Here is a 144179-nt window from a genome sequence, read left to right on the forward strand (position 1 = left end):
AAAGCTTACGGATGTAAGGGACCACCTCAGGCTTACGTGCGTTCCGTTGATCTTCAGTCGTTGTACTTCCCGATCCACGCTTGAATATTTGAAGGAGGGTTTCTGCATATTTGAACCTATGTGAAGCAGAGCTTTCGTGAAGCGGCTATCCAAATGGTATAAATTTGCTTATTTCACTCCCGCGTCTTTCACGTAAAGGAAAGTGGTGAGTGCGCATGCGCTCTCGCGTACCCGTGCTACACAATGCGAACCACGCGGCGATCATCTCAACGTGCTCGTTGGCGTTGGCACGACAGAAGCATTCGCGGTAATGGTGGCCTTGGGGTTCGAGCATCGCCTTGCTCTAATGGGGGTACAGGCGGGATCCCAGCATTGGGCACGTAATTAAAGTTTTCTAAATGTGAAGTACTGGTGCAGGCATGAGCACCCAGCAGCTATAGTCAGGAAAGTGGAGGAGGGCTCGGCAAAAAAATCTCGCTTTAAAAAAAAAAAGTTGAGAAGATGACTAAAGCGTCATCGCCATTGTAAGTACCCGATCTAGCGTAGTCTTCTCTGTTTTCATACCATTTACTTTTATCTTTCACGCAGAACATCATTGGCCAAAAAGCTTCCAAGACATAAAAGAATCATGGAAAGTTGTTTACTTCATTTTTCTTATTCGTGGCACTCGTGCCTGTTTAATAACGTTGGAGAAAAAAATTTGGGAGCAATGAGATCGGGGCTTCTATATGCGACGTGAAATCATTACACAATTACTAGATGGCGCTTCAGTGCTAAATTTCACCCACGTTTTACAAATTGGAAGCTAGAGATGCTTTGCCCCATCGCTTCTAAATACGGGTCAGATTACGAAATAAAGTATAGTCGGTGGTCTTACGAACATCGAGCTATTATGTGGACGTTGCAGTTGCTGTTGCTGACGGCTACGCTGTTGAACTGCTGCCGCAGCGACCATGAAAGCCACAAGGAGCCGAACACGGTTCCCGGTCGAAGCGTGATCGTGCACCTGTTCGAGTGGAGATTCGACGACATTGCCGAGGAGTGCGAAACGTTCCTTGGCCCGCGTGGCTATGGCGGTGTTCAGGCGAGTTGCGCAACTTCTCTAGGACCAGCTGGGACCAGCTGGGACCTAGGACCAGCTGATCGTATCGCGCACTTTTGGTGGAATACCATAGAGCGTGCCATACCGATGGAAATGTATCCATATATATATATATATATATATAGAGAGAGAGAGAGAGAGAGAGAGAGAAGGGGGGCAACTATCAGCGTTCCTTGTAACTCTATTGATATTACAGCGAGCCCATGTTAAAAATACGATGACATTGCTTGAACGTTTCGGCCGGCAGCTCTTGATAAAGTGTGGCCTACGGCCGATGCGTTCGTGCGTGTTTGTGGGGGTATGCATGCTTGAGAGTGTTCCTTCTTGTGTTGTCTTGAACTGCTATATTTATGTGGAGTGGGCTGAGGCTTTTATTTTGATTAATTTACTCGCCTCACAATAAAAAATGTCTTGAACTGCTTGTCGACCTATACAAAGGTAGCAACCGTAAGAAAGAAAGAAAAAAGAAGAAAGGAACTAACAAAACAACAACAGAAACAAGAAACCAACATTGAATTGTGGGAAAGTTTGGATTTTGAACAAAACACGAGCTGACACAAATGCGAGAACCGCGGTAGAGGCTTCAGGCCTTAGCCAGAAATTTCAAGAGGTACCTCTGGCCAAACTCCGATGCCGCCTCTACAAATACATGTAAAACACAAAAGTGCTCTTATAACATACTCGATGAAGCAATTGTATGAAATTTTATGAATTTCAGAGAAGTAGCCAAATCCTAGTGAGTGTTGGAAACGAAATTCTGATATACAGCAATTAACCTTTAAAAAAGTTGCCGATAATTGGTCAGCTTCAGAATTTGACAGATAAGGTTTACAGATACGGAAGTCAATACCAAAAACAGATGTCGCGGTTCGGTAAAATGTATTCCTTAGCACCCCTCAGGATGACGCATGCACGATAATAATTTGCAACGTATGTGCATTTCTTGCAATTTTTAAAAACGTTTTGCAACAGTCTATTTACGAATTAACAATGTAGGTCATAGGGGTGTACAGTATACTGATTTTGACAGCTCTGCATGAATTATAAGTTCGGTGTGCAGAATTTTAATATCCTTTTTATTCTTCAGCTCGAGATGTACGCTTGATAGTCTTGTTCTTTTTGCAATTTTCAGCAATTAAAAAAAATCTGCAGCCTAAATGAGAAAATGAGAAATCTCCTTCCTAAAGCTACGATATTTTAACGGTATTATTGAAATCTAACAAACCTCATCAAAATCGGTACAGTGGCGGTCTAGGAACACAATTTCTCCCATTTCATGTAGTTAGATAGGGGCCCGTGAGCTAAAGCTTCCCCTTAAAACCGCTTGCGAGGGGTTAGTACTTGCCGTGGTTGCTTAGGGGCTTTAAGTTAAATAAAACAATGAGGTTTTACATGCCAAGACCACGATATCATTATGAGTCATGGCGCAGTCGGGGACTTGGGAAATTTTGACCACCACGGGCTCTTTAACATGCACCTAAATCTAAGAAGACGGATGTTTTCGCATTTTGCCCCCATAGAAATGAGGCCGCAGGAAATACCCAGAAGAAACCACAGTTGTTGGAATAACATATTGAATAAAACGCGTTACGCCTGCGCGCACAAAGGAAGGGACGACAAAGACGTGAAAAAAGACGACAGAAACGTGGGCATCACCAGAATAAACAGCACGCACAGCAAAACACCGGCTGTACATAGTTGCTGGACCAAGTTAAATGGCTGCTAACAACGCATAAACGCGAATAAAATAAACGACTATAAGCATTATTAGCCATCAACAGAAAAAAATACATTTTTAGGTTCTACAGTAGCTAAGTGTAATTAAATACGCAGCTTTTTAAGAATGTTTTCTCTCTTGTGGCTTTAACAGCCAGCGCTATTTTTCTTGCGGCGTTCATCTGAGGAGCAACCTAAAGAAGTTCAGTGCGGTGCCGTGTGTCATCGGCGCAACACCTTTCTGCAAAGGGTCCTTCAGAGTAGCAAAAGGAGTTTACTGGAAAGGACTTTAGTTTTGCCCGTGTGTCAGGGGTATAAGTGCGACTGACTTAAAGAATAATCGTATGCTGAAAGCAATTTCTTATAGGCGTGCCGTTTGAGGAATATAGTTCAGAATTGTACCTCTGTAACAATGCTGTTTCTCTATCCCCTAAATTGTGCCCGCTGATTCGCTTTCTTTTTCAGTTTATCATATTTTTTATATCATAAGCTTTTGATGGCAAATACTGCCAGCGCTCAGTGTGAAAATGTGCGTCAGAACTCGGTAAACGTTCGGAGGTGTTTAAAATATTCACTTTTCTTTGGCACTGTTGAAATGAGCATGCTATTGAGATTTCGCCATCTGCATTCAGCTACTACGGCTCTAAATTGAAGCTCTCGCATACTTTGTTTGCTAAACTACCCTTTCCTAGTCTCCACTCACCTGCGTCTCCTTCGTTCTGCTCTGCAGCGCGCAGTTCTCTGTGACTGGAGCCTGACCGTGATTAACAGACACCTTCCGGCGCGCGCGTTGCTGTATGGACTCGTGCGTTTCTTGCAGAATCTGCATATTTATTGGAAGCGTTTTGCTCAGCTTTCTGAAGTGCAATGGTGGTCTTTGTGGCTTTTCTTTAGCCACCGCCATCAATCACTCTGTGGGTGCTTATGACGCGCTGTCACCGAGTGGCATAGTAATAACAAGTTATTTGCTCTAAACCCAGTTATTGACGTTGATTAACAGCGACTCCCGCTTAGATGTGCGCACTTTCTTTTTTGGCAATAGCAACCTCATAAATATAGGACATCGAAATGCCGTATTTCTGTGAAAGTGCGCTGCTTCTAAAGAATGTGCCATCGCTATATTTAGCGGTGTGCTGATAACCATACGCGTTGCTTCTAAAAAACGGAATATATTGGGATGAGGTGCGGCAGAGTTTCCCACGATGATGGGAATGATGCATGTGAGTTCAGGCTTCTTGAAGCAGAAAATATTTTCAATGACGGCTGTCAGGAATATAAAACAGGTGAATACATGAGCACTGATCATTTTCGTCGTCATAGGGGTCACGGTCATTAGAAGCACTATGTTCACGAAACAGCTGCTTACAGCACTCGCTACCACTGACACTATTATAGTTTTCGCTAGCCTGTCGCGGTGCTTGTAGAAGGCAACTCGTATTGTGGTACTGTCATGGGCCGAAGCCTGCAATGCGCCAGATGACGACGAAGAGAGAAAAGCTATTTTTTTTATCACTGCGGGAAATGTGCCGCAAATCTTCTGTAGTAATAAACATACAAAAATACAAATAAGAAAAAAAGACATCCACTTAACTTGTCTTGACTGTTATAACTTGTTTGTTATACGAAGGGTACAGTCCCTATATAAAGAAATGGCGGAGTTTGGCTTCTCCGGGCATTCTGTGCTTGGTATCGCGACCAGCAGGGCACAGCGTTATGATAAGTTACTGCATCAGTGACTTTGACAGGCGGCAGTGTTTGCTGCTGATTGAATGCCACCGTAGCTGCCCGATCGGAAAACTACAAGTGTAAGGTTTTTATAATCGGCCTTTATTAGAAACAATTTCTCGCACACCTAATAATTTTAAGGCACGTTCACTTAAATATTATGTTTAAAGTAAAGCCCCATTTATTATAATTTCGTTCTCAAAATGAGGGACAGGGTAGACGGGTGTTGTGCTTAGTTTTGTGGAAGCGCTTAAGGTTTATAAAAAAGTGATACTGTCACGTGGTGGTGACGTTGAAGAACACAGTAGCGATACTGTGAAAGACAAAACTAACTTTAATTTGGGCGAACCTGTGCCCACAAGAACAGGCTACACTTATAGCACAACGATAGCGGCGAACACGGTCGGCGATCATCAAAAATCTGATGAGCGGGTTTCGGATGAGCGGTGCGTCGGCTTTTATACATCAGTCGTCGAATGTTCCAGAGTAATCGCTGGGACCCGCGTGCCTTCCACAAAGTTGTACTTTATTCGCGTCGCGCACACATGCAATCAGATTACACAAGGTTCGGTCACAGACAGCGGATAGAACCATCGATAACATTCCAGAAACTTCCGATACATGCAGGCGCGTCCTGCACTGTGCGATAACATTTGTTAGGCGGTGAAACGTGTCGCCCGATAAAGACAAATAAGTAGATGTGTCAATACATTCGACGCCACTGATTTTTTTTTCATGGGTTTCAAAACTTCAACCTCAGAATCGCTCCTAGTTTTACAACCAGTATTAGGTTCGCGTGTCCAGAGCATCGTGTAACTTGAACCCTGCGATTGGGATGTGTCGATGAAAATTTGTAAATAAAATGTCAGTCAGCGAAGTTTAGCTAAGAGAGGCTTTAGGTTACACTATTTTGCACTTTCTGACTTCCACATTGCTGTTCATTTCTTCAGCACCCAATATTGTAACAGAATCCTCAATTCGCTTTCTTTATTTGGTGAAGAGGGCCTCGACTATGATAGAAAGTCTCGCATGGCCATGTCGCTATATAAGTGGCAATCATCTTTCACTGCTCAGGAGGAGATCGTGGTTTCGTTGCTCCACTAGACTAAGCGACAGCCGTATGTGCTCGTCTGCCAATCACTAAAGGCACGCTAAAGAACTGCAAGTGTTGACACCTAATCTTGAGACTTCGAACACAGCATCCGCCCTAGTCCCTGTGGTTGTCAGAAATGTTACACGTAATCAATCAATAATCCACTGTCAAGGGTCTCTGCTGCAGCCCGCATTGGACCACTACATGGGAATCCTATGCTTTTCAGTCGTTATCGGAAGACAATAATGATCACTTCAACTTTAAGAGTACTCAGTGTTGTGGTTCGTTTTAAACCCAATGTTTGCGACAATCGTAATCCTTCTGTTTCCGTGAAGCAGACATCGCCAGTGAATGAACATGGCATCGTCTTAGGGGAGACAGTGAAACGGCCATGGTACGAGCGGTACCAGTCGGTGAGTTACAACATTGACACCCGGAGCGGCAACGAGACGCAGTTTCTTGACATGGTTCGCCGCTGCAACGGGGCCGGCGTCAGGTGGGTGCACAGCTAAGCATACCGTCCTCGCGACTTGTCTTCGCCTGAACGTTTCTTTGCTCGCTATAACATTCAGTCTCCAAGCATCTGCGCCCAACAGTCGGACTGTAATGAGACGGAACACTAGCGCAATGAAATAAACTGATGCGTGGAAAGCTGTTGCTGCCGGAAACGAGTTCAGGTGATGATCTCCGTCATGCATGTGCTAACGCCGGAGCCAGACGTTTCAGCAGGAGACGATGAGTATACTAGCGTTTGTGCAAGGACTATTGAAGACATTTAAAAGAAAGAAGCTTGAGACAGAACGTACTGACCATATTTCATAGCTTTGGCGCAGTGCAGACGAGAGCTTGCGAGTACTCTTATCGACAATATTTCACTAATTCGATTTGTATTTATGACTACGATTTGCGTGTTGTATACTGCAGAATTGATGCCAGCCAGCCTCTAAGGCATAAAATTTTGCTCGAAACTCTGCGCCTTCCACCACTTTTGAGAAACACGTGTGCTCAATCTTCTGCCGAATTGCGTTGCGGTTCGGATTATGTTTGAACACTATGGAAAAATGCAGTGCCCAGGAGTGGTAAGGGGCGCTGCAATGCGCCTGACGCAATATAACATACTGTGTGTTTTTTGATATTGTTGCTGCGCGCGAAGTTTCTAGTAAAACTTGTTGCTTGGAGTACTGACGGTTATGAGTTCAATTCTCGCTACTGAATAATCGCACGTATTAGTATTGTTCTGCCTCGGATTGCTTGTTAATAGTAGTCTCAGATAGTCGTCGCAAAACCAAACAGTATAGGGATGGTGCCCAAAATGTACTGCCATCTAACTGCACTCTTCATTGATCCCATACCATGTTTAGGGGTAGCCACCATGAATTGGTCAGCAGTAACAGCTAGTTTCGGGCATTAACTCTGCATTAATATACAACACCTCATATTCTAATGAAAGATGACATTTATGAAAGAATGCTCTGTCAGGTAGCAGAAAACAGTGTGTTATATAGGCTGCTATGCTCTACAGACGCCACATGATTCCTGGTTTAAGTTGAACATGCGAATTACACTGATACAGAATGCAAGGCTATTGCTCTTATTGTTCTTTATTGTTTCGATTACCGTGAAATCTCTTTGAGAAGGAAGAGGGGGGGGGAGGGGCTTGATTTGTATTTTCTCAGATTAGCCATTGGTAGGGCACCTTCTTCATTATTTCATCTCGTCGAATTATTTGCAGCATTTCCCATTTTTTGATCTTTTACTTATTTCGCTAGCATGTCACCTCAACTTAGGTTTTCAATATATAATCCTTCGCTCTGTGCATGCAATAGCGTCTAAAATCATCAGCTTTTCCACTGTAGGAAGGTGGATGACCAGCGAAGCTGTGTAGCACACGACAATGAGGTGACACAGATTTTAGAACAAAGGTACGAACACATTTATTTTCATTCACCGGCGTTCATTAGTGTTCTACATTCGTGTTTTCATTCTGCGAAATACTGAGGCAAAGAGTTTGTGACCGAAATCACCGCACCGACGCCAGTGGGAAGGTGCCGTCCGCGCCTTCGCAGAGGGAGGGGCAGTGTGGGAACTCTGACAGGATGCGCGGCAGCGGTGCCAGTCGTCAAAGAAGAGGACGACGACAAACGGGCGAGCAGTGGCACGAGCCATTGCGGATGGTGACAGTTTTTACTGAACAGGTTTGTTGAAGGGCACGAAAAATGCACGGAACCCTAGCCGTTAATAGCTTCGCTATCATAAATAAAGTTATTAATTGAAATAAATTGCTAAGTGCAGAAAAATAAATTGTTCAGGAGTGCTAAAGTAGCAAAGCATCAAGTTGCATGAAGAAAGAAACATTGGTGCATCAAGTTGCATGAAGAAAGAAACATTGGTTTTAGTAAGCAATAATTTGCCTTAGTATTCGTATCGAAGTGATTCGGGGGATCTATTTTCTTCAAGAGTGTGGTGCTAGTGTACCGTGCCGCGCAGCTGAAATTTTGTTGTATGCTTTTATAAAAGACTCGGCAGGCTTTCAAGATACTCCCACCGTTGTTAAAGACGTCCTCTTTCCGCCATAGTCGATGGTCAGAGTTCCCGTTGCCGCCTCTGCTACAGACAGTAGCACTTTTGATGAGGTCGTGGAGCGGATGCCTCTCAAATGCAACAAGAAAAATGTACTTGTGCAGTGTTGCACACTTTTGCTACTAATGGACGATCCGCATTGCTGACACTGAATTGTTCTCGAGAGCCTGTTGTACTGCTCAGTGGAACGCGGCTCACTTTGCTTCAACAAAACGCGAGCAGCTGCATCGTGGTCTTGAGTGATGAAAAAACTAGATTCTGTCGCTGTCAGTCGATCTATAGAGGCCAACTTTCTGAGTATGGTCAACGAATGGCTGCCGCCTGACAAGCGCCAAGCCGTGGTCTATGTTGTGACAAGCAAGCAACAGTCTGATTTTGCTGAGAGCGTCGAACAAGCCCGCGTACCAGCGTCATGTACGTGCCACATGATTAACTTGGGATTTGCCCATCCTATCCGCCAGAAACCGTAGCGCGTCTCATTAAAAGTGCGCAAAATTATAGCTCACCATGTAGAAGGTATGTGAAAGAATGTTATTCAGGAGTCACCCAGTCCTTGGACTGCACCTGCTATTCTTGTGTGCAAGTAAATACTGTTCTTTGAGGTGCTGTGTACATCACCGACGTCTCAACTCTGTTACGAGGAAGAAGGTATACACGCTTTCCTATCGAGGACGTCAGTGCCTGCTTGCACTCGGCATCGTATTTCTCCTCCATCGGCCGGAGACATGCCTATTGGCAAATCATCATGCTTTGAAATGACACAGAGAAGACAACCATTATAGCCCCAGTGGGTTTGTTTGAATGTAATGTAATGTCGTTTTGGTCTATTAATTGACCCTACAACGTTTGAGCGCTTGATGGACAGAGTTCTGCGTGGAATGAATTGGGCGATTTGTTCATGCTATCTTGATTATAGCGTTGTACTTGGCCGCACATTTGACCAACACAACCGTCATATCGACATTGCCCTTACATGACTCGGGAGAGCTGCGCTCACCTTGGTTTCTAAGGGAACCGTCGCGGTGGCTTAGCGCCTATGGTGTGGCGCTGTTAAGCACTAGGTCGTGGCATCAATGCGGTCACGGCGCTGCATTTTCGCGAGGGCGAATTGCAAAAACACCAGTGTACCGTTCATCCGGGACATGTTAAAGATCCGCTGGTTGCCAAAATTAATCTGGCGTCCCCCACTACGCTGTGCCTCATAATCAAGCCGTGGTTATGGCACATGAAACCAGGAATTCACTTTGAATTCTAAGAGGTGTCACTTTGGAGGCAGTGAATCGATAGTTCTAGGTCACCTTGTTAACAAACATGGCGTTCATTCGCACCCGCAAAAAGCAGCTGCGGTTAGCAGAGTGCGGTTAGCAAGCACTCACTACTGTGAAGTGTTGTGCGCTCGTGCTCGCACTTCCGCCATTTTGTGCCGATATTTGCTTACCTGACCTACTCCACGACTTGTGTACTCAAAAAGGCGTGCCTATTTATTGAACAGCAGGATGAGAGCCTTCGTTCTCGCAGCTCAAGCTTGTGCTTAATTCGGGACCCGTGTATCGTTAACTTTGATCCATATGCTGCTATTAAAGTACATACCGACACCAATGGGATTAGCGTCGACGCCCTTCTAGTTCAAAGTAATGACACTGTAGAGCATATTATGATTGGTGTGGCAGCCGTTCCTTAACTTCACCGGAGCGCATCTGCACTGTAACGGAGCAAGAGTGCCTTGCAGTCATCTTCACAGTCCTCAAATTTCGGCCGTATATATAGTGACGCCAAATCTCAATTGCCACCGATCATCATGCGCTATGTTGGCTCACTGGACTACGTGACCCCTCTGGTCGACTAGCTCGTTGGTGCCGAATATTGCAAGAAAATGCACGTGGTTTGTTACAAAACGGTCGCGGTAACATAAAACGCTGATTGTCTTTCGCGGCTTCGCTTTCCTACAACTGAGTGCGACGCCGGCGATTTCGAAGAATATCGCGCCACTCTTCACCCTCCGTTTCCCGACCTTGTTACTTATCGTACAGAGCAACTCAACGATAGCAGTTTGGCTGCCTTCTTTTTCAACCCCGCTTCCTTCTACAATATGGACTTCCGAAGATGCGCCAATATACGACTACGTAGGTTACCAGCTGTGAACCATGTCAGTTCTACAAAAGTCCCAATAGTGGGCCGCCTGGATTCTCCATCTTGTCGCACCCCCTATATCACCTCTAGAGATTGCTGGTATTTACCTGTTAGGCCCTGTTACGCAATCCACCAATAAAAACCGATGGAATATAGTCTACGTTCACCACCTGACTCAATTCCTGCAGCAACGACTGCTGAATTTCCTTATTTCCAGCTGCCGTTCATATTTTTTCGTCATGGATCCCCTCATGTCGCCATCAGTCGCCGTGCCCGACAGCTTGTTGACGATGCTATCGAGGAACTGCTGCGTCTTTCTGCGTCTCACTATCGTCATGCGACTTCGTGCCACCCGCCAACTAACGGTCTCACTGAATGGGCTGGCAGGACTTTGGGCAACATGCTCTCCATGTGTGTCGATTTCAAACGCAAAAATTGGGAAATTGATTTACTTTTCACATGTTTTGCATGTAATACTGCACAGCTTGCGACATCCGGATACAGAACTTTATTAATTTTCTCTGCATCCGCCAGTCATGCGTCGCAGTTGGTTCCAGTCTGCCATTTTCCTAAAAGGACGAACCTTCCCTTGCCGAGACGGTCTACCGCATTGAGGAGGCCGGGCGTAATTCTTTCTTTCGCACTTTTCCCTTACAAGACCACCCCAAGACTCGTTATGGCGAGCGTCATAAGCGCATTTCGCATACCAAAGGCGACTCAGTGCGGCTGTGGACGGCACTCCTCAAGCGCAGTGTATAGGAAAGTTACTGGCCCGGGTACACCAGTCACTTTGTGATTGTGGCCCGTCTCAGTGATGTCACGTACATAACATGTTACCTCACGGCCACTGACTGCCGCTCTAGCAAGACCGGCGTCGTTCACGTCGCCCGTCTCAAACGTTCTCAGCATCGGAACTCCGACTGACTCGACCGGTGGCCATTGTCTGCAACGGGGGAAATTATAGGCAATAGTGGACGGTTCATAGAAGACAACGCCGACGTTGGCCAAGATTCTGTCCTACTCGATACTTTTTTTTTGGTTTCAGGAAAGAAGAAAAGGAATTGCACTTTGAAATAGATTAAAATTTAATAACTTCCAATTTCCTCTCCTTCCATGAAGCACGCGTTTTTCTCTGGAAACGAAACGTTTTAAAATTAGGTTGTCTACTTTAATAACCGGTGCAATTTTAACTTCAGCTTGATATATATATGTATATCAAGCTTTATCTCCACCCATCCGCTGAACCGCCGCGTTCTTGGCCAATCCCCCTCAGTGGGCTCCTGTCATCATACAGGTAGCGAACAAGCAAGCGAAGCACCCCGCGATCACCAGTCACTATCTCCCACAAATACACGCGTTTCATCGTAACGTTTTAAAAGCTAAAGGTAGTTCGCATACAACAGACTGAAATCACTTATTTCGACATTTGATTTCCGGTCTCTTGTGCACGCGATGCCAATGACAAAAGCACTTGTTCCTGGGCTCAATCTCTGCTTTAAGGAGACGTTGGCAAACTTGCGCAATCTAACATTATCTTCCTGCAGCGAACGTTTCAATGCGCGGTTTATCAAAGCGACGTATGCGTAGCACCAGGGATATGATTGTCAACGCAGCCTGCTGGAGCCTACGTTTGCTAAGGAGCGATATTTTCGCCCTACGCATACACGTTTCAAATAACAGTTCCGTGCAATATACTAGAGGGAACTCTGGCGCTGCAATATTTGAGACACCTTGGGAATGATGGCAAGTACATGGATTTGTCTGATCTTCGTGCTTCTGGATTCAGAGGTTCTTGTGGCTTTGTTTATTAGGCTTCATATTACGTCATTCTCGTAGATTTCAGAGCAATGTATGCGAAGGAGATGCTTCGAAAACGCACAATCGCTACTAATTGCAACGATCGAGCTTGTCGAGGTGGCCAAATCTAAATCCGCCGAGTGTCTCAAGGCAGTGGCTTGCCTGCGATAAATACATAGAAGCGTTTCATATCGCTTGCGATGCATGCGTTAGCCACGAAGCCGTTTGAAGCAGGAAGGGCGAAGTTAGGCAAATCCATGCGCTCCCCATAATTCCTACACTGGCGTAACCACTCCCATTGCAGCTTCCGTAGACACTAGCACCAGAGTTCCCTCTAGTAATTATTGTATGAAACTCTATGCTGCAAATGAACCGGTGTTTTTTGCGCTTGGAGCACCAGGATCTTCAACATTCGCAGCTCGGAGCGCCTGTCCATATGGAGAGTAGCGAGGCCTTCCGCTACTCGGACTCAAGTTTTACTCCCAGTTATCAATGCAGATATATATTCGTCTTTTACAGCCACCTGCCAATCAAGCTTAGCAGAACTAACGCGTGCGCGCGCACTCGCACATATCAAATATTCAACAATGTGCATGAACTTCCTGCGCACGTTTTCCTCAATTCAGTGGGGAAATACTCAGAATTGTGCGCTTTTGTACCAACAGAGTGTACGTGGACGTCATAATCAATCACATGACTGGCACCCTGGAGATAAAGAAGGGCACAGCAGGGAGCGCCTTCAGTTACGATGAATTCAGCTACCCTGCCGTGCCGTACGGCGCAGATGACTTTAACAGGAAAGAACATTGTGGGAGCGAATCAGGCGCCATCGAAAACTACGGAGACGCGCAGCAGGTGAGAAAAATTTATGGTATCTGCTTTGTGTCTGTCTCTGATTTCTAGCCGATTTTAGGGACAAGTATCTGGAAAGTGCCGCTAGTGTTAGGATTTTTGCTAAGCAAAGATAGCATTGCTACTGCTTGGTTTTTATCCTGTTATTTCAACATATGGTACAATGTAACTAATTAGGACGGTAATTAAAGTCGATTCTTTTACATGGCTGCACGGACATTAAGGCTTGTCGTGCAAGGAATGTCAACGCCTTGAGGTTGCTCTATGGGTCACCCATTCAAATGATCAAACTGCAGAGGAAGATAAAGAAGTACTAGCAAATAGCTGAAACTTGCCGAAATTGCTCCCGTATGGTTTGTTTTCAATGTCGATGAAATCCCGATTGATAACTACGCATCGTGGAGAGATTGGGCTTTTGAACTCAGATGCCCATTGAGTTACGCAGTGCCAAGCAGGCGAGCGCTGAAATAGAGGTCTTGTGCTGCATGCTCTAGACGACCCTTTTGTAGAACTTGTGGTAGCAAAGAAAAAAAGAAAAGGAACAACACGTGGCATATTGCTCTGTTTAACACAATTTTATTTAGATAAAAGGAGGAAGGGTTGGGTTTTCACCCGCTCATCACAACGTGTACATTGGTTTCAGTTCCCTAATTTTGTTTCCTGTGAGTAGGAATGCGAATGCTTTAAAATGTTGTAACGCTGGAAATTAGCATCAAATTACTACAACGTTATGCACGAATGCTTACCCATATTACATGTGTCACGTGATTTATTAACCTCTAGACGTCAAGGAACGTCTACCGTCAAAGGTTAGCGTCAAGAAACGGCGGGCATCAAGCGGCCGAAAATCCGGGCAAGTGCAAGCTCAGGTCGCGTGGCTACAGCCAACAGTTTGGCTTCCTTGTTTGGCTGCTTCGTAGTCGTCTTGCCTTCGTTATTACATTGGAAAGCAGCCATCGTGGCGACTTAAGGCGTTGATAGTATAGCGGGGTCATAATATGGCTTCAGGCGACTCACATCGACGATTTCGCGACCACGACGACGTAAGTCATCGGATAGTGTTAAAGCTTCCGCCTCATAATGGAGTGCAGACGTCCGAGCGAAGATGCGGCAGGGCCCACGATATCGGGCCAGTAATTTAGAGGAAGCCAAGGGTTACTCGGAGTAATCTACAGCCAAACGAGGGCATCGGTCGCGAAAGTCGGGAGAGGTCGGTCGGTGTCGTGACTTAGCTGCTGGTGACCTCGGTCCTCGGTTGCCAATGAACGGGCCAATTGTCGACAATTTGCGGCGCACTTGGCCCAAGGGGTGGACGTCGTTAGAAGACAGAGACATTAACCTATATAAAAGAAACGGTTGCCGTATACCCAGAGTCAATTCAATCAAGGTCTTGGGCATGATCGTTGAGTCAGGGGGTAAAATGGCAAGACTATACCCAAGCTAATTGCTAAAACTGAAAGTGCTCTTCGTTTAGTTTGGAGGGTATCAAATCGGCATCATGGACTCAAGGAGGATAACCTCATTCGACTAATGCATGCCTTCGTTCTGTGCCACTTTAGATACGTGGCAGCCATGCATCGATGGAAACGGGCAGAGCGGGATAATTTGAATGCACAGCTTAGGAAGACTACTAAGCGTGTTCTCGGGTTACCCGTATACACTTGTACAGAGCGCTTAATGCAGCTTGGCATTCATAACACTCTTGAAGAGATTGCAGAGGCCCAGGAACGCGCACAGCTAACTCGCCTCACAACAACGAAGGCAGGGAGATCCATCTTGCAGGAACTCGGATATCACCCCGATAGAGTAGCGGAGGAGTTCTTTGACGTTCCTCCGTCGATTCGTGAGAACATTACGGTCGCGCCAATACCTAGGAACATGCACCCCGATCATAATCGCGGTAGAAGGAGGGCAAGGGCGGCCAACCTCCTTAGGCAAATACACAGTGATCAGCGACAGGTCAGCTCTGTAGATGCAGCTTCTTGTAAGGGACGTCGGGCGTTCACCATCGTCACTGTTGATGGTCACCAAGGAATCACCAATGCTGCCTCGGTTCGGACGAGGGACTCCGAAATAGCTGAACAAATGGATATTGCACTAGCCCTGCTTGATAGGTCACATGTCACCTATAGTGATTCAAGATCTGCAGTCAGAGCATTTGAAAAAGGCACCATTTCCATACAGGCCCTCAGACTTATTGGGGTCAAGGCAATCTCGCACCACTTCATTTATTGGTTTCCCGCACATCAGGGTCAGATAAAGAGTGCTCCTCCCAACCTCAACGAGTCGGCTCACGGGGCTGCGCGTGAAATTGCCCACCACGCTGCCCTCGACCAATCGGAAGCCGACTCCCCAGAGAACAGGGACACGCCCTCCCCCTACAACGAGATTACTAAACACTACTATAGCAGCCGTAGAAACTACTTTTTTCTTCATCCGCGCCTTAATAGAGGTCAAGCATTAACGCCCCGTCTACTACAAACGAATACCTATCCCAATCCGTCGCTTTTACATAAAATTTATCCGGATACTTAGACCAAAGCTACCTCCCACGATTGTGGAGAAATAGCCACGTTAGACCACATGCTCTGGCGGTGTGCCCGGTCACGCTCTATCATCGCTAACAGCTCGGCGAGATGGGAGGCGGCTCTCCGCAGCCCTCTTCTGGCTGACCAACTCTAGGCTGTCCAGCAGGCCCACGCTGCGGCCGAGAGCTCGGCCTTCCGGTTCCCACGTGGGAGCGGCCCGCTTCGTGAAGACTCACAATCTGCAGGACTCCATTGAAGTTTTACCATACCATACCTGGCAACATCAGCAATGGGAGTGTATTCAGAGGAGTCAGATGTGTATGGAAGTATAGTGTCGAGCGTGAATGATTGCTCGTGTCCGTACAAGAACGGCGAGAACCCTGTGGTCACGTGCGTAGCAGTGTTGTACGCATATGTGATGAATGGAAGGACGGTGTCCCAATTGGTTTGGTCCGATGGGGTGTAAATTTTCAGCATATCACAGATAGTGCGATTAAATCGTTCAGTTAACCCGTTCGTTTGGGGATGGTGTGCAGATGTCATGCTATGAACGATGTTGCACTGAACGAGCAAGGCTTGAATAGCAGCTGACAGGGAAACACGTCCTTTCTCGGTCAAGAGTTTACGGGAAGCACCATGGCGCAGGAAGAAGTTGCGTAAGATGAAAAACGCAACGTCTCTCACTGTGGCTGTGGACAAAGCTTCAGTCTCTGCGTAACGCGTGCGTAAGGTGGTTCACGCCGACAATCATCCAGTTAGTTCCAGAGGTGGTCGAGGGAAGCGGGCCGTATTAGTCGATATCGGCGCGGTCAAATGGACGGACCGGGCAAGGGAGAGGCTGAAGTGTGCCGCCCGGACGTTGAGGTAGAGACTTGCGATGCTGACAGGCAGTGCAAGCACGTATGTACTTACACACAAATATATACAGTCCGCGCCAGTAGTATCGTTGACGCAGGCGGTTGTGGGTCTTGAGAACGCCGGTGTGAGCGCTTTGTGGGTCGGTGTGGAAAGCAGCGCAGATTTTCGTCCGCATGTGGCGGGGTACCACTAGCAGCCACCTCCGGCCATCAGACGTGTGATTTCGCCACTAGAGGTGATCGGCTAGAATACTGAAATGGGAGGCTTGGTGACGAAGAGTTCTTGAAGCTCGATAAGTTGATGGATCAGTTAGAAAGTTAAGAAGTTGACAAATTCATGCATTCTTGCGTTGCTCCAACGACATCTCTGCGAAGTTAATAGGCGACAAGGCAGTCGAAGAAGCTGAGGAGAACTAGTGTCAGGCGCTCACGGCAAGCGGGACAGCACATCAGCGTCCGAGAGCTTGCGGCCGGATTGGTACACAACCCGAGTGTCGTATTCTTGCAGGAGAAGTTCCCAACGGCCAAGTCGTCCCGAGGGATCTTTCAGCTATGAGAGCCAGCATACAGTATGATGGTCCGTTACGACGTCAACAGAACGGCATAAAGGTACGGAGGAAACCTAGGCAAAGTCCAAATGATGGCGAGGCACTCTTTCGGGGTGACGGAATAATTAGATTCGGCTTTCTTAAGAGTTCGACTGCCGTAAGCAACGACGTATCCATGGTATCCTGGCGTTCCTTGAGCCAGTACTGCACCAAGGCCGGCACCGCTGGAGTTAGTATGGACCTCCGTAGAGGCAATCGAGTCAAAGTGACGAAGGCTTGGTAGTGATACTAGTAAGCGCCGTAGCGTCAGAAAAGATTCGTCGCACGCTCGTGACCAAGCAGACAGGCCGCTCGAGGTTGTTAGAAGGTTGGTAAGAGGCGCGTGACACAAGCAAAGTCGCTCACAAATTGACTAAAATACGAGCACAGCCCAATGAAACTTCGAAGCGTTTTCAGGGAATTGGGCTTGGTATTTTCGGCTACGGCAAGGAGCTTCGGGGGGTCCGGAAGAACGCCTTCCTTGAAGAAGACGTGACCTAGAATCGTAACCTGGCGCGATTTATGTTAAGTTGAAGGCCAGCAGAGGTGAGGCACGTGAGAATCTCACGAAGACGAACAAGAGGGGTTAGAAAATGGCGGGGAAAAACGACGATGTCGTCAAGGTAGCAGAGACAGGTATTCCACTTGTAGCCACGAGGGATGTTATCTATCATCCGTTCCAAAGTAGCCGGGCCGGTGCACAATCCGAACGGCATTACGTTAAAGGAGTAATGACACAGAATTTGGAAGTCGAGTTAACGTGCGAGATCGATTTATGTGGCCACAAACACATCGTTTGCAAAATACGAACGGCGAATAAAGCTCAGAACATATTTAAAATCAATTTTAAATTACGTGCGCACAGCCAACTGCGAAACGCAGCACCTCGCGACATTGACATCAGGAAAGGAATGTAAACAACCGAGAAAATGCTACGTCACGAATTTGCGCTGCCGTCGGGGCGGGTCTTGTGAGCAAGTTTGTCGGCGCTCCGATCGTCCCAGTACTCTTTCTTTCCCCTGGTCGTGACGCTGACCTCTTTCGCCGCTGACGGCGGCATCAAAATCGGCTAAAATTTGTTTCTGACGCGAAATAACACATAAAGTGACCTCGGAAGTGTGCATGTTATAAAACGTTGCGCGATGTAGTGAATCGTTGGCGTGATTTTGACTCGCAAGTGGTCAGCGCAGCCGCCGCTGAGTGCAGCGGCGAAGCTACTCGCCTGGTTAACGTGTTTTCTCATCGCTACCAACGGCGTCGGGAAGACTAATTATAGTGTCACTCACGGGCGACATAAATGTGCAGACGTTGATTGTGTTGACGGATATACATGCTTTATTACCAGCTGCGCGCAGGTCGCAAGGGCCGTCGGCCTCGGATCGAACGGCGAGGAAGCTAGGCCTATTTCCCAGCGATCGCCAGCTCGCTTAGATTGCTCGTTGGCTATACATTCGGCGTCGATAAGCGGCAGAAGTGGCCCAAATTCGTGCGCGCCGCTGGACGCTTAGAATGGACCCAACTAAAGAGTAGCCAGCTTTGCTCGTTTCATTTCGAGCGTGCCTAGTATAAACAAAACCGAACGAGCTTAGAGCAGTCCGATGATCTTCCACCACGACTACGTACCCCCAATCCTGATGCTAAGTCGACTTTCCTCTCGCCTTGTGTCCTGCTCCGAAATATGCTTCATTCCCAAAGCGCCTTCGACGAATGACTCGTACTGCTTGTACCGGTGCTTACGTATATTGATAGCTGTCGCTAGCTGCACTTTCCGAGTCACTGCTTTGTAGTGGACCAAATCAAATGTGGTTGGCCACGTCTAATTCGGCATCGTCTACCGCAAGAAGGAAATGGTCGCCGCTGGAGGACGAAAACAAGGACGACGATGATGGCGAGGACATCGCAAAGCACGTGCAGGCGTAGCAGATGAACTAGTAGCACGAAGCTCGCGATGGCTCACGCGCCGGCGCGCGTACGTCACAGTTTTGTGCGAATACGTCTCCAGCTGTGTTTAAATTCCTTCTTTGGCCTATCTCGCTGCTCTCTGAAACCGAAACTTGGAATAGTCGCTACAAACAAGGCTCCAAATAATTACTTGTCGCGCTGTGAATCCAATGATGTGTGGTGCCGTGATTACTGCGTCGTTAGCTACTTATTGCAGCAGAAAAAGAAGATCGAAAATTTTAGTGTCAGTTCTCCTTTAGGGGAAGAAGAAGAAGCCGGAGGGAGCGGATGCAGATCACGTCGGCTCCGTATTCTACGAATGTTTTTGTTGCGCAAATCTCCAAAAAGGCCACTCGCTATTGCGCACCAACGAATTGAGCTCGTTCTCAGGAACAAGTGGATAGGAAAAACCAGGTGGAATTCCCATTTTTCAAGCCTCTACAACAATATTTTTGCCGGACCTCGTGGCGGGAGAGCCGCGAAGCCACGTGCCAGAGCCGGCTTCCTCAACAATTGCCGATAATTTTCTCAATAATGAAAGTCACCGTAGAAGGGCGCAGCATATCCCTACAAGAAATGGATATAAGCAAGGTATGGAAGCAGGTCAGACACAGAAGATCATACCGGAAAACCTCCCAACATCGCGAGTGCACCTTGTCGCCGACGCGGCTCGACAAGCGCAACAATAGCCCGTGGAAAGGCAGGCTAGAGCAAATACGCAAGGCAAGCAGAATGCCACATTTGCCAAGAGGGGATTACAAGATTGTGAGCAGACTGCGTGGAGGACTCAAATTATTCGAGCAAGGTATAGTTCACCTCACAGCGGCGGTACAAGATGCGGTAGGCATCCCTCGAGACGAAAGGGAAGAGTACATTGTCTGCCCCAAAAATCATCAGAATATCCTGATCGTCAGTACACCAGATCAAGAGCGTGCAAACAAATATCAGGAAGTAGCACGTATCAAGATTCAAGGCACGTTTTGCGAGACCAATGCTTACGAGACAGCGCCTGACATGACGGCCAAAGGAGTCATCAGACGAATCCCACTCGACGAGTGCCCAAGAGACATCACCACAGCGGTGGTTACGAGCAAAAACCCAACGGCGATAGCGGCAATGAGACTTAGTAATACTACCACAGCGATTGTGCTCTTTGAAGGACACAAAGTGCCCACGTACGTACGATACAGGGCAGCGCTACTCCCTTGCTCCCTGCACAGGAAACAAGTGGATTTTTGTCCCCACTGCAACAGGCTTGGACACAGAGGAGATGTATGTCCCAACCCCGACAAGACTTGTGCGGGATGTAGAACACCAAACCCAGATAAAGACCGTGGGTGCCAACCTTCATGTCAGTTATGCGGCGAGGACCATCCGAACGCAGACAAGACGTGCAAAACCAAATTCAAGAAACCCTTCGTCCTTAAACAGAGACAATGGCACAGACTGCAACGAGAATGACAAGAACATGAAGACGCTACCTCAAGAGAAGACAGAGCAGAGTCTGTTTAATCTCGTCTTGATGGGACTCCCCGGAAAATTAAGTCACATAGAGTCCCCGAGTCACACAATCTACGTGGATGATATTACTATCGGGACCTGTGATGGCAGCGACGGATCAGTAGAACAACGACTCCAGACGGCAATTAACGCAGTAGAGGAACACCTCATAGGAACAGGCCTCACACGCTCTGCAGAGAAATCTCGACTGTTGTACCGGCCCCGACTTAGGGGCAGGCCTCCCAAAGGATGCGACAGAAACAAGGCTCATGAGGAAATCAAGCTACACATCAAGAAAGGGCGGAATATCCCAATAGTCAACGAGCTCAAGGTGCTGGGTCTAGTAATCGAGAACAAACGCACAACTGGGGAAACCATAAAGAAGTTAGACACAAAGGTAACAAACACCATGGCATTAATCAAACGAATTGCTAACAAGCACCAGGGTCCGAAGGAAGAAAGTATCATATGGCTGATACAATCATTTGTAATCAGTCAGATCTCATACATAGCAGCCTCCCACAATTGGTTTGCAGCTGAAAAGACTAAAATTAACAACCTTATAACAAAGGCATAAAAACTAGCACTACGGATTACCATCAGTACGAGCACGGATCTCTTTCTAAAGTTAGGACTCCACAACACGCTGGACGAACTCATAGAAGCACAACAAACATCTCAGTCAGAACGACTAACCAAAACGGGATGGCATATACTAAGCAAACTAGGAACGAATTACCACAGTCTATACGGGGAAAAGAGGACGATAACGAGAGAAATTCGTGACAAACGCCTAGAAATAAATATACCCAAGAACATGCATCCAGGTTACAAAGATGACAGACGCAAGAGTAGAGCCGAGAAAATGATCCGAAGCTTTGGGTCAGACGACAGAGCAACCTTCGTAAACGTGGCTGAGTACCCACACAGAATTAGCTACGTAGCAGTAATTGTAGACCACACCCAAAGACCCCTTACGAGCGTATCAGTTAATACAAAACATTCCGAGACAACAGAGGAGGTAGCCATTGCACTAGCATTGGTCTCCACAAATATTCAGTACATCATTAGCGATTCCCAAGCGGCCATTAGAAATAAAATTAAAATGAAATTATGCGGCTTTACGTGCCAAAACCACTTTCTGATTATGAGGCACGCCGTAGTGGAGGACTCCGGAAATTTCGACCACCCGGGGTTCTTTAACGTGCACCTAAATCTAAGTACACGGGTGTTTTCGCATTTCGCCCCCATCGAAATTCGGCCGCCATGGCCGGCATTCGATCCCGCGACCTCGTGCTCAGCAGCCTAACACCATAGCCACTGAGCAACCACGGCTGGTGGCCATTAGAAATTATGCAAAAGGTAGGATCTTCCTCAGGCATGGCACATCATCAGAGTCAATGAAGCAAAATTCTCCAATGCAGAGAAGAACGGCAGGCAATTGCTCTGGTTCCCAGCGCATACGACTCCAGGCATTCCCGCAGTAAACCTCAACGGCGTAGCACACCACGAAGCTCGAGGTCTTACTCGCCGAGCTGAGCAAAGAGTGACTTCCATCGGTCAGGAAAACGCGGAGGAGGAGATCTTGAGAGAAAAAGATAGACTAACAAGATGTAGCGACATTGCCAAATTCTATCAAAGTCGCAGGCGAGTATTACCACCGCCTCACACTAAACTGAACAGATCTGAGTCGGTTACTTGGAGGCGATTACAAACAGAAACTTATACGAGTCCCGTGCAACTAAAAACTTTCTACCCTGATATATACGAGAGCGATATGTGCAAGTTACGCAAGTCTGTTAGAGCCACCCTTCAAAACATGTTGTGGGGATGCGAAATATACCAAGATAATGGGGCAGTCTCCCCGGAAAATCTACGGGCGCGGTGGCCGGCCGTGCTGCTCAGCTCAAAACTCCAAGACCAACTTTGGGCCGTCCAGCGAGCCAAGGAGGCCGCACGGGAGCAGCAGCTCCCAGTGGCCATCTAGGCGGCCCCAGGCCTGGGCCTCCAAATTGCCGGATTCTAAATAAAGTTATCACGCACGCAGTACTCCTTTCAACTCATACAGTCCGCGAGGAATGACGAAAGACGTCTTAGGTCGGTCAAGGTCGGTCATTGGAACTTACCAATAACCCGAGCGTAAATCCAGAGACGAGAAGTACTCTGCCCCTTGCAAACAATCAAGAACATCATCGATGCGCGGCAATACGTATACGTCCTTCCGAGTTATCTTATTGAGGCGACAATAGTCGACACAGAATCTGATAGATCCATCCTTTTTGCGCACGAGTACAGCAGGAGAATAGCAGGGGCTCTGGGACGGTTGATGACACCACGGTTAAGCATATCATCGACTTGTTCGTTGATAATACGCACTTGTGTCGCTGAAACTCGATGTGGTGGTTGGCGTAAGGGCGCATGACAGCCGCTGTCAATGCGGTGTGCGACGCCCGTTTTACGACTCAAATAGGGTAGAGCGCAATCGAAGGAAGATCGAAAGGATCGAAGAAGGGCCAGGAGTTCGCTACGATGTGTTGACGATAGATTGGCGGCAAAAGAAGGGTGCAAAGTGTCTGGAGTTGAAGTTATGGAAACATGGGTAGTCATGGCAGTCAGTTGAAGACTGGGTTAGTCCTCAGCAAACACCAGGGAGCGCCGGAGGTCAACATCTTGTATGTGGCCTGAAGATTCCCCACGAAGTAAAGTAACGGAAGATGTGAGCCAGTTGGAAAAGAACATGGCTGTAGCACAAGATTCAGTGGTAAGTACGGCAAACGGCAGTCCTAGGTCATGGCAGCGGAGAACTACTTCGGACGGGGTAAAACGAACGGCTCCGTCTGGGGCGGCCGTAGAGGACAAGAGTACAAGGGTCGAAGTTTTCGGGGCGGTATATGTGTCCGCAACAATGACAAGTTTGAGAGTGTCGGGAAGAGGAGCCAACGAAAGAGAGGTTTACCGTGGCGTAAGGGCCACTTCTGCATGGATGGAGTCTATGATGGCGCGATGGCGCGAAAGGAAGACACATCCTAAAATGATAAAGTCCTTGATTGTGGAGAGCAGCGGCTGTTGACCGCCAGGGCTGGCAGCTAGCTGTAAGCTAGATAGTGGGGCGGGCGTCGTGAGGGCGTGGCGGGCGATCGCGCAACTCGTCAAAGCTCTAACACAATGGAATGAGTGCAGCGACCATAGTGGGATTCCTGGCGAGCAGCAGCAGAAAAGCGTTGTCCTCGATGGCCTTCAGGATGTGATTTTCTCCTCCTCAGTCGTGGTGGAGTTGACGCGGTTGCAGAGATTGAGCACATCCTCGATGTAGCACGTGGAATTCTCGCCGGGAGGCTGCGCACGTTGACGCAAGCGCTGCTCAGCGCGAAGCTGACGGGCCGTAGGCCGACCAAGGACGTCCGTAATGGAAGTCATAAAAACGGACCAAGTGGGAATATCAGTCTCGTGGTTGCGATATCACAGTTCCTCCATGTCCGCAAGATAAAGCACGACGTGAGTCAATTTCGTTGGATCATGCCATTTGTTGTTGAAGCTGACGCGTTCGTACGTCGACAACCGAACTTCAACATCTGAATCACCTGAGCCGTTCAAGATTGGCGGATCCTGCTGACGTGTACACGGCACCACAGGCGGCATGGGCGGCCGAGGGGTCAGTTTGAGTCGGGATGTCGTTGCCCATAATGGGAGCAGGAACAGAAGAGAGCATCTGGGAACGAAGTTCCATGGTGGTGCAGGGTACCCACGGAACGTCCACCAAATGTCACGCGATGTATTGACGTCGAGACATTAAGGAACGACGACGAACGTCAAAGGTGAGCGTCAAGAAATGGCGGGCGCCAAGCGGCCAAAATTCCGGGCAAGCGCAAGTTCGCGTCGCGTGGCTACTACCGACGCTGTGGCTTGCTTCCTTGGCTGTTTCGTCGTCGTCTTGCCTTCTTCATTACCCATAAGACATTCGTCAGAGAAGCAGCACCATGAAACGTAAATTTTAAACCCCTACTGGTAGCACGCTCCACGTATCTGCACGAACATTGAAATTCCGTCTCTTCGATGTCTGAGGTATTCGTCCTTGATGCCAGGATTAATTCAATTCATGGAGTAGCATACATCAGACCTTGGCGACCATGTGATTTCAGAATAGCATGAAAATTCACTAAAGATAGATTGATAGGCGTCACGTGAACGAAGAAAAACAAGTGAAGCCTACTAAATAAGGGTCAAACACACGCACATATATATATATATGTATATATACATACATATATATATATATATATATATCATATATATATATATATAAATATATACACAATCTTTCTTAGGAAAACTTATATATGAATTAACTTAACAGCCCGAACGTGCTTATGGCGAAAGCGATATAGGTGGCAGTTTTTCAGCAGTCTTTCGGCATCAATGCTGAAGAACGTCGCTACATGACAGTTATGGTTGAAATAGCTAGCTCGTATGCTAAAATAACTGAGAAGAGATCTATGCAAGCTGCTTGGGTCAAATCTTGATTAAGCTTTCGATTGGTCGATTTTCGACGAATTTTCGAAGATTTTCGATTCGTCTTTGGTCATTACTTGGGAGTTCACTGCGCCGAGCTGCGATATGAGCGGTGAGAAGTTTTCAGTATGTGTTGATCTGCAGCGTATTTAGCAGAACAACATAAAACATTCAGTTATGCTTATCCATGCCAAGGGCCAGCAAGCATCCCCAGTGCGAACCCACGTGCGAATCGATCGCTAATAATTCGAGTTTGCTTCAATTCCTTTTTACGCTTATGAACGCAATTTGTCAGTCTAGGGCAAAGAGTGTGCCGTGTCCTTATCATTTTAGATACCAAAGATGTCGTACATCTACTTATACATGGGACAAGGAGAGAAATTCGTAAGTTAGTAGAATTCATGCTGTAACAGCACAAAAGACGGTGACGAAGATGTCATTGGTGTGTACAAGCGTTTTTCGTTATTTTCGGCGTGTTATGAGCTGCGTAATAAATTTTCAAGTCTTCTAGCGATTACAAGAAAGAGTTCTTCACTACAGGAAGAACATTTTTTTACTTTTCTGCACTGCCTTTGTTTGTGAGCTGGTGTATTGTTATCCAGTAAACCAAAAACTTGACAATAATTGGATGGAAGTGGTAGTTTGCGCCATTTACTACAATCTTGCACTTACTTTTGCACTTTACTAAAGTGCCTGGACATGTAACTATACAAGGTTCGAGCTTCAGGAAATGCGCGCAACCACACTATTGCGCCTGCTTATCAGGTGTGACGTGACGCCTGTTATTTTCTTGTGACGTGTTTAACACGTCACACGAGAGTTTTGCAGAAAATGGGTATCGGTACTCCAGCGACAGCAGAGGAATTGGTACATGAAGCTTTTGTAGCAGCTGCCAGTTCTTGTCAATGCTTTATGATTGTTTCAAACCATAACTGCCTGCTGCGTCCTTCTTGAGACGGTTTTCTCCCTTTGGCCGTGTTTTCAACACATCACGGCATCTAATTTCGAGCAGGCTCAGAGAATATTCCTTCTGATACCATAAAAGGCCGTGATTTTTCGAACTTACCCTAGGAAGTCACCGGGCCTTGCCAGTGTTTGTATTTACCTATGAATGTTCGCACAGGTGCGCAACTGCCAACTGGTCGGGCTCCGCGACTTGAACCAGGGTAGAGAGCACGTTCGAGCCAAGGTTGCTGAGTTCTTGAATCGACTCATCGGGTTTGGCGTGGCTGGATTCCGCGTCGACGCCGCCAAACACATGTGGCCTGCTGACCTCCAAGTCATCTATGCTAGGCTTAATGACCTCAATACACAGTTCTTTGCCCCGGGAACCAAGCCCTTCATCTACCAGGAGGTGGTCGACTTGGGTCAGGGCGAGGCAGTCACCAGTTGGCAGTATCACCGCCTGGGCAGAGTGACCGAGTTCCGTTACGGCATTAAGCTTGGTAAATTCTGAATGAATGCGCGATACTAACTTCTACTTTAGGATTTGTGAAGCTAACAAAAAAAGGTCTAAGGACAGCCAAGTCAGCACTTCAAATTCAATTATATTGGATAATGTTAGAAGAGAGTAACACAGCAGCATGGTATTTGCAGACGAAGTGAAGATATTAAACAAGCAATTAAGGGTAACATAAATGTGCCCTGTACATTTATGTTTGAATTTAGAGAATACGACGCAGTGTTAGCAACAAACGTGTGCAATCTGGCATTCGATCAGGCACAGCGAAAATTTACTAAATTGCGATGATGTGTGCTCGTGCACTAAAGAACTACGATAATCAAGAAAAAGCTCCTGCAAATCTTTACCAGGATTTATAAGGGACCAAGCGTAGGTAAATCATCTATCGTCCCTGAAATCTTTCTTTCATTGCGATAGCTATTATATGGGATACTCCAGGTGCATTCCTTCCGTATGCGTTGGCGTCGCCGCGAGGTTCCATATAAAGTAAAAGCGTGATAAAATCGTAGCCGCGCGTCGTACAGCTCTTTGTGCTAGTGAAAGCGTGCGAGGTGGCCTGGCGATCGCCACTCAATCTCGCGCACGCAACCGACGAAAGCGGGAAGGAAGCGCGCCACCTTCCGTCGCGCTCAAGGCTTTGCGGGGTGGTAGGGAAGGGGGCAGCCTTCTACTTCGGCGGCCCAAGTCTTACGCCCGGCCATCCACTGTATCTTGGAAGCCATATGCGATAGGTACAGAGTCCGCGTTGCGCTGTTTTTGCGACTTAGTTCGTGTTGGTGGGAGCGGATGAAGGAAAGTCAATTCGGCTCGCTGCTGCTGCCGCGTTTACTCACAGCAGCGTTTTGACAGTGGGTTTCCACGGTAGTTGAGTCAGATGTGTTCGTTTGCGTGTACGTGCGTGGCACCATGCTGGAAAAAACCAGTGAAACACAGGAAAAAGAGCCGAAAATACGGCGCTGATGCCTTATCCCAGCATTTACGGCGACTGCAGTTGCAACCCTTTTCTCCCCAAAAATATTAACTGAAGATACAGGTATGTAGCTCCAGTCTCAGTTAGGGGTTGAGGCGAGATGCAGTTTGATGTTTATTGAAACCTGCAAATACCTGTGCATGTCACGCTTCAAGTTCGCTTTCCACATTGTCCATTATTAAGGTCTTGAATGTATGGTAAAAGTGCAGAGCCAGAAATCCTGAAATATCCTAAATTTTTAGGCGGTCTGTTTAGTGAGGCTAGAACCTTTTCTTCATTCCCACGTAGACAGCACATTGTGTTGATGTAGTGACAGTGAAGAACCATGCTGTGACTTACTTACTTACTTACCTACTTACTTACTTACTTACTTACTTACTTACAAACTTACTTACAAAGCTGTGACTCACAAATATAACTCTCTGTCATGTGCTCAGAAAAACAAGTTTCATTCGAAGTAGAGAGCTAGCGGCAAGCACAGTCGTCCTGCTTCAAAATTTAATCTACGGAGCAATTACGTCGGCCATTTATACATTCCAGTGTAATCGCTGCTGATCGCGTACATCATCGTAGATCTTGAAGGGGCAGCGAAATATTACGAAGACAGAAGGCAGGAAGACACAGGACAGCGCTGAACTCACAACTAACTTTATTCGAAGGCATACACAAACTTATGTACACGACGCATAGCCACGTGCTCTCCCATCAATGGCGGCATTATCAGTGCGCAGGCAAAACACAAAATCCTGTAATCTAATGCTACATTATGAGGCGGCTTAAAAATTCCAAATTCATTGTCATACAAATTTATCGATGGCATGCTTACACAAGCGACCCTTTCTTCCTGATAAAGTAGGCCTCAATAATCTCACTCGTGGTCTGATTTCTATGCACGAAAAGCATTGTAGTGTTTTTATAGATTAGAGTACACCCATGCTCAGAGCAATGCCGCGCGACATGTGAGTAGGCATTACGCGTTAGCGAGCGCTTATGCTCAGAGAATCCAACGTTCAGGCAACGACCTGTTTGGTCGATATATACGTGACCGCAGGAAAATGGAAGTTCGAAAACAACTCCAGTTCTACACTGCACTGTCATGTGCACTGTCATGTGTGTTCCTGCCTTCTGTCTTCGTCATATTGCGCTGCCCCTTCAAGATTTTCAAGCAGTACCAACTCGCGCAAATGTCGATCCATCATCGTAGATATACGAGTACTCGTTCTGCACGCGCACACTGACTGGGCAAACGCCTTTCGCTATAGAATTGTAGACAGGTGAAATAAATTTGGTATGCTTGTTAGCTGTGGCTTGAACCGAGGAATGCATGTGTAGCAGCATATTATATCGCCTTGTTATTCTCTCTGCGCGGTATCCTCGGAGACCGTACCAGGAACGCTGTACAGAAATCCACTAACTTGACAGCCAGCACATTTTCACCTGAAACACGTCAAACTCTCCCAGTCATAGTCACACTATAGCTGACGTAACATAGAGTAATATGGTAAACAGTATAAGTAGCAACTCGAGTGCTTTTCTGGGCGAGCTTAGGAGGTCGGCCTGACTGGTAGGTGGTACCACATCACCACGGTGTTCGAATGGGGATGGTCACAATATTATCCTGTGGCTGATGCTGTAGACGTGGCTCACAGCGCGGTACCGCAGCCGTCTGTGTTGTGGCTGCGACAACGACAGCGGTGCGACCTAGCCCGTGTGAAGCTCTTGTAGGCGCCGTCACTGTCAGCACGTGCGAAACCCAGTAAAGATGTTTTGTGACTAGTCGGGCTCCGGTCGTCGCGCTCGCTTCTCTGTGAATTGCACACGAAGATCGTTAATGGGTTCTGCTGTATCAGAGATTCTAGTTGACAGGAGCGCCATGGTTCGATGAATTCCATTTTCTGATTTTTTTTTTCCCTAGGGTTATCCAACTGAGCTATCTCGGTCCCTGTAGTAAGAAGTTCAAATCCCCCCTCTTCCTTTTTTTTGAAGTGTACCATTTGTAGCTATACGACTGAAACGGTAGCACGGAGCACAGGTAGAACATCAGTTTCTCAATCTAAAAGTCGTAAGCTCAAATCCTCCTCCAGTACACTACATCTCCTGGCTTGGAGTGGTGCCTGACATCGGCAAAAAAGAAAGAAGAACGCCGAGAGCCAGTCATACTATACTAGACTAGGTGCAGTCAAATTAGGAAGGCCCACTAAGCTTCAACAAAAAACACTTACTTAAGCAGCTGCGGAGCGCCTGATCAAAGCGGCGGTCAGACCTGCGACGCGGCAAGGGGTGTTATAAATCTCGGCACCAGGACAGGCTGCCACTGGAAACTGAACCTGGCAACGTTTAACACATGAACCCTCTGGAATGAAGCTAGCTCAGAAGGACTGCTGGAGGAACTACCATGCATTATTTGGGATATCATTGGCCTTAGTGAGGCAAGAACTGGTGAGGCTTATACACTGTTGACTAACGGCCAGGTCCTGTACCACAGAGGACTTCCAGATAAGAAACCATATGGGCGAAGACTCCTAATCCATATCCATATAGTGGGCAACATCGACGAACTCCACAGCATTAATGAGAGGGTGGCACTAGTCGTAATAAAGCTAAATAGGAGGCATAGAATAAAGGTAGTACACCTACGCTCCAACCACCATTCATGGTGATTAAGAAATATGAAAGCTTTATGAAGATGTTGAATTAGCGATCAGGAAAGTGGAAACTCAACATCCTGTAGTCATGAGCGACTTCAATACAAAAGTGCAGAAAAGCAGGCTGGTGAACAAGCAATTAGCAACTATGGCGTAGATTCTAGGAACACTAGAGGAGATATGTTGGTAGAAAATACAAGCAATTAGCAACTATGGCGTAGATTTTAGGAACACTAGAGGAGATATGTTGGTAGAATTCGGGCAAAGAAATAAGCTCCAAATAATGAATACCTTCTTCAAGAAGCGTACCAAAAGGAAGTGGACCTGAAAATCCTTAATGAAGAAACAAGAATCAAGTAGATTCCAGCGTAGTGCAGGATGTAGAAGTCTTAGGTAGGGTGAAGTGCAGTGATCATAGCTTAGTGTTGTCTAGGATTTTCATCAATATAACGAGAGAAAGCGTGAAGTTAGTGAAAAAGAAATAGGCAAACCGAGACGCAGTAAGGGTAAAAACAGGAATTCAGACTGGTACTTGCAACAAATGTGCAGCTTTAGAACAGAGAGATGAAGATGACCTAGACGTAATGAATGAAATCGTAAGCAAGCTGGCCTCACAAGCAGCAAGTGAAGTGGGAGGTATGGCAGTGTTACGCGGGAAGTTACGCGGGAAGTTGCTGAAGCTGCTTTGATAGCGAGGGCCGCTGATAACTGCAGAGTCTCCCCTTAAGTTATTCTGACAAGTGAATGTGCGTTCCTGGAAGGCGCTGGGTTTCACCTGCTGTGATTAAGCCTTTTCGGTTTGCGGGCCTTCAAATACGCTGTTTTTGTGGAAGTAAACACTGAGCTGAAAGTTAGCCCTCGTCCTGTTTTCTCGTTCTTGTCTGTATCTTCCAGCGCTATGAGCCACGTTGCTGTAGCACGTTGAGGATCGCGCAAAGAGGGATGGAAGGGAAAATACTAGGCGTAACGGCAAGAGACAGGAAGCGAGCGGTGTGGATCAGAGAGCAAACGGGGATAGCCGATGTTCTTATGGACCCCAAGAAAAAACGTGGAGCTGGATAGGACATGTAATGCGTAGGATGAATAACCGGTGGGCCATTAGAGTTGCAGAACGGGTGCCAAGAGAAGGGAAGTGCAGTCGTGGACGGCAGAAATCTAGGCGGGGGATCAAATTAGAAAATTCGCAGGCGCAAGTTCGTACCGATTGGCACAGGACCGGGGTAATTCGAGATCGCAATGAGAGGCCTTCGTCCTGCAGTGGACACAAAATAAGCTTCTGCTGCTTGGCTAAAACACGTTGGCGGGCTAGTTGGTTAGAATCCATGGTAGAGTGTATAAGCGCGACTGGACGAGGACGTAGAAAGAAACAGATACACAGACTCTGCTGCTCATGATTGCATTCTCCTAGTTTATCGCTGTGCTGCAGTGAAATAGGCATTGTAATATAACTTTCTCAAGCTATTGGCAGCGCGAACTACGCATCAGAGATACACGGACAAGCGCTGACTGAGCAGGCAATGTTGTTGAAAGCAGGCATATAAGTAAGCGACGATGCACGTGACAACATCCGAAAATGATGTAGTAAAGCGCACTTGCCATGAAATGACAATATCAACATATCCCCATAGAAAGTTGTCAAGGAAATCAATCTTTGATTCATGGAGCGAAACAGACGGACGCACGCGCAACACACGTGTCTCCTGCCTTAACAATGAAGTAAGTTTCCAATATTTCTCGCACTGATTAATTCCCGTACCTCGTCAGTATTTTGGTTTAATAACAGGATATTCCAATATAACCTGTTGCAATAAGTATTGCTTGTTGCATACGATCTACACGTGTAAATAAGCATACGAACCCTATAGGCTGTTTTAATGCGATTATCATTCTTTACCTACTTCAGTCATTTCGAGGCTATCTATCTATCTATCTATCTATCTATCTATCTATCTATCTATCTATCTATCTATCTATCTATCTATCTATCTATCTATCTATCTATCTATCTATCTATCTATCTATCTATCTATCTATCTATCTATCTATCTATCCGCCTACGCCGTCCCACTCAGTTGTCTGGCCAACTAGGTATGTGCTCTTGATCGTTATGCCGTCGTGGTCATTCCATCGCCGTCATTCCAACTTCTTGGTGGGGCACGTCATGCCGTCGTCATCACGCTTTCTACATCGACCCAGTGACATAAGATGTTCAATAGCATCGTTGTCATTCCAGCTTTGTCATCCAACTCTCTTCAAGCCGTCTCCGTCGCGCTATCGATGTCATACATTTGGCATGCCCTCGTCACATCATAGGTCACACCACTGTAGCCTCTTATTCAGACTCTTGTCATGCCGCCGTCGTCCCGTCATCGCCGTCACACAGGCTTCGTGATGCAGTTGTCGTCAAGCCATTGTCATCATACACTCGTAGCCAGCCCATTATCCCCACACCATTGTGACGTCATCGCGTCGCCGTTATACGGTCATCGTCCGACATTTGTTGTAGTCCGTCGTCGTCGTGCCGGCGTAGTACTTCTAGTGTCGTAATTCTGGCTTCATCCTTCGACTCTCGTCCTGCCGTTGTCGTGACGCCATCGTCGTCGCACAGTCGTCGTCATAACACGGTCATGATGCTCTAGCCGTCATGCTGTCGTCTTATTGTAGTAACGCACTCCCATTGTCGTCTTCATGTAGTCGTCTTACCGCTTTCGTCGTTCCATCGATGTCAGTTGTTCTTCCTTATACCATAATCGTGCTGTTGTCATTCTTTCGTTATTAGGCCGCTGCTGTCATGCTATCGTTGACACTGCATCATTGTCAGACAATCGCTATACGCAACATTTGTCAAACCGTCTTTGTCAGACCATCTTCGTCACTCCAGCCTCGTCGTCCACCTCTCATCATGCGGTCGTCTTCTTAGAGCCTTCATGATAAAGCATTCGCCATGCCTATACTGTCATACACTCGCTTTCATCCTATTATGCTCATACCTAATCATTCTATCGTCGTCATGCATTTGTTGTTTTAACGTCGCCCTGATGGCGCCGCGGTCCTTCCACCGTTGTCATTCTAACCACCTCCACCTACTGTCGTCGTGTCGTCGTGGTCATGCCGTCGTCGTCACATAATTGTCCTCATCTCGTCGTCGTCGAACTATCATTTTACCACCATCATGACTTCAATAATGTCATGCAGCTGTCGTCACGCCTTCTTCCTGATACCACCTACTTCGATCCATCGACGTCATTCCTTCTTTATCAGTCTATCGTAATCATGATGTCATTCAGTCGTGAGTATGCGCCGTTGTCAAGCCGTCGTCGTCATTTCGTCGCCCTTAGTCGCTATCATGGGTTAGTTCCCACATTGTCGTCGTCACTCCATTTTGTTCGAACCATTAATGTGATTCCAGCTTTGTCATCCTGCTGTCTTCATACAATCTGCGTCACGGCATATCGTTGTCATACACTAAACAGCAGAGTACTAGTAAGCGCATTGGAACTGCGCTTACCAGTTTTAAGTTGTTAAGCATGAATCAACTAGCCCAGCAAGAAATTTTGCTAACGTCATACACTCGTCGTCATTTAATTATCGTCACGTTGCCGTCGTCACGCTGTCGTCCATATGCTATCGTCATCATTTATACCATCGTCATAAATACTCTTGTCGTTCTATTAATGTCATTCTTTCTTCGTCATTCGATCGTCGTAATTACTTTGGCGCCATGCTATCGTCATCATGCCACCAAGCTCTTGTGAGACCTTGGCAAGCGAGTGCAATGAAGCAACATTGGAATATGGCGGGGTATGTCGCGTTTATCCGAAGCATCGAAATCCTAAGAATCACCACTACAGATGTTAAATAAACGTTACTTCAGAAATACGGCGTGTTGATACATTTCTAAATTGCTAATCGCATTAATGTCGACAGTGATCGCGAGATCAGTTCTGCCGTAATTTGTTTCGCAACTTACTGCCAATGTATTCATTGCACTCATTGTAATAACTTGTCTTATTGTGTTACTGGCATCGTACGTGCAGCTGCGTATATTGTTTATCTACTCCTGCATCACACTTGTGTATTGGGAAAGGCTTCATTGCTCGCAATTTGTCCTTTTTTATCAACCGTACAAAAACAGACGGCCAGTTAGCTTTCTGCGGCATGATCGATTTCGATATATCTTCGCCTGTGAAGTATGAGAAGGACGATTTACACACCATAAACCTCAGTACCATTGCTCAGCACCTCATAAATGCGTTGCATGATTGTTGCCCTAAGTTAGAGTTTGAGATGTAATCAACATATATTGAAACGACATTTTGAAATTAAGTGAACCAATATAGCTTTGCCCTCTCGTCGTCAGAAAATCTGAGCAGTGGCGCAAGGGTGACATAAAACCACTCGATGAAGCATGCAACGTTGGTCGGTGAAACCAGAAAATCACCGACGATTACGATATTCTCTAATGGGAAATTTTAGCGCAGCTGTGAGCGCGATTTCATATCGCGATACATTGGCTGGCGCGGCCAATCTGTCTCGTTCGACACGTTGCAAAGGGAGCGTTGTGGCGCGACTGCTTCGCTATTCGGGAGATCGCGAGAGGCGGCGAGTAGGTTACGAGTGGGCGCACTTCACAGCAGCTGCAGCAGACAGACCTCTGCTCATGCAACGCTTTGTTTCCATAGAGACGACACGCGCCGCGAAGCCGCCTTGCACGCCACTACACTTTTCGTCTCACGTTTTCGCCATATCTCCTCCTCCACTTTCCTTCTCGCGCTCTATTCGCTTTCACCCTTCGCTACGTTCGTTCACTTGGCTACGAAGGACAACGCTGACGCTCGCCGCAGGAACAGGCGCCTAAGAGCTGCGCTCTCAAGCAAAACTGAAATGGAAGTCATCGCTGGTGTATTTCGGCGCAATCCGCTAGGAGCGCTGAGAGCCTAGGTGACCCACAAGAGATTACTGGCGGAGCCACTCTTTACCGTTTACTATATTACTCTACTAATGTATTTCCTCATATGGCGTACTGCACATGTTACGTAGAGTATTACGGCTAAATAACGCGTTACTGTGCAGCGGCAGCACACTCACAAGCTGCCACCGACATGTGCTTCAGCATTGGTCTATTTGTCGCTGATTGGCTTAGAAATATGTACCTCGCCCAGCAGACTGTGATCCTTAATTAGGGGTGGCTTTTATCTTTAATTACCACGCGGAAGGCGCGTCTATGCGCTACGTTATCACCGAACAACCAGCAAGAATTCATGGTAATAAAATGCAACCAATATATGTTTGAGTGAGATTTTAAGCGAGGAAACTGCAGCTGGTAACTAGTTTTCCAAACGAGAAAGCCTACACGTGCAAGTGGATCTTTGCTGACGGTTTGCATATTGTTTTTTTCAAGGAGCCGTGCTTAGGAAACGACCGCATCAGCTGCTCAAGTACCTTGGAAACTTTGGTGAGGACTGGGGCTTCCTTCCGAGTGGAGACGCGTTGACTTTCGTGGACAATCATGACAACCAGAGGGGCCACGGAGCTGGCGGCGCGGACATCCTGACGTTCTTCGAGCCCCGCCTGTACAAGATGGCCAACGTTTTCCTACTTGCGTGGCCGTATGGATTGCCTCGCGTTATGAGCAGCTACCGCTGGCCCCGGGATTTCCGGGATGGCGTGGACCGGAACGACTGGATCGGACCGCCGTCGGATGCCGCGTGGAACATCGAACCCGTCATTCGGCACAGCGATAACACCTGCCGAGGCGGATGGGTATGCGAGCACAGGTAAGCCAGCTCCACCGTAAGGGAACGTGCGCGACACCTCGGCTTCCTTGCGGCATTAGAGGAGGGTGACGTCATTCAGCGTTCTTGCATATAAGTGTTCTTGCTCTCCCTATTCCATAAAAGGCAAACCTCACGGATGTGCCACCAGGGTCACTACAACGTAAAACTATGCCAATCTGTTTTTGTTCCAATCACGTAACCACTGACGGAAGCATGAGGCTGGAACCCGAAATGCCGAATCAAACGCATTCCTCAATAAGGAGGCCACTTTTGTTTGCTTTCAAAGCAAATAGCATTGCCTGCGTTGAGCGGTTTTTCTTATATGGTTGGTTCACAAGAGGCAAGCAGCACGCTGAAGTGCAGAGGGTTTTGGCGGGTCAGGGCCAGTCGAATGAGAAACCGGATGAGGAGGGTGGTGCCGGCGTCTGCGATCGGACCTCAGCCCCTTACTTTAGCTTGCGGTGGCTGGCAACAAATCGCGGCGGCGTGCAAGGTAAGGTTAAAAATGCCGCTAAAATGGATTCCCGTCGAATAAGAGTTGGCAGAGCGATGTAGTTTACTTGCCGAAAGGTCTCGATCACCTTATATTTCCATGCAATTTTTTTTATTACACACAAATGAGTGCACGCACCCCGGCAACAATAGTAACCAGTGCCAAAGCGATCGTCGGGCAACCATGCTCTATTTGTTTCGGAAAGGGGCAGCTTCTGGCTATTCAGAAAAAATCTAGTTTTTTCGGACATGGCAATGCATCTTTAATGCGTACACAACACTCTTTTCGAGCTTAGTTCTCACGATTTTGTGAAGCCGTGTGACAGACAGGTGAAGTGGGCGCAGACCAAAAACATTTAGAATAGAATAGCTTTATTTCCATCTACTTGATGGAGGAGGCTGCAAGTAAAAGCTGCTCCAGTAGAGGCAGCTTGACGAGGCGCGCAGCCCTGTAGAACAGGGCGAATGGCAAAAAAAAAAGCTTCCAATTAGAAATAAATATTTTTTTGTTCGGTCTGATCATGCATAGTCAAAGTGTATGCGTGATATCAGATGGGCAGTTTTCGCGGTCATGGGGATGTCGCGTGACAGACACGAAAGTGAAGGTGGCCCGAAAATGTTTTCGACCTATCATGGAGGGCTGTTTGCAGAATAAGAAAAGAGACACTTTGGATTAGCTTTAAGCTATAGCGCCGCAGGCTACGCCATGTGGTACATATGTCAACCTATGTTTCTTAGTCTCAGCAGAAAACAGGTCCGCAGCATTAGCTCTCAGCAGAAAAATTAGTGACAATTGATCACCTCGGTAGACCCCGAGAAGTCGTCGTTGTGCATGCGATGTGGCCATATATACACAACGTTTTGTTACTTTCTGAAGAATAAACAGTTTATAATTTTCTCTTGGTATTAGATGTTTGTATAGATGCTTCAGTCTGGCCCTTTCGTTATTTTCGCGCACAAAATGAAGCACGTTGAACATCTAGCCCACTGTTCCATTCTCGTGATTTTATATATTGCATGAAAAGCATTATGAGAAAGTATGATTACCTTTCTTTTTTGTGATTGAACGCAAGCCTACAACAAATTCATAAATCATCCTAACGTGGCGCGCTTGTATCTTTAGCGCGATAAGTCGCAAGTGCAGAACACAATTCGCCAATACCATGGCCTCGGAGATTCCGGCGCTTGGTTGCAGGGTGCCTCCATGACCGCGTCACTGACTTTACGCATACTGCAAGTGTACCTACACGACGTAGCTCCGTTCATTCTGGAGTTTACGCAAGACGGGGATAGGACAGTCTCAACTGTATGTTGAAATATCGAAGTGCTCATTCCTGTAGGTCTTTTTCATGACTGATGTATGTGATACGCCTGAGAACTACACATTTTACCATGTCATCAAGAACCCTTCCAGACACTTAGTTACTGAGGTAACAGTTACTGAGAAGTGAACAGTTGTGTTCAAGCCAAGATTATTCTTGAGCAAGTCTGTAAACATCCGTTCGGTCTGTGACTGGCAGTGGTACGTCACGCGAAGGCGCGGATGACATTGCAGATGCCTAGTTGAGTTCTTGGTTCGTGGAAGCGGAGTTTATGCATAGAGAGAGGAGAGAAGTTTAATGATACGAAATGCTGAGAGGTCGGCCTGAGGTATATTCCTCTAGCCAGCTACTCGGCATTGGGGGAAGGGGAAGAGGGAAAGAAAGAGGGAAGAGGTGCATGATGGGTGACGATGACGATAGAAGGAAGATGTAGAACATATCGCAAGCAATTTGGCATGCTCAAAGTCTGCGATCCAGGCCCGTAGTTTTTAAAAAGTTCAGTAATGCCTGAATGGCCTTGAAACTCGATTGAGCATCTGGCCAAGGGCCTAAAATAACGTCCTCCGACAACGGTGCGCTGTCGAGACGCGTAAGGTCGTTGTCCAACCTTTCACGCTCTTCCACGTACTTAGGGCAGTCACAAAGCACATGACCTATAGTCTCAGTCACATTGCACACCTCACAGTGTGGAGACTCGGTGCGTCGCATGAGGTGCACGTATCCGCGCGTAAACGCTACCCCCAGCCTTAGTCTGTGCAGAAGACTGGCACAGCTACGTTGAATTTTCGGTGGTAGCCTAAAATTCATGGCAGGGTCCAATCTCTTGAGTCGTCTGTGGCGATTATCCGGATTGTCCCAGTGCTTTGCTGTAAATTTTCGGATGACACTGGAGAGGAGACAGTTGGCGTCCGCTCTTGAAAAAGGAATTGAAAGCAGTGACTCTCGTTCTTCGAGTGCTTTCTTCGCTTCGGCGTCGGCCAGTTCGTTGCCCTGTATACCACAGTGACTGGGAATCCACTGAAATGTGATGTGGTGGCCCTTTTCTTGCGCTAAAGTGTAGAGCTCGGCAGTTTGAAGAGCCAACACTCTGTAAGCGCTTTCTTTCAACACCACTCTAAGTAGTTGAAGAGCCGATTTTGCGTCGCTGAAGACTGTCCATATTTGAGGAGACTGTCGCGAAATATATTGAACGGCCTCTCTGATTGCCACTAGTTCCGTAGATGTTGAAGTCGTCTTGTTATGCCGACGAAACCGTCGAATGACTTGATGCGCAGGCACGACGAAAGCCGCACCAGACGCATACGACGATACCGATCCGTCTGTATACACGCTTACCGAGGAGTCATATTCTTTCGATATATATTCAAGTGTTAAATGTCTGAGGCCGACGGTAGGTATTCGCGATTCTTTAGAAATTCCCGGAATAGATAGACGTACCGGTATTTTGGACATTACCCATGAGGGCATATGTGGAAGGTCAGCCGGGGCAAAGTATACTGGTATGGCAGATTCTTGCCATTTAACGGCTCTTGAAAAAGTGGAGTCCGGCCGTATATCGGGTAATGTCGATAAGGGATGGCGTCCATGACGACAAAGCAGTCGCAGGAATACTCGAAGAGGTTCGCATCGTGGATAGACAGGTAAAGGGGTGACGCGAGCCTCCTCAATTGTTCCGTAGGTTGAGGTGCAACGTGGAACACCGAGACCTGTTTTCAGTATCTGTGCCTGGGCACTTTCCAGCGTGCGTAAACATGACGGGCTCATACCTGATAAAACTGGCAGGCTATACCGAATGTATCCGACGTAGAGAGCCTGGTACAGCCGGAGTAGCGAACGCTCAGATGGACCCCACTTCATACCGGCCAGAAAGCGAAAAACTTGAGCAAGCCCAGTTAATTTTTTTCTTTAACATCGCCACATGTTTCGACCATAAAACACCGCGGTCAATGACAACGCCGAGGTACTTGTGGTGGGTGACATATGGGATGGCATTTCCATTGATCATAATTGGATACCAACACATAAGCTTCCGTGTGAACGCTATCGCAGCGCACTTGTCTGGGGCCAGTTGCTGTCCTTGGCACTGCAGGTACTGAGACGTTAAAGAAACAGCTCGCTGAAATCTGGCACGAATTTGCGGTCGCCTGACTGCGGATGCCCATATGCATATGTCGTCTGCGTATGTACTGATGCGTACTGTATCAGGAATTATTTCCGCGAGGCCAATAAGGGCAACATTGAAAAGGGTCGGGCTGAGAACTCCTCCTTGAGGCACTCCACGGACCACAGCGTATCTTGTCGTTTCGCCATCATTCGTGGACATGAAGACTGTACGACCATCTAGGTAATTATCAATCCACATGTAGAGACGGCCGCCGATGCCTAAATTACTGAGGGCATCAAGAATGGCTTCGTGCAGTACATTGTCATAAGCTCCTTTTATGTCTAAGAAAACTGCTCCTACAAGTCAGTGTCGCTTTTTTTCGTGTTCGATCGTGGACACGAGATCAATGACCCCATCTATTGCAGACCGGCCACGTCTAAATCCGGTCATCATTTCAGGATAAAGCTCATTCTTTTCCATGAACCATTCTAATCTAGTGAGCACCATCCGTTCCATCACCTTACCGACACAGCTAGCTAAAGCTACTGGCCGGTAAGATGACATTTCGTAAGGCGATTTTCCTGGCTTTAGGAGGGCGACCAAATGGCTGGTTTTCCACTGCTTCGGGACTGTACTGGATGACCACGTGGCGTTATAGTATGACAGCAGGACTTTCCGACCTTCCATCCCAAGGTGGCACAGAGCAGTATATGAAATACCGTAAGGTCCAGGGGCAGAAGATCGTCTCGACGCAGCAAGTGCAGCTTCCAATTCCGGCATTGTGAAAGGAAGCTCAAGACGATCATCTTTAGGAGGTAGCACGGGTCGATCCAATGTTGGACATGCTGAAGAATCGGTACGGGTGACTCTCTTACAGGAGTCTTCGGCAACCTGCACTTCCGTCAGAGATTGGTGAAGTGCTAGAGCCCGGAAAGGATGTTTTTGCTGAGGAGGGGCACGAAGGCTTCGTACTATCTGCCAGATCCTAGCAAGTGTCTTTCGAGGATCTAGAGACGAACAGAAGGTTCTCCACCGTTGTTTTCCCATTTTTTGAAGGTGACGCCGTATTTTTCGTTGAGCTCGTCGACATAAAGCAAGGTCTAATGACGATTGAGTTCGCCTAACCTTCCTTTCCGCTCTCCGACGGATCGCTCAGAGCCGTTCATATTCAATATCAATCGCCGTTCTGGATGTAGGTGCAGTGATGAACTTAGTTGTCTTCTGCACTGATGATACAATAATGTCTTCTATATCAGATGGTGAAGTGATGTCTCCACAGTACTCTTCGACAGATGTAGTGAATGTGGACCAATCAGTGCAGCGTACAGCAGATGCAGTTGATTGCACAAAGCACTTCATCTGCACATATGTTGGTATATGATCGCTCCCATGCGTTTCTATGTCCAAGCACCAGTTGACTAAGGGCAGGAGGCTCTGAGATACAATAGTGAGGTGTACGTAGAGTATGTGTAATTGTAGAGTATGTGTAATTGTAGAGTATGTGTATTTTTTTAAGGGAAGTAATTGCATATTACCGCTGCACAGCCTGCTAGCTGAGAGTGGCATCTTGCGAGGTCACAGTGTTTAACTACGATGTGTGCTGTTGCACGTGTGACCTTGCATCACCACTGTGAACAAACTTGAGCAACACTTTCGGCTGCTTTTACTTAATAAATGAAACTTCCCAATTTACTGTCAAACGATCTGTTGGGAGTTGTAAATATATGTAAAAACGTGAAACTGAATGCAGTGGCCTATGCATTCGAACCAAAATTAATTTACCAAGTGGCGGGCATAACCTTTTAATATGAAGCAATAGTGCGTTTATTCTTGGTGCTTTCTATTGTTTTGACAGATTACCGCGAATATTGTAACACTCTAGCTCCATCCGAGCAGCTGGAGTATTCCCTAAGAGCTCGGCAGGGCTCAGCACAGAACGCGCCCTTGGCACCCTGCCTCCCAAGTCGTGACCTAGCACCGCGGTGTTTAGCTTTGGTGATGCTTCTGTAAAATTCTATCTGTTAGATTACACGCCGTGGTTGCTCAGTGGCCATGGTGTTGGGCTGCTGAGCACGAGGTCGCAGGATCGAATCCTGGCCACGGCAGCCGCATTTCGATGGGCGCGAAATGCGAAAACACCCGTGTACTTAGATTTAGGTGCACGTTTAAGAACCCCGGGTGGTCTAAATTTTCGGAGTCCTCCACTACGGCGTGCCTTACAATCAGAAAGTGGTTTTGGCACGTAAAACCCCATAATTTTTATATGTTAGTTTACCGATAGCAACACGTAGCGTTCTGTCGATATAGGTTACCAGTAATGTTGAATTTCACAGGAGACTAGAAAACGATGACACGGTAGATTTATAAAGGATGCGCACTCCCCTGGTGAAGTCACCAGTTTAGGGGTAGCTGGGCTTCAAATTTGTGTGCACAGCTCCAAAGCCTGTACTTATTCTGGGCAAAGAAAAGAATAAAGAAACATCAACAAATTAGTGCTTACCAGAACACAACCTTCGGCTCCTTCACCACATCATGTGATCAAGACATCATTTTGTTCGTGCGCTAGCTCTCATACCTACATCGTCTGTGACGGCCCTATGCGGAACTGGAATCGTGCTGTCATGTTACTACACGTTAGTAATATTGTAGTTGGTAGTTTCCTATTCAGCATCTAATTTATCCACGGTAACACTCTCGAAACTGTCAATTTCGAACTGTCATAATGGAATTTCAACCGAACCTACTAATTTTGTGCTGTGGAAGTAAGCATTTCAGTTGCTTTATTTAAATCACAGACTTGAAAATGATGCCATTATATTACTTGTCCGTTTGAAACCTAGCCACCTTATAACGCTTTCGAGCACTGGTTAAGCAAGTCTTCAACGGCAGTAAATCATCTACACAAGGTACTTAGGCTGAATATTGACCATAGCGCGCACTTCCCCCTTTCCACTCCTTCCTTTTCAATATTGCATATATTTCATCCAGGTTCCGTTCACATTTCTTTCAGGGCAGCTGCGAAAAACATCGACACTGATGGTAAAAAGATTACCCTTAGGAATCACCTTATCGCTTTCATGTATAATTTATTGCAAAGGAAGTAATTAGTCCCCACGCTTCGAACTTTGCCTACAGATCGCCTATAGCGTGTTCCTTATTTCTGGTAAATAGAAACAATATATGCCTAGTTTATATTATCGGGAACATGGGAAAAACCAACAACGAAAGTCGTCTGATCGCATGAAATTAGGCAGAAAACGTGGGTGGAGTAAGTATTTGTGATGCTTTTTTGATTATGCCATGAAAGTGAAAATTCTGTCACAAATTTCATTAGCGCGACACCTTCTGGGAAATATAAACACCGTGTGACAGTGACGTCGGGATATTAGGAAACATAGAGGATTGTGGCCGTACGACACTTTAAAACACTCCATTAAGAAGCTGTAATTTATCACCAACCATGTAACCTACCATGCAATTTCGCTAAATCACTCCATCAATCTGTGCTGAATTAGACTTGTGGTATTTGTAGCTATGCCAGAGCAACATGCTAAATTCTGCGCCTCCCATGACGCTAGAAAGCACTTGCATACGTTTTTATTGCTAAGGTACCATTTAACCCACTCACTGTTCAATTTGCCTGCAGCTTACTATCGCCAAGATAAAGAAGCTGTCTCGTTTATTTCACCGAGGACACCAGGCGAATGTGCTATCACGCATTAAAAAACTAAGAACACAAGTGGTCGGTAATTGCTTTTTACGCTCTTACTTGAGCCGCCAATGCGACGATTCTGCGACACATTGAGTCAACACGCCCCGCATTTTTACATGATATAAATTTTTGTGCGGCTGAATTACCTAGAGTCATAGAAAAACGTAGCTGAAAGCGGCAGCGTTATAGTTTCGAGCACATGATAAAGGAATTGTTTTACAAAAGCAGTAATTGATGCCAATGCGTTTGAACTTGGGACAAATTTTCGATAGCGTTCCCTTTTAGTTCGTTGAACTTGGCCTTGCTGGCATATTTAGTTACGCCAAAGCAGCTGGAAAATTCTGCGTTGCTCGTAGAACATACTCCTAAGGCTCTGGAGCACTGGCATAACTAATTTATTGCAAACGCCATAATTCCCACAAAACTTAAATGTTGCGTGCACATTAGCCGGCCCCTTCCTCTTCGTTGCTTCCTACGCAAACGAGGAGGGTTGTATAGTTCACGGAGGACTAAGTGCATTCCTCGTTATCACGCGTGCAGAGACTGTGAAAAGAAGAGATAAATAATTTTCGTAACGCAATTCTGCTGATGGCAAAACACAAACTTTTCGCCCCACAGTACTCTCGAGATCGCCACTATTTTTATTGAATTTGAAGTTGATACCTTCCCGTTGTATTATGATGTTGAGAAGCACTGTGGATAACAACAGCTTCACGCTGTTGAACGCTTGAATAAGTAAACTTCTAGAAAGGGTGTAAATAAACTACATAGATTAAACGTTTACTTGCACCACTCATTTCATTTCATTTTATTTCCTTAAAGGCCCCATTGAAGGGGTATTACATAAGGGGTGGGTACATACATACATAAAAAAATGGAAGGCCAGATTTTTATTACAGGGTAAGATAATTTGTTACGGTGTTTAAAAATGTGCTAGGACAGGTTATGACTGTGATTTCGTTGGAAAGGCCGTTCCAGTCTGTTGCTGCACGAAAAAAGAATGAAGACGAAAAAGTGACAGTGCGTGTACGTGGGCGCGTGACTTGTTGCGGGTGACCGGTGCGGCTGGATATGCGTGCCGGGGGGAGAATGTATGGTGGTTTGCCAAGTGAGCTGTAAAAGAACTTGTGAAAAAGACAAAGACTAGCAAGGCGGCGGCGAGATGCAAGCAATGATAAGCCAGATTCTGTTTTTAGTGCCGATACACTGATGTTGTAGGAGTACTTAGAATGAATAAATCTTGCAGCTCGATTTTGAAGCGATTCCAGTTGATTGACGAGATATACTTGATGAGGGTTCCAAATGGGGGATGCATATTCTAATTTCGCCCTGACGAGAGTCTGATAGGCTAGTAATTTTACATGTTGGGGGGCGTGGCGCAAGTGGCGTTGTAAAAACCCGAGTGTTTTGTTAGCAGATGAAATGATGTTCATAATGTGCGTTTCCCAGGTTAAATCACTACAAAGGGTTACTCCGAGATATTTGTAGGAAGGAACTAATTCAAGGTTGACGTCAGCAATTTGGTACGAGAAAACAAGTGGATTTCTGCGGCGGTGGAAGGAGACAGTGTTACATTTGTTAGGGTTTAGTTCCATTAGCCAAAGGTTACACCATTCCTGTACACTTCGCAGGTCGTTTTGAAGGGACATGTTATCGGAAACGCTGTTAGTTTTACGATAAATTACACAATCGTCTGCAAACATACGGATGTTAGAAGATACATGCATGGGTAGGTCATTAATGTAAATTAGAAATAGTAGTGGACCAAGGACTGACCCTTGGGGTACGCCTGAGGTTACAGGGGTCGAGTTAGATGCCTGATTGTTGACAAAGACTGATTGTGAACGGTTACTTAAGAATTCTTTAATCCATGCTAAGATATTGGTATACAGATGTAATGCGGCAAGTTTTAGTAGTAGACGCTCATGAGGAACTTTGTCAAAAGCTTTGCCGAAATCTAGGAAGATGGCGTCAGTCTGGAAGTTAGAGTCAAGGTTAACATGCAGGTCATGAACGAACATAGCTAGCTGCGTTTCGCAGGAAAAACCTTTCCTGAAGCCATGCTGCGCGGTATGAAAAAAATGGTTGGCATCAAGGAAGTCCATGATATGTGTGTAGATGATATGTTCAAGGATTTTGCAGGGTACACTGGTTAATGAGATGGGGCGATAATTTAATGGGGAGTGTTTGTTGCCCGATTTGTGAACTGGAACGACCTTTCCGTGCTTCCAATCGGGAGGCAGCACGCCTGTTGAAACTGACTGTGAATATAGAAGACAGAGATATGCTGCACAAATATGTTTAGTGTTTTTAAGAAGTTTAGACGTAATGTCGTCCACACCAGCTGCCGATGAAAGTTTGATATTGTCTATGAGGGATGTAATGCCGGATGGAGAAAATGTAATTGGTGGCATGGTACATTGAAAGTTCGCATGAGGAATAGAAAATGACATTTCAGTTTCTTGTGTAAATACTGACGCAAAGGTTGTGTTAAACAAGTGAGCGCATTCGGCGTCGGTTAGGGAATCACCTAATTCATTTGATAAGGTAATAGTTCGCGTGTCCTGTGGGCTTAAGACTTGCCAGAATTTTTTTGGGTTGTTCTTAAGCATGTGCGGCACATCACAATAAAAGAATGAGCGTTTGGTATGAAGTATGGCTTCCAGATAGGCAGTTTCAGCTGCTTTGTATTTTTCCCATGCGTCAGGGGTGTTACGGGTCTTAGCTGCTCGGAAGAGACGTTTTTTGTTGTTTTCTAATCGCTTCAGCGCTTTATTGAACCAGGGCTGTGCTGAATTGGAATGAATGCTGATTTGGGGAATGTATTTGCCAACTAAATTATTTAGTTTCTCTTTGAAAATTTGCCAATTTTCACCCATGGTATGACAAGAAAAGGCACTTGCACAACTGGGGTAAAATTGCGTTAGTTCATGATTAATTGCTTCATAATTGCCCTTTTCATACAAGCGAATAGTCTTTTTAACAGTCCGGGTGAAAACGGGTTTAAGTACGAAGTCGACATGAATGACTTTATGGTCACTGATTTCGGGAAGATACGCGATGGATGACACGCTCTCAGGATTACCTGTTAAGACAAGGTCTAGTATATTTTGGCAGTTATCGGTGACACGGGTTGGTTCTGTGAGCACTTGAGATAAGTTAAAGTTGAGGCATACCTCAAGGAACTCGTTCGATTCCCTTGATGTAGCCGTTGGTGCAGGCCGGCTTGACCAATCGATATTAGGAAAATTAAAGTCTCCAAATAGAAGTACATGCATGTTGGGGTGTTTGGTGGTTATTGCACTTAAGATGTTATTCAGTTTGAAAGAGAAGTCTGGAGTACTATGAGGGGGCCTATAGCAGACGCCAAGTAAAATTGAATAGGGTGCGGCATGGCATTTAAGCCATAGGATTTCAAGATCGGAGATAGTGTTAACAGATGTACATGATATATTTTGGTCTACGGCGACAAGTACCCCTCCCCCCCTCGTGCCCTTGCGATCGTTTCGGAAGAGTTGAAAATTTGGTAGGTCAGCGAGCACTTCGCTGTCCGTTACGTCTCCTGTAAGCCATGTTTCCGTTAATATTAGAAGGTTACTGCAAGATGACGAAACCAGAATAGAAATAATGTCACGTTTTGGGATGAAGCTCCGTATGTTAGTGAAAATAGCGGAAAGGAACAAGTTTGATCGCGGGGCGGGCCGAGGGCGGGAAGGCACATGTTGATGACTGGGCAATTGCTACGATATTTCCTTAACAGATTCTGTGGAATGGTCAAACACGTATCGTTTGGTACCTATATGTAATGTTTTGAAGCGGAGAGAGTAGGACGTGGATTTCGATTTAGCGAAAGCAATAAGGTTTTTACGAGCAATTCTGATGGGCTGAGGGAAATCTTCTCCGACGCTGAAATTGCTTCCCTTAAATTTAGGGCCATTAGAAAGTAGAGACTCTTTAGTTTTGAATTGGTTATATTTTACGATAAGTGGCCGAGCACGGCCTTCTCTATGGCGTCCAAGGCGATGTGCACGGTCAATATGGTTGGGATCAATGACGAAGTTCAAGTGTTCATTGCAGTGGCGGATGACGATTTTTTCAGATTCTGCAAACGTTTCTTTCGGGTTAGGATCGGAGATGTTATAAAATATTAGGTTATTACGGCGTGACCTGTTTTCATTATCATCCATCTGTGTAGCAAGGCGTGCGATCTGACCTGCCATTTGGGTGGTATCTATTCTTATGGTATCAAGGTCAGTTCGTAGTGTTGAAATGGCTTTGTAATGTCTTTCGAAGTCAGTCATGCGTTTACTTAAGTCCGATAGCGTTTTGTCTGTTGTTAGCAGCTTGCTTTTTAGGTCTAGTACTTCGGTAATAAGTTTTGACTGGCCAGAAGCTAGCTTTCCTAATTCAGACATTACGTTTTCAATACCGGGAGGGCCAGGGTTAGTTTCAATATCACCCGACAAAAGCAACAAAGACCGTATGACATGAACACATTCGATAACAATTTTAGCGCAGCACCATGGGCTCGGTAGCTGTATTAGGAAGTAGTTACTGGATTTTTTCCCGAAAGAATGATACGTTCTACTGACCTGCATGGCGAAATACAGCGGATTAGTGGTCTGCGCTGAAGCACAGCCACCGAGCCCACAGAGCGCGGGGGATGACAGGGCCGGCTTTATAGCTGACGTAGGGGACGATGTTGCTGACGATGGCGCGTTCCATGGTGAATGAGGATCCAAAGAAGGTAGCGATGGCGCTGTTTTACATGATGAATCGGTCGTGGCGGGAGCAGGCAAGGGGCCCGCGCCGGGTGTGCTGGGCCGAATTTCTGGGATGGCTGTGGCTTGGGGGAAGGCCAGAATTGCGGGCAATAGAAGAAGTCCGGTGATGAAACCGTGCACCTGCATGGCGAAATACAGCGGATTAGTGGTCTGCGCTGAAGCACAGCCACCGAGCCCACAGAGCGCGGGGGATGACAGGGCCGGCTTTATAGCTGACGTAGGGGACGATGTTGCTGACGATGGCGCGTTCCATGGTGAATGAGGATCCAAAGAAGGTAGCGATGGCGCTGTTTTACATGATGAATCGGTCGTGGCAGGAGCAGGCAAGGGGCCCGCGCCGGGTGTGCTGGGCCGAATTTCTGGGATGGCTGTGGCTTGGGGGAAGGCCAGAATTGCGGGCAATAGAAGAAGTCCGGTGATGAAACCGTGCACCTGCATGGCGAAATACAGCGGATTAGTGGTCTGCGCTGAAGCACAGCCACCGAGCCCACAGAGCGCGGGGGATGACAGGGCCGGCTTTATAGCTGACGTAGGGGACGATGTTGCTGACGATGGCGCGTTCCATGGTGAATGAGGATCCAAAGAAGGTAGCGATGGCGCTGTTTTACATGATGAATCGGTCGTGGCAGGAGCAGGCAAGGGGCCCGCGCCGGGTGTGCTGGGCCGAATTTCTGGGATGGCTGTGGCTTGGGGGAAGGCCAGAATTGCGGGCAATAGAAGAAGTCCGGTGATGAAACCGTGCACCTGCATGGCGAAATACAGCGGATTAGTGGTCTGCGATGAAGCACAGCCACCGAGCCCACCTCATAACATGCTTCCTACTTTAACGAAATATAAGCAGCTTGCCTCGAATGGACAACCTAGGAGACGGGGCAAGAATAACTGCATACTTTTGTCGGTGCATAAACTTTCGGTGAAGACGAGTATTCAATAATTGTTTTCAGAGCACTTTCAAACTTTCGGTAAGTGTTACCCCTTGTGGAAGCCGCATTTCCTAATCATTCTAAACCTCTTCTGTGTCTGGTCCATTCACTTAAACGGGCAAATTTTTGAAGCCTTGCATATAGCGCTTCCAAAAGAGTCGAAATTGAGCCCTTAAAAACTTTCAGGAAACTCCGAACTGATACACAAACTTTCGAACTGGCCTGCACATTGCCCCTATTGTTAGCCACAGTGTTTGAAAATTTAAACTCTGTGACATGTAGTTTCTTTAAGGTAACCGTGAAAACTGCCATATAGCGTTTTCGAGCGTTTCTTTATATAGGCACACTCCCAGCAGCGCTGTAAAAAAATCATTCCGATGGGACACCTAGTCATTTCAAAGCAGAACTAAAATAAAGCTCTTCCTGTTCGAGCTGTCTTACTTTTGTAGAGGAACTTGTGGAAACCTATGTATTGGACAATGCAATTGCATTGACGTACGCATATTTTTTTCTATGAGCGGTATTTAGGGAGCGGTTGGTGAGACATGTTTTTTTCGCTGTTTCATTTCATATGTGTTCCTGCCGGAGAGTTCAGTAAGGTATGCAGCAACAGCGTTGATGTGTTGTATTACCGGACACACAACTTGTCGCACGAAACCGGCAGAGTGTTTCCGCTGCAGACGACTCAGTATCTTCGATATACTGTCCGCACATGCAATGAGACTTTGTTTTCACTTTCAATCCAGATGGAGACAGATCTACAACCTTGTCGAGCTGCACAATGTGGCGGGGTTCTCGCCTGTCACCAACTGGTGGGACAACGGTTACCATGCAATCGCATTCGGCCGTGGAAACGCGACGTTCGTCGTCATCAACAACGAGGATTTCCGTCTTGACGTAATTCTTCAGACGTCTTTACCAAAGGGAACATACTGCGACGTCATCTCTGGCGTGAAGACTTCAGTCGCTTGTACTGGAAGGTCATTCGTCGTCAAAACTGATGGCAGAGTTGATGTTACCGTGGACAACTTATGGGAGGATCCTGTGATCGCGCTACACATTGAGGTGAGACTGTATGCATGCACCTGTTCGCAGGCAGAAGCAGCCAACAAATATTTATTCTTGGCAGCTCTAGCATGGTATTGCAGTTACTCCCTTAAAAGCCAACTACAGTAGACTTTTGGACTTCATAAAAAGGCGAGTTTCACGTGGTCTAGATACACAGCGCCCCCCCTTGGTATTTCTACGTTATAAATACGAGTGGAAGCGTCACAAAGTGCAAAGGTAGACGTTTTAACGCGTTAGCATTAGGAGTGTCAAAGTACAGAGAAAGTGGCTAGTCTGCAGTGCTATAACGAATTGTAGATATAAATCTTTAATGTGTATAAAGATTTATATATGTTCTACGCACATGATACTTTATAAGAATAATTATATATACATTTTCGAGAGGCCCGTACTTGTTTGTCGGCAGGGACAACTTCGCGTTGCAAACGACGAGAGCGATTAAGTGACGTCATGCAAGCGAAGTATAAAACTCCTTTATGCAGCACCCACTAGGCATACGCAAAACTTTCCGTGAGAGCATTAGACAGCGCTGATAGTAGCGAATGCCACCAACTCCCGTGTTCAGGCTCACAAAAGATCGTTCGTTGTGTATTGCCCAAGAAATACAGCGTTAAGGTGTATTCAAAACGACGTGTTGAATGAGCTTCGCGGTACACGGACTCAGTGATACCAACCTCAGATTCTTCAGGTTAGGGGATTTGCCTAATTTAGTGATAAGGACATTGCCAGGATGCTTTTATTCTACTGGGTTTCGGCGCGCGATGGTGCTAGAAATAATTGGGTGAGAGCATGTGTTGAATGGTCGTTCAGGTTGCTCAGAAGCCTGTTAGTGTTTGCCTTTATCCAGGATGGTGTTTCAAGTTAGCGATTGAATTGCTTGCCGAACTTCGGCAACCATGATTGTTTTGTCCAGCTCGCAGTCGTCTTGCGCTGCATTCAGCCGGTTGTACCTCTCTATTGGTGTAGGTTCCTATATATATCCCGTCTTCAGTTTGGAGGCGATGTCGTTGTCGATGCCTGAATAATTGTCTAGTATGCGTTGGACTGTTTGTTCACTGATTGCTTTGCTTTGTGTTCGATCCAGGAGATGGCGTGAATTTAAAAAATTATTGGGTTTTACGTGCCAAAACCACTTTCTGATTATGAGGCACGCCGTAGTGGGGGACTCCGGAAATTTTGACCACCTGAGGTTCTTTAACGTGCACCTAAATCTAAGCACACGGGTGTTTTTCGCATTTCGCCCCCATCGAAATGCGGCCGCCGTGGCCGGGATTCGATCCCGCGACCTCGTGCTCAGCAGCCTAACACCATAGCCACTGAGCAACCACGGCGGGTACGGCGTGAATCGACCACGTTTTGTTTGTGGCGAGGGTGCCCTGTAGGCTATCGCATATCTGCTTCCATATTTGCCGCATGAGATCACTCGCGCACGTCGCTGCTGTTTATCTGATCTTCGCCATGCGCAATTTTAACTTCCGGCTGATATTTTCTTTTCTCTATATCTCGATTAGGCTGCGTCTGGCCTCGCACAGATGTAGGAGGTGTAGGTCTGCAGTCGGCGTGTCTGTGGTCAGAGTGTTTTTTTTTTTTTCGGAATGTTTATTGAAATCCTGCGGCAAAAGTTCCAGTAATTGTTGCAGTGATTCGATGTCTGTTATACGACTGTCATTTCTTTGGTTTCGAAAGGAATCCCACTTTGTTAGTCTCGTTTGCGTGTGTGCGCCATTGGCAGCGCGGTGGCTAGTATGGAGTGTTCACTGCATGCCTACAGTTTCCTCCGTGATATGACATTCTGCCTGTTGTATTCTCTTTACGACGGCGAAGTCGGGTCCGGTATCTGTGGACACACTTTCCGATCCGCGTGGAGTCGTATTTATTTCAAAATACTGTAAGCAGCAATGCTGCCCTAGCAGAAGAGGTTTACATCAAGTGCGATGACAAAGACTTCACAAAGGAATCTACATTTCACAATCAACAACAGACGCTGGCAGGCAATTCAACTCTTCAATTGTGAGCGGAAAAAAAGACTTCTGAAACATCTTCGTCCTCGCAAAGTACGGGCGGATAACATTCGAGTGAATTATTCTAGAAGACCTGTGTTGCGCGCGGGAAAGATAAGTTTCGCGCGGCAGACCGATTTTGTTCTGATAGATCAAATAAAGCATTTTTAGTCTCGCAATTTTTCGGCGGACACGGAGGGTTTCTAGATTCAGTCGCTGCAACATGTCTGTAACAGATGAAGAAACCGATAGTCAGATACAATAAGTCGAGCAGCGAGGCGCTAAATTCGCTCTACTTGTGCAATATCTTTAACGTAGTATGGGTCCCATACTGCGGAAGCGTACTCAAGGACTGGTCGAACCATAGTGCGGTATGCCTCGAGTTTAACACTTGGCGGTGAGTCTTAATTTCCTGCGCAAAAAGCAAAGTTTATTAAACGCTGTTGTACAAACGTTCTTAAAATGTTTGTCCCATTTTAAGTTGTTTGTGATAGTTAGCCCTAGGTACTTGACACACGTTACTGATTGAACTGTTTTATTAGCAATGTGGTACGTATGATACAGTGGCTTTTTCTTTGTGGTTATTGTCGTGGCAACTGTTTGTCAAAATTGATTTGCATACCGTTTCGTTCGCACCAGTCCGCGAGTTTACAGAGGTTCATGAGTAGCGTGAAACTATGTTGTTGCCTGGTATTCTGTAGTGCTGTTGCCTTGACCGTGGCCACGCCTGGTGTGCTGTTTTAAAGTGACCTACTATCGCCAAGCCGTCGTTTTTGGCAGTGGTTGAAGCCTTAGTAACCAGGTACTTTTAGTACTTTGGTTTCTCTGCCTCAGAGAACTCTATGCGTTAAGCACGAATACGCATTTGTGTTATTTTTTGGCGGGTAGAATTTCGATCATGTTGTCGTCAGTGTCCCTGCCGTCGATGACCTTATTTTTGTTAGGAATATTTTTGTTAGGAATATTTTTGTTAGCTCTTAAGTGCTGCCACTGTGCTTTCTCATGATTATCTGTGTTTGTTGTAGCCTATGTGCTTTGGTATAGTGCTGGTTTCTTGGAGGCTGATGGTGCTAGGCGAGATGTCTACATTGCAAGTGTACTGTCGTAATGCTCCATATTTTACTTGTAGCGGCAGCAGTTGCATTGCCATATCCGGATGAAGTTAGTGCCTGCTTTGCTCATGCTCTTTGTCGATGCTGCATGAATAGGGGAAACTGGCGTACTATCACTTTTGTAATGGTTACTGTTAGACACGACCCACAGGTCACGCGTTTCGAAGCTCTTACTTGAACGAGGGAAGGTCTCGTTAGGTAATTATGATTTCGAGCGTCATATGCGCCTGCGATGTAGCGCGAAGTCCTCGGGCTCCTGTGCTAGGGGATCTGTCTTCAAAACCCATTATAAGACAAGCTTAAGTTTTTTCATAGAGCAACAATCTGTGTCAACACGCGGCTTTTTTACGAGGTCCGGTGCTCGTACAGCGCGAGTGCTGCGACACCTCGGTGAGTCATTGAAGCGAAAGACTGGGCGACGGACCAATCGGTCCAGGCCAAAGCCCAAAGATCTATGCAAGCATCGTATCACAAAAAAAAAAAAAAAACTGGAGGTAGCCTCGCAGCTCAACGCAGTGTTGTATATGGCCTGGTGTAACCAGGCTAAAAAAGGGAGAGCATCAGTAGCTACAGCTACCCAGGTGAACGCTTTGCGCCTGGCAACTTCACATGATAACGTTACGCTCCTTGACCTGAGTGCTTTTTCTCTTGGGCATCTCTACACCAATCTCCTATGAGTGGTTGTAATACGCTACAATATTTGTGGTGTGTTACACCACAAACGTTGGCATGAATTTGGCCGTCGCGTAAGCGCTCAGAAAAGAGAGTGCAGAAGGGAGCTCGCATTATAGAAGCGACAACAGCTACGTGATTATACAGGCTATCGCTCAATAAATATAACTACACGTCCGGCGGCTGAAATTAAAGCGGGATTTTCCAGCGTGGCGGCCGGATACTCTGCCCATGAGACTGTGGAATAAAAGCTACGACCAACACTTTGGAGGTCACTTCGCGAGTGCGACTACTGTAAGGATTAGGGGCTCAATCCCATCGCTTGTAATCAGTTGTCAAGATTGGAGTCGGGCATGAATTAGATGGTAGCTGGCCCATCCCGTCGTCCAACTTATCCACGCTGAGGACTTGTTGAAGGGAAGGACTGCCTCTCACCGAGAACGAGTAATATGGGTTTATTTACAGTATCGACATCAGGATGTTGCAGTTCATCAGTCTAGCATGACTGCGAGAGAAAAGTGCACTGAGCAGCCACAGAACAGCGGTTTATAAACACCCGGTCCTCCCTCGATCCCAAGGTGAGGGAAACGTTCGACCAGGCACCGTAGACGAGCTGATCAGGCACCGTAGGCGAGCCGGCCAGGCACCGTAGGCGAGACGACCAGGCACCGTAGGCGGGAGGGCTTACACACACACATTTCCGCACAGGTTCACGGTCCCCAACCGAGGTCAGATGGTCTTCGCAGAACTCGGGGCTTACGTCAATAAAGGCGCATTTTATTCCCCGATCTGACCCCCGCAGCGCGCCCGCCGGTTGCCCATTATCTTGTCTCTTGAACGGCGCGTGGGAAGGGGCCACGAACTACGTTCCCTCAGGGACTCCCTCGTTCACAGCAGACCAGGTTGGCGGTGGCGGTTTCAGGCACAAAGCCTGCTTCGTCGCACTCATCATGGCTCCAGCGACGGAGAGTCGAGGACGCGCGTATTGTTCTCCACACACAGTCGACTTAGTGACGCCGTGGCTAGAGGTTTGCGTTGGCGTTCCAGGAAAAGTTGACACCCGCTTTCGCAACTGGCTGGCAAAACTTGCACGTCAGCGGCCCGTTCTTAACACTAGAAACTGCGTGAGACTCTTTCGGGCGGCGTATTGCGGCCGCGCGCGCAGGAGCCTCGAAGGAACGATTCTCACTCGTCGGGGCTCGCTTCAAGACTGAATGTTTGTTTTACAAAGGACATTGCAGTGAAGAGAAAAGGAGGAGAAAGTACAAAATAGAAGTTATCCGTCGGCCACCCCGACGCCTTCGTCCTTCTCGGAGGCACCGGCGATTCGCACCCAGCAGGTGGTCCGCCGGAAACACGGGGCATGGATCAGGTTGCGGGTCAAGGCGCCGGTCGGGACGCCAGCCCAGCGGGGCGGCCCTCGTCCGTTCGCCGGCTCCCTCTTGGTGCGTCGCCGGGCCCCCAACCACGGTTACAAGAAACGTGCGGCGGTCGCTAGCAATTCTCAACAGATACCACAGACACACGATTAGCGTGAGAGAAAGGAACCTTAAAGGCATTTCATCGTTCAAGCTAGTCTTCAATGCGCTGGCCGCGCGCGTCGCCATTTATAGCAACGAGAGGGTGCGACTGAAGCACACCCCAACGACGGCAGCTATTCTCAAAGGCCGTGCTTTTGTGTTCTGCAAGTGGCAGTAACGATTGCAGGGGATGGAAACACGTCATAGCGGCTATAGTTTCTGCACCAATACCACACTAGTTTCCCACATCATTCCCGGAAGCAGTCTGGTGCTTTGAAACGCTGGCAGACGGCAGCTCTTTTGCAATCGGCCAATGTCGGCTGCAGAAAGAACGCTTCCAGCGTTGCGAGTTGTGCAACACTAAGGTACCTAATGTAAACGAGAAATTAGTTTGCTTCAAAGATAACGCACAGCCGCGCATCTGGCTGTCATGCCTGCAATGGCCAGCGATGTGCAGCTGTGCAAAAGCCGCACCAAACGATCACACTTCAATGAGGCTACAAAACAAAAGAATGCTGATCTGTATGGCACATGAAAGTGTAAGCTCCTTTTACTTCGAAAGTCACCTTCGTTGTTTGCATAGCAAGTTCTTATTTTTCCCCGACCGGCACCGATAGTCTTGACAGGTCATAGTGAACCCTTGACTTAGTATTCAGATTTTTGAGATGCCGAGTGGTGTGTAGGTAAAGCGGGTAAGTTAAGTATGCAGTAATATTTGTACAGATACTTTAATATATTGCCACATCCTATATGGTCGCCGCGGTTATGTGCCAGGCGATGAGAACGACGCTGAAGTGGCGCGCGAGTGGGAAAACAGAGACGACAACGACGTCGCGTTGACTGCTCTCATAAAAGTGTTTTTACACGTCCTCTACGCCGGCTTTCCCGTCTCCTACTAGGCTGCGACACTGGTGGAGGTGCTGGGTAGGATCGCCTCATGCTCGGCACCCCTTCGCGGAGCCATACCTCGAAAGCGGAATCACCTTCGTTCACCGAAACTTCTGTTCACCGCTACAGTCGCCGCCTGCTAGGCCTGACGCCCGAGTTCAACCCTTTGCAGGACCCTGCTGGAACGCGTCAACCTACTTCCGCCATGGCTACTGCAACTCCATCGCAGGTGACGCTTCAGAATCCTAAGATACCAGAAATTTTCCACGGCGACGCTTTTGAGGATGTCCAAGATTGGCTTGACCAATTTGAGCGTGTCGCCAGTTATAATGACTGGGGCTCCCAGCAAAAGCTGTCTAATGTCTATTTTGCGCTTCAAGACAGTGCGCGGACGTGGTTTGTGAACCGGGAGAGAAATTTGACCACGTGGGATGCCTTCCGCACCCAGCTACTAGACACGTTCACTAGTAGCGACAGAAGAGACAACGCGCAGCGCCTACTCGAATCCCGCATTCAAAAACCAAACGAGAGCGTTGCCATGTTTGCGGAAGATATGGCGCGCCTTTTCCGCAGAGCAGACCCTGAGATGGCCGAAGAAAAGAAGTTGCGCTATCTCTTGCGCGGAGTGAAGGAGGAACTGTTTGCCGGGCTCGTGAGCAACCCACCGATGACAGTGGCCGAATTTACCAAGGAGGCTACCGCTATAGAACGGGCACTACAGCAACGGTACCGCCAATATGATCGCAAGAGCTCGCCGGTGAATGCTTCCATTCTACCTGAGAGCTGCAGCACATCTCTACGTGAACTCATCCGAGAGATTGTGCGAGAGGAGATCCGGCAGCTCGGGATCTCTCCCATGGTACCAGCGGCGGCTTCTGTCGCTGATATCGTTCGGGAGGAAGTTCGAGAGGCCTTTTCGTCGCCCGACTGGCAGGCGGTGCCGTGACGATTGACCTACGCGGAAGCTGTCTGCCGTCCACCTCCTGCCACTTCGATGCTGCTGACACCGTCGACCACTACGACGCAGCCATCACCGCCACCCCCGACGCCCTATTTTCGACAGTCACAGCCGCCGCCAACTATGCCGTATCGCCGCCAGTCGAACGCTGCGCCTCGTTTTTACGGTGAATCCTCAGCCGGCTACCCGCTTCGAAAGACCGATTTGTGGCGCACCGCTGACCGCCGGCCGCTATGCTTTCATTGCGGCGAAGCAGGACACGTTTACCGCGCGTGCCATTACCGCGCGGCTGGGTATCCAAAATTTTCCAGCTGCAATTACCCTGTGTATGATGCTGCACGTAGCCGCGACGGAAATTCTACAAACTTGCGGCCAGAAGGTTCAACGACGCCTCGATCGCGTTCCCCATCTCCGGCTCGTTACACCCCACCGACCCGTCGCGATTTTTCTGACGCCTCTAGGGGCAGGTCCCCTAGCCCGCGCCGGGGAAACTAGACGCAGCGACCTCCGGGGGTGAGGTTGCAAACCGGCTAGCTACCCAAGAGCCCCCATCTCCGACGATCGACGACTCTACAACTCCGACGACTCCAACCACACCTCCTGTAACCGACGCCGTCAGCGCCGATCTTGTCGTTTGCATTGACGGCCACCAAGTGGCCGCTCTCGTCGATACTGGTTCGCATTTTTCGATAATCAGTCAAAAGCTGGCCGACAGGCTGCGAAAAGTGAAGACGCCGTGGACCGGGCCCAACATCAGAACTGCCGGTGGCCAGTTGATGACGCCGATTGGAAAATGCACAGCCAGAATAGTAATTGCCGGCGCCACCTTCGCCGCCACCCTCGTCATTCTCTTTGAGTGTTGTAAAGAACTTATATTGGGGATGGATTTTTTGAGAGAGTATGGTGCAGTGATTAATGTCCGTGACCTCGTCGTCACATTTTCTACGAGTTCAGACGACGTCGACCCCGCAGAACACCAGCGACCGCGCTTACGTATCGCCGACGACGACGTCACGCTTCCGCCGCGAAGCTGTTCCCTCGTGCCTGTAATCTGCGACAACTTGAATACTGGGAGTCGCTGAACACATCGACGCACTGGTACTTAGTCAAGGCGTTTCCATCGCCAGGGCCGTAATTAACGTACATGACGGACGTGCTGAACTCCTGCTGACGAATTTTACCTGGGAACGTCGACACATTGTTAAAGGCACGGCTGTTGCTTACTTCGACGAATTTACATCAATACAGCACTGCCTCTCAGTGGAGCACGCGACGTTCACTGTGGCTGTGCCTGCCCCTGTGGTCGATATCAGTCCTACCTTATCGCCCGTCGAACGCAGCAGCCTTCTTGAGCTCATCGATGAGTTTAAGAGCTGCTTCTCATCCACGTCACGAGTTAGCCGGACGCCGCTCACTAAGCACCGTATTGTCACCGAAGCCGACGCCAGACCGATTCGGCAGAATCCTTATCGTGTAGCACCGAAAGAGCGCGAGGCAATCCAGACACAAGTGAAGACGATGCTTGACGACGGCGTCATTCGGCCATCTAAGAGTCCTTGGGCATCGCCTGTCGTATTGGTGAAAAAGAAGGATGGTAGCCTGCGCTTCTGCATCGACTACCGAAAACTCAACCTGATTACAAAGAAAGACGTTTATCCGCTACCGCGTATCGACGATTCACTGGACAGGCTACGAAACGCACGTTGCTTTTCGTCGATGGATTTGAAAAGCGGCTACTGGCAAATAGAAGTTGACGAGAGAGACCGTGAGAAGACCGCTTTTGTTACGCCCGACGGACTTTATGAATTTCAGGTGCTCCCTTTCGGTTTGTGCTCTGCGCCGGCAACGTTTCAACGACTAATGGACACTGTACTCTCAGGCCTCAAATGGCAAACCTGTCTAGTCTACCTCGACGACGTGATTGTTTTCTCCGTAACGTTCGAGGAACACTTACGGAGACTAAAGACGGTCTTTGAAGCAATACGCTCAGCTGGTCTAACTTTAAAACCTGAGAAGTGCCATTTTGGCTTTGAAGAACTTCAATTTCTCGGTCACGTTGTTAGTCGTGAAGGTGTCCGACCTGACTCTGATAAAATATCTGCCGTTGCTAATTTCCCGACGCCATCAGATAAAAAGGCCGTGCGACGTTTTCTGGGCCTTTGCGCCTACTACCGACGGTTTATTGCGGAATTTTCGCGAGTCGCATGGCCACTGACCCATCTTACCAGAGAAGATGTACCCTTTATGTGGGGTGAAGACTAGCAACGGGCTTTTGATGACCTACGGCAACGGCTGCAGGCGCCTCCCGTCCTCGCACACTTTGATGAAGACGCTCCTACGATTCTTCATACCGACGCTAGTAATGTCGGCCTCGGCGCAGTGCTTGTACAGCGGCAGGACGGCACCGAAAGAGTGATTGCTTACGCCAGCAGGACGCTATCAAGGACGGAGGCTAACTACTCCACTACAGAAAAAGAATGTCTCGCTCTGGTGTGGGCCGTCCTGAAATTTCGGCCATATTTGTATGGTCGGAGTTTCACCGTTGTCAGTGATCATCATGCACTTTGCTGGCTGACTAATTTAAAAGATCCAGCTGGTCGGCTTGCGCGCTGGAGTCTTCGGCTCCAAGAGTTCGACTTCACGGTTGTGTACAAATCGGGGAAACGACACACCGACGCCGACTGCCTCTCTCGGTCTCCTGTTGAGACTGCAGTCCACGACGATGATGACGCGGGTTTTCTAGGCGTGCTAGATACTGTCGACGTTTCACGCCACCAACGCGAGGACGCAGAACTGGTTCCTCTTTTCAATTACTTAGAGGGAAAAACAAGCAGCGTGCCGAGGTTATTCGCGAGAGGGCTGCCTTCTTTTTCCTTACGCCACGACGTTCTCTATAAAAAGAACTTTTCACCTAATGGCAGCAGCTACCTACTCGTCATTCCCGCATATCTTCGCGACGAAGTCCTACATGCCTGTCACAACGAGCCGACCGCTGGTCACTTGGGATACACCCGCACATTGGCAAGAATTAGGCTAAAGTATTATTGGCCAAGACTTGCGTCGATCGTGAAACGTTACACACAGACATGCCTAGATTGCCAGCGCCGCAAAGCCCTACCCGGCAAGCCAGCTGGACTACTGCATCCTGTTCAGATATCGCAAGCGCCGTTCGAACAAATTGGCATGGACCTTTTAGGTCCGTTTCCACTGTCTATTGCCGGAAATAGATGGATAATCGTCGTCACGGATTATCTTACGCGATACGCCGAAACAGGTGCTATCCAGCGTGGAACAGCAGCCGAAGCGGCGCGACTCTTCGTGGAATCCGTCGTCCTAAGGCATGGCGCGCCCGCAGTGGTCATAACAGACAGAGGATCTGCGTTCACGGCTGCGCTTCTGGATACCGTGTTGCGACTAAGTGGTACCACTCACCGAAAGACCACGGCTTATCATGCCCAAACCAATGGGCTAACAGAACGTATGAATAAGACACTGGCAGACATGATGAGTATGTACATCGACGTCGACCACAAGAACTGGGACGAGATTTTACCATACGTTACATTTGCGTATAACACGGCTCGCCAAGAGACAACACGCGTGACGCCTTTCAACCTCGTTTACGGACGCGAAGGGACAACAATGTTGGACGCAATGCTGCCACACGAGTGCGGTGACGACGAGACTGGTGCCGAGGAGTTTACGCAACGCGCAGAGGAAGCCAGGCAGCTTGCGCGTTTGCGAATCCAAGAACGACAGGAATACGATGCCCGACACTACAATCTTCGACACAGACCCGTCACATACAACGTCGGTGACCAGGTGTGGGTCTGGACTCCAATTCGTCGGCGGGGGCTGTCTGAGAAGCTCCTGCGAAGATACTTCCGCCCATACACAGTTCTGCGCCGCATCAGCGATGTGAATTATGAAGTTGTCCCCGACAGCCATAACTGCTCCAAACGCCGGCGGCATCTGCCCGAGGTTGTGCACGTGCTTCGTATGAAGCCCTACATTTCCTCGTGACCTCAACTTTGCACCGTCTGTGCACAGCCTTCGGCGGTTGGTGCATCGGGACGATGCCTTTTTTTTCCAAAGGGGGGGGGGGGGGGGGGGGGGCAAATGCCACATCCTATATGGTCGCCGCGGGTATGTGCCAGGCGATGAGAACGACGCTGAAGTGGCGCGCGAGTGTTAAAACAGGGACGACAACGACGTAGCGTTGACTGCGCTCATAAAAGTGTTTTTACACGTCCTCTACGCCGGCTTTCCCGTCTCCTACTAGGCTGCGACAATATATATATATATATATATATATAAAGGTACGCAATATTTCTCAGTTTGTGATTCTGGACGTTCGCGAACTACAAGGGAGCATCACTGACTTTAGAGCCGTAAAGTAGCCGGCTTGTCCAAACGTACTCCTTTTTTTGGCACCTGTCTCATACAGCGAATCACTTGCACTCACCTAGGCGCAATGCAGAGCACTTTCACATTAAGGACTTTAGGATAATGCAGGTTTCTCGAGGACCATAGATAAGTCTTAGGAAAGATTACTTCTGAGGACGTATTCTGCGATGATCATTTTCAGCCACACTATCGCCTCGGCGATAGGCACTTTCAATAATTCAAGTGACTGCGCACCCGTGAGGTCATCGTTGCACTGCCTACGCGCGCTTTCAAACGCTTCACAATACGAGAGAGAGCGCACCGTGCGAGTGCAGAGTAGCTCAACTGTGTGTGTGTGCGCGCTTTTTGTTCTTTCGAGTGTGTCGACCTCAGTGCGGCTTCTGCGCAGGGACTAGGGTTGACTACGGCCGATTTAAGTGAAACAACTTGAAAAGGAAGTCTGAATTATTTTTTTTATTATTAAATTGTGCTACAACTCATGTGGTAATAATGTAATGATAATATAAAGTGACACACGTTGTTTCTCCATCTGTGTGTCATCCATCGTTCACCGCCAGAGTGGCATCGTCTGACTTGTCTCTACTACACATCACCACCAACCAGTGACCACCAACCAGGCGGGCAATCCGTTGTTCATGGTGCCGCTGTCAGCTGCTTCAAGACACTGTCAACGAAAATTGTCGCTTATAGGAAGCAACAGAATGCAATAGCCCGTCAACACTCAATAATATCGCCGCGAAACACCACGTGTAAGCCACCTTAAAAACAAGCAATATAAACGACCTACTACATTTCACTTGTCTCTGCTACACTTCAGCACCAAACGAACGTGAAAAGACGTATTCGGCTATTCAACATACGTCATGTCGGGAGCAACCATCGACAGCGTGACGTAAAAATGACGTAGACTGAAACTACTAGATAGCGCTGTTTATTTACCGATTTTGCTAAGACAGCCAATCTGCACCAGCCGATGGCGAAGGCGTAGCCAAGGCGACACTGTTGCCGAAAGTTATAATCGCAGAATACGTCTCCTGATAGAGTCCTTTCTGCTGTGCTATTCATGCTCCGAAATGAGCTAAAGCAAATCAAAGCTGATGCAACCGCAGTATGGTAAAAAAAAATCAGTACATGGTTTGTTGACTCCGAGAATCAGCTTCAATTGTTTCTGCACATTTGCAATTGTTTTGGAAGGAGTACTCGATTAGGTCGTTAGTTAATAGAAACTATTTCATACAGTATTCAGATTTTTGGCGATGACACTTAATGAAAAGATATTGTGTCAAGAGCAGCCTAACCTTAAGACTGTGGACATCGCTAAAGAAAGCCTATTTTATAGGCCGTATTTATCGCTTCCTCAAGAAAATTTTACAAGAAGTTTACAATGTCGTAAGAAAGTGAACAAAAATAGATACGGTGTCCATAGCGTGGTTGTTCTGTTCAGCAATTAAAGTTATGAACAGAATTATGTTTGTCAAACCTCAATACTTAGGATTTCGTACAAGAAAGAGCCACACGGGCATTTGAGGCATTTCCAGACCGCCTGAGAATTAGATAGCTACTGCTCAGCGACTGCGATCAACAGAGATGATAAAACGGGCAGAACTCTTTCTACTAGCACCATATGGAATGGTGTTGGCTAATGCCATTTGTAAACATGGTTAACCTCTCTCTACGCACTCAATTTTTAATACGCAGAGAGCGTAGGCATAAAATCGCACATAAGCGTACAATTGTGCCAAAATACGACCACTGATTGGCATAATAATGCACATTTTAACAAAGGGAGCAAAGTTTTACACTACATTGCATAATACTTGTATTAAAAACTTAGCGATAAGAACTGCTCAGTGCAAGGGTGAGCGTAAGTAAAAAACCGAGTAGGTCTGCGTGTTGAGCAAATTGTGTGAGCTGTTGTTCAGGCTTAAGAACCGGGCAGGGTATTTTTCGTAGTACTGAATGCGGTTACTAAAGGGTTTGCTGGTAATTTTAGGTTTTCTAGCATAGTTTTCACAGTTCTTTTGTTCTTCTTTTCTGCAGGCGAAACTCCAGAGCACACCATGAAAAGACCACGCAGCTTCGTGTAGGTGGAAAGATACGCAAAAATTGTAACTGTAATTATCACTTCTGTTTATTCGCCAGTTGTATTAGTAATGACCCTTTCTCAGAATTAAGGAAGTACTACACTATTAAAATATACTTAATTGCTGAGTTTTGCTAGCCTTACGTGTGGAAACCAGTCTACGCCACATGTGTTGGTCAATAAGACGGAGGTCGACAGGAAGATGGAAAATTGACCTGATGAACTGTGGTGGAACTAATATGGTGGCTTCATCTTCAGGCATGGTTTTTTCGACGGCTATTGATGCTTCCGATTATAGGTTGTTCAGGGACAAGCATTCAAATATAACAGTAGAGGAAAAAATGCAGGCAGAACCCATTTCACGATGACTCGATGTTAATAGAATTGGCAGTCAAACAATGTGGCGACACCAGGAATTACAGATAGCACCTTTACTTAAAGTCTGTCGTGATCATTATGAGATTTTCATTGTTCCTTTCGGCTATATGCGACAGACTACGTCCGGCAAGGGCCCACTTTGCTATAACACTGGAGCGCCAGGGCCGGCTATGACTCTGAAGCACAACAAGAACGGGATGATGACGATGGTAGAACGACGACCACGTGAGGACGACGCTATAGGGACAATAAAACGTCCACGAATGTATGACAGCGGTGGCGTGACAGCGAAGATATGGGGAACCAATACGGGAGTTTGATGACGTCGAAAATGATGTTTTATTGACATCCACTTTTAAAAGGGGCAGTGACAAACAGTCACCTAGCCTTCTTGAGGTTATCAGGTATGCTATGCATGCTTTTCTTTCGAACATTTTTGTGTACCTTTGGTTAATCTTTTTCTCTTCTTCGGAACTTCTCTATCTACCTTGTGCCGCTACCTAGGCCTGTAACGAAATCTCTTCCCGCCTTTTACCCCGATAATCTAAATGTCTCCAACTTATCTCGACTGGTGACCGCTTGATGCTTACGTCCACTTAAGTTCAGGCGCTTTTGGAAGGCTTAAGTTACATACGGGTCCCACTGGCTGAATCCCTTCACATTCCATTTGTGCTCAGGACTTTTGCTACATCATAAACGCACCTAATCATTTTGCGAGTATTTGCTCCGGTATGTCTTTGTCCTAAGGCAACCAGATTGAGCCTCAAATAGAAAGGCACTACTCTTTGTGTTATTGTACATATTTTCTCTTCTAATTTCTTCCCATTCTTGTCAATCTCCATCGCCTTTTCTGTTTCAATTTTTTCCATCCAATACACAGTCTCCGCTTCTCTCACTTTGATTTCGATAATTCCTGGCTATTTAGACATTCAATTACCCTGTACTTCGTTGGCAACTTCCTTAACCTCTTTCATTCTCTGACCACGATTTTCATGTACCGATACTTGAGCATTTTAGCCGCCTATTTATTTTGATCTATGTACGCGAATCTTTCGTCAAGGCAAGTTTTGATCTGCGCTTCTCTGCCTTCGAAACAGGCCCAACCCATGTCAGTATGGGCCAATAATGCCAATGTGACATGTAGACAACTGAATAAAACGATAAAGCATCACTTGCTGTCATTGATGTTCAAATCTGCATTTCAATGTGGATATTTTTAGCACTGAATATGTATATCATATACTGAATGTCATGACATCAGGAAAGGGCAGTCTTCCATCGCGCGCAAGGCACCAGGGGGCGGAGAAGAGGGCGTTCTGCTAAAGTCCCTTGATAATTTGAAAGGACCGCCACTCTTTAAACTCTGCCGCCACCGCGCGACCTCCTCGCCTCCCCCTCGCCCCTTGTACGACCTCTCCTCGGGAAACCGGTTTCGCACCAGTTTTCTGTACGACCATGTATCCGTGCCGTTGCACTTAGAAACACACAGGCCTTGCGTTTTGCTTCTGTTTTTTTTTTTTTTTTATTTCGCTGGCACCATTTTTCTCCTTGACTCGGCTGGCACGGCGCAGCGAATGTTGTACGCTGTGTTTACTACTGTGTTGTGCCAGGGCTGCGCCGTGCTATAGCGCGTATAACTGCAGCACGATTTCTGAAAATCGTTATGCAGCTTTTGTGTGCCACAAGGAAAGCATGACGCCTTATGCAAGAAGCACTGGCGACCCAACACTGGCCGAAACGAACTTTGTTCTGACAACGAGCACTGTTGTTTCCGAGGTAAGGCGGCTTTCTTATTGTCAGTACCGAAGTGTCCCCTAATGCTGCCTATTTAATGTGTAAGCATTCTTTAGCATGTGCCCCATCCCCTCATGCGAAAAGTTCAATGTCTTGTATTTGCACCAAAATGAGTAATTCACAAAGTTACGACATGTAATCATCATAATAGTTTAAATGTAGATTATCGAAAGCTTTATAGGCGATACGTAACAATCGAAAGCAAACAAAAACAATATTGATTAGAGAGGATTCCCATAGGGATACATAGTGCTCCATAAAAATTCTATGAGGACGGCTATAGTAGCGTTGGGCGTACTTAAATTTCAGTGTGGGCCAACGCAAATTTGAAGGTGGGCAAAGTGAAATTATGGGGTCAGCTAACCCAAATCTGGAGGTGGCCGAACTTGAAATTTGGGGGTTGGCGAACCTAAATTTGGGCATCGGCGAACTTTAAATTTGGGCGTGGGCCAAGCAAAATGGGGAGGGGCAACTTAAATGTAGGGGTGGGCCAACCTAAGTTTTGGTGTGGACCTACATGAAGTTGGGGGTGGCCCAACTTGAAATTTGGCGTTGGTCCAGCTTGAAATTTGGGTTTCGCCCAAGTTTAGGAATGGCCCAGCTAAAGTTTGGAGGTGGGCGAACTTAAATTTGGGTATGAACCAACTAAAATTGGGAGGCATGGTTGTGCATACTTAGACAACTCCGATGGAGTTACTGCATAATTATGTTGTTCTTCCGGCGTCGTTTTTGCAGCACACTTTGTACGTTGCATAAGAGTGGGGCTCTCCTCAGTATGCTCAATATTCTGCTGGGACGCCATTAACTCGCACGTCGTCTACTGTTATTCAGTCGAAAATGCAGCACTACAGGTTCTGCTCACCGCTGTGAACAATTATGTCTGAAGATGCAGCCTCTAGTTCGCACGTCTTGTGATTCTTAGGATCCGTTGCATGTTTCACTGAAAATCGAAGTAGCGGCTTGTAAAAGAGGTTTTTTTTCCAGCGTACTTCGATGTGTTTGTCAGTCACTTATATATATATATATATATATATATATATATATATATATATATTCAATGCAGGCCATGAAAAAGATTAAAAGATTAATGGCACGTATACGAGCGCTAGCTAGCCCACCTTGGGTTTTTCAGCTCTTGAATATGCTTTGAATCCCATCGCCCATCGAAGTTCGTCGCATATGTAAAAAACTTCCTGTTATTGTGCCTACGTATTTTTATTCTTGGCACCCCTTATGTAACACCCCATATATAGGGGCCTTTAAGGTAATAAAATGCAACGAAATTTAATTGAGCTGCCACGCACGCATGAGTGAGTGAGGATTACTATTTGGCTTTCTCACGGATACAGGCAATGTGCTAGGCGTGTTCGCATGATCGCGTACACTTGCTCGCGCAACGGTCTTATGCAGTTTAGAGACTGCAGTGCAAAACGCTACTTTCCCATTAAGAAGACAAACACATGGGCGGACGATGCACTCTCAACTAATTCACTATCAGTAGGCACTCTTAATACAGTCCCTGCGGTTCAAAAATGCGCGCACAGGCAAGAAAAGAAAAGCCAAACACAGAGGGATGTGCCGCAACACAATACTAGATTAGATGCACCAAGTAAAGCATCTTATCATGTGGCAAAAAAACATGTTTGGAGTATAGAATTCGCCTGAACGCTCGCTTTACATCAGTGTGCCTATAAATACGGCTTTGAGGAGAAACCAACTTCCTCACAAACGTTACCGTCAGCGTTCTGTATGCTGTTATCACGATTTCCCGAAATTTTCTGCACCCCTGGGGCGCACCAATGTCCCTAAATCATGCGCCTCCATCGAATGCTGCGGCCCCTCTGCGGTAGCCAAGGAGAAAAAGCGCGCCGTGTGCAACGCGCGCACCCGGCGCGCGAGCAGAATTGACGAAGAAAGTGCCGCGGGAAGGGGAGTGTCGCTACTTTCAAATTATGAAGGGGTTGTACCTTCTATTGCAGGCGGCTAGGTTTGGCGGGGCTGTGCGTGCCCGCGCGCGCCCTGTCTTGAAAGCGATCTACGATGACCACAGATTCTAGGCACGCCACTGGCTGATAGCTCTGTGTGCGCCGTGTTCTCGCCGTCTAGTTCGCCTTGAAGGGAGAGGACGCACGAAGGTCAATTGCAAAGCTGTTGCTGACGCTCTTCCTCACGTCAGCGTCTTGACAGCGAGTGTCCGCGGTCATCGATCGAGATGTGTCCTTACCTATGCAAGCCTGATAACGTGCTTATTAAGTATTTTATATGCTTCCTATAGCTGTCTTATATTTTATTGTCGCAATTGATGCTGCGATTTTCGGCTGAAACTGCGACATTTTTGTGGCAACGCCTACAAGCCAGATCGCCCATTTCAGCTGATTGTTTCAGAGAGGAACATCTTGGCAGCAGTGTGCCGAACCAAACCAAGCCAAACCAAAAATAGCAGCTCAGCGGTTAATAATACAAACTCATTATATGTCCTATCAGGCGGAAAATCCGGCGTCATCAAGAGATCTCTTCAAAAATGCTCGCATTGAGCTCAGACTTTCCAAGAAGGTTAGTGTAGACAAAGTAAAGGAACGCCTTTGAAAAGAAGATTTGGTAAATTTCGGTGTATGTTGGAAGAGAACCCGCCGGGCCTCCGGGGTGGGCTCCCCGGTTGCCACGGTGGCTCCACAGTTCTAGTTCACTAAAGGTGTGCCTAGTGCATGCGTCACACGTCACATCGCAGCCATCTGGCTGGCTAAACGTGTGGCCTAGTGCGTGTGTAGTTCGGCAGGTTAAGGCACAGCCAATGGGGAGGAAGTGACGTCATCAGTGTCCTGTATGACCTCAGTAGTACAGAAGATAGTAAATGGTACAACGGCGTTCATAGGCGAAAAGTTTTCATTTTTCCGGGATGGGGGGGAGGGGGCTGGGGCCGGACCAGCTTTCCGTAACCCATATATTGTATATATATGTATATATTTCTTGCACTTGAAGAAACCTCGTGCGACCTCGAAGAATTGTTCGCTGAAGTGACGGCCTTACGTGAGAATTTACAAGACCTCATAGCAGGGGACAGTTCAGTTTGACACGCTGAGTCCTCTCCCACCACCAAGAATCTGGGGTCTCTCGGTGGTGTAATCTTCCTTCGTGCAAGAGTATATACTTCGCTATCACTAATACTGCTTGGCCTTCCCGGCGAAATTGCAGCCTCTCTCTGTCTTCTTCTGTGACTCCGAGTAAGCGCTCCAGCGCATGACTGCTGTCGATTCTGATTTCCAGTGAATCCGGGGGTCCTCATTTCCCTTACTGAGTGAATTATACAGAATGCCCCAACTATCATGCACCAAGACTTTCAAAAAGAGCAGTTGCGTTACCCGAAGAAAAGCTGGTGCATATTGTTTCCAGTACAGTGGAGTAGCCGCCAGTAATCCTTTAGTTCCTTAAATTTCATTCGACAATTGCAAATGATTATCTAATTCGAGAAGTGCTGTCCTAATTATCCAAGTGTCAATTAGGCTCTTGTAGGCAGCGCCAGGCAGCCTTAAGCGACATCTAATTGTTGTGCTTTCAGCGACGTAATAATTGCTTGTAATTTTTTCCGACTCGCAGACGAACCTCACGAAATATGAAGAAAAAATGTGACTGCGCTCCCACGCGCATCATCAAGCAGAACTCTCAAATAAGCTGGTTAATAATAATAACAATAATGGGGTTTTACGTGCCAAAACCACTTTCTGATTATGAGGCACGCCGTAGTGGGAGACTCCGGAAATTTCGACCACCTGGGGTTCTTTAACGTGCACCTAAATCTAAGTACACGGGTGTTTTCGCATTTCGCCCCCATCGAAATGCGGCCGCCGTGGCCGGGATTCGATCCCGCGACCTCGTGCTCAGCAGCAAATAAGCTGGTTGAAAGCAACTGCATTGCCTGTCGCCAACCCTAAGAGACAGCGCGCCACATTGATAATAGTATGGAAGGAGCACGAACAGCATGTTTCGCGGCTTTGCAGCTATTCCTTCCTCTCTACGTCACACTTGTTATCCATCTTTCAAGGCCGACCGAGCGCACTGCTAACAAAAGACCCTCGATAACGTGGACGAAGTGCCGCTCGAACCACACATGAAACTCGAAAAGCAATGTAATAGGCACAGCATGTTTCAAAATCCCGGCTCTGCTTGCACCGCATCGAGTGAGTGCACGCGTAGCTATATTTCGCGCCAGAAACTTGCTTGAACCCAAAACCGAAATAAAGTGACGGTTTTAATTTTCATGAGAATCTATACGTGCTGCAAAAACAGGTTCATGGCATCAAATAAAAGCAAAATAAACACACTAGGAAACGACCCACGTGTTCAGAAAAGGCAGAACCGATGCGTTCAACAAAGTCCACTTATAGATGAGCCGAATTGGCAATCGGGACGCCTGCACAAAAAAAAAAAAGAGAAACTGAAAAAAATACGATTTCAGTATGCCCTTATTATCTATGAATGCGTAAGCGGAGTTGAACACCAGCTGCTGCCAAGAGGACGTGTTCGAATAGGTCTCCGTCTGCAACTACGCAGTACTAATCCGCTTTATCACATTTTCAGTGGCTTTCTTTATGACTGACGCTCGAATTCTACGGCATACATCCGTTACCCTTGTCTTGAGCTAATCTGAAGTCCTTCTCGACCACGCAAGCACGGTCTTTCACATAACCCAAAGAAAGAAATCGAGGGGAGAGAGGTCAAGTAACCTAGCCGACCAATTTACAGTCCCATGCCTTCCAACCTATTGCGCATGAAAAGTCGCATCCATCCAATTTCGTGCTCAGCTGTTGCTCTGTGCTGGTGTTCAACAGTGCTGAGAGCACATAAGTGACAGCGGGACTTCTCTGAGAAACTCATGCACCACTCCTTCAAGGATTTCGTCCACGTAACGCAGTCTAGTGAATGCCTGATCGAAGGAGATGCGACTGATTGTAAAACAGGCGTCAGTTCCGCACCCCACATTGAACGACCACTGTACTGGTGTCGATTGCGCTTTACCCAGTGTATATTGTAGTCACTTCAATAGTGTGCATTATGGAAATTTACCTGGGCGTTCTTGTGAAAATTGGCTTCATCTGTGCACATGAGGTTGCTCAAAAAGTCAGGTGACTCAACGGCTTTTGTGAGGACCCAATTCGATAAATCTAGACGATTCTACAGGTCCCTATCTTCCATGCATTGGTGCTGGTTATCGCGGCACGGGTGAAAGTCCGTCGTTTGGAATCGTACAAACTAATGACTTAGGAATTGGTACCTGGGTGACCACGTCGCACACGTTAGCATGAGGGTTTGAGGCCACAAATTCTAGAAAATCCTTGCGTACGCTAGGACTCAAAGATGGAGTCCTACACCGCCGTTTCTTGAAGCTGCCGGTCTGTCTCAGGTTTTGATCGTTTGTGATGATAGCCGACGCGTTTAGTCCACCGCCACACTTCCATGACTGATATATATTTGCAGCCTTCCTCTTGTGGTTTGAAGCTGCCAAGGCAACGATGACATTTACCATTTTTACCTTCTGCTCAATACAGAGAGACATGGCGACTGGGATGAAGCAAAACACACATTTAAACATTTGCACTGACATTGTCCATTTGCTTTTGTGGCGATAGGCTTTGTGGCCAAGAAAGATGAACAACTCGTGGAGTTTATCTACGCTGACAACATCTATCACAGCTTGTTTTCAACTAACACAAACCCGACGTGTTACTTTGGCCGAGGCGTAGCAGATAAGGCACTAGCTCGATCACGAAGTTTTATATCGAAGCTGTATATGACTGTCCGATTCGCCTCTCCCTCCGTCTGTCACCTGTGTGCCAAAAACTACTCCGGTGCCATCCCATGCGAATACACGAACAAAAAGCGAAAGAGAAGCGCGCCAGTATGACGTCGTTGTTCTCCGTCGTAGCCGAGTGGGCGCGCCGCAGTTTTTCTCCGGCTCCGAAGTGGGTAGGCCATGCGTCGTACGTACCCCTGAGGTACAGGCAGCTTTCGATCAGCAACGCCGCGAGCAAAACCGGGAACTAGCTCGTCTACGCCATCCCGATGCTGCAGTCTGCACACAACAAGAGGCTCATACAGCCGAGCGCAAGCAGCAACTGCGTACCGAAGATGCAGCAGCCTACCAATCCGTCCCTTAATGAACAGTCGGGATTAATCGAGTGATAAACACCGGGGCCGCATGGTTCAGCTTCTCTGGTTGATCATCTCTACGGAGTGCTTGGGTGGTGATTTTTTTTCATTACTTACTTCATTACGTTCTGGCTAACTCGGAAGGAGCCTGTCGCAGGGCGCTGCTTTATGGTGCGGCTGATAGTGCAGTCGCGTGGTATTCGCCATATTTTGGGGGGTTTATTTATCAGTGAGAAAAAATTAGTATGTCGTTGAAGATACCACAGTTAGATGTCCTTTCGCTGTGCCTACAAGTGCCTCATTGACACTTTGATGATTATGATAGCACGCCTTGAGTTAGATAATTAATTACCACTACCTGCTTAAATCGCAGTAGCGAAAAATTTTCTGGCAGCTACTCCACTGTACTGGAATCAATATGGATTAGGTTTTCTTTGAGTAGCACATTGCATTTTTTTAAGTTTATGGGCAATTAAAGTAATGAAGGTGAATAAACTGAAATTATGGTGTTTTCCGTGTCAAAACCAGTTTCTGATTTTGAGGCATGCCGTAAAGGGGACACCGGAAATTTGGACCACCTGGGATTCTTTAACGTGCACCTAAATCTAAGTACATGCGTGTTTTCGCATTTCGCCCCCATCGAAATGTGTCCGCCGTGGCCGGGATTCAATCCCGCGACCTCGTGGTTAGAATGAATTACACTGAAGTAAAGGGAATTAGTGTTATAACAAGTTAGAGTACGGTGACTTAAGGGGGAGTAAAGTGCCGTTCAAATGAAATAAGGTTAATTAAAGAGGACTTATGTGGATTAAAGTGGTTTTGAGTGCTTTCGCTTTCACATCACGTAAGGATACTCAAGCGACTGTCTTTTCTTTTTTTCAGCTTAACCGCAACCGAACTGAAGCGATGTCTTTTTTGGCTAACTTGAGAGCCAAACTCAAACCGGAACTTCTTGGCGGGATGATTTCGAACTGGTTCGACGAAAGATTTAACTCAGCATCATTCTTGATGTTTTACGATCGTGCATGCCGCTGCGTTAACGAGAGCAGACTCCGCCTCTTGCGTCAGTTTCGCGCAGTGCGTGGAGCGCCACCTCGGGGACAGTCACTTTGTTAACCCCAATGATGCTAACCACAGGGATCTAAAGGCTAACCAGAGTGAGTCACATTGATAACTACAGTGCGATTGGTTAGCTTAAGAGTACAGAATGATAGATGCACGCTGTATGGACAAGGCTTCGCCGATGCTGCGTTGACTTGCAGAAACGCAGTTCTCCCGCTCTCATATACGAGTGTTGGAGTTTTCCTGCTGGGTTGTACCTCAATACACACAAACAACGCGTTGTTCTTCACCAGGCAGAATGGTAACAGGTGTTCTCTTTTTGTCGAGATGTCCATCAATAGAGCAGCCCAGCCCGCGGTGCTATGTGCCTGCTGCCGTTGAGTGTGGTTTTCCCATTGGATCTTTGGTTCGCTTCTCAGTAGACAATCGACTCTAACCCAGCTCTCGTTAGTGATCACGCTGTACTAAAACAAACAGAAGAAACAACCGGCCCCAAAGAAGTAAATACCGAGATCAAAGATATTTAGAGCCAGCTACTGGCCATGAATAAGCCGGGGCCGGATTTTAATTCCCGAGCGAATAGATAGATAGATAGATAGATAGATAGATAGATAGATAGATAGATAGATAGATAGATAGATAGATAGATAGATAGATAGATAGATAGATAGATAGATAGATAGATAGATAGATAGATAGATAGATAGATAGATAGATAGATAGATAGATAGATAGATAGATAGATAGATAGATAGATAGTGTAATTATGTAATCACGCACTGTGACGTCGGTGTGCCAGAAGAGAGCATGCGCCAGTTTTGTGCGTGTTTTGTTATCACCATGTGTGCTGAAGCCCGCCACCCCCATAGCCAGTTAATCAGTGGTATTCTTGGAATAAAACGCTTTTGTTTCCGTGCAGTCGTGACTCCCACGTCAGTTATAACAGTGGCGATGGTCTAACCTGTGCGTGGGCAGCATGGCCTTCGAGAGTCGCATGCGAGAGTTCGACCTTAGTGAAACTCGTCGTGGGTAATGTCGAGCACATTGAGCTATCTTGCGCTGCTAACAAGCTCACAACGGATGAGGACATGCGAGCTGTGTTGCTCAATTGCTGTGGACCAGAGACGTACTCCCTAATAACAACCCCCTCGTCAAGCCTTCGCGAAAATTAAACGTTGGCTGCCAAGTCATCGTCGACGCAGTGAAGAAGCACATCAACCCGAAACCGTCTGAACTATACGTGAGGTACATCTTTTCGAAGCGAAACCAAGAAGACCGGGAGGGCACGGCTAACTATGTCACTGCTTTGCGCAAGCTATCCGAGAGCTGCGGATTTGGCGGTACAAATTTCGGACAATGTGGTTCAAGAAAGATTGTTAGCGGAAAAGAATTGGACGTTCGAGAAGGCATACGAGTTAGCAGTCACGGCGAAAACTGCTGCCGCGCAATAAAAAGTAGTGAGGAGAAATGCACAGGAACCCGAATTCCAGCAAGAACCGACTGTGAACGAAGGAATGAAAGCAAGCAAGAAGCAACCAGAAAGACAGCGGTGTTGTTTTCGCTGCTTGGGAGCGAATGCAGGATGGTGTCGCAGATACAAAGATTCTGTGTGATTCAGCTGCGGCGGAAAAGGACACTTAGCAAAAGCATGCCGGAGGAAGAAAGCGGTAGTGGAATTGCAGCTGGATGATTTGGGACATTCGATGAAGAGCGAGTACGACGAGTTGTTCAGTATCAGCCAAGTAAAAATGGGACGCCTAAGTACGTCATCACTGTAGGGACTGGGAACGAAATCGTGCCTATGGAAGTAGAGTATGGAGCTGCCAGATCGATTATTAGTGTGAACAAATTTCAAGAGCTGCAGGTGGCGAAAGGGATCAAGCTGGCAGATTGTGAGACACAAGACGTGACCTGGACAAGGGAAGATTTCGACGTGCTGGGAAAAGCATACGTGCCCGTGAGGTTCAAATGCATAGAATTTCAACCGCCGCTACTTGCAGCGAAGAACGAGGGGAACACTCTGCTGGGCCGAGATCGGTTCCAGCCGTTGGAAATCAGCCGAACGGGTCTTCGTAGCGTCCGTGTAAGACCAGCAGCAATTTTGGAAATGTTTCCCGATGCGTTCACTGAGACATTTCCAGGCGCTGCCCTACCATGCATCCACATCGAACTCGAAGGGGCCCAAGCCAAGGTTCCTGGAAAGCCGCAGCTTTCCGTTTACCATGAGGGACGAAGTTGTGGCTGAGCTAAATCGCTTGGTAAAACTCGGAATTCTGCAGCCCATTCCCCCCAATATTCCGATTGGGCAACGCCAATAGTCGCGGTGCGGAAAAAAGACGGCTCCCTCAGAATATGCGGGGATTACAGAAGCACTGTTGAACAGTCGGTCAAAAGTAATGTAATCCCACTACCGACAAGAAAGGAAATTTTTGCCAGATTAGGAAGGGGGCATACGCAGACCTACCAGCAACTATTAGTCGATGAAGCAACGGCGGAGTTGCTCCCGATTAACACCGTGCAGGGTTTTTCGGTTGCCGTTCGGCATGTCTGTTGCCCCCGCGATTTTTCAAAGAACCATGGACACGGTGCTGCCCCCGATGCCGCAAGTAGCTATATACTTAGACGACATCCTGATTACCAGCAAGTATATTGAGGGACATGAATGGATGCTGGCCGAAGTTCTCAGCCGCCTCTCGAAATCGGGGCCCAGAGTTCAAGCCGGGAAGTGCGAGTTTTTCAAGGAGGGCCTTGAGTTTCTGGGGCATCGGATTAATGTTAATGGTAGCTACCCTCGAAGGCCAAGGTCGATGACATCCGCCAGGCTCCTGCCCCACAGAACAAACAAGAACTTCAAGCCTTTTTGGGTATGGGAACTTTCTCTAATCGTTTCTTGAAGGGCAGGACAGAGGTAGCTGAAAACTGTATCGTTTGTTCGCTAGCAGCGTAGCATGGAACTGGGGTGCAGAAAACATGGACGCATTTAAGAGCCTGAAAAAGTTGTTAACATCTAACTCGTTGCTGGTCCATTTTTATAACAGATGCCTCTTTAGTGTTGTCATGCGACCTTACGTGAGGCCTCCTTACAGCGAAGTATCACGGAGGAAGCAAGCGTACTCTGAAAGCTCCCTTTACCCGTCCTCACCTAAGGAGCGGTTGCCGCACGCGCTGGTTCGAGAGGACCTCTTAAAACCCTTGCGCGAACACTGTTATTCAATAAAAAGATGTATCGTCGTATTATTCTTACACTGAAGTGCCAATATAAAGATGTGTCCACGCTTTCTTCTAGTTTTGTTTACTAAACGTAATGAAGTACCACATTTTAACGCAAAACTTGATGTGCTCCAGCAACGCTGGCACGCCGGCGTCGTGCAACGCCTCGCAATGCCTAGGAACGCCACTCATGCCGAACGTGCGACTGAAACTAAAATGCCTAGCAAGACGCATAGAGTTTCCTACCATACTTGAAACTCTATTGCAAGACGTACCGTGCACGCGCTTTTCCGCAGGCGGGCGACAGCGCGCATGCGCAAGCGAACGTCACGTGGCTAAGCAGTGAGCTGAAGCGCTCGTTCAGGGCCAGGAGCGGCGTAAAGACGCATGAAGGTAGCTCGGAAGCTGAGGAAGCACAAAGGAAACCTTCACCTAGGGCACCTCAGCAAGGAAGCTTTCAAAGTGACATAAAGTGGCCTCACCGTAGTGAAGGCTTCCTTACTGAGGTACGGAAGATTTAATTGTTTGGCCCCTATGCATGTAGCCGCGTATACCAGGATTGCTTCGATGCCTTCTTGAGAAGCAGCACATACTGAGTAAATTGGTTTTGATATTTTTTTTTGTTTATGGAAAGAGTAGACGGTGCGAGTGCATTGCGGTGAAGGTGAAAAGTCATCAGTGCTTTGTTCAGTTGCTATGCTTAAACTGCAGAAATCTGTTCAGCTTCCACTAAAATGTTTCTCGCTGCGATAATTGTAGTCATGAATAAGGTAAACTCCAAGCCAAGTTCCTAATGCATCTTCGCAGAATCTGTTGATTAACAATTTAACACTTCCACTGCAACATTAGGCTGGTGTACGGCATGCGCACTTGAAATAAATACATTCCGTAAAGGCGAATAACTGGGCCTACGATAACAAACTTTGTAGCACCAACGCGAAAAGTGCTCCCATGAGTATCACACAGAACAAAACTGACGCGTGTCAAAACTACTTCCTCGGAGGCACCCCTATAAAGACTGCACGGGCCCTTCCCATTCTGAGTGCAACGTTCAGCCATTCTCTCAACTTTTCTGCATATGTCACCCGCACTGTATCGTGTTCATGGTTTTGTCTGCCGTGTTTCCCTTCCCTACAAACCCGAGGTTTTCCGAGCACTCTACACTTCTATCATTCTGCCACGGCTTGAGTACTGCTCATCACTATAGTCCCTGTACCAAACTCATGTCGCTGACAAACTTCATTTCGTTAGCGCTGGGCGACACGCACCCTCTACTCCCGTCTGTTCGGTCGCCGCAACCTCATGCTAGCCTACGAGGATTGCGTCAAAACTCAAGTGGCACACCCTGCAATACCAGCGCAACATTGTACTAGTCTGTCTATTCTGCGGGTTGCTTAATGGGTCTCTGGATAGCATTCACCTTCCTTCTTCAGTCCGTCTGAACAAGCGGTCAGCACAGCCTGAGCCCCATCACGCCTGTACGGCGCGACATCGCAACTAGATGCTTACATCTGGCATAGAGCTTTCCCTCCACCCATACGGCCATTCAGACTCCCCTTCCTTGCGACCGGACTGAATTGGCAATCCTGAGCGTTGTGCCCCCGTCGACTGTTTGCTCTGTGATTGAACAAATGTGTGGGTGTGTGTCCGTGTTTGTGTTGGTGTGTATGTGTGTGTGTGTGTTCGCACGTGGAGGGGGGGGGGGGGGTTGTGTTCTGCACCCTGCGAATTTCTGCTCTAGATGGTTGGCTTTCAGATGCTCGAGCGCACAGGCATTAGCCTTTTTTTAGTCTTGCGAGCTGTCTAGAGTGCCATGTTACCACCAGGATTATTATTATTATTATTATTATTATTATTATTATTATTAGAATCGTCACTACGACCACATTGAATGTGTTGTAGCCAGCGTGACAGGTAAATCAAAATATTTCTGGAGCTTCGTGCTCTCTCACTCTTCTAAAGAGAGTGCCAATGATGTATGCCTTCTTGATGAAAATGGCGCTGTTATCTCGAACACTGCTGATGGCTTTGCAGAACATATATGTTCTCTATATTGCGTAAAAGTAGCCTTCGTTCTCAGTCTGGCACGGTTTTACGCGATCAGTCAATGAAGACCTTGTTTTCAAGCGTATGAAGCGCCTCAAACCTTCCCTTTCTTCTGGTGCTGATGGTGTTCCTACCGCAGTGCTTACGATGCATGGAAGTACACTTGTTCCCTGTTCTCACAAGCATGTTCAATAGTTCCGTAAAATCTGGTACGTTTTCTAGCTCTCGGAAGGTAGCGTCGACAATGACCATGCACAAATCGGGTGATAGACATAAGTTGCTAACTGCCAGCGTATATCTATTCTCTGCAGTCCATCAAAAGTATTTGAATCGGTGCTGCATTCCTTGCTTTCTGTTAGTGCTAAAACAGTTTATAAAATAAACAGCATGGCTTTGTGTGTCGACAACTTCAAACTATTTGAGACTATTACCAGTGTTCACCACTGCATCAACCTCCAAAAGGACATTTTTTCACTCTCAAACTGGTGCAGAAACAATAACGTACTCTTAAATGCTTCCATTACTATGGTATTAAGTTATATGGGGAAAACACACCACGTGCAATTTTCATAAACCCTTCGAGATGCTCCACTGCCCAGGGCCGATGAAATGAAAGATCGTGGTGCGTACTTCAACAAAATGCTAAGCTACTCTTCACACAAATAATCACACAACATGCCCTTCATGCTCATGGAATTGTATGTCCTGTATTGCATGATTTCCACACACCTGCTCTGTTTCTGAAATTGTATTCTGCTGTGTGTCTTCCACTACTACAGTATGCCTGTGTAGATCGGGGTGCAACGTGCAAATCTAATTCGGACCTCACTGAACGCGACCACAATAAATCGATATCGTCAAGCGCCACTTTTACTATTCTGGCGACTGTACTTCAGCCTTCTCAAATATACTTCAACTTGTACCTCTAGACTCAAGACGTCGGTTAGATAACCGGTTGACCATTAAGGTTACAAACTGGATGCCAAGAGAAGGAAAGCGCAGTCGAGGATGGCAGAAGACTAGGTGGGGTGGTGAAATTAAGAAATTCATAGGCGCTAGTTGGAATCGCTTGGCGCAGGACAGGGGTAATTAGAGACCGCAGGGCGAGGCCTTCATCCTGCAGTGGACACAAAATAGGTTTATGCTGCTGCTGCTGCTGATGATGATTCTGACGTATTATCTGACGGTAGGTCATTTCACTATGTCGAGAAAAACAGACATGACATGTTGAAACCATTTACAATGGAACATACCCTTTACACAGTGAAAATGTTCCTAGCAATACACTCAATGTGAAAGCCTGCTGATGTGGTGTTGATGCTTCAGAATAACCTAGAACAATAAATGAGGTGCTCCATGGGCAATATCTGGTATAATCAGCAATCTAGAGGAGACAAGCTACGAATTACGTAAATTTTAGCTGCTCTAGATGTTTCTTATGAGTGCTGCAGGTGTTTGAATCCTTTTCCCTTATTTTCTCTGAACCCACCATTACGCGTTTCTTTGATGCACCCACAAGCATAATTATGACGACGCCAATACTTTTTTATGTGTATCCCGTGACCGTATTTCACCGGCTAACATATGGTAAACGTTATCGATCGGCACTGGACGCGCCTGTACGTATCGCTAGTTTCGCGTATGTTATCACTGGTTCTATCGGCTGTCTGCTGTCGACGAACCTTGTATAATCTGATTGCACACTTGACACGAATTGTGTAGTAGTTTCTGGAAGGCGCGTGGGTACCACCAAATACGCTGCGACGTTCGACGACTCATGCATGAAAGCCGATGCGCTTGACCCGCAGATAAGATCACTACGGATTTGGAAGTGGATAACGTTGGATAGCAGGCTGGCCCATCTGATTGAAGCCAAGCGGTCTATGCTGGCTAGGTGGAAGGGGCAGCAGCTTAATCGCAGGCTGCTTAAAAAAATTTCTGAGCTGAATAAGCTGATTGAGGAGCACTGTAAGTTTTTGTCTAGGCAACAGTGGGATGAAGTATGCAACTCGTTGGACGAGCAGGTGCGCAACAGGAGGTCGTGGGGCTTGCTTAAGCATTTGCTGAACGACTCCAATACGAGGGTTAGTCAGGGGCACGTCCTTGCTGGAGCTGTACACGAAGCAGTGGGGTCTGCCTCGGAGGAAGAGCTGGTTGAAAAGCTGGCCAAAAAATACCTTCCTGTTGCAGGACCCGGATGCTCTTCTGACGGAGCAGGCCTACACGGGAGAGGACAACTTTTCCCTAGATGAGGACTTTTCTGTAGAAGAGGTACGCACGGTTTTGCATAACCTTAAGAGCAAGTCGGCTCCCGGACAGCACGGGATTTCGAACAAGCTTTTGAAGAATCTGAATGATAGGTCAATCAAGTACCTTACCGGGGAGGTTAACGCTACGTGGAGAGACGGGGTGGTTCCGGAGCAGTGGAAGACAGCTCTCACGGTGCTGATTCCCAAGGCTGGCAAAGTCCAGAGCATTTGATAATTTAAGGCCTATTTCGCTCACTCCGTGTGTGGACAAGGTAGCCGAGCATGCGGTGCTTAATCGGCTTACAAGGTACCTTGAGTAGAACCAGGTCTACCCCCACACTCTGATTGGTTTTCGGGCCGGGCTGTCGACTCAAGACGCAATGAAGCTCATCAAGCATCAGGTCATTGATGGAGATGGAAGGGGCGTTAAGGCCATCCTAGGGCTGGACCTGGAGAAGGCTTTTGACAACGTTCGGCAATGTTATATTCTTAAGTCCATTTCGGATCTTGGCTTCGGTGCGCGCTTTCATGACTATGTCAGATCCTTCCTGTCAGGAAGGAAGGCTACCTTGAAGCTTGCGGAGCTGGAGTCAAATACGTTTAATCTTGGACACAGGGGCACTCCTCAGGGGGCCGTCATCTCGCCCACATTGTTCAATCTGGCCATGGTCGGATTGACGAAGAAACTCTTGGAGATTGAGGGGATTAGGCACACCATGTATGCAGATGACGTGACCATATGGTGTCCCGGTGGTGGTGAGGGCTATATCGAAAGTGTTCTGCAGGAGGCAGTAGATGTAATTGAGAATTATTTGGACCCGACGCGGTTAAGGTACTCCCCCTCCAAGTCAGAGTTGTTGCTGTACAGTCCCACGAGAAGGGGACCCAAGCCAAGGGGATGGATCCCCGTGGACCAGCTGAGCATTCAGCTTCGTAAAAGAAATGGCGACCTCATACCTAGGGTTCATAAGATCAGGGTTCTGGGGATGATTATTGAGTCGAACGGCGCCAACACGCTGACGATCCAGAAGATCATTGCCAAGACAGAAAATGCGGTACGCCTAGTGAAGAGGGTGGCCAACAGGCAGACGGGGTTCGAGGAGGATAGTCTGATTAGACTTATGCACGCAATTGTATTGTGTCACTTTACTTATGTAGCGGCCATGCACAAGTGGAAACCATCGGAGAAAGAGAAGCTTGACACGCAGATTAGGAAGGTCACGAAGAAAGTGTTGGGAGTGCCAATGTGCACCAGCACCGACCGACTTCTCCAGCTGGGAATTTATAATACCTTGGATGAGATAGCTGAGGCTCAGAAGAGGACGCAGATAGTACGTCTCTCTACGACTAGCACGGGTCGGCAGATTTTGAGAGAGTTAGATGTTCCTCAGGAGAAGATTTCGGAGTTTCATGTCGGTATTCCCTTGAAGGTCGGTAATCGGTATCACGTCAAGCCTGTTCCCAGGAACATGCATCCGGAGCGAAATGTTAGTAGAAGAAAGGCCAGGGGAGCTTGCCTTCTGAGACTAATTCGTGATAAGAATCAGACGGTTGGCTTCGTCGATGCTTCTTTTAACGAGGAGAGAAAGATGTTTACCATAGTTGTCGTGGACAATGAGGGAAGTGTCGTTAACGCTGCTAACGTTCGGACTGATAGGCCAGAGATCGCGGAGCAAGCGGCTATTGCGCTCGCCCTGGTTGACAGGCGCAGGCCTTTTGTATATAGCGATTCAAAGTCGGCCGTTAGGGCCTTCGAGAAGGGCTCGGTGGCTAAGGTTGCTTTTAAAATTGTGCAGACATGTGAGATCTCTCAACACTACTTATGTTGGTTCCCTGCTCACCTTGGGATGATCGCGGGAGCCCCTCCGAATCTCAATGAGTCCGCTCATGAGGCAGCGCCAGATCTCACCCTCCGCTGTGCCCCGCGCAACGGCGTGGCGGTACTCCCCGAGAACAGAGACTCCCCTTCCACATACAATGAAATCACGAAGTATTACCTTCTTAATGGCAGGGTTTACAGTTTGCCGCATCCTGAACTAAAGAGGGCTCAGGCACTTACATTACGCTTACTACAGACTGGTACTTATCCTTGCCCACGGAGACTGAACATGTTTTATCCGGAGACGTATACAGAGCCTTACTGCCATGATTGTGGTGCTTTAGCCACGCTTGAACACATGCTCTGGTCTAGCGAAAGAATTGAAGACTCGGCGATCAAGGATGCGTCCAGGTGGGAGGCTGCACTTCGCAGCCCGGACCTGGATGAACAATTCCGGGCTGTCCAGCAGGCTCACGACGTGGCCGTGAGGCCTGGCCTTCCGGTCCCGACGTAGCAGCGGCCCGCTTAGTGGGTAATTATCGCTACTTGCAGGACCAAATTAAGTTTTTCTTCCTTCCTTCCTTCCTTCCTTGGACGGTCGAAGACAAAATAGTCGAGCAACAGTGCATCGCAGCGGAGGAGCGAGCGTCGGCGCTCGTCAGAGCTGTCCAGTGGTTGCGTGCCCTTTTCTTCCAACCGACGCGAAGCGACGCGTTCGCTTGTCGGCGCCTACCGAAGCGTGCCAACGCATGCCAGTGGTTGGGCCTCAACGGGTGCTTGGCTGGTGGCCTGCTCGACTGCTGATAAATGCAAGCGAGGTGGAAAGGTTGTGCGTCGGCGTAGATGGGTGTCTGCGCAAAGCCATTAGAGTGCGCGGATGCGGCAGCGGCACAATCGTGCAGAATGTCCGGGTATACCACAGGCATAACATATAGGTTTGTTGTTTTGCGTGTGTCAAGGATTTACACAGGCGGGAGCAAGCCGATTAACGGGATGATGAAAGGGTGGCAGCCGCCGTAGATTCATCGGAACAAGTGGTTGGTAGGGAGGCTGCGCGGCGACAGGGGCTTACGTGAGGGGAGCGGCGGCAGGGTACTGTTGATGCTGCACTGGGAGATCCTCAGCAGCTTGCTGTGCGGTAGCGGCGGCGCGAGCTATGTAGGTGGTGACTGTGGCCGTGGCTGTTGTTGAGGCAGCTCAGCGAAGGTAGTAGAGGAAGCTGACGTGCAACTTCCTCTAGCACGAATGGTTGAATTTGTGTGAGCAGGGTTGAGTGATTATTTATTTATTTGATTTATTCAATACTGCCAGCCGCCATTTGGTAGCCAAGGAAGGAGTGGTACAAACATACATCGCTGTACAATAAAAAAGCGAACACAGGAACAAGAAGAAATATTTTGCGTTTCTCAAAAAAAAACAAGAAAATAAGAGCATGAACAAACACACTGCGTCTATAACACAGACACGACAGCAGATAAGAAGGAATCTTGGTTAGTCAAGCTCACCACGTCACGCGGAAACCCGTTCCATTCTGATATTGTTTTTGGAAAGAAAGAAAACTGGTAAGCTTTAGTTCGGCACCGTGGTACCACTATTGTCGAGTTGTGTTTGCCGCGTATTGAGCGAGAAGTATTATATTCCATGTAAGAGTCAAAATTAATGTTTGCCAAATTATTAATAATACCATGCAGCAGCTTTAAACGGTGTAACTTGCGGCGGGATTGAAGCGTCTGGAGTTCAGATTGCCTCAGTAGATTAGTGACAGACACATGTCTACCATATGCGTTGTAGATGAATCTTAGTGCTTTATTTTGAACACTTTCAATGCGATTTATGTCTACTTGGGTGTGCGGATCCCAAAGAACGTCTGCATATTCCAACAATGGGCGTACTAATGAAGTGTAGGCTGTTAATTTTGTTTTAGTTGTGCAGTGCTTTAGGTGGTTTCTTAACAGCCAAAGTCTGTTGGACGCCTTTGAAACCAAATGCCCGATATGCGAACTCCAGTTTAAATTACTGCTAAATACAACCCCCAGGTATTTGTTTTCATTTACGTGAGAAATGGCTGTGCCGTTAATTTTTTGTGTGTAATTATGAACATGCTTCTTGCGTGTAATTGCCATTTTTGCACACTTTGAGGTATTTAAAGACATTTGCCAGGACAGACACCACTTCTAAACCTCTGACAGGTAATCGTTTAGCATACTATGATCCTCAGCATTTTGAATGGGTAGGTATACAACACAGTCATCTGCGAAAAAACGGCATCGCACTGAGGAATCGAAGGTCAAGTCATTTAAATAATAAAGGAGCAGAAGTGGACCAAGCACGAGCCTTGGGGGACTCCCGAAAGAACTTAAGCTGGTGGAGCATTGGAACCAGGGATCTGGACGTACTGGTGCCGTTCAGAAAGGTAGGAGTCAAGCCACTGAACAAGAGGCTGATTTTGCAGTAGATGTCGGAGTTTTACCATCAGCTTACGGTGCGAAACACAATCGAAGGCCTTCGCGAAATCTAGAAATATAGCGTCTATTTGCCCGCCATTATCAAGGCATGCCAAGAATTTATTGGTTGTGTGAATGAGTTGTGTTGCAGTGGACAGGCCAAGCTAAAACCCATGTTGGTTACTAGAAAAGAAGTTGCTACTTTCTAAAAAGGAACTCAAGTGCTTGAAAATGAAATGCTCCAGGATCTTACCAGAAGTTCATAATAGTGAAACTAGTCTGTAGTTACTTACACAAAGTTTGTCGCCAGATTTGTGAATGGGGACGACCTTCGCAACCTGCCAGTCAGTTGGAACTTCCGAATTTAAAAGGCTTTCATTGTAAATGACCACAAGGTATCTAGCACACCATTCTGCGTAGCGGGAGAGAAACGTATTTGGGATGGCACCTGGTCCCGGAGACTTTCTTGCGTTTAAATTAAGCAGGGCAGGAACAACTCCTTCGACAGATATTAGTAAGTCTGGCAAGATAAGGCACGGAGTCTGAAATTCTGGGGTGTACGTACTATCCGTTGTAAACGCTGAAGAAAAGTAATCATTGAAAGCTCATGCAATGCAATAAGGATCAATAATTTCCCTGTGATCCGAACGATTTTTACTGACTGGATCCTTCTTCTGTGTTAAGTGTGTCCAAAATTGTGCGGGGTCTGTAGTGAGCAACTTATGCATTTTAACATTAAAAATGTTATACTTCGATTGTTTTATTTTCATGGGCTGCTCGATGCGAAGGGACTGCAAAGAAACGTCACCTGTTCTAAATCGTGTAGTTCCTAGTCGCTTAATGCGACGTTTAAGCTGGATCACTTCACGCGTAATCCACGGACTAGTGCGATTCATTTTACCATATTTCTTCGGCACGCATCTTGTGATACATTCATGTACAATAGTCTTGAAGTGCACCCGTAGGTCATTGATATTCATTAGACCAGTTGCGTGTTTTTCGATGAATTGATCATAGTCTTGCTCCAATAAATCTAAAATAAATGCAGGCGGCCGCACCATGTTGCTTTTGAACAGCACTGCTTCGTGGTCAGAAATACCTGGAGTGATATCAATAGAGAAACCGAGTCTCGCAATGGCATCGCTAATAAACACAAGATCAAGAAGCGAGCTTGCTCCTGATGCAATACGTGTCGGCCCCAGTACGACCTGCTTTAAGTTGAATGCAAAGGCAATGTCGAGCAAAAGATTGGCATGTTGACATTAAGTTACTCCGGCCAGAAGTTCCCAATTAATTTTTGGCAAGTTAAAGTCTCCACACATCATTGTGTGAGTATAACGTCTGCGATGTTCCATAGAATCGTGCAATCGTTCAAGAACCGAAATGTCAGCATCGGGGGGCCTGTACACAGAACCAATAAAAATGTTGAGATAACAAAACCGAGGCAAAATCTAAACTATTTCGATGCCTGTGTTATGGCATCCTTTTTATATCGCTATAGCTACGCCCCCTCCCCTTGTGCTGCGATCGTGCCGTACTCTCTCGTGGGTGTTCGGTATCACTTCGTATCTGGAATTGCTTCATTCAGCCACGTTTCAGTTATGATTGTGACGTCTGTGTCATGTGTGATAAGGACAGCGTCTAGGTTATCGCATTTATTCCAAATGCTTGTGGCATTGATATTCAACAAAGAAAAAGAAAGAGGGCCTGCAGTGGGGTGGACATCTAGTCGTTGGCTGGGTAATCCAGCAGTCTGCGCGTGTCTGCCATATTTACGAGAAACCTGGCAAGCTTGTCATTCACAACTTACACGCACCCTCTCCTCACGAGTTTCGTCCCATCTGAACAGTTTCCGTTTACCTTTATCTTGTCAAAAAACAACCCGACCTTTTCACCGTTTGCTTTCTGCTGTTGGGCGCTGACCCAAAGCTTCCTGCGTATCGACTGAACCCGCAGCGAAAAGTCTTCAGAGATGCTGTATTCTGTGTTTTTCAGTTTTCTGCAGTTATGAAGAATCCTACCTTTGTCCCTTCCGTCCAACAACTCAAAGATAATTGGGCGGCATTTTTTTTTCAGCGGGCCTTCCAATTCTGTGGATTTGCTCGATGGATACATTAGAAACCTGCAGTATGTCAGTAACAATTTTTTTTGACACAAATGCTTTAGGTCCTGGCGTTGCTCTTCATTTTTTTCTTTCACGCCATAAACAATAAGATTATTTCTTCTACTCCTATTTCCTAAGTCGTCAACTCTCCGGAGCAAAGTTTCGACAGTGTTTTGCAGTTATGTGTTTTGCAGTTTCGACAGTTTTGCAGAGTGGGTGGCCATGGCAGAGAGGGGCTGGTCGGCCACTGAAGGGCGCCTGGTCAAATCTCGCTGCCTCCTGAACTCGTCGTAGCTTTGGCACACGTTTATGAGCTCAGCTACAGCACACGGACTCTTGGCGATCAACACGTGAAAAATGTAATCGGCGACGCCCTTTAATATGTATTTTACCTTGTGAGATTTTCGGGGGCATAGAAGCATCCACACATTTGCACATGTCTAGAACCTCTTCAGTATATGTGATGAATGCCTCGCCCGGTATATAGCTCTCGTAGCCGCTGCTCCGCGCGCAACATGCGGATGGCTCGGCGATCGAAAACTTTACCGAAAGTCGTGTTGAAGGCTGACCAGGACTGAAAGTCGGCTTCGTGATTTGTATATCACAGGTGAGCCGCACCAGCAAAGTAGAAGATAACGATATTTAACTTGGAGGTATCATCCCATGGATTGTGCAAGTTCACCCGGTCGTATGAAGGCAGCCAGTCGTTGACGTCATGCTCATCCGCACCGCTGAAAACCACTGGATCTTTGTGCCGAAGAGCGCCAGAGCAGACCGCGAACGAAGGACGTCTCTGGGATAATCAGGCTGTGGCAGGGTCCGCGACCAGAGTTCCAGGTTGGAGATGTTTTAAAACCACGCACTTCCACCAATTGTAAAGGTGTGTATTTAATATTTCAGCTGGCAGCATGAAGCATAACGGACAAGTCAGGCAACGCAAAGCGGTAACCGCTGGATGGCCTAGGAGTTCTCTTTCGGGCCAAGCACTGGCGATCTGGCTGGCGCAGTGGTTGCTCGGCAGGCATCGAATAGACGATCTGGCTAGCTTGGCCGTGTGCTCTTCTTCTTCCTTGGAAGCTTAACATAATGGGGAAGTGGTCGCCCCAAAAGGAGTTCTTCAGAACGGACCACTCCAGGTAAGGCATTAGTGTGCTCGACACTATTTTAAGACTGTGGACGATTATGTGTTATGTGTAACGCTGTAGAACACTGGTTTTTTTATTGTTCACTAAACATGCACCTGAAGAAAATACAAAATTTGCTATCATGCGCGCTCGCATATCACAACAGATCACCAACGACTACGTATGCCGGATGAAGTTCATCAAGGCAGCTCTGAAACTCTGTTCTAGAAATCTGATAGCAAGGGGGATGTAGATGCAACTAATTGTTATTAGCTCACCAACCACATTCCTAGTACAGCAGCTGCCTCGAGAAATGTTCGGAAGTGTAAATGCTGACATGCAACACCCTCAATGACTATTGGGACTACACCCCCCGAAGAGGCGAGTGCGTAGTCGCGGTCTTTGCGATAGGTGGCATACTGCCTTAGCAAGTTTGTCTATCTTAATTTCATGTGCGTTTCTGGGACACACAACACCTTTGGACCCAATTTGTGGAGTTCTCTGCCATCGTCAAGATTGTGGAGAAGTTATTTCACGTTCCGTTGTATTATTTGGATGTCCACAATTATAAAGAAGTCAGTGCTGTTTGTCCAGCGCAAAAAATTACGTTACACGGGCTTTTGCCGTTCCGTAATGAGGCGTTTCTCTTTTTTGAGCAGTCGAGAGAATCTCACCGCTCCTTATGTGCTAGAGGTGCCATTTTACTAGGACTCGCGCCCATCGCTTCCTCGAAGGCGCTGGACACCCACTCTTTGGAGCGGTTTGGTTCACGAGAGGGCCTCTTCTCAAGGAATGAGGCGCTTGAGGCCACCAGTCCGGAGGCCGATGGCCCCTTTTTCTGGGATGGCGGAGCAGCACTAGCTGCAGCCGTGTATGGGGCGGTTGATATCATCGTCGGCTCACTGTGTGTGGGATGGACAGCCGCCAGAGGCCGCTGTGGCGTTGCCGCCTGACGGGCCACTTCAGCAAATGTATTCTGTGGCCTTAAACGACGTATGCTCTTCGATTTGAATTGCCGCTATTTCTTTTTGTTTTCTAAGAGGGGCAGGACCAGAAATACGGCCCGTGCTCCCCATCACAAGTCACACAGTGTGGAGTGTTCTCGTATGATTCGGATGGATGTTCATGCTGGCCACATTTGCTACAGGTTAGTCGGTTCCGGCAGTTCTGAGAACTGTGACCAAACCTTTGGCATTTAAAGCATCGGAGGGAATTTGGAATAAATTGCTTGACCCTGATCTTCTGATAGCCTGCCTCGATTGTTTCGGATAGCACACTTGAACCGAACGTCAGAATAATACACTTACTCTGTATTTCTTTATCATCGCACCTCATTTGGATTCGTTTTACACCAATGACGTTCTGCTCACCCCAGCCTTCAAGTAGTTCAGCCTCTGTCAGATCAATCAAATCACTATCGGATACGACACCATGGCTGGTGCTCATGGTACGATGTGGAGCCACATTTACTGTAGCGCCGACAAAAAGCCCAAGGTTCGGCAGGCTTTCATATTGATTCTTATCTCGGAGTTCCAGAAGGAGATCTCCCCCTGCTATCTTGGAAACTTCCTAGCCCTGGCCTAGAACTTCAGTGAATGATTGCGAAACTAAAGAAGGAGAGATCATTTTGATTCCTTCTTGGTTTTCTGGGAGTGTGAGACGTAAAATCTCGGAAAATTCTCACTTTAACGGCAAAAAAAGAAAAAGACATGAATGCTTCTTCGGTGCGCCTTCATTTCTGGGGACGATCAGGATGTGTGTGAATAGTACTTGCCCCAGATATGTGTGGAATTTTCGGCAGCATCGCCAGCCACCCACCATGGAGCCCAGGGAGGGGACGCTGCAGTACCATGGAAAGACAGGTACGGCATTCCCAGCTGTACAACACTAGTATAACCAAATCTGTTATAACCAGGGTAGGCTATCGTTGCACGCAGGGTTAACACTTGCTGCCTCGAAAAATTGTAAGTAAAAGGAAGCGAGGAGAAGACAGGAATGATGGAAAGTAAGAGAAAGATGAAGATCAGAGAGGTGGCAGAGAGGAGGATGCGAAAAGGCAACTACCGATTTCTCGCGCGTGGGTCTGTCCGGGGGTGTCGTGTACGTGAAGCGGAGGCCAAGAGGTGTGTTGCCTTCGCCAGAGTGCCTTAAAGGTAACAACACCACACATCGGCTACAACCCCCAGGATCCCATTTTCCTCGGACACGGTTAAGCCACGTACGGTTAAACGCGGGAGGGGCCAATCCCCACGGGCTCGTCTACGTGACACTACTGTGGTTCTTATGTGGTGCTGATATTACTGTAGTATTGTATAACTTTGTTTGATTCGTGCACCATTTGGCCTTTCATTCAGTACGATTATTACTTTTTGTTGGCTGCTGTAAGATCAGTTTTAGATTTCATTATTTTTTTCAGTTCTGTATTTTCTGTGCTGTGTTGATTCCAATGTATCGCACAGCCCTGCCTATAGTCTGGCTGTAGACTGGCAGTGTTTTCTTAAATAAATCAATAAATCGGTTTACAGCATTCTGTTTCTGTGAGCTCAATAATAGGGGATGGTTTAGTGGTGGTACGATGAGGGCTAGTCGGCGAAACGACGTGGCTAGATGTGCTGATTAGAGGCATAACAAGTTACCCGTTAGCAAAAAGAAAGCACCTTGTTAATTTTCTTTTCGCTAACATATTCCTTGTAAGATCTTCAACATCCAGCGATGAAAGCGACGTTTGTTTTTGAGTGCTGGCACTGGCCTACAGAAGTATGGGCACTACAGCCGGTCTGTCGAATCTTTGAGCAGTGACACGGAGACACGATATCTGTTCATAAACTCAGTGACGGCTAGGAATTGTACAATACCTTGAGAAGACTTCATCTAAAGCAATTGTACATGAAGAGAAGTGACGGACGCATATAGTTGAAATTATCAACCAACTGCATGAGGCTTTGTCAAGCGTCGGCCCAAATACAAAATATATCATAAGGGAAGCTCGTGAAAAACATTGGTTTAAAAAGGATGTCTTCATGAAGACGACTTCTAATGACTCCATGAAAATACTAGCCTATTAAAGCAATATTGGTTCTCATCGTTGTTTCGTTAATTTGCAAATAACGTCTGTTGCCAAAATCGAAGTGGTTATGTTTGAGTGCTAGAATAATTATGCGTCTCAATTGTGCCTCCCTCTTAATGGATGGGTGAGTTGGCTTTGGCATATGCAGAAACAGTGGAAGATATGCCTTCAGCGTAGTGTATCTTGGCATACAAAACTGGAACACCCATCGTGACTAAGTAGCTCCCTGCTGGTACAGTCAGGTTTGATACGTTTCGATGGAAGTATCTTGTATCGTGAAGTACGAAGTGAATGAATTTCGGATGGCTTTAATAAGAACGTCAATAAGGCTACGCTTCTTTTTTTCAGTCACGCTTCATTCCTGCAAGACCAGCCGGCATGGTTGGTTTTGTGAATTTTCGGTAGTAAATGGATACGGCTGGAGCGAGAGTACCTTCGTAGCATAATTTTGAATGTAGCATCGCTTGTCTTCCCTGCTTCAGCAGAGTTTACAGGATAATTTCTATCTTCCTTTCAAATTTGTCGGTTGGAACGCCTGACAGTTGTACGTGGAGCGCAGCGTTGTAGCCGCGTTTTAATCTTGACAAGAAGGCTGCTATAATGCAACAGAAAAGTTACAACTAAGTGTGTAAGCTGTCATGCGCGAGTGCCTTGTCGGCTTTGCTAGCTGAAAGTGAAGTGATATTTGACCAATCTTTTGAACAATATTTTTTTTTAAAGCCGCCCATTAAGTTACTCTCTTGTACATATTCCTTCCAATGCGGCGAAGTTAGAGAAACTGCAGCAGGGGAAATCCCCAAAATTTCTAAATATGGCCTCGACACAGCGTCGTCTCATCGTGGATGTCCGCACTAAGATTGAAGAAGCTGCGCACAGTAGAGGCAATCTTGTTTTCAGCCTACGAGCGTTGTGAACACGTATGGGCACTTCATATTAATCAATCCATCGGGCCCCCATTCCGTCAAAACACTTTCTTCGCTTTCGCTAGCACCTCAGAGTCGTGTGCCGGCATTGAACCATTACTCACCGTCTTGAATACGTGAATACGACTGAAAGCAAGTCCCATATCCAGATAAATGTCCTGATGCTAAAAGTTTGCGTAAAGCGCCTGCTAGCGACTGGTGATGTCCCTTGGGCTTTATTAGCGAAGGCAGCTGGCCAGTGGCAAATTATGATTACGAAATAAAAGCTTTGTGAATGCACTTACGGATTCGAGCCCCACCGGTAGCTGGAGCCCGTTTCTCACATGAGACTCTACGTTTCATAATATTACATCAACCTCACCTTCTTGGCGCTTATTGTGCGATGCTAAAGAAGACCAAGAGCTGGCACAAGAAACGTGGCAGCATAGTTAGCGCAGTTCCCACTTCCGGAAGTCAATAAAGCTGTCTGCTCATTGTCTTACGGATTTCACAGTAACAGTATGACCGTATAACTGCGACGGCAAAACCGTTTTTCTAAGCCGTCAGCTTCATCGCAGACATTTCTAGAGCATCCGGGAAAAAAGTATACGTAGACGAACAGAGAAAGCAAAACAGTGCAAAAGGGACGCTGGTCTTCAACTAGATTCATCGGATTGAAAACTAAACCCTAGAAGGTCATGCGGCAAAATACTCACATGATTAAAAATATGGCGCATATGTGGTGCCTCATTAAATTAATTTCAGTGGTTTACGTGCACAAACCACGACCAGACTAAGAAGCACGCCGTAGTGGGGGGACTCCGGATTAATTCTAACTACCTAGGAGTTTTCTTTCATGCACTTAAAAGTGCGAGAGGGTTACAGCACATCACCTCCACAAAAAAGCAACTGCCACCGCCAGTATCAAACTCGCGACCTTAACCTTAACTTCAGCCGTAAACTACGTAGGGCACAAGTATGCGACTTGTTGGCACTGATAGTCGTTTACATTGTTTTTTTTTCTTGACAGAGCGCTATAAGCTGCGCTTATACGACTCATATGTCTTGGTGGTAAATTGAACCTCAATATAACGAAGTTTTACTTGCAGCGAAAAACTTCGTTAAGTCGCGAATTTTGTTATTTAGAGGTTTTAAAGTTTCAGCAATAAAAGCAACTTCACAAATTCCAAGAGCATTCCGGATGGATAATATTTTGTCAGTAAGCACTTATAAACAAATCGCAAGAAGCTCGGGCCATATTACCCCGGTTATCAGAGCCTGCGGGCGTGGCTCACGGGGCCCGAGGTTTCTGTGTGTTGCGTCGCGCCGCGCCGTAGGTTTTGGACGCCATAGCTGCCCGCGCATAGCCCGCAACCGGCGCCCACTAATTAAAAACACAAGAGTAAAGAGATACGGATATTGCTCCTGAGCAAGAAAAAAAAAAACGGTCAGTATCGTCAGAAAAGTGGAGCATTGATGGCGATAGCAAAGAGACGACATGAAGTAACGTTCGTAGTTTTATCGGTGTCGCACGCGCTCAGGCAAACATTAACAGATCTGACTCGATGAGCACAAACTCGCAGTCACAACGCGAGCGAGTGCATCGTACCGAGTCTCGGAAACTTGACATTACGCAACCGACACCGCTAGACGCGCGGGAACAACAAAATGCGCGGCATGGCACTATCCACTTCACCTTAAAGCGGAAATATTAGCGCAAAGGTCGATACGGCGCGTGCCCCGTGCACCGACGCGCACTCAAGGGAGAAGGCATGTAGGCGCGTGTTTCTGCCCCCTCTGCGCCCTCCCCCCCTTGAACCTGTTTGGTCACGTTACCGCGCGTTCTCTCCCTCCTTAGGGCTCTTGCGCAGAAGGAATCGTCAGTTCTCGTGTTTGTCCGAGTTATTTACCAACACGAAAAATGGCACAGCGGTGTTTCTTGTCTACCGCATCGCGGAGCGCGCGCTTTGGTTGCGGTTTTGCCGCTCAAACTTTTCATCCAGGAGGACGCTTGAAATAACTTTTGTCTTAGAGGACATAGTATGTTGTTAGATTTGCTAGCCATACAGGCTCCAAGTACATTTATTTATTTATTTATTTATTTATTTATTTATTTATTTATTTATTTACTTATTGTACTTTCAAGGACCGAGGTCACTACACAAAGGAGTGGTATGTAACAAACCAAAGTAATATGCAGACATTGGTATAAAGGAAAAAAAAAAAAGAAACGTTAAGCGATAGCGTGGTAGACTGCTGGTTTGAGTGAGGATGTATCTGCGATCTGATTGATGGAAGCAGGATTGAAATGGATGGAAATATGATTGAAATGGCCGAGTACGTCGTAAAATCGAAGCTGTGTCAGGAAGCCACTTTACTAAATCACGAAAAGTAAATACACCGTTTACAATGAAACTAAGGTCTGGAAATGCAAATTGTTCGTTAGATCGCGAATTTTGTTAAATCGAGGTTCGTTATATCGAGGTTTGACTGTATATTGCCGCAGATGCTCAATTGAAGTGTTGTAGTTTCCGGCTTGATATAGCAAGCGAGGCAACAGAGACGGATAATGTGACACAGCGTGCCATTTTAGCCGCCTCTGTTATTTCCCTTGTGAGTCTGTTTCGACCCTTGCCAACGATACAGCCGCACATAAAAGCTGCGTTCGTAACCACGCCGCTTGCAATGCGCGTACAAATGTCCCTCTAAAGCATGCCTTACGTTATTATCATTATCTCACAAGAAGTAAGGCAAGGTTTATCATTTTTTTACGACCAGTTCAACAGACAGTACGTCCGCACAGTGGCATCATCTAGCGCAACGTTCTACACCAGCCCTATTGTAAAGGTTGGATGGCAGCTACGGCACTGCTGCAGGGTCTCCGGCTGTCGTGTACGGGGGCCTTTCGATGCCAACGAGGCCGAAGAGATTTCCGAACGCGTTGACCGCCGTGTTCATGACGTTGTTGGCGAACTCAGACATGGCGCCGATGAGGCTCCCTGCACGTTCTTCCGCGCCGTCCGCAGGATGCCCCACTGACGCTGTTGGCGAAAAATAAGCGACGTTCAGCTCATATCTTGAAAACAGTACCTCCAGCAGGTTTCAGAAAAACACACACAGCAATTTTAATACTGCATTAAGCGCACAAAACAATAGAACAAACTTCCAACCACGCCGAAATGCCCTTCATACCTCTTGCAATATATTTTACATTTTGCAAACATAATATTGGAAAGCGTGGCGAAATATAGAGAAATCTACGATCTAAAAGTCTTTCAAAGTACTCGCTATCAAATTTCAGGCTGTAGTTATCTAGATGGACATTCCCAAAAGCTCCATACTATCGTGTAGGTGAAGCGGAAGTGTTTCTGGCAACTAAAGCTACAGCGCTAAGCCAGCTTATTCGCGATAACTTTCAATGACAACGACTGACTGATATATTTTTTTCATAGCGAATACAAGTATGTAACCTTTTTCTGTGAGGTGCGAAATTAAATGAGTTTGTAGCCGCAGATGCGATCGCATGATAGACTAATTGATTGTTTTTGACGGAGGAAAAGGCCATGAATGGCGAAGATCTCTTTCTCAGTTTCCTGCATGTAAGACTAGCAAACATAGCAGCTGTAACAGAAGATATACAAATATCTGATGTGGCGGGGGCCATCGCATGGCTTTTTCACTGTTACCGCAACAGAGCGCATAGGTGATACCACCAGCGCGAAAGCCTAATTGCCAGTGCAAGAAAATGAAACAACAGTCTGCATAGAAAAACCTTTTTTTTTTTTTTTCAGAATGGCCTTTGGAGTCCAAGACATGTTTCTCAGCTGTGACAGATCAGATACCTAAATCATTTGTTCATGAAGGTGATGCAATTTATTGAATTAAATGTAGACTTCGTGTACGTACAAGTTTATTCACTATTTGGGCAAACAATCAGTAACAGGAGGAAATCACCGACAAAGGCAAGGTGCAGCGCCGAAGCCTCGAGCTTCTCAACTGTCATATTCTTCTTGGGTCAGCGGCGCAGCCTGCTTCTCCAAATATCGATAATATTCTTCACTACACAGATTATATTTAGCATGATATTCAGAACGCTAATTTTTTACTCGATATGCGCTTTAGGTGTCTAAACTGGGTCTGTACGCTATTTATTTTTGTAACGACTGGATCACCGCACGCACCCTATCGTAATAACCTAGGGATCACCTACCTATTCTCTACAGGTATTTCCTGTTTAATGTATGCTGCAGGTGTCTTGTAGCTCCAAGAGGAAAATTGGGCTGTCATGGCAGGCAGCGATTTCACAAGGTGTAACTATTTTGGTCCATACAGTTTGAAACGCAAGCCAAATCAAGCTGTGGAAGTCAATAGCTCCAGAGTACATCAACTGATTTTCCCTTTTATTATTTCATCAGCACAATGTCTCCAAGCTTCACTGAATCTGACCTAGGGGCTTGTTTTCTTAACGTGGTTTGTAAGGCGGTAAAGTAGTTGAAGGTACTCTTTCCGCGATAAGTTCTATAGATAAGTTAAAGCGTAATCTATGTGTACCATCATCGACAAAGTATTTAGGGTGACGGTGCTCTCCCTTTAGATGCTGGGCACCAGAATTGCAGAGGAAGCATCGTTGACCTTTGGCCCACCAGGAAATTACCATGGGTAAGTGAAGTTGGTTTTAAGCCTTATTCATATACATTGTATTTTATTGAATGCAAGTTTATCATCGAATATACTTGAACAAACCTGGTCGAAAATTATGAATATTTCGAGAGAGCACTTCACAGTACTTTCTTAAATATATACTTGACAAACCTTTTCAAAGTCCTCCTCCACAGGGAGCGCTCGTTCGGCGCGGCAATATATTCCCGAAAAATGCGGTGACTACCAAAATGCGATTGTACTGCCTCACATTGCATTCACTAATAAAGTGGTCGAGTATTCTTCGCGGTGTTTCTAAATGTCCTTCTGTTGTTATAGTATACAAACTTACGGATGCCTTGCCATGCCTCAAATAATTTGCACGCTGGGACAAAATCGTCGTAGAACTGGTTCTACGCTAGATGAAGTGTTCGGACACCTCCACATGTGAAGACTCGTATGCAACACTTCTTCTTGGGTCCAATGTTCGCTTTACGTAGAAACGGTCCACCAAAATAATATAACGCTAAAAACGAGGATATGAATGGATCCAATCTGCTGATAGCGTCGCAAAGAGCTCTGAGTATTGCTTGCGAAAATAGGGCCAGCAGACTATGCAGCACCCTCTTTACAGCCTCCATGCCTCTGAATATTCAGAAAATTTCGCTCATAAAAATAGCTAATTGGACCGCATTATTGACAACGCACGACCGCAGAAGCAAGACACACCAGGCACTGCGGTGTCGTTTCCGCGGTTGGCCAGTGTCTATAACGTGCTCTTTTTCACCTATATTTATTTGAAACTAACTAGACTGAATAACACTTTTTATCTGGCTTCCTCTCTATTCCGAGAAAAGAAAGCTGACATTAGCGAATAAATGGCGTCAGCGCTCCTTCATGCCGAGCTATTTTGTCAATGTATCTGAAGAAGGAATTAGAATAGAGTGTTTTGAGCATCGCCTGAAATTACGCTGAACTCTATTGTCCAAGCGAAAAAGCCCCAGTTCATTAGGAACCGTGCTGAGCCGGTGAAATGTAGTGTCCGTTTTGGTGAAACCCAACCCAAATACTTGGTTTTGAGTTCGGCGTATGCAATAAAGTTGAGAATTTTGTATTTCAGTTGCGTCTAGAGGTCCTTTGTTTTCGGCTACTTTGTACCGGTACTTCTGAGCGAATCTTTATCTACGCACTTTACGTATCCGCAGTGATAAAAGATGTAGTGGTAGATGTTTCACGACTGTACTTACTGGGTAAAGAGCTGGTGTAAAACACATAGTCTCTTGTTCGAAGCCGACTGTATTGTCGGTGTAGCATAGCTCGTAGAATGTCGACTTGCAGTAATGAAACTTGGGTACTTTCCATCAAACTGATCTTTCTAAGAGTTAATGTGCAGTCGATTCTCTAGAATTTAAATAGTCGGAATTTTGTTCTCTAGGGAAATGGCGCCACGTGTTCAAATCAGTTAGGGATATCATCTCTGCATTACGAGTTGCTACGAACTGTCTCCACCAGTTCGAATAACTGCGTAACCACTGGATCACGATCATGGAACCCGTTCACACAACTGCTTCAATGTCTGCTAGGTTGACGACACATCTGACTGTGGCATTAACTCTAGCTGTGATGAGGTCTCCCGTGAATTCTTATCGTGGAACAGTCGTTTGCAGAAGTGTGACTCTCGACTTGCCTAACTGCTACAGCTCCCTCAAAGTTTCTAGTGTGAATATTGTGCACGGCACCGCACGCGAAAAAGTGCTAGACACTGTAACCATACGAGTCCTTGCTGAAGGTTGGCGTAGTAACATGCATATGCATATCTCGGGGGTTCGGACTCAAGTATATGTAGTTGACGGAACTCATAGAGCCCCGAGTTGGAAGAAGGAGAGACTGCAGTAGCGCCATCAGGCACGTAGGCTCGACGATGGTAGCCGCTACATCAACGTAGTCATCTGTTTAATAAATGGCAGTTCTTTGTGGGCCTTCTGTTCCTACAAGTTGGTGACCACGGACGTCATACAACATCACAGTTCTATACGTCTACCACGTTTCTTCTCGACGCCATGGAACCGGCCGCTGAACAACGACGTCTCGATGAAAAGGGAACGTCTTCCGTCGTTGCACTGAAACTTCCCGATTTCTGGCCCTCGGACTGCGAACTCTGGTTCGTCCTCATCCAGGCGCAGTTTCTCCGTCACCGAGTCACATCTCAGGGCGGCCAAGTACGACAACGTCGTGAGTGCGCTTAACCCGACCACTGCAGCTTTGGTCCGCGACATTTTGTTAGCTCCTTCGCCCGATGATCAGTACGATAACCTTAAAGGGCCCCTCACCAGGCACTATAGCAAATTTTGGTTATACGCTGGAAGTTATTACGTCTCCTCTAGTGCGTGTTCTGCCGCAAAAAGTTTTCAAGTTGTCTCATTAATAGCCGAGATAGAAACATTTTAGCGCCGCGAACCCATGATTTCAACAGGCGGGCTCCACTGTATAGCGAGATCCCTCTCCACTCGCCCCATCTAGCCTACGCAAGCGAAATTCCTTCCCTGCGTTCTCCCATACCGGACCTCGAGGATCGCGTGACGCATACGTCACAGGCCGCACCTTCAAGTTTTTTTTCCTCCTCACTTTCTTTTTTTTTTGGCGCTACGCACTTCCGCCGACGGTGTCGCGCGCCAGCTGTTGTGTCGTTCGCACAGCGCACGATTTTGCGCGCTGTGCACAAGGAAACATGACTAACGGAATAATTCAGTGTTACACGAATACTGAGGCAGAACAATCGGATCGCAGAGCGTGATCACGTGCTGGAACACGGTAGAAAAGGGCATAGTTTCGGTACCTGTGCAAGTGACCGCACGACCGGGGGAACAAGCAGAGAAAGCGGAAGTACATCTGTCTTGCTCCGGTGCGAAGCAAAACAAAAAACACACAGACATTCTGTTTGTGCGTTTTATTATTTCTCTAAACTTAAATTGGTCAATTCAAGTAACAGATTGCACAGATAACAGATGTTGTAGTGAATAATTCTTGAAGTCACGTGTCACCACGAGCGACGTCATACTGCGGAAGCGATTACGTAGGCGCAGGGGCAATATTAGGTCACCGTCCGACTTGGAGCGCGGCGGCGGCGAGTGAAGAGAGAAACGGCGTCCGGATTGAAATTTCAGATCTCTCCGCGGCGCGTAGCGATGTAATATTTTGCAGATACGATTGTTATCGCGCCATGCATGCTCTGCGCTTGTCAGCTCAATATGGCCAGACCTGGTGAGGGGCCCTTTAAACGCGAGTTACTACGGCGCACCAGCGACACTGAGTCATGACGGATTCAACAGCTCCTCTCACCGGAGGGCCTCCGTGGCAGAAAACCGACTGTACTGCTTCACCGCATGACACAACTCCTGCGAACCGGTCCATCATCAACAGACTCCAAAATCCTTCAGGAGCTCTTCTTACAGCGTCTACCGAACCAGGTACGCATGATTTTTTGTCTCACCTACTACGACGGCTGTCGAGACCTTAGGGACGTTCGCAGACCACATTATAGATTCTTTCCACCTTGTCATATCCACTCTTGGCCGTTGTAATGCGCCCGTTGCGACACAACCCCTGTTACAGCAGCACTTTGACGAACCCCACAGTTCAAGCACGGGCTTTGCTGCTCAAGTACAGGAGCCAACTAACCAGGTGGCTGCCTTACGCTTTCGCGCGAATAACCATCAGCATCGGCATCGCTCGCATGACCAAAACGTGCCACGCTCTCTGTCTCCTTTTATTTGTTGGTATCACGCCAGATATGGCACTCGCGCATTGCAGTGCCGTCCGCCTTGCAACTTTCCGGGAAATGGTCTGGCTAGTCACTGATGACGGCTAGTGCTACTGGCTCTACATGAAGCCGCCTCTTCCCACGTCACCGACCGTGTCACGAAAGTTCGCTATCTTGTGGACACTGCTGCATAAATTAATCGTGGACGAATGCTGCTGAATCTGCTTTTATCTCTGCCAAGAACGCCCTTGCTACCAGGACTCTACTAGCACACTTCCAACCACACGGTCCAATGTCCGTTATGGTAGACGCCTCTGATGCAGCTGTTGGCGCCGTGTTTCAACAACTGGTTGGCTAGACACGGCAGCCTATATCTTTCTTTTCAAGCAAGTTGACACCGCAAGAAACCCGATACAGCACTTTCGGTCGCGAATTGCTCGGACTCTACCTCGCAGTCCGCCACTTCCGTCACAATGTCGAAGGGCGTCAGTTCTTTACTCTCACCCTCCACAAACCGCTCAATTATGCTATTACCTCAACAGTTCCTCGTACACTCCCCGCGAAATTTGCCAGATTGCATGTATCTCTGTATTCACTACTGGTATTCGGCACATCAGTGGTGCCGCGAATTCCGTCGCTGACGCTTTGTCACGAATTCGTATATATGCATGCCGGCTTTGACTTCGTCCGCCTCGCTACAGCTCAACGCACCGCCCGTGAACTTGAAACACTCCGGATTTCCAGCGATTCTGTGCGCTTCGAAGATATCTTAAGCCCCAACCACTGGCACGCGCCGAAAGCTTCGGCGCGCGCTGGCAAGCGAACGCGTCGCTTCGCTTCGGCTGGAGGGAAAGGGCGCGCAACCACTGGAGACAAGCTCCGACGCACGCCGAAGCTCGCTCCTCGGCTGCGGCGCACTGTTGCTGGACTATTCCGTCTTCATCCGTCAAAGTCCGGCCTAAAACAGCCTGCTGTAAACTAAGCTTGAAAGAATAAGTTAGTGATCTGTACGCGCTTTTAGATATAAAAAACACGTTTGAATAATGAATGTACACCTGCCGCAACAGTTTTTTTTTATTTTTGAAGTAAAAATAGTGTACAAAATATCGACATCAGCGCTCGCGCGTCGTCTGTCTGCAAGATCGCTTTGCAAACACGTGCACGACGATGCCATATATCAAAAACTGTTGCACCATTTCATTTTTTGGTAGCTTATTGCACAGCCAACTATGTAAGAATTAGGCGTGCAATGTATAACTGAAAAAAAATCTGTGTTGGAAATATTGCCACGTAGTAGTGACGGTAAATAAATAGTGCCGGCTCAATCGCAACGATAGCGGCGTGCAATGTCGGCAATCGTAGAAAATCTCATCTGCGGGTCAAGCGCGTCGGTTTGCATACGTCAGTCGTCGAAAGTTGCCTATTCGCTGGTGCCCGCGCGCCTTCCAGAAACTACAACACAATTCGTGTCGCGTATGCAATCAGATTAGCAAGGTTCGTCGACAACAGACAGAACCATCGATAACATTCGCGAAACTTCCGATACGTTCAGGCGCATCCTGCACCGAGCGATAACGTTTAACATCTTTTAGCCGGTGAAATACGGTAACCGGATACAGATAAAGCATCCGTGTCAATATAATTATGCTTGTTGCTGCATGAGAGAAACGTGAACAAGTGGGTTCTGAGAAAATCAGCAAAACAGAATTGAAACACCTGTAGCACTCAAAAAAAAAAAAAAAAACTAGAATAGCTAAAATGTATGCAATTCGCATCTTGTCTCCCCCCCAATTCTTGATTCTGCCAAATCTAGCCCATGGAGCACCTCCATTATTCTAGGTTGTTTTGATGCATCAACACCGCATCTGGAGGCCTTCACATTGAGTGTATTGCTACAAAACATTTTCACAGTGTAAGGGCCATGTTCTATTGTAACTGGTTTCCACATATCAAGTTTGCCTTTCTTTACATTAATCAAATCACATACCTTCAGATAATACAAGCTTGAGAATTAGAGGGTTTTAATAGGAGTCTTTCGTTGCCCTTTGCGAAGTCGTACTATTGAAGCACTTATTCGAATGTATGGGAGCAGCTCATTTTCATAGTATAAGAAATATATAAACAGGTTATTTTCACAATTTATACACTTCGTCACCACAAAAAGAAAAATTGCAGTTTATTGTTTTCAGCCTGCTATGATGTTTTGACTGAGAAAGATATATTCAATTTGTTCTGCGAGGCACGCAATAATTGCTGTGGCATATTATTTTATTGCACAACACTGCATACAGTAGCCAGCCATTATTAAAACTCAGAAGAAATGAATAGCACAATGCATATGATCAGGCACATAGCATATTATTGCACTTTCTTAATTCATGCCAGAACGACGACCACAGGCGTCCTTCTCCAACAAGGTCAGCATCAATCGTGCCTCCTTACCATCTGGCTTCACACCCTCAGCACGTTCAACCTCAGCTTTGTGGTGTTTAAAACAACCTCAAGTGCATCTTACGGTTCCAGGGATAAGAAAGAAGACCGTCCTGTCTACCTTGGCCTTGAAGCAAGCAGCTCTGGATTGTTTGCACACTTTCTACTTTGATCGAGTCCACATATATACGGATGGTTCTTCCACTCAGACCAGCTCCACCAGCGCAGTGGTTATACCATCACGATCACTAAGCATCCAATACAAGATTTCTCACTTGACAACATCGACCGGTTCGGAGCTTGTTGTCCTCCGAGGTGTCGTTGATTATATTAATAACCAACCGGCTAATCGGTGGGCAATATTCTGCGATTCAAAGGCGGCCTTACAATGTCTTCTGTCATCTCTCCGTCGCGGGTCATGTGAACAACTCGTGTCGGAGATACGAGAAATGCACCATCACATGATCATGAAAGGACACGTCGTGTTTCAGTGGCTGCCTGGTCATTGCGGTATCTCCGGCAACGACCTCGCTGACGAAGCTGCTAGGAAAGCCCACGAAGGAGCAACCCTTATTTCTGTACCGTTATCGCGGACCGACACAGCCCAACACTTAGGCAAGCTAGCACACTCTTTTGACATTGGAAAACTGGCACACACCTGAATTCACTCAACATCGATTGCATTCCCTCGATCCCTCTATGCAACTGCGGCTGTTACATTTCATTTATCATTTTCTCTCTCTCTTCTTAATTCATGCCCTTTTTTTTAATTGCACGAAAGCTACTGCACTAAAATAGTATACTAGTACATACTTAAAAAGCAAAATTTTATACTACGATAATAGTCAATCATTCAAATTTTTATTGTAGTGCCCAGGAACAGCTAGAGAGCCTTTGTACTGGTGCACTTAACGAGCCCTACGTGAGACAAAATGTAGAGAAAACATGAATGCAGTAGACAAAAAAATTGAAGATAGAGAAACAAATAGGGAAAAAAGGAAACGCGGAAAAGTAAAAGGGAGTTAATCCTACGTGATTATTTACAGATACACAAAACACAGGAAATGAACTCTGAAGTATGTTTTGGAGTCGAGTCTTATTAGCACAATGTTGTAACAAGCCCAGGCAACGAATGTGGAATGCTACCTGGTATACTGTTGCGGCACAAACAAATGCATATGATCAAGAAGCTTTAAGGAATGTATAATGTCATGGACCACCTTATACAGGAACAAAAGGTGCAGGAACAAAGGCTCAACTGTGGTCGCCAGAATGGCAAAAGTGGTGCTTGAAGATAGACATCAACTTATTCTGGATGGGTTCAATGAGGCCAGAATTAGATTTACTCACTGCACCCCCCTCCTACAGAGGCATACTCTAGTAGTTGGAGGCACATAGCAGAATTTCAGAAACACAACAGGTGAGTGGAAATCATGCAATATACGTCATGCAATTCCAAGAGCGTGAAGGGCATCTTGTGTAATTATCTATGTGAAGAGAAGCTTAGCATTTTGTCGAAGTACACACCAAAATCTTTCATTTCATCGACCCTAAGGAGTGGAGCATCACGTAGGGTGTATCAAAATTTCACATGGTGCGTTTGGTGCATATAACTTAATGCCATAGTGTTGGAAGCATTTAAGAGTACTTATTGTTTCTGCACCAGTTCGAGAGTGAAAAAATGTCTTTATGGAAGTCGATGCAGTAGTGAACACTGTTGACAGTCTGAAATAGTCTGACAGTCTGAAATGTCGGCACACAAAGTCATGCTGTTCATTTATTAAAATGCTCTTAGCACTAACAGGAAGCGAGGAATCCCATATTGATTCAAACACCTGACGCACTGAAGAGGATAGATATAGGTCGGCAGTTAGTAACTGCACATCTAGCACCTGATTTGTGCATGGGCAATGTTCATGCTACCTTCCGAGTGCTAGAAAAGGTACTAGACTTTAGGGAACTATTGAAGATGCTTGTGAGAACGAGGAACAAGTATGCTTCCATACATCTTAACCCTTTCAGACACCACTTTATCCCGTTGATTGAAAAGTTGCTTTCACCACATCTCTTGCATCCTCAGAATCGTAGAAAGTGTACAGCCGCAGCAAATATTAAGAATTTTCAATAGTTTAGCGAGTTTTGTCAAGTTTACAAAATTTCGACTCCATGCGAAAACTCACTACAGGAACACAAAATATGAAAACATGTACTATTTCGTGTTTTGAAAAGCTTGAAAAGCTCTTATACAGCCACTTGACAATTATGCCTGGTGCACGACATTGTAAAAAACAATGAAAGAAGTGAACCCGCTACATACAACATACTGACACAGAGTAACAACACCCAGCCGTCTACCTTCCCACTCATTTTGTTAAAACATTCTGCACATTATTCAAAATTGCAGCACAGTTCCAATAATAAGTGTTTCAAGATGTATGAAACGCATTCTAAATACCATTACTTTCATCAGTGCTTTTGCTATTGATGCAGGCTCCTGCTGTGCCCAATTGTGTAGACAGCGTCTCAAAGGGTTAAGCTCTGTGGAGGAAATACCATCAACACCACAAGAAAGGGAAAGTTTAAGGCACTTCATATACTTGGAAACGAGGTTTTCATTGACTGTTAGCATACACTGCGCCAGACTGAGAAGGAAGGTTACTTGAAGCATATTTCACACCACATAGCAAACAGAAATGTTCTGCAGAGGCATCAGCAGTGTTCGAGACAACACCACTATTTTCATGAAGAAGCCGTACATCTTTGGCACTCCTTTTAGAAGAGAGAGCCCACAAAGCTCCAGAAATATTTTGAATTATGTGTCACGCTGGCTTCGACACAATCAATGTGGTCAAAGTAATGATTCTAATAATAATAATAATAATAATAATAATAATAATCTTAGTGGTAACTCGGCACACTAGAGTAAAAAGAAGGCTGATGCCTTAATGTTAGAGAATCTGATAACCAGCCATCTAAAGCAGGAATTTGCAGGATGCAGAAGACACTTCCTTCCCCTCCACGTGCACACACACTTGCTCAATAACACAGCACAGCACACACGCACACACTCGACAGGTGCACAACACACAGGAGTGCCAATGAAGTCTGGTTCCAAGGAAGGAGAATCCAAATTGCCAGGGGGGTGGAGAGAAAGCTCTGCATGCCAGATATAATCATGGAGTTGTGGTGTCGGGCCATACAGGCATGGTGAGGGCTCAGGCTGTGCTGACCACTTGTTCAGACGAAGTGAAAAAAGATTAGTGCTGTTTAGAGAGACGTCAAACACCCTGCAGTATAGACTAGTGCAATGTTGCGTTGGTATTGCAGGGTGTGCTACTTGAGGGGTTTGAGGCAATCCTCGAAGGCTGGCATGAGCTTGTGACAACCGAAAAGACGGGAGTAAAGGGTGCGTATTGTCCGGCGCAGAACAAGCTTAAGTTTGTTAGCGTCGAGAGTTTGGTACGGGAACTCTACTGATGAGCAGTACTCAAGTCGTGACAGAATGATAGAAATGTAGAGTGCTCGGAAAACCTTAGGTCATCAGGGAAGGGAGACACGGGACACAAACCCAAGAAAGGGCCGGTGCTTACATACAGTGCTGGTGACATATGTGGAAAAGTTGAGAGAATAGCTAAATGCTACACTCAGAATGAGAAGGGCCCGAACAGTCTTTATAGAAGTGCCTCCAAGGAAGAAGATTAGACGTGCAGTAGTTTCGTTGTGGCTGATACGCATGGCAGCACTTTTTACGGTGCTACTACAATGTTTTATATTGTAAGCCCAGTCGTTCGCCTTTACGGAATGTATTTATTGTAAGCACATATGCTGTTCATCGGCATATTGTTGTTGTGGAAGCGTTAACTTGTTAATCAAACACATTCTGGGCAGATGCATTAGTAACTTGGTTTTGAGTACATCTTTGTCCTGACTACAATTTATGGTATCGCAGCAAGAAACATTTTAGTAGAGGCTGAAGGGATTCCAGCAGTTTAAGCATGCTGACTGCACAAAACACTGATGACACCTTTTCACCTTCCCCACAATGCACTCGCACCATCTACACTTTCCATAAGCAAAACGTGAGATAAAAATTCAATTACAGTTTCATTGACTCAGTACTTGCTGCTTCTGAAGCGGGCATCGAAGCAATCGTGGTATACGCTGCTACATGCATAGGTCTTGCATGATGCAGGTCGTGCTATGCACTGCACACAGGGCACACGTTGCAAACAGATAATTTCTTTTTGCAGTGCTCAACTATAACGACACACTGACTCAAATATGACTGCGTTGCCACGTATGCTTCAGTGCGTCAGTGTTCTTGATTGCTACACGAGCGATTTGTCCCCAACTAGCCCAAGAGACGGTCGCACTTGAAAGAAGTGAGTGAATGAGTACAGTGAACTTGTACTAAACTGGATTCACATGCCGAATAAAAGAGCGCAGTGTCATCTGAAACAGGCGGCACGGCTGATTATGTAAGTACTTCCAATAGTTCGGCTACTGGTGTAGTTCGCTTTCAGGAGTTATCTTTACCACTGGAAACAGCGCAGAGCTTGCCCGTTAAACTTGAGTCAACCGAGACCACACGAAACACGCCGCGGTTGACCAACCCAACTTCCACACGGTTCATTCACCACATCACAGGTCACACGAAGTCAAGAGTGCCATATTTTAAATCACTGCAGCACCAAACGGACCTGAAAATTCATTTCCTTCGACAGATTTCTCAGGTGAGTTCGTTCACTCGCCAGTTACGAAGTCGATGGACGCGCTAGGCCTACGCGTAACGTAAACAACATAGGCGATAGGCGAGTGTTGATTATCCAGACTTCGGAGCTCGTAAACGTGTTTCCATTCGTTTTGAGCACAACAAAATGCACGTACAACAAGCACAGACGTTGCGGCAATCGTGATTCGGTTGGCTGTTTTAGCAGACGATCGTACCGAGCCCGGCGGAACCCAGTGGGCAGGTTGGATTAGTCGGTGTCGTTCGAAGTCGCTTCGGATCCACGTCGCACTGCCACAACCCACGGTAGTCGGTCGGTCGGTCGTGTCGTTGTCGGCTTACTATTACAACACTGTCTTTCAGGAACACTGTCGCGCGCGTCGTGCGTCCAAAAAACTCGGACGATCGTTGGTGCCGGGCGCCTTCGTACGGTCGGCCATTACAGGCCTAGTAGCCGGAGGCTCCGCAGCCTTCGATTGGTTGACGCCTGCGAGGCGTCGCAGCCTCTCATTGGTGCACGCCGGCGCAGCTTCGCCGCGCGCCGGCAAACTTCTAGCATCGGCAGTAAACATAATCGCTGCGCGACGTTCCGCTTCAGTGAGTTCCCGACCGACGCTTTGACGCATTTGACCCTTCGGCGCGCGCCGAAGCTTTCCAGCGCGTGCCAGTGGTTGGGGCATTACTCCCTGGCTGCAACGTCAGAGTGATATGCGACATCCCTACGGGTCATGCTCGACCGTACGTTCCACAACAATTTCGGCAGCAAGTTTTTGACGCACTACACTCCTTATAGCACCGTGAAGTACGTGCCACACAATGTCTGGTCACTTCCTGATATCTGTGGTGGCGTAGTGGACAGCACTCATAGACCCCGCGGTGGAAGAAGAGACTGTGCTAGCACCATCAGGCGTATAGGCTCGACGATAGCAGCCGCGACATCACCGCACTCATCTGTTTAATAGCTGGCGATTCTTTGGGGATCTTCTGTTCCTACATATATTTTTCTTTAATTTTCAGCTGACCGTCTATCGCAAGGCCTTTAGTTCACGCCATCCAATCCAGAACGGACTCAGAAAATTGCTCGTACAAGGCACATTTCTGTCACCCCAGGCACCGTAGAAAGAAGTATAATTTTAAGTACCAAGGGCGGTAAAAGTCTGAAATGCTCGTAGATTCATAAACCTAAACTTAAAGTCTCCGTTTTCGCAAACTTCTTTTCGTTCAGCGAGTTAAATACCTTCGTTAGTGCGGGCTCCCAGACGTCTTCGCCAGTATCCCCGCCTAGACAACGAATCTTTTCATTGTGTACATGAAACTGAACATTGAAACATTTAATGCACTTAATTACCTTAAATGCCGATAATTTATCGTTCACTTTGTCATCCCGTTCTTCCTAAGGATATGGAGCAGTCAAGCTCTTGCTTGATCTTGCTTGTCCGACGGATCTTGCTTGTCCGTCGTGCCGATGATTATGTTATAAACGCAGAACTGATATTCCGATAGTTTGGCGGTTGAAGGGTGTTCTACTATATAACGGTAGTGGTACCAGACGGAAGAAAAAAGTCGCGGTTTCACACGAACGGGGAAGCATCGATTGCGATAGCACATTAGTGGACAGCTATACGAAGTAGAGATAGCAGTCTTATCTGCCGAATAAACTTATGAATACAGGCACACTAACTAAATTAACAGGCATGGTGTCACGCGCGCACAAGCAAACGTGAAACCACCTTACTCGACGACCCCGAAAACTCGCTCTCAAAACGCTGACGTGAGGAAACGCGGCAGCAGTAGCAGCAGCGCGCGAAGTGATATTCGCGATGCATATTGCTTTGACGAAAAGTGAGCGCTGAGAACACACGGCACGCACAAAGCTAGGAGCCGCCGACGCGCGTAGACGGCCTAGACTCTGCCCTAGCGCAGATCGCCCTCAAGATACAGCCGGGCGACCGTGCGCAGTTGCAGCCTGAGTAGAACGCGGCCAGTGCCTCGCAAGGCTGGGTGTCTCGCGAACAGCGGGGGACGGCGCGCTTACTGCGCGCTGTCGTCTGTCGTGCGGGCGAGATTACGCCGCGATTGCCGCTCCCCTCGCGCACCTTCACTCGCACATACAGCGTAGTGCGCACGGTGGCGGTATCATCGTCCTTGGACTTTATACGGAACCTCACGGCGACAACGAAGCCGCAAATGCGCTTAGAGTGTTCATGTACTTGCTGTCGCAATAAAATACCGGAAAAATGACAAATATATTACACCATATATTGTTCAAAGACTGTTGCAAATAACTTTATTTCGATCACTACTCCGAGGACGTGGGGAAAACGTTCTATTCCTTAATTCTATAATAGATGGTTGCGCAAGAAAAACTGATTAGTTGTATATAAGGGAAATGTAACATTGTACTGACGGCTGTGCGAAATACGCTCAAAAATGACTCTGAAAAATTCCCCGTTCGATTTCTTTTTAGCATGACAGATTTCAAAGGAGAGTAGCGAAATTTTCTATGCAGTGAAGCCAATAGAAGGTGAGGTTGGGATTCAGAAATAAAAACAACTCGAGACGTGCGATCACAACTGGCTCAAAAAAAAAAAAAAAAAATATGGTCAAGAACAACAGTTGCACAACTGCGAGTCGCAAAACTAACTCTTTATTGGAAGGGCAATGGGGCAGAAGCGGTCATAGTGCACGGAGGTGTCAGCATCGAGCTCCCAAGCGAAATTCTAAAACGATGGTGCCAGCCAGAAAACAAGCTCTAAAACTACCGACAAGCTGGCCAATCCGCTCGGGTTGCTGTGGACATCTCTCTCGTGAGACCAGAAACACCAAAAAAAAATTTAACGTCAGCTGAATCTACCTCTCAAGCTAGGCCTGAGGCCACAGGATTAATATTACCAACTACAGAGGAAAAGCTCCCGATAGCACCCATGAATTGAAATCCGTCAACACAAGGGCGCTGCCATGTTGCTACTCAGTGCAGGCGCACACGACGAGATCCGATTTAGGCGAAACGCGCAATCAACGTAATCCCGAGCCTCCCTCGGTATGGAGGCTATTAGATCTTGCCGTTGAGTGCAAGAGTTGGCCGACGTTGGGCAGGATTTTGAGAACTGAAGGTTTATTTACATTATTTACAGTAACAACAATGCATTGAATGGTCATAAAGTCATCGACTTCTGGCAGCAAGTCGGACGCTGCGGCCCTTAGCAAGAAGAACGAAAAAGCTCTTCTCCATCTCTCTCGTTTTTAACTCCTTCGGTCTCTCGCGTCACGTCATTTCCGGCCAATCGTCCAGCCAGCTCAGGTGTTGTCATTTTCCTCCACTGGTAGGCGCCCGTGCAAGTGCCGTCACATTCACCCAATGGGGACGCATCAAGGGCTCCATTGACCGATGGTTGACCTGCCCCCGGCGTCTCCTCCTCGCCTGGAAGCTCTCAGCTGGAGGAGACAAGTTGTTCTCGAACGACTTTCCACAGCCGCAAAAGCGCTTTGCTCAGGACCAAGATCCACTACCTGGAACCGTGCCAGACTCCCGTTTTACTTTCAGGAGTCAAGGAGGAGGGGGGGGGGGGGGTGTCACAATAGCTCGACGTGCGGTGCACAAGGTGGTGGTCGCCAACCTGTCTGACGGGTCCGTTAACGTGGTAGACGCGCCCCGGAGCACCACAATTGGAATGCGACGGTGATTGGATGTAATCGGGGAACTTAAGTGATGCCAGGAAAAGGGTCCGTATCCAACAGGGCGCAGTCTTTTGAGGCGCCTGCAAACGCATCGCTTCACGCACCGTAAGTTTTACATGGGAAATTCGTTAACATACATCGGAACATTGTTAAAAATATACGCGTTTGATTTTGCTACACATGTTGATTATTTCGATTAGTTGCGACAATGTGGCCTTGTGCTTGCCACTTTTTTCGATCTGCTTTTCCTCTGAAGCAACTATAGTAACGGCAAAGTTCTGACTGGTGTTGTATAAGTCGCGGGTAACTTTTTTCGTCGCGACGAAAGATTGTATTTTTTACAAGCACTGCTCTAGGAGGGCATATGTAACCGGCAAACGGAGGACTCAGGAGAGCACCTAAGGTATAATAAAGGAGGCGGCGCAGGATCTCCAGGGCACCGAAGGGGTAGCGGGGGGATCAAAGCTGGAAGCAGAGCGGCCCGTGGGTTGGGACCGCGGAAGCCGAAGCGTACCAGGGGGTGTTCGCATAAAAAATAGGCTGTCCGCGATACACCCCTGGCACGCGCAGGCCTCGGCAAGCCCCAACCCGCGGAACAGTCTGAGTTCTAGCTTTGGTGTCTCCGTTGCCGCTTTGGTGTCCTGGAGGCGCTGCCAGTAATGCGAAATAATGACACGCTGGTTGAATTAGTAAAAAGTACGATTGAATAAATATAGTTACGTCCAGCCGCGAACATGTGACGGTAAGTTCTGCACTACCGCGCCCCGCGAATTCTGCAACACCAGTTAGAAATTTGCAGTAGTAACTCTATTCCTGGCGCCGTTACACCCAGGCCTAGCCTGCCGTGCAGCGTAGCAGGTACTACTGCTTGCTCCCACAAAAAGACGTAAGAGAGGGAAATCGCAACAATACATCGCCATGGTAAAACGCGAAATCGACGCCACGCCAGGATGGGGCCCTGACCGCACTCGTAAAGATGACCGGCTACTTCAACCTCCCGTCTGTCCGCTCTGCTGTGCTGACAGACCAGTAACGTATGGCTCAGAGAACGAATAAGAAAGGATGGCAAGACACGTTATGTGAAGCTTTAGGCTCTCCAGAATGCTGTGGCAGTAGATCCTCACTGCAGCACAGCAGCAGAGAAGATATTGCCACTGCGACAACTCCAGAAATGGCGGGACTGCGCGCGAGCGCCTTTTAAGGCTGCCGCCTCAGAAATAAGTGAATTTATTTGTTTTTTCGCACGCGATGAAGCATATTTAGGCCTTTGTTTGGGTTAGTAAGAACTCAAGGAGCACAGAGAAACGCGTATTTGAGCTACGAATGGGGTAGTTTTCCTGAGTGCGCGATGTATTTTACAATGTCCAACATATTGGATATTGGGTCACAATCACAACAAAAATATGACAGTACGCACTTGTAGCCTGTTGGCGCTACTTATGAAATAACAGATAATTGGCTGCAATTACCTACAAATAGCAACTGTCTTAACACAGTTGAGACAGTGCGTGACTTGAAAATCCAGCCCCGATGGCCTAAAAAATTTTGTGCTTGCGACGGCAAGTGGGCTTATTTTGGATCTTGAAAAGACTGAAGTCCACATTGTTCGAAGGAAGTTCTGTAATTGGAAAGTCAGCCGTGCTCAGACTTGCAACCAATCTCGCTCCTGGAACACCCCTCTTTTTTGACAGACACTTCACCGCTGGTCCGTTACTTGATCAATTGGCAGTGAAGGACACGTCTGGTACCAGACCATTGAAGAAGAATCGAATTCCAAAAGGTATGAACCTGTCTAGCGAAAGAGATTAAAGCTGAGCGACGAGCAACATCGGAGATGGTGTTGAGAGATGATGGGCAAAAAATTCTTGGTAGATGGTGCGACGACAAATCCATAACACTGATGTCCTTTGTTCTCGGAAAGCGACCCGATGACACGTGCCGCAGGTGGTCCAGTAAGGAGAAAAAAACACGTGAATCTTTCCAGGCCCAGTATTCTGTTTGTACATCAAGAATATCGGAGTTGTCGACGTGACCGATCGCATGATCACCTACTACCGAATGAAAGCCTCACTGCCAACACCTTATGGCCAAGAAATTGACCATCAGGTGCTTTTTGCACTTGATGGACATGACCTTAAGCGACTCATGGTTACAGTACAGAAGAGATATGCGCGACCAGCATGAACGACCTAGGGACTTAGTTCGGTTTTTGGATTTTTTCGTCTCTGTGGGAGACGCTGCGGTCACTGAAGCACTGCAAATTCCCACAGACAACGTCAGTAGCTTCCTACTGGCAGCCACCCAAAAAGTGGGCTCCACCGCATCGTCTTCAAGTACGATCAAAAGCATTCGGTCATTTGCCACGACTTTCCGAGGCTCGCAGCAGAGTGGAAGGCTGCAGCATGAAAAGCATTTTTTTTTTGCACGAAGTGTCAACTTTTATATTGCATCACAAAGGAGCGACGATGCTTTGAGAAAGCCCATTCCTCCCAATCAAAGAGATTCATAAGCTTGGATATTGTTTTACATTGTTGGTTTGTACTTTCATATTTGTAGCAGCCGCAAATAAAAGTTGATTTCTGTTGCAAAATCCATTGTTTCGGCCACTGGCCCTAACTACGCCATTCTGTCTCTTGACAGACAAGGACCCCCTAGAGGCCCAAATGTCCAATAAATTGGACATTGTGTTGAGTCCAAACAACGCATCGGACAGGAAAACTGCCTAACACTTTTCACCTATGCATCCCACAAACGCATTTCAGAAAATTTAGCAAAAATCCGGGAACTAATTTCACTCTGGGCCTCAAGAGGATAATTATACATGATTCGTCATAAATTCCAGAGCAATGGATTCAAAGAGCGATGATTCACAGTGTAATACCACTAGTCACGTCACGCAGCCTATGTGATTAGACAAGGTTCCCTCGCTACAGAATCGTCGACAACGTTCGAGAAAGTTCGAGTGCATGAAGGTGCCTCCTGCGCTAAGCGATGAGGTTGTAACAGTTGTGAATTAGTGAGAACGGCAACCGGAAAAAAGTAAGAAATGTGTCTGTGTTAATAATAAAATAAATACTAGGGTTAATATTAAAATAAATCCTGTGGTTTTACGTACCAAATCCACGATCAGGCATGCATTGTAGAGAGGGGAGTCCTAATTGATTACCTAATTTTGACTACCTGGGGCTCCTCAACCTGCAACGAACGCACGTAGAGGGGCAGTTCTCCATTTTGCTTCCATGGGAATGCGGCCGCCCTGGCCGGGAGCAAGCAGAGCCACGTCAAAGCCAGTGGGCTACCGTGGTATAAAATATAGTGATCAATCAAGCAGTCGTGCTCTCTGTATTTTATTCATTCTGTTCTTCCATAAGGTCATAGTGATTCCTGAGCGCTGACCTGAATTCATCAGATTTTTTTTATGACTGCCGCTACGTTAGCCTGGTTTTCCCTGAAGGCTTTTACTCCTACTTCATACAGATTGAGGGGAATCTTGGATCTCACTGACATGTAATCACTGCCATTTATCGTACATAACACGGCAACATTATATGAAATGCTGCGTAGCAAACTTGTCTGGCGAACCTCCCTGCTTTTTCGCTTGATCTCGCTCTCTCTTGTGCAACGCTGGGCTCTGCACAGAGTGGGAAATTCATTTATTACCCCATGATTCTTCATGATGAAATCCGTTTAATGTCTTGTTTCACTGTGTTGGCTTTTGCAGGTCCACACGATGCCGTTGGGTTCCTCGAACAAGGTATTTCTTATGCCGTGTAAATTTTTTTCCGCGACTTCTATCAACATATTTCCTCTACTATTTCTAGAGTCCAAGCCCTAGTTGCCAATAGCTTATTTGCTAATAGCCCAGCCTATTTTGCCCCCTCTTTCGCAGGGAAGCCTCCCATGATTACGACATACTGGGTGCGCATTTTCCCCAGTGCTGATTCAACAGCGTCATAGAGCTGATCAATGCCTTCATTACGATGGCTGGACGCAGGAACATGCGCTCGTCTTACCTCTAATATATATATATATATATATATATATATATATATATATATATATATATATATATATATCCTATGTAGGTTTATGACGAGGACCATTTCATGAATGCGTAGACTTCCTTCATGATTTCAGCTACATCCGTATGAATTCTAATCTTAGCATGTACTTTCTATTATTTGGAAAACCCCTGTAGCAGTAAATGTGGCCAAAAGTCAGCGTTCTAGATGCCTCACCAGTTCTCTTGACCGCACTCACGCTAATGATATCCCAGACGATGGCGATTACTCAAAGGGTCCTGATAAGTTATAGCTTCAGTCAAGAGGGCTCGCGTAGTAATCGTTGCGACATTGTTTCCAGTGGCAGGCCTTTGAGATCCTGATGCTCGTAAAGCACCCTCTGTAGCGTCGCAGGACTGGCCTGTGCCTCGGTCACAGGCTTACAGCCGCTGGTGACTGAGGGCTACGTCACAATTGCAAGAGTCATGAGGGAGGTAGCGGCCAAATAGGGCACTTGGAAGGCCAATTAATCTTCTGGAGAATGGGCACCTTTTTGAAACTCGGCGGGCATTCCTAATTCGCATTCAGCTGCACTATTATAGCCAGACAGGCTCTCAGCTGGCTTTTTGTTTTGTCAGTTTCGTATGTACATCAGTGTAATGCCGATGTCATGACAACATAGAAAAAGAAATGTCGACAAATCGAACACCGAACGAATGGTTCGTTCTGAAAATGACTCTAAAACTTTCCATTAACTAAACTTAATATTGCTATAGCAATTGTTCGGATATTTGACGCGCAGTAACGCCGTCGACTTCGATGTCCCATTCGACGGCGCATGCTCCGCTTGGGCGCGCGTGGTTAGAGGGCGAAAAAGAGGAAGTCGATGCAGCGTCCACGCTATGCTCAAATGCCTCGCTGGCGGAGCCAGGGCAGCGTTCTGTCTTCCGGTGCGGGCACGTTAACTAGTATTTTACTGGGCGCTTACTAACATCTACTGTTTCACGTCGATCTCACCCGGAGCACCATTAGTGCGGCGCTTGCAAAGCCGCTGGCGATGCTCATCGCGCGAGCGTTGAGACGCCTGGCATGTGCGAGAGCGGTGTGCAGTCTATCCAGCAGTAGCTTTGCCTTGCTTACTGCGTGGCGCTGACGTGTCGTACCCGGGTTGACTCAGAACATCGTCCGAGCTGTCCAAGCGCTACGCTTAACTTTGCTATCCCTATCAATGTTTCGCCCTTCGTGAAAAACCGCCACATCTTTTTAAAATCACACTTAAATTTTTAAATAACTCAGTTTAGGCGAATACAAACACGCACAGAAATTATGTAAAGATCAGTATGTAGTGCACAATAAAATACTTCATCAAATCTTACTTTCCCAAATAGTTATCTTAAAGCGCCGTGATGAGGCGATGGCAGGAGTATTACCAGTTTTGTTATCCAAGCCAATCGTCTCAGTCATTACGGCTCAAGAAATTAATTAGCGTTGTTTCATTACTCGTGTTATTCTAATACGACTAATGAATGCATAAATGAGAAACGTGCACATAAGGTCCGCCTGAGAGCTCGGCTTAACTATAACTTGCAAGATATAAAAAAAGGGCAGAAATAAAATTACATCACCTTAAATAGAAGACGTCAAAGGTGTTTCTCCGACTGAACTATTTTTTTTTTTAATTATCCGGTTTGTTACGCACGCAACACTTCAATTTTCCTTAGATTAGAGCTGCACTGGAAGAGGAGCCACGCGTTCGTTTTGCTGAATCTCGGGGAATTGCAAAAATATACCTTGACTCCGGCTTGCGTAAAAAAAAACGAAGAAGTGTCCTTACCGCATATGACAATGAATATTGAGGTCACCGTCCAACTTTTCATATTCGCCTCAGGTTTGCGCGCTCTGCGATAAGCAGGTGCCACGAAGTTGATGCACGAGAGCTGTGAGAGAATACTTCTCCACGTTGTGCCCGAGTGTCGACCATAAATCCCAGAGAAGCGATTGTGTCTAAGCCACGTGACCCATGAATCGAGTATACCTGCTCTCCATATCTGTCGCTGCTGTCTGCTTTATTGCGAATTCCAGCGGAAAGGCAAGCTTTGCCACACGTGGCATCCATCTGCCGTGGCATCAACAAATGCTGCCGTAGATGTGCGTATGACATGGCGTCTGTTCCCGCGAAAACTATTACGCCGACAGCCGCATGGAAAACACTGAGCCGCCGTGAAACCGTGTTTTCCATAGCCAGAGCGTTGCAGGGGATATCTAGTACACCGGAAGCAGCAAAACGTATGGCCGTCACGTCGGTTCAGTCAGACGGAAATATAGACCAAAAATAAATTGACATTAGATTGCGGGCGGCATGTGGCAGGATGTGGGTTAAGTGCCCGACGTATGTGCAGAGTCGAGTTGCACACAACTATAACACTAAGGTGACTGCCCGGACCTTCTCATGCTTTACGGCTCGCAGGAAGCAAAAGCTTTTGTGCAACACGTGGTCGGTTGTTCTTGCCAGAAATATAAAAGTAAACTGCTTTGAGCACCTCAGAAGTTCTCTTCACCTTTTCATCTATAGGAGGAGGAGGAGGAAATAAATTTATTGAGTCCTGAGGAACCCCTCCCACCCACTCTTGGTTTAGTGGTCAGCAGGGGTCGAGGGCCGCACCCACGTTGGGATGTGAAGCCCGTGAGCCTCCGCCCTTTCGTGAGCCATCTGGACGGCCCGGAGCTGGATCTGGTGGTCGTCGCTTCGCAGGGCGTCCACCCAGTCTTGTTCTTTGTTGAACACGTTGCCGCTTAATGCGGAGCATTGCCAGAGCATGTCCGATAGCGAGCAGTACGATTCGCCGCAATCCGGACATTGCGGCTCCGGTCCGGTGAATAAAGGCTCAGTCTGCCTCTCGAGGGGAACGACCTTGTTTGAAGCATTCTGAATACAGATGACTGTGGTCTAGTGAGTTTAGCGTGGGGGAGCGGGAAGGTCCTCCTCGACAGCTGATAGTGTGTTGTTATTTCGTTGAAGGTGAGCAGCGAGTCTCGGTGCTCCCCTCCCTCCCCGCCACTTCGCTCGCCACGATCGCCGCAGTGCGCGAGTCCTCGCGCGCGTCCGTGCGCCAGCTCGTTGGCGTTGGGAAAGTCGGGGTGCACGTCGGCCCCCATTTGGGCTGGAAACAATTTGAGGATGTGATGACCCGCGGCTCCCTCGCTGCCGAGGACGGCCGCCGCTTCCCGCGATATCGAGCCCGAGGCGAATGCTCTGGCCGCTGATCGCGAATCTGTGAATACGTAAGGATGTTCGGGGTCCCTCATTGCCATGGCTATTGACACCTGTTCGGCTACCTCGGACGTTACCCCCTAGACCGATGCTGCCTTAATGATTGTACCATCCCAGCGTAGCGAGACGGCCGCGTACCGGTCGCTGCGCCAGTACTGGGCCGCGTCTACAAATGCCGCCAGTCCCGGGCAGTTGGCGGTCGATTTCAGCAGTGCTCGGGCCCTCGCCTTTCGGGGCCCCTCGTTGAATTGCGGATGGACGTTTCTCGGAAGCGGTTCTACATTGAAAGTGCCCCTGACCGCCGCGCTGAGTGCGGCCTTGCGTGCGTTGCACTCTGCCTCTGCATTTATCCCTGCTTCTTCTACGATCTATAGTTATCAGCCTTTTTTTATTTCTCCTGAGTCATTACATTACGCTTATGTTCTTCTTGATAAAGGCACTTCCAAACTCACTTACTATATGAAGCCGTGGTAGACTCCGTAGCTAGGACCTTCGATTATTTAGACAATTCCAACATAATTCGCTCTGTGGCTGGTAGCGGCCTTGCGGCCCAAGCGTGCAGGAAAGCTTTCACTGATTTTGCTTTACACTCTAATCAGTTTACCCCATTAAAGGTGTTTAATTGTGTCTATAACACCATTACACCCTAGCAGAAAGCGGCAGAAGAGAAACAGAGGGCTTCTTTTTTGTTAATCTCCACCGTGTAACGTCAGCAGGCAATGAAGCCAAGAAAAGCATAGGGGTAATTATCTATGGTTGAAATTTAAACGTAAAAGCAATCGAGAAAACAGAAATCACAGTAGACGAGAAGATAACTTGTCGCCGGTGGGGACCGAAGCCATAAACTATGCACTACGAGTGCGAAGGCTGCTTACCGACGCTGCTCGCAGCGTCTTCACCCATGCACCTTCTGATAGTCTTATACAGCCACGGTGGTTCAGCTTGGAGTTCATTACTAGCAGGAGAAACTGTATTCCACTTAATTAAAGATTAAATTATCACAGCATGCTTGCTTCGATATAGTTAGCCAATATGCACTTCTAGACCACACATACGTGTTATTATGAGATTACACCATGTTGAATAACCTTTCGACTTGCGACTTCCGATTAGAAACATAGCCGCGATATGGACAAGGAAGAGGTGCTTTCACAGCTCATAACACCCTTGACACAAAACGCGTGTTTTAGGTGAACATCCTTACGGAAACGAAAAGGTAGCTTTGGTAATCAGAACAACCTGCCACCTACATTTTTGCGAACTTGATGCTTGGCGAAAGCGCATTCTTGGTGCTCCAAATCTCTTTAAGGGGGCACAGTGGTTTACCGTGTACAAGTGAAAGAAAAGGAGTTTTTTTTTCTGTAAACGTTCGTTTATTTTACATATTGTGGCTAGCGTGATAGCTAGCCCAATAGCGGTGACATGTAAACAGCCCTTCTTCTACAATAAAAGACAAGTGTTGCACGACAGTTTAAAAGTTGCATTGGGCCTTGCCTTTATACGCCAATTTTTAACTTTATGCACCCAAAGCTAAAATTCGTTACCTGAAGAAATTAAGCTGGACGCTAAGTAAATCTCGCCATCACTGCGATCACGAAGCGTTGTGCGACGAAAAAAAAAAAGGATGACTCGGCTAGTTGCTAAGTGACGGTAATGACATGCCCCGAGAGACCCGCTCGATCAGTCCGTTCGGTCACGTGCGCACAGTCTTTCGCAGTCCTTGGCCGAGCGGAACCTGTTGGCGCCGCGCAAACACCGGTACGGCAGCAGCGACGCGGGCCCGACGCGCAAGCAGGCCATCCCGACGCCTGGCGTCGAAGCGGCGAACACGGGGTAGCGCAGGAGGCGCGCGCTGCAGTGCTCGGTGGCTTCGGGCGGCCGGCATCGGCGCCGCTGCACGGGGCACAGCTTGCGGCACTCTCTGCGCGACCGGAACGCCGGCGGGTCCGGTGCCGGACACTGGCCGAGCGGGTAGCGCCACTCGAAGCAGTGGGTTCCGTTGAAGAACCACAGCGGCCGCTTCATATCTGCCCTGCACACAGTGCAGGCACCGTGAAGTTTCGATACTAACAATGAGACTTTGGCACGGCGACCGGCGAGATTCCATAGGAATCATGGTTTGTGCGTGGATTTGTCTGATCTTTGTACCCGCGGATTCACACGTTGTTGTGGCTTTCCCTTAGTGCTATGTATCTGGCTTTATTGGCCTGAGTTTAGAACCAATGCTATGTTTCCAAACGCGCGAAAGCAATGAGTCTCTTTCATACATATACAATCACTGTAAATAGTTTACAACGCAATATTTCGTTGAAAATGGTCGGTTTGTAAATTCACAAGTTCGTTTGAATCCAGAAGAGCGTAAGTTTATGCAACTCCATGTAATAAACAACATTCCCATGATGGCTGCAGGGTCATTCATGCTTACGGCTCGCATAGACACTAGCGCCAAAGTCCCCTCGTGTAATTTGTTTTAGAAAACTACGTACAGACCAGTCGCGGTGGGTTGCAGCAATGTGTTTGTTCCGCTTGTTACTATCTTATGCACGCTTCCATTTCGTGGGAGCTCGCTTTAGCCGAAGCAAGTAATACACGTTTTCACAGGTTGGGAGCGGGGAGTTGACCGACTTTATTCCACAGTAAAATCAGGTTGTCTGTTCGCGAAAGCGACGCTGATACCAGCACCACTGCTGCGGCGAGTCTCTAGTTGCGCTGCGAGACTGTGAAGGCGGATGGTTGCGCAGAAGTTGGCCGCCATAATGCAACCCGTCGTCAGCTTCTCCAGTGCACTGGTAAGACGGCCGACTGTTTCCTCCAGGCGCGGGAGTCGGTGTGCTGGCTGAGGCTCTCGCAGCGGTGATATGTAGCTGTGATGTAGACGAGCAGTCGCATATGCGCTCAGCGAGTGCAGCTAGCCGATGGCGACTCGTCTCGTTGGAACCTGCCAGCACAATACGTGCGGACTGTGCGAGGCAAACAAAGAAAAGCTCGCGCAAAATCTGTGGCATCGGCGATGTCGGAGGGTAGCGCGGCGACGACGTGCACAAACATTGCTATCTGTGAAGTGATGCGCTGGAGTTGAAAACGGGCCTCTGCTTGCATAAACCAAACTCGAGGACTCTTGTGCCAAAATCTCGGTAGCTGATGGTCTGCGGCGATGACAGCAGGCGTAATCGTGGCGTCTTCTCTGTCAGCAGGAGTAGGAGCAGCGTCGTCCATAGCAGGGTTCGAAAAAAAAAAATTAATCGTCCCTTTCACTCTGCGAAGGACGAGCAGCGAAGCTGTAGTGTGTTTTATTTCAATCGATACATCTATGTATATATAGGTATTATTATTATTATTATATTAATCATAATTTATAATTATAATGACTTATTATTAATAATAATTTAGTTAAGTCTGGTATTGACCACTTCAACATCTGCTCGGAGTTTGCTTCAGTTCATGGTGCAGTGTTACAACAGAAAGTTGCCTACCATTACTTCATAGCTTGCCAGTTACGCTTTCCTTCTCGGTCGTTATCATGTTCTAGCCCCAACACTTGCCACGCTGTTACCGATACGGCTACTTTTGATAAACTGGTCGCCTTGTTCGACTGGCCAGGCCTGCTTGAAAATACCGACAGGCTCGAGCTATATAATGAATTTGCACGTTCGATGGACATTATATATAAATCCAGTGAAAGGACAACTTACGTTCGCCAACGCCGCCCCAACCAGCCCTGGTTGAAGTGTCATATTATCCGCTATCAAAAAAAAAAGACCTGCTTTGGCAACGGTGCAGACGTTCGCCTAGTGATTGCATTCTGCGTACACAATTTAAAACTTCTCGAAATAAAGTAAATGCCCTTATTCGTGCAGCCATACGTTCGTACAACAGAAACCACTTTTATGAATCTCGTAGAAATGCTAAGAAAACATGGTCTCTGATAAACGAGCTGAGAGGATTACCTTCAAATTCGGCTAAAGATATTCAGAATCATTTTGATTCAGATTTATCAACAGTCGTTGACAATTTTAACCGATTTTTCTCTCAGTTATCTGGGGTGTCTAAGTAATCATGTTACACTGGTAGCACTGCTACTCCTGTAATTGAATCCGCTTTCCTACCCACTATGACGGAAGAAGAGCTTTACTTTGGGCAGCTTTGGCAGGCATCAATCACCAGGTATCGATAGAATTCGCATGTTTGATCTATACAGGAACTTCGGCGTTCTGAAAAATGTCTTGCTAGAAATCCTAAACGGGATAATTACAAGCGGAAGTATCCCTACGCGGTTAAAGACGGCCGTAGTTCGACTACTTCTAAAGGGTGGTGATGCTAAGGGTGTGCATAATTATCGCCCAATGTCTATCCTGCCTAGTATAGCAAAAGTTCTAGAAAAACATATATTCTTAGTAATGAACAGCTTTATTAACAAAGCGCGGAGGGGGGGGGGGGGGTGCGGTTGTCCGACTGTCGATACGGTTTTATTGAAAAAAGGCGCACTCAAGCTTTATTAGAAGAATTGAGTGACCATTTATTTTCACCTGAAAAAATTCTTGTATGTTGCGCACTTTTTTTAGATGTGACAAAAGCCTTTGACACGGTCTGCCATTCGATTATGCTAGAGAAACTCTAAAATTTAGGTTTTCGAGGACCTTTCTTCCGATTGTTACGCAATTTCCTTACAACCCGCCGTGGTTGCTCAGTGGCTATGGTGTTGGGCTGCTGAGCACGAGGTCGCGGGATCGAATCCCGGCCACGGCGGCCGCATTTCAATGGGGGCGAAATGACAAAACGCCCGTGTACTTAGATTTAGGTGCGCGTTAAAGAACCCCAGGTGGTCGAAATTTCCGGAGTCCTCCACTACGGCGTGCCTCATAATTAGAAAGTGGTTTTGGCACGTAAAACCCCATAACTTAACTTAATTTCCTTACAGATCGCTCCCAGATTGTTTCCATTTCAGGCATTTGCAGTTCCCGTGTTGTTCGGAAGGCCGGTGTGCCACAAGGTTCCATACTGTCTCCCTTACTTTTTAATATATACGTTAAGGACATGTGCAATGTGCTATCTGTCTGCAAGTTATTTCAATATGCAGACGATACTGCACTTTTAGCCACACATGTGAATTTTCCAGACGCATTCTCAATCCTTCAAAATGACGTCGGGAAATTAATGGATTATTTTGGTGCAAATGTAATTGACATCAATCATTCGAAATCAAAGTTGGTTTGCTTCCATAGCCCACTCAAGCGTGTTTCACTTTCTTCTTGACTTTATCTGCACAGCTCTCGATGTATTAATTGTTCCTGCCCTCAAATATATTTTCCGGACTCTGTGAAGTATTTGGGCATATGGTTCGATTCTAGTCTTCTTTTTTCTACTCACTTAAATATGTGCCTAACTTTGTAAAATCGTCTGTTTACTGTACCGCATCAAAATGTTTTTACCCCTGTCTGTTAGGAAACTTTTGGTCCACTCGTTAGCCTACAGTGTGCTCAGATATGGGATTACAACATTCGTACATTGTTCTAGTACCTGGGATTAACGTTTAAATAGGCTGCTAAAGTGTACGTTAAAAAGTGTTACTTATGACATATACATGCCAGAAGAGATGAACCTTTTTCAGATGCTAAAAATGCCGAACATGCGCTCACTGTTTGTTCAAACAGTGGTACTGAAACACTTCTGCACGGATACTTTTAAAATCCCCACTGTGCCTTGCCGTCCTTTACGGCGTGCACCAGCTCTTTCAGTTCCTAAACACGTACCAGATTTGGCAGATATGCTTCAGCCTTTTATGTTCCAGATATATTCAATGCCCTTCCTTCTGAAATTTCTTCTTGTAAGTCTGTACGCGACATTCGCAAAAATTTAAAGGCATTGTACACGGAATGATTATAGGCGTCATATTTTTATTTTTCCGATCATTGTTGCAACGTGCCTTCGCTCTGTGGTCGTTCCATCGCGTTTATTGTTTTTTTTTTTGTTCTTTTTCGTGATTCTCTTTTTTTCTTTTTGCCTTGTTCTTTATCACTCGCTACCTTAGTTTTCAATCTCTTTTTTATTTTATTTCTTGCTAAAGAAAGAAAAATGAGTTTCTGGCTGAGTCTTGTTACTGACTGACGGGTTTCGCGTCACAAGCCACTGTGATGGCTTAGGCGAAACCGATTTCTGTAGTTATACTCGCAGATTTGATAATACATTATTATTATTATTATTATTATTATTATTATTACTATTATTACTGCAGAACACGGATAACGAATACATGTTTTGACTGCAGAGTGATTTATTCTTATTCCTTCATTAAGTAGTGACGTGCGCAAGTACTACTGCACGGCAGACGAAAATTCCACAATATTTAGAACTTCACATGCGAAATACATAATTATGAAAAGCATATAATACTCGGCGTAATGCTAGAGTCGTCTTAGCGGCTCATTGTCATTTAATCTGTTTCGGGATAATCTTGATAAAACGAGCGTTACAGCCGTTTTATTTAACCCTACTCCCTCCGTAATGGCCATGTATTGACAGCAGAGGGCAATTCTGTAACCTTTACAAATTCATTGTCAACTAACTAATGACAAGTAAACGAAACTCGGCGTAATGATAGAGTCGTCTCAGCGGCCAATTTCAGTATAAATTTTTTTAAAGATACCTGCATTGAGAGCTACAGAGCATTCGCGAGAGACTGGAGAGGAAAATGTAGGTGGCATCTGACGGGCACGCCGGAGGAGAAAGTTTGAGTTTTGTGCCGACACATGGACACGATCCTGCGGGAAGTAGCCCCTAACACCTTCTCTGTAAAATCGTAAATGTCCTAGGTCACCACTTGTTGGGAGCTCGGATTATCGGAGGCAAGTAATATACGTTTTGACAGGTTGAGAACGGAGAGTAGATTGACTATTCCACAGCAAAAGCAGGTTTGACGAGTGGATGTGGTAGCGCCCCTGTCAGGGAACCACCTAACTGTCAAGGAAGAGCAGGAGGCAATGACCCCCACGTTTAAGCCACGTGAAGAAACTGCATTTCCCAGAAGCGGGGACAACGTGTATAATAGTGACGGAGGGTCGCTACACATTTGTTCCGCGACTTGGTGTTTCCAATGAAGGCGATCTAACGAATTACAAAAGTATAGAAATGTGTGGCGATGAACTACACTGTCACATAGACGTAAAGCAGTGCGAGATCTGGGGGCAAGCCTTGAATATACATAGCATATTTTTTCCACACCACCCATATACGAGTATCTTAATTAGCTATATCTGAATTAACTGTGTCTTTATTAACTTCACCTTAATTACCACCAAAGGTCATGGGTTCGACTCCCACCATACGAGATATTTTCTTTTATGGTGCTGGCCACATTTTCGCGCCATCTTGCGCTATATATTTTTATTAAGTCCCTTCCGTCGTCAACTTTTTCATCAAGAAGACGAGGCTGAGAGGCTGACGTAGTTGACACATAGCTAACACCAGTGACCTGGTGTCAGCTATGTGCTACAGCATGCCTACGCTTACCGTTACTGCTATAACTCATAGCAGGTGCGATCAGCACACTCAAAGCGTGACGTAGTAGAATAGCTGAAGTGTGCGCAGCTCGCGTAATAGTGATGTTTCGAGAACGTTACTGAGCATTAGAATAACTGAACCACGTAATCACCCTCCCCGTGCTCCTTATTGCCACACGAGGTGCACGAGCTGACGTGTAGCAGAGCAAAGGTGGTGACGCAACGCAAAGCAAGATCCGCCGTACCAGATAACGCTTACCTTTCGCACGCCCCGAACAGCGCACTCTGCTGGCATCTGCGTGCTGGGCCGCCTGGCAGACAGGACCTTCGGCAGGCGGCCATCGACGCGAACCTGTTGGCGCCCTTGGTGCACACGTGCGCGCTGTCGTCGGTGGCAGCTGTGCACAGACCCTCGCTGCGCTTGTAGTAGTAGCGATGGGAGGGACGCGTGCAGTACGTGTACAATACTGCGCCGCACCTCCGAGCGCGGATACTCTGCGCAGTGGGTAAGCAATTAGTTTCGGCACTAAGGCCTCGTGTTCACGCTTGTGTCCGTTCAGGCTGCCTAGTCTACCGCGTTTGTTACCGTCGGCCCAGATCGGGTATCGATGCGGCCAACCTGCTATTTGTCGGTGGGCGATCGTTGACGTAGCCGCTACGTTTGGCGCAGCACCGTTGATTCTGTTCGACTACGCTCCCAAACTATCCAAACGCGATAAGTGGCTCGAATGGCGATGGCGGCGGGCGCTTTTGCGCCGCCGGGCAACGTAGGTGGGGTTAGGTCGGGGACAAAATTTAGTCACAATGAGTCACAAAGCCTTTCGCTTTCATGATGCGCCGCGACTTCTGAACTCGAAGTTCCCAGCGCCCACCGGTGGTGCAGAAAGCACCTGTCGTCATGCGTGCCCACAACATCGTTTGAATCGCTGAGCACCGTACCTTTCCTGTATACTTGAACGTAACCTCTCGAAGAGTTGAAAGAGGAGACAGCAATTACATTCTAAACGCTGTAATGGCTGGCGCTGAGCACTTTTTGCTTGGAATGTATATTTACCCAACATTAGAGGTAGGGCTGCCTGTTGCTTGTTGCCTGTTGTCGGTTGCAACTGTCACACTTGAATTGAGACATCCCTATGAATTGTTTCTAGAGAAGAACGTAGATGTTCCCGCACATATTGTCCTCACGACAATACATAAGCTATACTGTGAAGCTCGCCAGCGTTACTTGGTTTATTAAGGCGAAATCCTTAGAATGCTCGTTGCAATGGCTAATACCCGAAAAAAGCGGCGTCTAGTCGAGAGGTTCAAAAGGTATCCTAATCAAGTCGAGTGGCACAAGAAATATCAACAGTAATGGCTCCATAGCGGAAAAAAAATTACATAATCGGGAATGGCCTCCATAAGTAAGCAAAGTTGCAATGGCTCAATATGAACGAAGACACGAAAGAAAAAGCACGAATTGAGGAACAGTGGAAACATGAACATCAGGAATGGCTCATACACCAGCAAACAAGCATAGACGCAATGACTGAATCTGAAAGAAAAAACAACGAAAGGAAAGAAAAACAAAGAAAGAGAAAAGACGGAAAGAAAGAAAGAACGAAAGAACCTTTAGGTAATGCGCTAAGTGCTCCAATGTGTCGTTGACGAGGTAGCCCTACAACGCCATACAGTTTGCCTCGCACTGCAGCTCGTTATGTCTTTCAAGAAGTCTGACCCCTCCAATCAGGGGCGCTATAACGTAAAGCTATTCCAAGCTTTGCTATTCCAATACTGCAATCAGCTCTCCGCCACTAGTGAAAAACTTTTTTGGACCAGCCCCACTTCGCCTGCCTGTCACGCGACGTAACGAAAACCGCGACAGCTCCCCATATGATATGACGTGCACACACTGATTATGCATGATTTGACCGAACGAAAGAAAAATAGTTATTTCTGATTCGACCTCTTTTCGCCATTAGCCCTCGGCTATTGGTCTAATGTTTTCTGACTGCACCCATTTCATCTGCCGGTCACGCGACGTCACAAAATCGCAAAACCTAATCGCATCAAAGTGACGTGTACGCGTTAAAGATGCATTAATATGCCGAACAAAACTGCATTTTCTTCTGAATGGCCGCAGGTTGCTCCGTTCCGAAAGGAATAAAACAGGGCTGCCGCCGATCGCTCAGGCACTGGCTACTCGCACCTGCCGGAAAGCATGGGTTTACTTGCGTGTAATAAAACTTTTTGCATGGCGTTGTAACGTTTTCGAGCACTGTGGGCATGTCTGTCTGGCTGCCGCTGATCGCTCAGGCGCTGGCTACTCGCACCTGCCGGAAAGCATGGGTTTACTTGCGTGTAATAAAACTTTTTGCATGGCGTTGTAACGTTTTCGAGCACTGTGGGCATGTCTGTCTGGCTGCCGCTGATCGCTCAGGCGCTGGCTACTCGCACCTGCCGGAAAGCATGGGTTTACTTGCGTGTAATAAAACTTTTTGCATGGCCGTGTAACCTTTTCGAGCACTGTGGGCATATTTACGAACTCGTTTTGCCTACTCTTGTTTGCTGAGGATTTTGAGCGTCATATTTAACCTTCCGTTGCATGCCGCCGCAATTGTCGACGAGTCGCCGTAAGCTAAGTAAAGTGGACCAATCACACACGCTGGCGCCAGCTTCTTCATGCGATTATCGATTTTCAGTGCAGTGGCTAGGCCCCATCGAATTCCCCTCCACGTGAGCGTGCTCCTCACCTTTTCTGAGCCAATTAGATAAGATAAGCAGCGCAGTGTAGGCAATTTTATTCGTTTTTCAAGCAAACAAAAGTGACCGCCTATGAACGAGAGGAGCGTTTCATTGGCTTGTTGAGACAACCCTGCGGGTGAACGACCGATGCTTGCGTCGGCGGTTACGCAAATTTGACGTCAGGAGATTGGAATAAAAACATATTGAAATAGTTTTACGTTATAGGCCCCCAGATAGCTCAATGCATGACCACGTAGGCAGCAGGCTTTCGCCTTCACGTGTGGAGTGTAACATGCTGTGGATTTCTTTTCTGATTTTCTTGGATTTCTTTTGCCAGATCATTTCTGATTTATAAATTACACAAGCTGCTATCTGCACTTTTCTTTGCACTGCATTTGTTATTGACAAGCTATTTGCAGCCCTGACAGCCCATGAGGCTTAATCTATGAAGGAAAATTGGAAATTGCTGACGGGGTAGACGGGTGCCGGCGCTCACGTGCAACATGTTGGGTTGCTACACTTTTAGCGAGATTTTTCATAGAGCGCTTACAACCACCCATCCGATAAACCTAATACTGTAATATTGTACAACCAATCAGATGAATGCAGCTGTTGAAACAAGAGCAATATTGTGGAAAGCAGGAAACCCAAAATACGAAAAGGTTGTCACAAATTTACACATTATGGACATAAAAACTAATTGCAGAATATTTCAGTTGTTCATGGCTCTTACGACTGGCCTGTGTTGTGCAGCATTTATGCTGCGCCGCCAAAGCCACGGCGAAAGCCCAGGCCTTTGAAATACACCTGGCGGCCTACATCCGCTGAACAAAGCCACCTTATAGCCCCAAAGGCGAAGCAGCGATTTCGATAGAAAACTAGAAGACAGCTAAATGAAGTAATGATAGTAGATTTATCGGCTGTCTACATTTATAACAGTCGCTCGTTAGCTAAATTAACAGGCACAGCGTCACGCGCGCACAAGCAAACATGATCACATCTCACTCACCGCGGAGGCTCGTTGTCAAAACGCTGGAGTGAAGAAGCGCGGCAGCAGCAGCGAGCAAATTGATGTTCGTGGCGCCGCTTGATTCAACGCGAACGAAGCAACGAGAACGCAGGGAATGGTGGACTCTGTCCCCGTCGCAGATCGCTTCGTAGATAGGGCCTGAGCGGCCGTGCCATAGGCAGCAGCCGCCAGAGTCGAACACTCGCTTTCTCTTCTCCCGTCGGTGCCGCGTGCGCGACGGAAGACGCCGCGCTTCCTCCCCCCTTTTCTTCCTTAGTGCGCGTGAGATTGTGCCGCCATCGTCGGCTCACCCTCGCACGCTCTCACTCGCGCATACAGCATTCGGTAATACGATATTATTACTCTTGGGCTTTATTCTGAAGATCACGGCGACAGTGACGGCAGAAATGCGCCTGGAAGTTACATATAATTGCTATGGCAATAAAACGCCTACGAGGCCGCAATGGCCACAATACGTTTGCCTTTATGGGCGCATTTTCGCCTCCTTACCAACGGCTCGCACGACGCCTTGATGTCTGCGTGAGCTTCACAGTGCAGTCTCCTTCAGCGAGCGAGACGGTTAAGCTACGTGTGTGAATTTCCTCTTTTTCTCGTTCTCGGTCAGGGAAACGCCGGCAGTGTCTGTGTATGCGAGTGCGCGCGTCAGTGCCTGTCCTTCTGTTGGATCAGTAGCGGTTAGACAATCCGTTGTACTGGCTTCCTTGTATCGTGCGGCGGTCGCAAGCGTGGAGAGCGTTCGCTTTCACCTCCGGTGCCAGGGTGTTCCAAACAATGAAAGAATAAAAGACACCTCCGCCATCGCACTTCAGGCTTTAGCAGACGGTGAACGCAAGATAAGAGTGTGTGTCACTCTCCGTCAGGAAGCTTTTACAGCTAACCGCCCATTAACGATGTAATTAAATGTTCGTTATTAATCTTTACATCATCGCCGTGTCTTATGTCTGGCCCTCTCAGGACTCATGAGCCGCTGCAAAGTGCAGTCAGCGGTACGTTACTCAACACCTGGGTGCACAGTTTCTAAGAACTGGGGCCATCGGTGTGATCTGGTAACTACCGGTCAAGCCACAGACCGCCTGGCCCACTATGCCTCCATGATCCTGGGTGAACCTTGTTTAACATGGTTCATAATTAAAGCATACCAACAACGGTGGCTCATTGACTGTGCTGTTACGCTGCTGTGCATGAGGTCGCAAGGTCTATCCCCTGCAGCAGCTGTTCTGACGGCACCAGAACGCAAAAAGTGCTCGTCCACCGTGTTCCGGGAGCGCTTAAACAGCTGTACTTCGTCAAAATTATTCCTTAAAATGATTTAGAGTAATTTAGTCTCTTGGAACTCATTGTGTTCTTTCCGGACGTTTTAGCCCACAGGTATGTCAAAAAATCAAGGGATGAATGTTCCGAAAAGGAGGTAATCAGACATTTACACTAGTTACACGGATGTACAAACCTGGGCCACAAGAAGCGTGACGGACCGAGAGACAGCACCTCGTCCTTTTTCTAGTCCACTATTCACTTTCCAATCCTCTTCCATATCCTAGGGATAACTCACTCACGTGTTATGATACTACCCTCCACCGGTGCAAGCCCCGACTCGGTGCAGGCGAAGGGACTACTCTAGAAAAGTGCTGCGTCTTTCTTACTTCTAATGTAACGGAATATGTACCACGCGCTAGGCTCGTCTTTTTACGTTATACATGTCGGATTTGTGCATTTTACAATTTTTAGAACTCAAAGATTGGTTGTCTAGTGATCACGCCTACCCCTCTTTTCCTTTCGCACAAGCTAAACCGAAGCTGCTTACTCCAAAAGTGCTCGCCGTTCCAGCTTCGAACACTCCACGTGATCATGATATGTGGTGTTCTCTGGCGCAAGCTTCACCCGAGAAATCTATGCTACTGTGAAATGAGTACGAATTCCAGCCATGAATTGCAAGAGTTATATGTAACGTGCTCTACAGAAGCCTTAAAAAGCAGTCGCTGTGAAGTCGCTAAAATGTATTTGTAATAAAATAGTGCCAATGACTAATGAAATGTACGTGCGTCAAAGTGCCATAGCGGAATCATGATAGCATCTACTGCAGTATGACAAAGAATCAGCACTACCTTAACAGAACCTTTGGAGCGCAAGGGCTTTGGGGCACCTGCTATACAAAACACTACCGCAGCAGTATCCTCTGGCGAGAGGATGTGCTACGAATTTCTTCGCCTAATAACATGTAACACGACATGATTTAAGAACTTTAAAACTGTGCTGGTATTCAAAACGGTGCTGCACAAAGAACCATAGCGGATGCAGGGGGACATGATAGCGGTATGCTAGAGGAAAGTGTTTCTGTATGCTTAGGCTTCCCGACCCTCCAAAACAACGTGGAGGACGGTCAGCCTGTCGTAACATTTACCATAGGTTGAAGGTTCACTTCCAGTCAGCAGAAAACCATCGGTGACATAGGTGTACCCTATCCTAAGTGGACAGAATGGGACATCAGTTCGTCGTGTCTTCGTTATGGTAGGCCAGAAACCTAAGTGTGCTGGACAATGCCGGAACGAGGCGGGATGCTCACTTGATCTTCCAGCACACTCAAGACGTGCTGACTACGAGAGCTCTCCGGCGGTATCGCTTGATCATCCGACAGCGTTATCGACTTCGACATCAGGTTGACGATTGCGCCATGTTGGTTCAGGAAGTCCACGCCGAGAATGACGTCTCGTGGACACTGCTAGAGAATTACGAAGCTGTCAGGGTTAGTCCAGTCATGAACGGTTATTCTCGCCGTGCAGATTCCAGTCGGCATTATTAGGTGTCCTCCAGCGGTCCGAATTTGAAGGCAGTCCCATGCAGTCTTAACTTTTCTTGGGCAACTTGCAACCACAAGTCGCCCAAATATGATGAAGGGATTTTGTACAGCTACGCCCACAAAACCCGTCAGCGTGCGATGTGCCTCTGAACGAATACATCGCTCCGTAACACAATTGCCACAGCACCTACGCTGGTACTTCTATTTAGTCGTACTCAATAGGAATCCAAACATGTCCCGGAAGTTGGAATACACGAACATGACTGGACGGTAGTGGTACACGGTAGTGGACGAACTCGTAGGCTGCCTTAGACCTAATGAACTTACGCTGAGCGAGATGGACACCGCCTCATATTTAATGTGGATGGCGGGCAAGGATCGGAAATCGTGCATTTTATCTGAAGGAGTGCATTTCGACTGTCTTTGAGCGCCAATAAATAGATACACAGGTGCAGTTTCATGCGACATTCGCGTTGTCGGTGCGATGTTCTCATTCGGCGGCCGATCTCACGGCGGTCAGCACACTGGTTTTGTCGGCGTCGTTGGCACAAAACTCTGTCAGATTATGAAGACTCACTGCCGTTGGTTTCGTCTTCATCATACTAGTTTGACAATATTGGTCTCTCACTGGCACAGTGTGACCAGTCGGCCCATTGTTGGCGTCGGCGTCAGGTGGACTTCTAAAGGCTCATTCACACTAGGCCAACGCAACACCGATTTCGGTCTGCCGACTGTCGGCGACAGAGTTTCTTTCTTCCTGTCGGCGCCTCTGTCCCACTGCACCGACGGCGAGCTCTCCGCCGACTGTCGGCAGATTGTCGGCGTCGGTACAGTGCGACAGAGGCGCCGACACGAAGGATAAAAAAAAGCTGTCGTGGACAGTCGGCAGACGGAAATCGGTGTCATGTCGGCCTATATTGTGACGTACCGCGTGTGAACCGAATATCGTTGAAAACAGCCGAAGTTTCCACTGAAACACCGGGCGAAGACCGCGTCGTCGGCGCTGCGCCGACGATGTACGAGTTCGCGTCCCCGTCGACTATGCTGCAGGCTGCCCGTGCATCCGCGCGCGTCGTCAGCTGTACGAACCACCGAAGCCGTAGAAAAATTGGAGGACGCTTAAGCTTCGCCTTGAAGAGTGGAACGCGATAGCGTTATCGCACCCCGTTCGCACCGGCTACTCAAACGCGCTACGCCAACCAAACGTCGCGATCGGCACAGATAGCCGGGCCCCGACGCCCCATGAAGGCGGACGCGATCATAGGGCGACTGGCGCGCCACGTGTCGGGGCAGCGCCGTACATTGCGAGGAGGGGGTCTTCTATGTTTGCCCCAAGATGGCTCTGCGTGTGCGCAGAGCGCAGAAGAAATGTCGCGGAAACGTACTTCGCTACTCGTGAAACTGCGACTTCTGTAAGTTACATGGTCATTATTACCGATATACACCGCAGTATAATTTTCTACGGCTCGTTTCTAAGGCAACACCGCGTTCACTAGAGGCGATTTTGTCCCTTTTGAAGGAACGAACCCGTGGCTGAGTGGTAGCGTCTCCGTCTCACACTCCGGAGACCCTGGTTCGATTCCCACCAGCCCATCTTGCAAGATGTTTTTTATTTATGAAGTGCCTTCTGGGATTTATCGCGCACGGCCAACGCCGCTGACGCCGACGACACCGGCTTTTCTGCGACACGAGCTCCTTAACGCTGTCGCGTTAAAATATTTCCGCCGCTTGCTGCTAGGGCACATCGCATGCGTACTCGGGTCATGCAAATGGCGTATCGCACTCCTCGCGACCACAGCGCGGTGTTATAGAGCTTGCGGTTCAGAACACCTCCTGACCGGAATGAACATGAACGAGGAGCTCGTTTAGAAATGTATTCATTGAGGAAGAGGAAACCAGTGAATCGGGCGGCATGTGGCATTGCTTAATTACGCTAAGAAAATAGCTGTATTTATAAGTGTTGTTTCGTGTTAATGGTGGTTCGATGTACATGCTATGTCCTTGTCGGAAGCATGCGTTGGACGATTATTTCAAAAAGTCAGACCCGTTAATTTTAAGTTTATATTGAATGATGAACAAGAAAAATTGTAATCTGTCCACTGTTTTCCTAAATTTAAGGCAGAAAGATTTGCGCTCCGGCACAATTAACTAGGGGAGCGACAATAGCCATGTTTCTTAAATACGAATGTAGCTGCTACACGCTGGACTCGATCTAATTTGTGACGATTTATTGCCGTGCGTGGGTTCCATACTACTATCTGCATATTCTATAACGAGTACTGTTAAGGTCCTCTATATCAAGATTTTCGCTTGCCATCGTTAGTGAATGAATTGTCGAGAGGTGACGACGATATTTCCGAAATATTGTTCAAAATTTCGCGCAGAAGAAACTTATGATACTCAGAAGAGAGCCTGTAAGCTTTAGGGTACATGCTATGTTGAATGTGGATAAGTGCTTCTTTTTTGTTTCGTTCTTTATTACCCATATTTTTGTATATTCAATATCGAGAGCTGTTATCATTGTATTCTAACTTCATTAGTAAGCTTATTCTTGCTCTTTATATATTCTGTTCAAAGTGATATTTGTCATTGGTTACGTATTTTCTCTGTGGTTGCCAATTGTACTAGACATTAGTAATTATTTTCTATTTTACTCTTATTACATACATAACTATATCTGCAACCTGTTTAGTTATACTGCGCTCTTCTCGCTGTGTGCCATTTGTAGGGGGCACGAACGTAGTCATGCATGTTGAAGGCTTTTTGTCCCCGCTCCTAAGCTTCCTGTGATGTTTCAATAAACATTGCTTCTTTAAATGTATGGCCGCTATGGCTAAGCTATAGCTCAGGAGCTCCCATCTTTTTTCTCAGCAATCACAGCACAAATTTCGATGAGGTCTGTTGCATTAAAAAAGGTTGATGTCTAGTAGGTGTAACAACTGTATTTGTCACTTACGCCACCAGTATATATATAATAATTTTTCAAAGTTTCAACTTACAAAAAAAGGTCGTGTTAGGCTTACGACTATAAAAGTCAGCAATTAAAATGATATCACAGATATTTGAAGTATACCTAATAATTCGTCTAAAGCGTATAAATGTTATGTATGATCCACCTCTCAGAAATGTACCACTATTCCATTACTATTCCTTTCATAAAACGCTTGCGAGCATCGTAACAGTTTCACGTACACTACCATTTCTTACATCAAGTTTGTCCACTTTAAATTCTCTAACATATGCAGTTTGAAAAACTGCGCTATCTGTTTTTGGTACAATATCATCTATTTGTTAGCCTTGTGCGTGTATATATGTTCAAACCGTTCTCGGCATTTTTCTTTAGATAATGCAAATTCATAAAATTGAAACTCTGCTTCGTGAACTACAGAACACCAAACGTTATCTCTTAAATGCAACAAACTTTGTCCAAATAAGTACAGCGGTTGCCTCATGAAAGTTTTCATGCGTTTGAGATATATTTTCATTCGGAAATTGTAACAGGCTCCAACTACTGCTTTTATGATGCACTTCTTGCGCGCACGCGTGTTTATTAACTGCTTGTCTCGTATGCTACACATTATTTTATTAACGCGACAGCGTTAAGGAGCTCGTGTCGCAGAAAAGCCGGTGTCGTCGGCGTCGGTGTCGGTGTCAGCGGCGTTGGCCGTGAGCGATAAATCCCAGAAGGCACTTCATAAATAAAAAATATCGTGCAAGATGGGCTGGTGGGAAGAACCAGGTTCTCCGGAGTGTGAGACGGAGACGCTACCACTCAGCCACGAGTTCGTTCCTTCGAAACGGGACAAAATCGCCTCTAGTGAACGCGGTGTTGCCTTAGGAACGCGCCGTAGAAAGTTATACTGCGGTGTATATCGGTAATTATGACCATGTAACTTACAGAAGTCGCAGTTTCACGAGTAGCGAAGTACGTTTCCGCTACATTTCATCTGCGCACAGGCAGAGCCATCTTGCGGCAAACACAGAAGACCCCCTCACGCAATCTACGGCGCTGCCCCGACACGTGGCGCGCCACTCACCCCATGATCGCGTCCGCCTTCATGGCGCGTCGGGGCCCGGCTATCTGTGGCGATCGCGACGTTTGGCTGGCGTAGCGCGTTTGAGTAGGCGGTGCGAACGGGGTGCGATAGCGCTATCGCGTTCCACTCTTGAAGGCGAAGCTTAAGCGTCCTCCAATTTTTCACTGACTACCGTTTTACGAGCTCCTTAGAATTCCTGTGTGTGCCTAACTCGGACCTTGCAGCATAGTGCTCCAATCGAACCCAACGCGTATGTCACGCCACTCTACAATTCAAGGCGAAACGCTAGTAATTTTTTTTTTTTTCAATAAACCTTCTCCCATGGCGCACTTTATTCATTGATCATGTATGCTGCCGACAACCCTAATGTGAAAGTGGTCGCCTAACGCGACGACGACAGTGCAATACATAACCATTGAATAATGTGATGGCATTCAGGTTAGGCAAACGTACTTATTATTTGGTACCGTAAGGACGAATGTGGTCGCACACTTCACCTGCTTTCGTAGCGAATACGGCGCGTGCAACGCTGTCGAGGAAGGCTGGCCAGCGGTCGCATTGGACGGCACCGCCATGATGCCCGCGTCGTGGTCCGGCCGCTCCCCTCCTTGGTGGCCGCTCCTCGAGGCCACGTCGTTGATGTTCACGTATCTGTAGGACAGCTCGAGCACGACTGCCGTAGCGCTCAACGCGAAACCCAGAGCGAGGACGCAGAGTAGGAATCTGAGGCTCCACTGATCAAGATGCACCTCGACCGCTGTGCTGCGTTGACGAGACGGTGGCGGTGCACTTGGCTGGCTCAAACAGCTTCTTTCGTCCTCCGATTGCCTCGAGGACGGAAGGAACTGCTCCGACAAGCTGCACAGCATGCTTTTCTTCTTCTTTTCTCTCTTTCAACTCATTGTAGATGTAGATGTAGAGCCTAGACGTTAGTGGCACACACCCACTCTGTGGGACTGGCCAAGAACCATATTCGATTTAACCATGTTCCATATAATAATAAGAAAAAGATGTTATAAAATAACTGGGAACACATTGCGGCTGGACATGGTCGTAGTTCATTTTTTTTAAAGCGAAAGCATTACTGGCCGCGAACTTGCGATTTCGCCGTGGCGGTGCTCCAAGGAGGCACATGACGTCACAACGCGCGCCTCGCCGCGGATATTTCTCTCTCTCTCTCTCTCGCTCCCTAGTCACTACTGCGCATGCGCCACTAGTAGCTCCGAGCCACAGGTGTTCCGCCGCTGCGCAGCGACGCGCCTTTCCACTGCCGCTGTTTGGTATGACGTCACACCGCGTTCCTCGTCGCGCTCGCCTCTGCTCGCTTCGCCAGCTGCGTCGCATGCCTGATAACATGTCGGAGAATCGAAAAGGAGAGCTCGCATTCGCCGCAACCACAGCTGAGGCGGCAGTATGGACGGCGACAATTCTGATAAGCAGGAGAAGGCCTGGAATCGACATTGGAACGAGATGAAGAGGAAACGAATCGCCCAGGAAACAGACGAACAGCGAGCCGAACGACTGGCAAAAAGCCGCAACATAGTTAGACAACCAGACTAACCTGTACTTGCAATCAAGATTAGCCAAGGCTAACCATGCTATACCTTAGCTTTCGCTACGTATATCCTGGCATAGCCGAGCTAAGCCACTGCCATTTTTTTTTCTTGTTCGTTGTGTTCATCAGACGTAGAATTTTGTACGCGTTGACTATGCTACAATCAGGCTTACATTATCGCAGGTCACCAAGGAGTGTGACGAGATTAGGACTGTTTTAATCGACGCTCGGTTATCTTCACTGCTGTTGACGGGAAGTCAGTTTGATGACGCATTTCTAAGACGTTTTCTCTACGAATGAAGTTTACAAATGAGGCTGTCGTCCCATGCAGGAATAAAGAGAGCTTTACGCAAGAAAAGTTGTACAAGAGTAGCGTTCCTGTTTATGCATTTCTTAGCTTTCCGTGAATCTTCTAAAAGCGTGATCTTCCCAATTTCTGGAACACGTAGTGCGCGATCCGCGTAGGTAAACAGCGTGTCCGCAAGGTGATGAATAAAGAACGCGCCTTCTTTCTCTCTGAGATAGTGATGCCAGCGCTGCTTTGAAAAGCTTCGAAATGAGTCACAGCTAAAACCAGGCCATCACTGGTGAACACTCTAAACACGGTAACAGAAAAAGGTTCAGCCAGTGAAGATGTCTAACTTGTCAATTTTTCTCAAGGTGCTTGTCAACGCGAAAGGATCTATGATCGGCCGCCGCACGGACCAGCAGCATCAGTAGCATAGCAACCTTTGGAAATTCTCGCCACATTCCTGCTGCCTTCACAAGGCGTTTTTATTTATATATTTATTTACAAAATACTGCAGGCCCAAGCTAGGGCCCATGCAGGAGGGGTATCAAAAGGTTTACACAAGCACTGGTAAAAACATCAAACAGAAATCGTCATAGCTCATGAAGAGAGACAGAAAAAAAATAGTATATACATAAAGATGACACATAAATGAGCAGCGTATGGCCGTGAAAACAATGATAAACATTGCAACTTTAGAAAAAATAGCCATTTGCAAGAAAAAAACAAGAAACGCACTTCACATTATGACGTCAATGCGTCGAATGAGTCACTGTTCTGAAGCATACATAACGGCAAAGCGTCCCAGTCTGTAATCGTTCGTGGAAAAAAATGAAAACTTGAATGTGTTAGTGCGTGTTCTAAATGATGTTATCGATTCAGCATGACGATTTCGAGTCAGTCGTGACATCAGAGGTTGGATGTACGGAGCAGGGTCTAATGCGAGTTGGTTGTTTTTCAAGTGAAAAAGAAACTTTAATCTCAGAATTTTGCGACGTAGCTTAAGTTCCTGGATATTATTTTGTTGCATCATAAAGGTTGGAGAGTCCGTCATGCGCTATCGAGAAAAGATAAACCAAATGGATTTACGTTGAATTACTTCTACAGCATCAATGTTTTCTTAGTGTGTGGGTCCTAAATAACACGTGTGTATTCGAGGGCAGGTCTAATGCTTGAATTATAGGCCAACAGCTTGACGGATGGAGGGGCTTGTCGAAGTTTATATCTGAGGAAGCATAACTTACGAAAGGCGGATGCGCATATGCTGATACGTGGTTATTCCAACTGAGATTCTTTGCTATTGTTACGCCAAGGTACCTATATTCGCTGACTTCTTTGAGTGGGTGAGATGATAGCGTGTACGGAAACGAGAAGTAATTTTTCTTTCTAGTTACATTCATGTACACTGTTTTTTTTCGGACTTTAGCCTCATACCCCATTAATTGCACCACTGATAAACATTATTCACGCAATTATTTAGAAGCACCTGATCGTCTACGGTATCAATTTCCTTAAACATAACGCAATCGTCAGCGAATAGCCTTATTTTGACAGGTTCAGGGATAACATTAACAATGTCATTATTATATATTAAAAAAGCAAAGGTCCTAAAACACTTCCCTGAGGAACACCTGATGTGACCGGAAGTTTGGATGAGCAGCAATCGTTTATATTAACGAACTGTGTGCGATTAAATAACTAAGCTGAAACCCAATCCACAATAAAGTTTGGAAGGCCAATATATTTAAGTTTGAAAATGAGTTTAGCGTGAGGAACTAAATCAAAGGCTTTCTTGAAGTCCAAAAATATAACATCAATTTGTCCGGATTTATCAAGAATAGCTGCGAAAGTATGTACGACTGAGACCAATTGAGTAACAGTGGAAAAACCCTTCCTGAAACCATGTTGAAAAGGGGTTAATATACTCTTTAGAAAATCAGTGATATAGTTATTTATGGAAATAAATGAACAATTTTCGAAAGCCCTGTCCATTTGTTCTGCAATAGAATGGCAGGTCACTGCGAACACGTCTTGCTGATCGATGTGGTGCGATCCAGAGAAAGGTCGGCTGCGCCCACGCGAACTTGAGTTATATATGGCGCCGAATGCGGGGCCAAAGTTGTGACAGGTTGAGTCTGTTTGTGTGATGGACTTTCTCCACACGAACGAACCATGGCAGCTTACGTGGCTGACTTATAGCCGTTGTACATGCTGTAACAGGTGGCTAGCAACAGGCAACAACTCGAAGTGACGGCAACTGCAACCGCACATTCAAAGTGTGCTGTGAACGGTAGCCCTCATAACTTAATCAGCTTCCAAGAGGGTAGCGCCTCTTCGAAGCACGAGGCACATTACGCCGAGCCCTGCGCCAGAGTTTGTGAAGAGCACGGAGCCACAGCGACATACTCGCTGAACGCGTCCAGTTTCTGCGCCAGAAATTGCTGGCCAGGGCTTGTCTCAGCACGTGCTGTTACGCAATGCAATGAGCCCGATTGAGAGCTTAACAGGCATCTTGCCGAACACTTTGCTGATATCTACCGCAGCTGCGAGACCGAGGGTGATGGTGGACTTAGCAAAGTACAGCGGGTATCATGAGTTAGCGCCAATGAATACCTCAACCACTTGCTGACTTACCAGCAGGCAACGGGGCTGTCCTATGGCAAGATGCTGGAACGCGTCGTATCAGTGTCGCTGACTAAACACGCTGCCTGCTGGTTCCGGCTTACGGACTATTTGTCTCACACTGTGACCGAGTTCCTAACGACTTTACGCGAGGAATTCCTACGCGCAGGTTACCAGCGTCGTTTGCGGCGCGAATCGGAGCTACTCGGTCAGCATCATGAGGAATCCTTACTCGAGTACGCAAGTGTGATGGAGAAAGTTTATCGTACCACTCACCCCTCAGTTGAAAATTGCGATAAGATGGAGAGAGTCACGCGACAAGCTCATCCCACTTTCGCAGCGTACTTGAGAGGCGGCAAGTCCAGAAATTTGGATGAGCTGCCCTCGGATGCAAAGTGCATACAGGCGGACATACTCGCAACGCGTTTATACCGAACTCCACCCCAAGCGTCGCAGGCACTTCAGCCACGATGCGCGTGGAGCAGGGACACTTTTCGAACTCGTTCCCGGGGAGATGGTGCGGTTCCTTTCATTGACGGGCCCCTGAGAAGCGGTTGCGAATGATTTGACCAGGCTCTCAACCCGTACACGTATGCTAAGAATGAAGCACGGGCTGCCGATGGACGAGGTACGCAAAATCGTAGTTAACATGGCGACCCTGGGCTGCCAGAGCAGAGCGCGCCTGCAAGGGAGCAGTGGATAGGGAGCAGCAATGGTCAGCCGGCACGAGGCACTGAACACCAAGTCCGACAAAGGGTGACTATCCTCAGCTATCAGTGCCGCAGACGGGGCAACACGCCCGAGATTGCAGGCACCCTGCTAATCGAGAGCACGCGCTTTCGGGAAGCGAGAGGAGCCGCCGGTGAGCACTGCCCGGCCGGCGGTAGTTACAGAGGCCCATGAACTTCTTGATCCGCTGGTTTGTCGTTTCTAACCAGCCTCTAACCGTCAGTGGTGGTCATACAGGTTATGGCCGCCGGACGCAGGTTTTTCGCTGTTAGACACGGGAGCGAGCGCTTCACGTTTTAGCGACGAGGTGTGTCAACATCTGCATGAGAATGGTCTCCGACTGAGAAAGAGCAATGTCATGATGACATATTGAGATTTAAAGGCGGAATGGTCAATAAAGGCCTAAGGGGTCTAGGAAGTCGTATGAGGCATTCGGTGGTTTGCTCATTGATAAATCTTTTAGATGTAACTAGACCGTATAGTGGCCTTAACATTCTGGCTTTCAAATGCGTAAAGGATACTGTTTACGTATTAATAGGATAGTGGGATGTGAGTTGAGCTATGGACACAAAACATGTGTTGCGAGCTGGTTGCAGAATGTTTTGTTTGCTTACCACATGTAGGCTCGTTCGCTTCATCCGAGTTTCGATGGCACACTCCCATCATCTCAGCGCCTTATGGGCGTTCATCGTTACTGGTGCTTCGTGAAGGCACCGTTTTCTTGGAAAGAAACAGAGTCTTCGGCACCAACGTCAAAATCTGCGTGGCCTGTCGAGTGCGAGGGTGGTAACAGTTGCGAGTCAGGTTCAGAAAACATTGAGAACGTGGATTCGGACGCAGACTGTGTAAACGCCGTGCTTCTCCGTACTACCCTAGAACTACTATCCTTCATAATAGAGGCTATAAAGAGTCAAAATGACAGCACATCAAGGATGATTTATTAAAAGATAGCTTTCTACAGACGGCACTTACTACTGCCGGTATATCGTCAACATGGGGACCTTAAAGGTGCTGCAGTGGAACTGTAGTTCCATTTTCGCGGTAGCCGCTGATTTGCTATATCATTGTGAAGAAGTTTCTCGTAACGTTATTACTTTGCAAGAAACGTGCTTATCTACAGAAAAGAGTTTTGATTTAAACAATTATCGTACTTTTCGTCTAGATCGCCCTTCTCGTTGAGGGGATTTAGCGTTTTTCATTACATCGAAAATTTGCCATAGAGCTAAGTCACCAGTCATTCTCTGCAGAAAGTGGTATTCCAGCATTGGACGTAATGCTACCATGATGTGTCCCATTTTCGAAAGTCTCAGTTTATTTTCCTACAGGAGCTATGGATACAGGTTCTCCTTGTGCCGCGGTTGCAACATGCATAAAGGATATTATCATAGCTGGTGATATGAGTTCTCACCATGTATCATAGGGCTATTGGTCCGATTCTTGTGGGAAATTATTGTTAGATTGGACTTCGTCAAATCACTTTAATTCTGTAAATCCAAGAACCCCGACTTATGTATCGGGGAAGTTGCGTTCGGTACTAGACCTAACTTTCTCCAGTTCGGGATGTGTCATCAGAGCCTGTTCTGCTATCACCTCAACCACAAAGAGCGACCATCTTCGAATAACTTTTGAAATCGCGTGCCAAATTAATTTAGTCTATAAGTGTGTCCGAACCTATGTTATATATAGCAAATTTCAAGATTCATTGCGATCAGCTTTAATTAAACAGGTAGGACTAAGTGACGAAGTAAAGGCACTTAATTGGTGTCGGTGATAAATGACAGTTATGCAAAGTACAGAGTCAGTATGCGGTCAACTGAATGTGGTACTTATTCCCCTGGTGGTATCCTGATTGTGAACGCGAATATAGAAGAAAAACAGCGTGGAGAAAGGTACTGTATAACTAATGTCCACCTAATTGGAATGACAACAAATTTATTGCAGCTACATTCAGGCAGACTTTTGACAAAGCGAAAGAAAATTATAACGCCAATCATTACAGTTATCTATCACAGTCTAGCAACAAAATAGCCCTATTTAGTTTTCTACGGTTTAGAAAGATTGTTTCAGCACCAACCAAATTTAGAATCTGTTAGTTTACCTTCCAAGAAATTGGTGCAATCACTGGGGGAGATCGCAAAAGGTTCAGAAAGTTGATTTACGTCTCTTCTACCCTATCATATGCCGGCCTGTGAACAAGCTGATAAATTCACAGCAGTCACATTAGAAGAACGAATGAA

General features: G+C 47.0%; 2 protein-coding genes across 2 annotated transcripts; one reads left to right on the forward strand and one right to left on the reverse strand.

Moving 5' to 3' along the window:
- The first annotated feature begins 916 nt into the window (after nt 1-916).
- LOC126524163 (alpha-amylase-like) lies at nt 917-63820 on the forward strand. The gene is made up of 9 exons (XM_072286957.1): nt 917-1084; nt 5975-6132; nt 12809-12998; nt 26041-26362; nt 35396-35771; nt 49855-50181; nt 55333-55405; nt 57818-58091; nt 63774-63820. Exons 2-9 carry the CDS (start codon nt 6101-6103, stop codon nt 63818-63820), a joined length of 1641 nt encoding a protein of 546 aa, XP_072143058.1. The 5' UTR covers nt 917-1084; nt 5975-6100.
- Nucleotides 63821-120032: 56212 nt separating this feature from the next.
- On the reverse strand, nt 120033-126693 carry LOC129383077 (uncharacterized). The gene is made up of 2 exons (XM_055067327.1): nt 126422-126693; nt 120033-120698 (listed from the first exon to the last, which is right to left on the reverse strand). Exons 1-2 carry the CDS (start codon nt 126502-126504, stop codon nt 120347-120349), a joined length of 435 nt encoding a protein of 144 aa, XP_054923302.1. The 5' UTR covers nt 126505-126693; the 3' UTR covers nt 120033-120346.
- Nucleotides 126694-144179: the final 17486 nt, after the last annotated feature.

This window comes from Dermacentor andersoni, chromosome 3 (genome assembly GCF_023375885.2).
Source record: "Dermacentor andersoni chromosome 3, qqDerAnde1_hic_scaffold, whole genome shotgun sequence".
Taxonomy (NCBI): domain Eukaryota; kingdom Metazoa; phylum Arthropoda; class Arachnida; order Ixodida; family Ixodidae; genus Dermacentor; species Dermacentor andersoni.

What these genes read in the sequence shown, in the direction of transcription:
- LOC126524163 (XM_072286957.1), top strand. Translation starts at nt 6,101, where the DNA reads ATGGTTCGCCGCTGCAACGGGGCCGGCGTCAG. An exon ending in CTACACATTGAGGTGAGACT is followed by an intron (nt 50,182 to 55,332) that starts GTATGCATGCAC and finishes GGCATGGATCAG; the next exon opens with GTTGCGGGTCAAGGCGCCGG. An exon ending in GCCCAACATCAGAACTGCCG is followed by an intron (nt 58,092 to 63,773) that starts GTGGCCAGTTGA and finishes TCTTTTCTGCAG; the next exon opens with GCGAAACTCCAGAGCACACC.
- LOC129383077 (XM_055067327.1), bottom strand. Translation starts at nt 126,504, where the DNA reads ATGGCCGCCTGCCGAAGGTCCTGTCTGCCAGGCGGCCCAGCACGCAGA. An exon ending in CTGTTCGGGGCGTGCGAAAG is followed by an intron (nt 120,699 to 126,421) that starts GTAAGCGTTATC and finishes CACTGTGTGCAG; the next exon opens with GGCAGATATGAAGCGGCCGC.